At 42.7% G+C, this 144179-nt stretch overlaps 1 protein-coding gene across 10 annotated transcripts; it reads right to left on the bottom strand.

The window, feature by feature from the left end:
- Nucleotides 1–49919: 49919 nt before the first annotated feature.
- On the bottom strand, nt 49920–140428 carry runx1t1 (RUNX1 partner transcriptional co-repressor 1). 10 transcript variants are annotated; one of them, XM_078215997.1, is made up of 11 exons: nt 140250–140428; nt 102678–102815; nt 101664–101905; nt 86703–86792; nt 75913–76094; nt 75031–75281; nt 74585–74670; nt 73953–74151; nt 73243–73308; nt 69316–69506; nt 49920–52835 (listed from the first exon to the last, which is right to left on the bottom strand). In XM_078215997.1, exons 1-11 carry the CDS (start codon nt 140275–140277, stop codon nt 52560–52562), a joined length of 1749 nt encoding a protein of 582 aa, XP_078072123.1. In that variant the 5' UTR covers nt 140278–140428; the 3' UTR covers nt 49920–52559. The 10 variants fall into 10 exon arrangements, with proteins under 10 accessions (XP_078072123.1, XP_078072127.1, XP_078072122.1 ...); XM_078216001.1 differs by having other exon boundaries at nt 140289–140428; XM_078215996.1 differs by lacking the exon at nt 140250–140428 and adding an exon at nt 139255–139991.
- Nucleotides 140429–144179: the final 3751 nt, after the last annotated feature.

Raw genomic sequence — 144179 nt, 5'->3', positions numbered from 1 at the left:
AATATATTGAAGGCTGAGTTAGATAGATTTTTTTTGATTAAAAAGAGATTCAAAGTTTATTGGTGATAGATGGGAAAGCAGAGTTGAAGCCACAATCTTATTAAATAGCAGAACAGGTTCAAGAGGCTGAATGGTCAACTCCTGCTCCTAATTCGTATGTTTGTAATTACGAAGGCCATTTGACCTGTGCTGGCTCTTTGAAAGAGGTGTCCAATATAGTCCCATGTCAGCTTTTACCCCATAATCTGCAAATTCACTCCTCAAGCACACGTCCAATTACCTATGAAAAGCCCCAAGAGAATCTGATTCCACCATCATTTCAGGTAGTCCATTCCCGATCTTAGCAAGCCGCTGAGTGAAGGAATTTCACATTCCCCCTCTATTTCTTTTACCAATGATTTAAATTTATGATCTTGCGACCAATTGTTAAAGGAAATAATTTTTTCCTACTTGCTCTATCAAAGCCTCTCATAATCTCAAGAATTTTTTTTCTTTCAGAAGGTCAGCAGTCTTTGGAACTCTCTTCCCCAAAGAGAGATGGAATCAGGATCATTGAATATTTTTAAGGCAGAGGTAGATGCATCCTTGACTGACAAGGGAGTCAAAGATTATTGGGGGTAGGCAGAATGTGGAATTGAGACCACAATCCTATCAGCCATGATCTTATTGAATGGCAGACCAGGCTGAAGGGGTTGAATGGTCAACTCCTGCTTCTAATTCATTTGTTCATGTGTATGCATGTTCATATGTAATGGACAAATATTAGGACCTATAAACTGATTAAAAATATTTGTAAAATTGCAGTTCAGCTTGTTCCATTCCTTCTGCTTTACACCCAGAGGATAGGTGTACCTAGGCATAAAGCAGAAGGAAGTGGTCTGCCACAATTAGACATTCAAGCAGCAATCATAGCCAGGAATTTCCACAATGTTGCTTCCACTCTGGCATCGTATCTTCACTGGAAGTGCAACAAAAACCTCATTTGTGCCTGTAAAAAGCACCTGCCACATTTCAAGTCCAGTGCTGTCAGCAGAGCAGGAGCAGCTCTGAGGATATTCCTGAAAAATAATATAATTTTAAAAAGATTACTTGAAAAGGATTAGAAAAGGATACAGGGAAGGTGCAATGAATGAGATTTTGGACAGCTCCAACTGAAAAATCAGTACCAGCAGAAGTTTGACAGGCCAAATGGCTTTTATAAGTCCTGCAAATTCTATGATTCCATAATTCCGATATAAAATAGCCAATGTTAACTCAGATCAAGCATCGATTTTTACCAAATAAGGCAAGTATCAAGTTGGTACACTCCAGAAAATGTGCCATTTCCAACCAATAATTCACCCCCTAATCTGTATCACCGAACACAAACTACAGATGCCATAACAAAAATAAAGGCAGGTTAGGAACAAAAGGGGCCCAATTTTACCATCGCGTTGCACCCATTTTCAGGGGCAAAAACTTGGTAAAGTCGGGCATGAGGCAAGTAGTGCCCACCTCCGCACCGGTTCCTTTACCAATGCCCAAAAATGGCCACGATCGGGACTGGGCCCGAAACGGGCGTGACGACCATTCAAATGCATTTGCATGCATTTAAATTGACTTAATGGACTGCATGCCCACCTTTACTGGTACTTCCCCCTTCACCACCCCATTTGCCCAACCAGAATCGGCGTGAAACAGACATGCTCCATAGAAGTCCGATTCGGGCGCTCCAGTTAGTGAGGAGGTAGGTGTCTAGCATCTGACAGCTCTCTGCTTGAGATTGGTGGGGAGGGAGGAAGGGGGGTCCACTGCCAATCTGCCTGTGATCAGTGGGGCGAAGGATGGTCCACTGCCACTCTGCCTGAGATTGTTTGGGAGGGGGGGGAGGGGGTCCACTGCCTGAGATCGGTGGGATGGAAGAGGGGGAGGTGCCCGTGTTCGGCCTGGGTGGCAGGGGGTGGGGTGATAAGGGGGTCAATAATGTTGTGGGGATGGGGCATTGTCTGTGGGGGCCAGGCATTAGCTGGTCCGGCACGGATGTGGCACGCGCAGTTGGAGGCGCCAATCGGAGCTGCTGGATTTTGGGCGTGTTAAGCCCCACCCACAGGCTGCTGCAGCATGATTCGGAATCGCTGATATTTCTTCAGGCAGAATGCGTATGGGGGCGTCTGCGAACTGGTCTAAAAGTTGGATCTAAAACACACCCACTTTCAAGACCGCCCAGCACTTGGAATCAAAATGGTAAAATAGGGCCCAAAGAGTCCTTTTCGGTCATTCTAGTGTGTGTCTTTTTGGGTCACCTGGGCACAGCTCACTGAGGAAAATCAAATGAAAAGAAAGACAGGTCCTTAAAGGAGCCTATCCAATTCTCCTCCACATGCTTTGTGGGCGGCACGGTAGCACAGTGGTTAGCACTGCTGCTTCACAGCTCCAGGGACCTGGGTTCAATTCCCGACTTCGGTCACTGTCTGTGTGGAGTTTGCACATTCTCCTCGTGTCTGCGTGGGTACCCTCCGGGTGCTCTGGTTTCCTCCCACAGTCCAAAGATGTGCGGGTTGGGTTGATTGGCCATGCTAAAATTGCCCCTTAGTGTCCTGAGATGTGTGGATTAGTGGGTAAATATGTAGGGATATGGGGCTAGGGGCTGGGTGGGATTGTGGTTGGTGCAGACTCGATGGGCCAAATGGCCTCTTTCTGCACTGTACGATTTCTATGATTCTATGCTGTGACCTGAAGAGGCAATACACACAGCTGAGGGCTGCCTCAAACAGTCTAAAAAATAATTTTTTTAGACTGAGATTTCAGTTCATTTTCATAACAAAACCATTATTCTGGGGAACATACAAAATCCAACATTTTAACCTTAAAATGTGCTTTTCTGCACATATGTTACCTTCTGCCATATCAGCCTGGCACCATCTGGCACATCCACATGTGTAATGAAAATTAGGGTTCAGAGTAAGAGGCTGTGAAATATCTCTGATAGGCTTTTTATTCATTTAAAAGAGCAAAGAAAGACTTTGCATTTTTTATCATGACTTTCATGGTCTCAGGATATCCCGAAGTGCTTTACAGTCCGTGAAATACTTGTGAAGTGCGGTTGCTGTTGTAAAACATGGCAGTCGATTTGCACACAGCAAGTTCACATGCACATAGCAATGTGATAATAATCGAATAATCTGTTCTGGTAACGTTGGTTGAGGGATAAATAAGTGCTATGTTATCTTCTACATGTACCCGAGATGGCAGATGGTGCCTTAGTTTAATCTATCAGGCAGTATCACAACAGTGTCGCACTCCCTCAATACCGCACAGAAGTACCAGCCTAAGCTATGCATTCAAGTCCTGGAGTGGTGCTTGAACCCACAACCTTCTGACTCAAGAGCAAGAGAGCTAAACCACTTTGATGCAGATGACATTCATTAAATTAGCTGTTCAACTTACGGCAATTCTTAGGCATTGAAATGTCTCAAAGTTCTGTAACAGTTCCCTCCCTGTTCCTCATGTCTTTGAATATTAATTGCTTTGTATAGCTGAAAGCATGTCATATATTCCAGCCTTTAATGGAGGTTGGAGAGTTCTGTGTTACGACTGAATTTAGTTCAAAACGTGACATATCAAACAGGTTTCTGCAGCGATTTGAATGCTTCAGATGTTCCTGAAATCTGAACTGTTTTTTACTAAAATTGGTAGAAACCACCAAATAAATTGATCCTAAAACAAATAATGAGCTACATTTAACTTCTGGAGACATTAAAGTGAAGAGCCTCCTGGATTGAATTTATCACAATCGTTTTGTATTTCTGTGCTGCTCAATCACAGCCTGTCAATCATGATGTAATTGCATTGTACATGAGGGACTGGAGATGATATCCTCTTCCTTTTTTAGAAGCTGTGTGTGTGGATTGCATTAACCAATTATAACAGGAACTTCCAGTTGAGAGAAAAGGAACAGAAAAGCTGCTATTGCAAATTATCTTTGCAATTATTCCACATCAATTTTAGGGAGAAAGACAGAAGAGTGAGGACTATCTACATCAAATGTTTGATTGGTACCAACTTGTAAATTTAGCAATGCTTTTCGAATGCACAAACTCCTATACAAGATTATGAAGGGGATAGATAGGGTGAACGGTGGGAAGCTTTTTCCCAGATCAGAAGTGACGTTCACGAGGGGTCACGTGCTCAAGGTGAGAGGGGCGAAGTATAACTCAGATATTAGAGGGATGTTTTTTACACAGAGGGTGGTGGGGGCCTGGAATGCGCTGCCAAGTAGGGTGGTGGAGGCAGACACGCTGACATCGTTTAAGACTTACCTGGATAGTCACATGAGCAGCCTGGGAATGGAGGGATACAAACGATTGGTCTAGTTGGACCAAGGAACAGCACAGGCTTGGAGTTGCCGAAGGGCCTGTTTCCTCTGTTGTACTGTTCTTTGTTCTTTGTTCTATATCTCTTGGGTCTCTGTGCTTTACACAAATTGAAAGGTTTGATGGCGAATTTTAGTCCAAGACATCTGTCAGAGCTCAAAATTGACTGTGGTAACCATCCTTCTAACTTTCTCTTCCGCTCGGTTGGAAATCATCCAGCCTCTGCTTAGGACTGTAGTATAAAAGATGCTTTAATACCCAGCTCCTTTGATGTAATACTTTCTCTCCCTCATCCTTCCGATCAAATTTACCAAACCAGAAGGAACGCTTTTTTTAACCAATGTCGTACTACTGATATTTTATTTTGCAAAAGCAAATCCCCAAAACAAAGCATAGACCACATTAAAGGGCTGGTGCTTTTAAAAAGACTGTAAACTCCTAACATCTTCTCATTTTTAATTCATATGGCAGGAAAACAAAGAGAGTGTGGGGCAATATTTCCTCATATGAAACAAAATCAAAGAATTGCCCTTGATGGAAGTGTTTAATGTGTGGCACACAGAGAAAATCTTTTCCTCATGACTGGTATTTTAAGGGTTAAAGGTGTAATCAACATGGTCTGGACACCACAGAATCATAAAGTTAGTGTTGTTAATAAAATGTCAAGATCTTTACATCCTGGCTCCTGTACTACTCCAGCACAGACTGCATTGACTGTAGGTCGTTTCACAGAATTAAACATAAAGGTTTTATAGATTTTAAACAAATGAAAACCAGTTGTTGGCAATATACCATTACACTATGATGGCTGCTAAGAAAACTATTACCATCTTGAGCTTATATTCAAAGCAGATTTTCTATCTATTTTTAGTGGTAACATTTCCACACAAAAACATGATCAGATTGTCAACTGTTTCAGACAACTGAATAAAAAAGGGAGAAAAAATATGCCACAGAGACTAGTGAGACCACATCTGGAGTACTGTGTACAGTATTGGTCACCTTATTTAAGGAAGGATATAAATGTTTTGGAAGCATTACAGAGAAGGTTTACCAGACTAATACCTGGAATGGGTGGGTTGCCTTTTGAAGGAAAGTTGGACAGGCTAAGCTTGTATCTGCTGGCGTTTAATAGAGTAAGAGGCAACTTGATTGAAACATATAAGATCCTGAGGGATCTTGACAGGGTGGATGTGGTAAGGATGTTTCCTCTTGTGGAAAAACAAAGGGTTGCCAATTTAAAATAGAGATCAGGAGAAGTTATTTTTTCTCAGGGGGTCATGGGTCTTTGGAAATCTATTGCCAAAGAGCTGGTGGAAGCAGAGTCTTTGAATATTAAGGCAGAGGTTGGTTGGTTTTTAGTAAGCATATGGGTGATAAGTTATCGGTGGTAGGTTATCAGGGGTAGGTGGAATGCAGATTTGAGGTTACTATCAGATCAGCCATGATCTTACTAAATGGCAAAGCAGGCGCGAGGGACTGAATAGCCTAATCCTGCTCTTCATCCATCTGTTTATATGTTTTTTAAATGCAAAAATGTATCCAACAAGAGTTTATGCCTGTTAAAGAGAAGAGACAGCCCCAGATTTCTTAATGATCTATTAAGAAAACAATCAAGTCTCCGAGTACTTTCTCAACAGGCTCTTCAATTCTTTAAAATACCCTCAGAGTTCCTGTAAAATAATATACATAAAAATCATTATTTAAAAAAAATTCAAATATATTGAGCAAAAGAGAACTGGCTCCCATTTCTACAACAAACATGATAGCAAAATTATCCATTGATATTGGAATCACCTGAAAGAAAGATGATCTCTGAGGATTTATGTATTTACCTACCCAATTTATGTATCATTAGATTCATGTCATGCCAGCTCTGCCCAAAGACAGTCCTCTGCTCATCGTCTGCTGATGCTTCATCCTGAGCAGCTTTTCCAGGCAGCTTTCTGTCAGTGGTTTTCCATTGTCTTCCACACTCAGGGATAGGGTGAGGAGGCAGGTCTCAAGTCTAGCTCAGCTGGTATGGGAAATCAAACCTGTGCGGTTGACACAGGTTTATTCTAAATGACAGGCTAGCCACTTAATCAACTGAGCTAACCAACCCCCTACCATTAGATTACTAGTAATAACATGAATAGGGGGTTTATTTTCTTGTAGAAAATGGTAGGTGATAAAACTGCTTGATGGCAGTCAGTGGGTAGGAGATTTTACTAATAACAGTTGGTCATTTAGTCTGGTTCAACTACAGATGATGTGGAGATGCCGGCGTTGGATTGGGGTAAGCACAGTAAGAAGTCTCACAACACCAGGTTAAAGTCCAACAGGTTTATTTGGCAGCACTAGCTTTCGGAGCCCCAAGCCCCTTCTTCAGGTGAGTGAGGACTCGTGTTCACAAACAGGGCATGTAAAGACACAAACTCAATTTACAAGATAATGGGTGGAATGCGAGTCTTTATAGGCAATCAAGTCTTAAAGGTACAGACAATGTGAGTGGAGAGAGGGTTAAGCACAGGTTAAAGAGATGTGTATTGTCTCCAGCCAGGACAGTTAGTGAGATTTTGCAAGCCCAGGCAAGCCGTGGGGGTTACAGATAATGTGACATGAACCCAAGATCCCGGTTGAGGCCGCCCTCATGTGTGTGGAACTTGGCTATCAGTCTCTGCTCAGCGATTCTGCGCTGTCGTGTGTCGTGAAGGCCGTCTTGGAGAACGCTTACCAGAAGATCAGAGGCTGAATGCCCGTGACTGCTGAAGTGTTCCCCAATTGGAAGAGAACACTCTTGCCTGGTGATTGTTGAACGGTGTTCATTCATTCATTGTTGTAGCGTCTGCATGATCTCACCAATGTACCATGCCTCGGGACATCCTTTCCTGCAGCGTATCAGGTAGACAATGTTGGCCGAGTTGCAAGAGTATGTACCGTGTACCTGGTGGATGGTGTTCTCACGTGAGATTATGGCATCTGTGTCGATGATCCGGCACGTCTTGCAGAGGTTGCTGTGGCAGGGTTGTGTGATGTCGTGATCACTGTTCTCTTGAAGGCTGGGTAGTTTGCTGCGGAGAATGGTCTGTTTGAGGTTGTGCGGTTGTTTGAAGGCAAAAAGTGGGGGTGTGGGGATGGTTTGGCAAGATGTTCGTCTTCATCGATGACATGTTGAAGGCTCCGGAGAAGATGTCGTAGTTTCTCCGCTCCGGGGAAGTACTGGAGGACGAAGGGTACTCTGTCCACCGTGTCCCGTGTTTGTCTCCTGAGGAGGTCGGTGCGGTTTTTCGCTGTGGCACGTCGGAACTGTTTATCGATGAGTCGAATGCCATATCCTGTTCTTATTAGGGCATCTTTCAGCGTCTATAGGTGTCTGTTGCGATTCTCCTCATCTGAGCAGATCCTGTGTATACGGAGGGCTTGTCCGTAGGGGATGGCTTCTTTAATGTGTTTAGGGTGGAAGCTGGAGAAGTGGAGCATCGTGAGGTTATCCGTGGGCTTGCGGTAAAGTGAAGTGCTGAGGTGACTGTCCTTGATGGAGATGCGTGTGCCCAAGAATGCAACTGATTACGGCGAGTAGTCCATGGTGAGTCTGATGGTGGGATGGAACTTGTTGATGTCATCATATAGTTGTTTCAATGATTGTTCGCCATGAGTCCAAAGGAAGAAAATGTCAACAATGTATCTAGTGCATAGCATCGGTTGAAGGTCCTGTGTGGTGAAGAGGTCTTGTTCGAACCTGTGCATAAAGATGTTGGCATATTGAGGTGCGAATTTGGTCCCCATGGTTGTTCCGTGTGTCTGGATGAAGAACTGGTTGTTGAAGGTGAAGACGTTGTGGTCCAGGATGAGGCGGATGAGCTGTAGAATTGCGTCTGGAGATTGGCAGTTGTCGGCGTTGAGTACTGAGACAGTTTCAGCAATGCCGTCGTCATGGAGGATGCTGGTGTAGAGTGCCGAGACATCCATTGTGACGAGGAGTGCTCCTGGTTCAACTGCTCCATGTGTGCTGAGTTTCTGTAGGAAGTTCATAGTGTCACAACAGAAGCTGGGGGTTCTTTGTACAATGGGTTTCGGGATGCCCCCGACGTAGCCGGAGAGGTTCTCACACAGGGTCCCATTGCCCGATACGATGGGGCGGCCGAGTGTGTTGGCCTTGTGTATCTTCGGGAGGCAGTAGAGATCTCCAACGCGGGGAGTACGTGGGATGAGAGCAAGGAGGGTGCTCTGAAGGTCCGGATCAAAGGTATTGATCAGTCTGTTGAGTTGACGGGTGTGTTCTTTGGTCGGATCTGCGGGTAACTGTCTGTAGTATTCCTGGTTGTTCAGTTGTCGGTACACTTCTTTGCAGTAATCTGTTCTGTTCAGTATGACGGTGGCCCCTCCTTTGTCTGCTGGTTTGATGACAATGTTGCGATTGGTCTTGAGAGCACGGATAGCGTTGCGTTGTGCTTGGGTGACGTTCGGGGCTGTCTTGAGAGTGCGGCTAATGAATCTGGCATTGGCGCACCTCCTGATGGCTTGGGCATACATGTCGAGTCGAGGTCAGCGGCCTTCCGGAGGAGTCCAATTCAACTCTTTCCTCTTTGGTTGCTGCACCGCAGATCTCTCTGTTGGCTGTTCCGGTTGATTGGCTGTCTCATTGTGTTCGCTGTTGGCCTCTTGGTTTTTTTGGAAGATCTCCTGCAGCCTCATTCACCTGATGAATTCCTCTGTGTCTGCTGCGAAACTGATGGGGTCCATTTTAGTGGTGGTGCAGAAATTGAGCCGTCGGCTGAGAACTTCGATTTTGTCTGGTTGAAGTGTGTAGTCCAACAAGTTGACAATGGACTTCCCTGCAGTGGTACTGTTTTCTACTGTGGTACCGGGGGAGGCTTGGTTGCTGCTGGTGGTGATGCCGAGTTTCTCAAGTTTCCTGTTCTTGTTGTGCGTGTAGATGGCGTAGTTCCATTGTCTCATCTGCTTGGCAATATTTCGCAGCTGGTCCGCGTCCTGAGCGCAAGTTGAGAATATGGATTCTATCTTGGTTTCCAAGTTGCGGCGTTTGCTGTAGAGCTGGTGTATGAGGTGTTTGAGGAGTGTGAGAGAGGTGCGACGGCAAAGTCTCTCAGCGTAGTCTGTGTTATAGGTTGATCTGAGTACACTTACTCAATTACAGATGCAAAACGAATGAAAATGTGCAGCAGTAAGATCTCAGCGCAATGTCAAGTGACAATGTGTATTTCCATAACTGACTCAATAAATGGTTAACATAAGTGCTATATTACGAACAAAAATTCATAGCAGTTCATTGAGCCCTATAATCACAGAAGCTTACAGCTCCATGATTCAATATGATCAGGGTTGATATGATTGTGGTCTCATCTTCACTTTCCTGTCTGCTTCTCCCCTACCTCCCCCCATAACCCTTGACCCCCGTGTCAATCAAAAATCTGTCTCACTCAGCCTTGAGTAAACTTAATGACCCAGCTTCCACTGCTTTCTGGGGAAGAGACTTCCACATACTGATGGCCCTCTGAGAAAGGAAAATTCTCCTCATCCCAGATTTAAAAGGGAAGCTTCTTATTCTTAAACTATTTCCCCTAGTTCTTGTCTCCCCTACAAGTGGAAACATCCCCTTCTATCCTATCAAGTCCCCTCAGAATCTTTTATATGTCAATAAGATTTTCCATTCTTATAAACTTCAATGGGTAAAGGCCCCAACCTGTTCAACCTTTCCTCATAGGATAAGCCCCTCAGCCCAGGAATGAGTCAAGTGAATTGCTGCTAACAAAATTAGATATTTTTTTTCAAATGCGATCAAAACTCTACACAGTATTCCAGATGTAGTCTCATCAAAAGCCTGCACAGCTGCAGTAAAATATTCCCCATAAACACCAACATTCCATTTGCCTTCCAAATCACTTACTGTACCTGTAGACTAACTTTATGTTTCAGGACAACCAGATCCCTCTGTACCACCGAGTTCTGCAATTTCCCGCCATTCAATTGCATACTGCCTTTCTATTCTTTCTGCCAAAGTGGACAAGTTCATATTTTCCCACATTATAGTCCATCTGCCAATGCTAGCCCACTCACTAATCCCTTTGCTGGCCCTCTACCACCTTTTGGCAACTTACTTTCCTGCCTATCTTAGTGTCATCAGCAAATTTACTTACAATTCGTTCAATCCCTTCATGGAAATCATTAATGGAGATTGTAAATAGATTGGAATGTGAAGAATGGTTGGAATGCGAGTCTTCACAGGTAATCAAGTCTTTACAGGTACAGACAGTGTGAGTAGAGAGAGGATCTTGCATTCCAACCATTCTTCACATTCCAATCAGTAATTATCATGTAATTGTGTCTTTGCCTATATATATGCCGTGTTTGTGAAATTACCTCTCCACTCACCTGATGAAGGGGCAGCGTTCCAAAAGTTTGTGATTCCAAATAAACCTGTTGGACTTTAACCTAGTGTTGTGAGACTTCTTACTGTGCCCACCCCAGTCCAACGCTGGCATCTCCACCTTATAAATAGTTGAGGCTCCAGAGCCAATCCCAGTTCACTCCACTAGTTACAAATTGACAATCCAAAGAAGACCCATTTGTCCAAACTCCCCGCTGCCTGTTATCAAGACAATCCTTAATCTATAACAATATGTTACCTCTTACACCATGCATGGGAACGTCCTCGACAAGTTCCCCTCCAAGCCACGCATCCTCCTGACTTGGGGCCAAGCATTGAACTATAAGAAGAGCCATATTCCCCAACACCACACTCCCCACCTGATAAAATGATCAGGGTTTTGGTTTGAGAGGCCATGGGGGGGGTATGCTAGGGGTGTAAAACATCAGTGGGGGTCATCTGATAAGCCCAGTGGACCACTGAGCAGGGAACCACCCATTCCACCTCCACTTATTCCCTCCAAACCTCTCCTCCCTTCAGCACCCCCTCCCCCACACCTCCACCACCCCCCCCCCCCAACCCCCCAAAGGTACTCCTGAGGCAGATGCCACATTGAGAAGTTATATTGCTACACAAGATTGGTGTTATTTAGCCTGCATATCAATTTCTTCTCGACACAGCAAGGTCTATCAAACAAAAGTCTTCTGGTCATCCGTTCCACAGAGGGCTGCAATTCCTCCATCCTGCCAGAGGCAATTGGGGAAACATGTCAACTGCTGCTTGAAGACTTACACTTCAATTCTTTCATGAGAATGCCATTTTCTGCACCAGGCATGGTTCATACCACCTGGCTTTGAAACAGGATCCTTCTAGGGAGGTAAAAGGAAATTGCTGTGGATGCTGGAATCTGAAACAAAAACAGAAAATGCTGGAAAATCTCAGCAGGTCTGACAGCACCTGTGGAGAGAGAATAGAGCTAATGGGTGGAATTCTCTCGTTTTCACTCTAAGTTCTCCCAGTGGCATGAAAATGGGCGGGTTTCATCCTGGTGCTGGGAGTGTCTGTTAGGCAGGATTCACTCACCTTATGGATAAACATTTATGCATCCTGCAAATCATGCTGGCCAGCTCCACTGTTCAGAGACTGGGGCGCTATTTACAAAGGGATAAACCCAGTGGACCCTGCAATATATTCCAGCAAAAGTCTTAAAAATCATCATAGCTTGTTATGTACAATAGAAAGGCTTGCTACTTCCAGAAACTGATGACAATGAAAGGCAGATAGAGACCAGACCTCTCTTCCAGCAGGATGAAGATATGGGATTGGACAACCAGCAGTCCAGGGGATGAAAGAATAACTGATAGCCAAGAGTTTAAACTAAGCAAAAAGGTGATATAACAAATAAAGTCACTCTGCGGTTGCCTGTTCACTCTCCACACCTTCAAAATGCTCCTCACTGTCAAAGCCATGTGCTATCTTCCTTCTTAAGACAGAAACCTATACTTCCAAACCACCAGGAAGTGAAAGCAATGCACAATAATGAACTCAATGAGCACAAGCTGTGTTTACTTTACAAAATCCCATTCGTCAAAATGTGCTAAAATCTCCAATAACACTAACCACAACTAATTATTAACACCATGGAGTTGATTTTAACATGCTCTTAATTGGCAGAAATCAGCCTGGCAGTCACTTCCTGATGATTATCCTATTACTTTGTTCAGCAAATTGGCAAGCAACATGGTAATGAGGTCTGACCACTAAAATTGGGCATCAGGAGCCCACCACCAGGGGTGCCCAGCAGAAAGTAAGTGCTCCGGCAACTCGGGGAGTCATATGTCGGTAGCCAAACATTGCCAAAATGGCCACAGTGTGAAACAAAGGTGAAGAACAGAATTGCAGCAAGTTCACTGCAAACCTACCCAGGTACAGATGGCATTACTGCTCCACTGCTGACTACCACTGGAGGTGAAATGAACCCATTGTATCAGACTCAGAACCAATTCTAATCATATCCTTACTCAATATGCACAAGAGCGTTTCCCAGCAAGAGTCATGGGATCAAGAATTTAAATCTTGGCTGACTTTTCCTTCCCTAACCCACAGGCACAAAAGCCAATTGCAGCATTCTCACCACTACCCTCGATGAACTCAGATATCGAAGTCAGCACACACACACAGGATCGAAACCCACCTAAACAGCATCGTTCGCTCAGCTGGCAGTGCACTTATCAGCTAAACAACTGCGGCAACATTGTGCCTTTTTTTTCATACTCAGTATTGTTTCACAAACTTACAAATGTTACTGTTTAAACCTCACTCGATTCTCACATATCCTCAAAATCTGTTCCCAATCTCCTGCACCATTTCCGTTTTGCTGCCTTTATTGCGGATTTGTCTCGTCATATGAACTGGTTTTTATTTTGCAGTTTCGTACTGAAATGATAAACAAATTCCGAAGGGAAAATGTCAGCAAAAGATTGGAAAATGAATGTTTAAAATAATAGGTTATTGTGAATTTTTTTTAAATTTTGCACATTTCTTTAACTCGAATCTCAAATTCTCAGCGATCAAAATGTGGAAAAAATCATGCTGTTATGTTATAGAAGTTGTACTCTGGAATATCGGTAAAGGTTTAGAAATTTTTTTCAAAGGCTATTAGGTGAATTATAAAACAACTAGATTTTCCAAATTTGGCACCAAGTTTTGTGTTCCATTATAAGTAATGTTTGTTTACTTGCAAATATGTTTAATTTGAATCAAAATGGAACCCAAACATCTGCTGTTAATCAAACAGGTTCCATGTAGAGGTCATAATACTACACTAAAAGAAAGGATGGAAAGCATATTTATTGACTGAGATTTTCCCTACTTTACCTCCAAAAATTTGATTCGGGTGGGGCATTTTCTCACCCAAAAGTTCAATACGTTTCCCCAGAATAAGCTTAATTTAAATATTTCCTGCTGTCTCCTAGTAAGGTTTCCACCTCTACCAAAGACTCTGCCTCAGCAGATGGAAAATCCCTGCTGCTTCAAGACAGCTTAACAGGACAGCTCGCTCCAGGATAAAGCTTTTGGCCTCCACAACCTCCCGCGTGGTGTATTGGCAGAGGCATGTGGTGAATCATCCTGCAATCAAATGCAGTCCCAGGGCCTGAACTTTAACTTTGAAAAAACTCCCTCTAAATTGAGCAAGATTGGGCCCCTGCTGCACAAATCCAGAGGTGCTGTGGCACAAATAATGGAAAATATGATGCTTGGTGCTAGATTTTACTCCAATTGGTAGGTTAGTTCTACGGTTCACTCTTGTCACATGGCCCCTAATCTGCTCAGGTTTCCTAGACTAGTGCTATTTCTGTTTTTGGAGTAGTAATATGATAACTATTGGTTTATTCATGCTGGGAGGAGGGAAATTCAGTGCTTCGATATTTAAAAGGCTGCAGCTGATAGTAAGCTGTTGTTGTTGGCCAAGGAGCAATGCAACAAAGTAGAAACTAGTGAGGAAAGATCGGCATTATGTCATCAGGAAGTGCATCAGATTGCCTAATGTTTCAGTAAAGTTGTGATCCGGAACAGACTGTCGAAAGGTTAGCGGAAGTAGATTTAACAGAAATCTTGAAAAGGAAATTGGATGAATACCTGAAAAGGAAAACAATGCAGGGATATGTGGAAAGAGCACATCACGTGGGCCTAATTGGATAGCTGATTTAAACTGGCACAAGCATGATGGGCCGATAGGCGTGCATGATTTTTATTAAATAACATATGAAAAATAAAGGCTCCAGAGGACTGAGAGCAGAAAGCACCATAAACTGGGAGGGATAGAGGGAATGAGTGCAATCTATAAACCCCTACAAAGCACAGGAAGATATTTAATAACCTCAAAAGTTTGACCATGTTTGGCAAAGTCACTGTTCTTCATGCTTGTTCTGTCGGAATGATACTGCATTGACTTTTGTATTCAGTGTCATAATTTCACTGACAGAAAAAGTGACCCACACCCAGGGAACATCTGGAAACAATAATGTACCAGGTTAATTGCAAATCACTGTAAAAACTCAAATTGCTTGCCAAAATGAATTTCGATAGTATTAAAGGAGAGATGTTTAAAGGGCTTCTGCACCTGCAAGTCTAATAAGAAATATGTGTGATAAGAAAGTGTGCTTGACAGCAATTTTCCTTTAATTCGGTAAAAGAAAAGACCATACATTGCTTGCACAAAAGAACTGCAACTTAAGGAGCTATAACGATCTAGAAAACCTGAGGTACATGAGGTAGATAGTCTGCAACTTGTAGACATCCAAACAGGAAAAGCTGTAGGAGATAGAGTAGGAGGTACATATCAAATAAGGGCAAGGAACACAAGTCATTGCAGCACTATATGCAAAGGCAAGAACTCACATGATTACCAAAAGGAATGATACAAGTGCAATGCAGATAAAGAAACATTGTTGTCTTTGAAATGTGAGAGAATTATTTGGAGGAAAGAAGTTAACTGTTCAGTTGAACATTCAGGCTCAACAAGATCCAAATACATCAGGGGTGATCTCACTGACTCATCCTGTCAATGGGTGGGGTGGGAAGGTAAGATCGCATAAGAGATCGGGTTCATGCCCGGTTTCTCGCCTCCCACGATCTTACCAGCTCTGGATTTCCAGCAAAATTCTAATTTAAAGAAGGACGCAAGGCTGATTATAATATTTAAATTAGAATTTCAATATGATTAGTGAGCCCAGGACACTATCATCACAGGCTCACTACTTGCCTTAACGGCCTCACAGGTGAAGGACCTCACTGGCGAGGATCACGTATGGTCCCCATCAATGGGGACTTGACGTGATGGCCTCGATAGTAGGACTGGAGGCCATTGAGGTCCCTGGGTGGTCGGGGCAGTGGCAGGGGCAGGGCCTAAGGTGAGGGGTGGGGCTATAATGGGGGCAGGCCTAAGGGGAGGCGGGCGGGGGTTGTAGTGTGGGGGACAGGCTGGTTTGGATCATGAGCTGGCCAGACCCATCGCCGGAATAGGCATGTCTGAGTGCTCCACTATTTTATTGGAGTGAAGTCAGTTTTTCAAAGAATTATGGTTACTGGCACCTCAAAGGTGCCATGAACCATTGTCTGAATGAGGGGTCTTTTTGAGAGGCAAGTTCAAAAGGTCCTCCTCAGACCTCCCATGTCAAAGAATTCCCCTTCATTTCCCCCATGGCAAAGAATACCACCCACTCATCTTCTATGGTCCTTCATGTCCCCATGCCAAGGTGTGACCCCTGAAACAACCCATATGGCCACCAATGCCCCCATAAATGCAAATTTATGTCCCCAACTCACTCCCTTTGGTCCCTTATGCCAAGCTATAACACTTCTCCTTCCATTCACCCACTAAACATTGTATAGAAGCAAGGATCCAGATATTGACAATCGGATGTGTAAAAAAAATTTTTTTTTAAAGGCATTAATTGATCACTCCCTACCTCCTTCAGAAAAAATTCTGTTTACTATAGTCCAATAAAAGTGTTAATCATCCTGATCATTTAAAATATCAATAGCTGAAACTACAAGCACTTGAAACCTAATCACCTTGCGTAAATAAACATTGTTAAAGTTACAGCACAAATCAGAGAGCTAGAGCTATTAATTAAGATATGTTTTCCCTGTGCTCAGCTATTTCAATAGGCTAATGGATTTCAAATTACACAATGAGGTTTGGCTGAGAGCCCAATATCCATTAAACTTTGAAATACCAGAGCTTCAGGGAAAATATTGCTAGACTGACAAATCTGGCTCTCTGATCTCTTCTGTCATTTGCACAATATTTATTTACTCTCTATCCTGAGTGCTGTTGTCTCACCCCTATCTGACACACACAGAGAGAACACTACCATCAAGGTAATGCCACTGGATGAACCATCAAGGACTCAGGACTAATGCTGCAAAAACATGAGTTGAAATCCCACCCTGGTAGCTGGAGGAATTAAAAAGAATAAATAAATGTAGTATCTCAATAATGTTAACCATATCTTGTTTACTTCTACCCTTGAATAAAAATTATCTGCCTTCCTTACCTGGTCTGGGCTACATGTGACTTTATACCAACAACAATACGGCTGATCTTAATTGCACTCTGAAATGGAGTGGCAAGCCACTCAGTAGTATCAGTCTGATACATAAATGTCAATTAAGAATAAAAAAGAATGTAACACCCAACACTGGGGAAATGACAAGGCACACCCAGCGACATCCTCCTCAATAACATCTGGAGACTTGTGTCAAAATTGGGAGAGTTGTCCCAAAGACAAGTCAAGCAACAGCCTGAGATAGTCATATTCTCAGAATCCACAGAAATAAGAACAGAGAGTGGGTAAATAAGATAAAGAATGGGTTCATAAGATGAGAGAGTTAAATGCATGTCTCAAAGATTGGTGATGGAGAAATGGGATTCATGGAATACTGGCACTGGTACTTGGGAAAGTGGGAGCTGTGCAATTGGGATGATCTTCATCTAACTCATGCTGGGACCAATGTTCTTCAGGTCAGAGGCTAGTAATTCTGTGGTGAATAACTCATCTCCTGACTCCTGATAAGCATGCCCACCATCTACAAGATACAAGTCAGGAGTGTAATGGAATACTCCTCACTTGCCTGAGTGAATACAATTTCAACATCACTCATAGAATCCCTACAGTACAGAAGGAGGCCATTCAGCCCATCGAGTCTGTACCAAACACAATCCCACCGAGGACCTTTTCCCATAACCCCACACATTTGCCCCGCTAATCCCCCCCTGACACCAGGGTCAATTTTAGCATGGCCAATCAACCTAACCCATACATCTTTGGAGTGTGGGAGGAAACCAGAGCACCTGGAGGAAACCCATGCAGACACAGGGAGAATGTGCAAACTCCACACGGACAGTAACCAAGGCCGGAATCGAACCTGGGACCCTGGCGCTGTGAGCAGCAGTGTTAACCACTGTGCCACCCATGAAGCTTGACACCATCCAAGACAAAGCAGCCCACTTGATTGGCACCCTATCCACCACCTTAAACATTCCTCCCAGCTCTACTAGTGCAGAGTGCTCCACTATTTGGTACAGTGCAGAAGATGCATTGCTGCAACTCACCAAGGATCCTTCAACAGAACCTTCCAAATCGTGACTTTTACCACCTAGAAGGATAAGGGCAGAAGGTGCATGGGAACCAGCAAGTTTCCCTCCAAGCCATACACCTTCCTGACTTGGAACTATATCGCCATTACTTTACTGACTGCAACAGTTCGAGAAAGCAGTTCACCAACACCTTTTCAAGGGCAATTAGGGATGGGCATCATATGCTGATCTAGCCAGCAACAACCAAATCTTGCAAATGAATAATTAAAAAGAACATGGTTGGCAACAAATTTACTTTCCTCCGAGGTGCAAAAAAGCAGGAGAAGTGATCCAACCATAGCCAGCAAGAGAGGTTAACAATTGTATTAGATCAGAGGAAGAGGCTTATAAAGTTGTCAATAAAGGTCAATAAAGGTAGTAAGATTGGGAGCATTTTAAAATTCAGCAAAAGAGACTAAGAAACCAAGAGAGAGAAAATAGAAGATGAAAGTAAACTGAGAAACATAAAAACAGATTGCAAAAGTTTCTGTAAAAAGGAAAGGAATAGTAAATATAAATGTGGGTCTGCCACAGTCAGGAGAATTTAAGGAAATGGCAGGCAAATTAAATAAATATTTTGGGCAGAATTTTCTATTTATGAGACTCAAGGTGGTGGTGGGCAGTTTTGGCGGCGTGACCCCACTGCTCAAAATGGCAGGAACTCATGCCCAATTCCACACTGTGTCTTCTGTTCTTTTAGCCAACTGGGCAATATTTCTGCCACATAATGCTCAGTCTATCTTCCTGAGCACATCAAGAGTTAAAAAGAGGGAATAGTGCTACTGGCCCTTATTACAATTTATGCAAGTCAGCTTACTTGGAGCTCATTCGTCAGAATCCAAGATGGATGCAGGAATTCAGGGGGAATCAATTTTAAGACAAAGTATTTAGGACAATGCTCAATTCACCTGCTCAGAATATATGTTGAAAGTACACAAAAATGGCATGGGATTATTTTAGATCTAAATGCAGAGGACTAAATTCTTCGGGAGATCTCCCTATTGTCCACTGTAACTTTGGCGAGAAGCCTGATCAATGGTGTAAACTCTGCGGTCTCTACAGATTTTCTACCAAAGTTATGACAAATGATCAAGAGAGCCCTATGATAATGGAACACTTGGCAGAACAGAAGCTTTAGATAGACTTATAAAGATTTGATTCTGCGAAGTCTTTTATAGTTTGTAAAATTGAAGATGAGTCCGACTTGTAGTTATTCACAGACAACTATTCATTTACTGATACAGTTCCAGAAAATGTAATCATAGCTTCACGTTAACAATCTTACCATTTTCCAAATCTCCAATTAACATGTTTAGCAAAATTATCTGGACAGTGTGATTGAATGATATCAAATATGCCTCATACATGTGAATCAGCTCACCAAAGGAAAAGTAGAGGAAAATAATCTTTTTATACAGTTAAAATCATTCTTATTTTAACACCAAAGTTGTGTTTAAGGATTATACTCTGGCTGTTTTATTAATGTGTTTGGGCTAAATGTTTCCATCGTTGATTTATTTTTAAAATGTTGCATTTGAAACCGTAAGTTAGTTATTTGATGTCTGCTTGTAGCTGCGAAAAGAACTTGTCGTATAGATTCCATTCCAGGCATTGTAAATTCAGTTATATGGTTATAATGACACTGTCCTTGACCAGATATACTCAGTTACGACACAGCTGATTTCAGTGAGTGCATGCTGCAGTCTAGAAGATTCAATAGCCTAAGCATGTGATGGAATCCTTGTCGGATTCATTCTAGTGAACTTGCATATGATATATGTGTGCTTGTGTACATTGGGGTAATTTTCAGATAATGGCCGCGATTCTCCCATCGTGACCCGCAACTTTTCTGGCGGATCGCGGTGGGAGATGCGCGTCGCCGGCCTTGTTCTGGGATTTGCGCATGTGCCAGCCTGTGTCCTCTGGCACTGCCCAAGAGGACACCTTGACATTGCTCACCGGGCATCAGACAGTGCCAAGGGGCAGGGCCTATTGTGGGCGGGGCCGAGGGGCGAACGGTGGGTGTGGGGGGTCCTGCTACCACTCTGCACTAGGATGGAGGGAGGGCAACGATTGGTGCGGGCTGGGGGGCTGGTCTGGACATCGGGTGCTCCAGGATGGGGGGGGGGGGGGGGGGGGGGGTGGTCAGGGCTGGCCTGGTAATTGTTGTGGGGGCTGCAATCGGGCCGTTGTGGGGGGTGGGCTGGAGGGGCAGAACTGCGGGGCTTGAGCTGGCCAGCAAACGGGAAGACTGAGAGATCGGGACCACTGCGCATGCGCAGAGTTCCAGGACTGTCAGATTTTGGCACGAGTAGGCCCCGCCCCCCCCCCTGGGTTTTATTGAGATTCACGATTGTGACCTCTGCAGTGCATGGAGTGGGGAGATTCTGGTGAGAAGTTGAACTGACAAAACAGTCGTGATCTGGAACAGTTTTCCCACCAATTCAGCGCTTTTGGGAGAATTGCCCCTCATGTTTCCAATGGGGAATGTTGCCTTCAAGGAATACGTATCACAGTTTTGGACACATGCTACGAATGATTTCCCGATCATTAATAGCTGGAGATTCATGCGTCACATCCAAAATCTTTAACGGGTACTTTCTGGTGGATAAGGCTGTGAGAAAAAAAATCAGAAAAGTACCCGTTTTAAATCTAATTAAATCTAAGTTGTCTAGTTCAATGTTTGCTCATATCAATGTGTCAATTGGAAGATACTTCCTTACTGGTAACACTGTTTACAAAATAAATATACTGCAGCATCCTCGATTTAGTTCTTATTAAAGCAACAGACAAGCTAGTAATAATCAGAGTGGCAAAGTATGTCTCATTTTTTTATGCAATTATTGGAACAGAGCAATATTTAATCAGTAACTATAGGGCCTTGATCATTGCTCCCAAATGAGAGCAGAATCAGGAAATCTGCAGATTCGCTGCACTGGAAGACACAGAAGAAGTCAGGCTCACTGGCACTGAATGCCAATTGGAGTCTGGAGTGGATTGTTTAAGATGTCTCCCTCTATTCTTCAGGAAATCGACCCAGTTGTTTTCTTAAATATTTGGCCCTATAGCAAACACCCCTTCCCTCACTCCCCATGCCCATACATGCAGACTCATGTCAAACCACACCCCCCACCCACTCCCAATGGCCCCTTCTAGTCTCCGTATCAACTTAATGCGAACTCATTTCCACACCCACTCACCACCCCTTTGCCTTATATCTTCCATGTCAACTCACCCAGTATCCATCATGGGCAGACCTTAGGAGCCATACTGAGATAAACTAATGTATGAAAGATTTTACAGTCTTCACTATTAAGATTAATGTCATTCATGAAAACACATTCAAAACATTTAAATCCCTTCAAGTACCTGATCCCTTGTATAAACATTCATATTTATAACCACACGTCAAAGGCAGTAAATTTTTTAATAACCAGTTTGAGCTGCCAATTAAACTGTGAACTTACAGTCCCCGCTGTTATAATGACAGGTCCTGGAAAACAGTTGAGTATTAATAATTATATAATGATTGCACTTAAGGTTATATAAACAAATAGCTATTGAGCGGGATTTACCCACCACATGTTTTGCAGAAATGGGAGATGGTCTGCTATTGGCCAATGCAGGATCTTCTGGTCCTGCCATTGTCAACGGGGTTTCCTGTTGATTGCACCCCTCACCACCATGAAACCCATGGCAGGGGTGCACCGTCAGCGAGACCGGAAGATCCTGCCGGCATGAACAGCCAGAAAGTTCCTGGCCATTGAAACTACTGGAACAGATTTTTTGCAACTCTCAGATAAAGGCAGGCAGTTTATTATTTTTTAAAGGGCAGTGGGTTGAAATAATTCAACAGCTTTGCGGTTCTACAGACATCATCTGTCCTTCAAGAGCATTTCCATCTAGTCTAAAATTTTCTAACTTATACACTGCGGGAAAGGCCTTTGCTCCAGTGAATATGGGGTCTGTTTGAACTCAAAATGGAGCTCAACTGGCATTGCTGAGTTCAGGAGTCACTTACTGTGTTCGATTTTACCAGGCACCCAGCCCCAAAACCCCCATTCCCTGCTACAGCACAGTCCCTGGTGAAGATCTGGAATCCATCCACCATTTTGTATACAATGTGGAGTCGCTATGCCTCTTTAAAAATCCAGCCTGAGGTGTTGGTGCTTCAGAGGCATTTGTTGTAGAATGGGGAACTATAGAACGGGGATTTCCAGTTGCAGTCCCACAGTGTACTGAACAAAGAGTTTTCTTAGAAATCTTAGAAACCCTACAGCACAGAAAGAGGCCATTCGGCCCATCGAGTTTGCACTGACCATCATCCCACCCAGACCCTACCCCCATATCCCTACATATTTTACCTACTAGTCCCTCTAACTTACGCATCCCAGGACACTAAGGGCAATTTTAGCATGGCCAATCAACCTAACCCGCACATCCTTGGACTGTGGGAGGAAACTGGAGTACCCAGAGGAAACCCACACAGACACGAGGAGAATGTGCAAACTCCACACAGACAGTGACCCAAGCCGGGAATCGAACCCAGGTCCCTGGAACTGTGAAGCAGCAGTGCTAACCACTGTGCTACCGTGCCACCCTGTTTTGGCCACTGAAAAGGTAAGTCTCAGATACGATCAGCCTGCACATCTGATCGGAACCAGTAAAGCACTGGAAACATAAACCTGAGAGTAGATTGCTTAGCCATTGCCCAAGCAAAGGAACAGGTTTTATCACAAAAAAAATGCATAGAACTGAAAAAAAACCTCAAAATGGGAGAAAAAGTGTCACATTAAATTAACAATGTGGTGTAAGTACAGGCTTTTCCTGATGGTAGTGAAAAGGGAAGCAATGCAGTTGAGACCCAGATTAGCCAGCTGGTAAATGGCTGACCATATGCATTGCACTCGGGTTGAAAATTTCAGGTTCAATGAAATATCACATTAGAGACATTAAAACCCGCTGCTGTTGGGGAGCTGGGGAATATGGCTAAAGATCTGCAGATGTTGATTTCTACAACTGTCTTGGCCAAAATCAGGGACATTAAAGCTGGGAATGACTGCTAATATCACCAAGTTAATCGCTGAGATGAGTGAAACAAAAGTGGCAGATTGGAGAGCTGGGTATTTCCTCGAAGGACAATTTTTAGCATGTAAATCCTCTGATCAGTCCTGAAAAAAAAAGCATGGAACTTTTGATGACCTGAAACAAAAGGGCATAGCTTTATTAATATTGATGTTTTTGGCATTTTTGAAGAAGCACTTCAGTGAAATACATTGGACCCTGCTGACTGCGTGCTGCAATGGTTTAGAGGTCAGGGATGGTGTGGGGGTGGTGTGAGGAAACTTCATGATCCACTTTTCCTTTTTACCCCCACAATGGCAATCAACTCCTCAGATGAACAAAAGAGGCAGGAAATCTGAACTGGAGGAGAGGAGAATCTTCTAATATAATGACTTACAGCTGAAACATTATGGATCACCATATAAATTATAACCTGGTCCAACATGTTTTGTGCGATTAAAATGTCGGGTTAGGTAGGACACATGGGACAACCGAGGACCTAAGAAACAGCTGCTTAAAGCCTGTTCCTATCATGAGATACTGTAGTAGTGCGCCCCATCTAGGGGGCGAGGTTTCAGGGGTCATGTGACCTGATCGGCCAATACATGCAAATCCTGGGGCTGAGCGTGGGCTTTCCCAGTCAGTCTGAGACTGGAGTTAAAGTAGTCGGTAGCACATTTCCTGCACTCTGCACACGGTTACTCATTATAATAGATAGTTTTAGTTACTGAACTTGGTGGTTGCCAATCCTTTGAGGTCTCACATTGGCAACGAGGATCAAGGGAGTGCCTTCAATTTGCCTCAAAGAAAGACAGAACAGACCTCGTGTGCAAGTCATTTAAACCGAGTCCATTCAAGAGCCAGTAAATTACATAATTAATAATGCCTCTATTCAGACAATTAGAGCACTTTGACGCTAATCCAGAAGATTGGATTCAATATGTTGATTGCTTGCAATATGTTTTCAAAGCAAATAAAATCAGAGTTGGCAGAGTAGAAGAGAGTAATATTGCTAACAGCCTGCAGTACCCAAACCTACAATTCATTAAGGAGCTTGGCTTCTTCAGACACCCCTGACTTAAAACATTTGAAGTGCTGGTAGAAACAGTAAAAAACATTACCACCTGAAGTCTCAGCAATCATGCAAAGATAGAAGTTCAGCTCAACAGCAAGAGCACCTGGGGGAGCAATAGTAGCTTCCGAGGCAAGATTGAGGCAAAAAGCTGAAGATTGTGAATTTGGGTCTGCCCTTAATGATATGTTGAGAGACCGTTTAGTGTGTGGGGTAAATATTACTTCCATACAGAAAAAGACTGTTGACGGTGGCAGAAATAACCCTCAAGATGCTAGAAATTGCCCGTGCCATGCAAAGTGAAGGAAGCGGTGTGATGGATCTCCAAGCCATGCAAGGCAGTGAGGTCCACCAAGTTTGGAGGGAAGCTGCTAGTGGCAGCAGTACCAAAGAAGAGGACACAGCGTTTTACGAACAATAAAACACAAGAGGCTGAGAGAGTACAAAGGTATAAGAGATTCAGCCAACAAACTGAGTTTTGTGAAGAATGCAATTGGTGTGGGAAAACCACCCCAAGGAGAAGTGTAGGTTCAAGTAAGCTGTATGCTATGCCTGGGCAGAATGGGGCAGGTAAGGAGCATATGTAGCATTAAGCAAGGCTAGCTGGGTGCTAGCAGTGTCAAGGTTCTGGCTCCAGCGCATAGCATGAAGGTGATATGGAAGGAGGACCAAATGTATACAAATTGAATAATATCAAAATGGAGGTAGACACAGGAGCCTCCACCATAGTAGTGTGAGAGGAAGCTTACCGATACCTACAGGAAGAGACCAACCCAGGGATTAGAAACACTACAGTGAAGCTGGCTACGTACATGGGTGAAGCTATATGGAACTTGGGAACAACAACAACTCCTGTAAGTTATAGATAACAATCTGCCCAACTTCCCTTGCTTGCAGTTGCGGTCCAAGAATCAAGCGGGATGGATCAAGATTGGCTTCAGGAAATTAAATTGAATTGTCTAGAATTTTTTTAACTAAATGAAGGAGGCCTATATGAAGTGCTCACAAGGCACCAGGGCATATTTCAGGAAAAATTGAGCTACATCCGAAACTTGAAAGCAAAAATTCATGTGGATCCAGAAGTTACACCAAAATTCTAGAGTCAGACCTGTGCCTTATTCATTGCATGAAAATGTGGAAGCAGAACTTAGATGATTAGAAGATTTGGGCATCATAAAGTCCATGCAATTTGCAAGGTGGGCAGTTCCATTGTGCCAATAGTCAAATCCAATAAGACCATACAAGTATTTGGAGACTATGAAGTAACAGTAAACCAGGCAGCTAAATAGAGGACTTGTATGCAAAGTTGGCTGAGGGTCTAATATACAATAATTTAGACATAGAGTCATAGAGGTTTACAGCATGGAAACAGGCCCTTCGGCCCAACTTGTCCATGCCGCCCTTTTGTTTAAACCCCTAAGCTAATCCCAATTACCCGCATTTGGCCCATATCCCTCTATACCAATCTTACCCATGTAATTATGTAAATGCTTTTTAAAAGACAAAATTGTACCCACCTCTACTACTACTTCTGGCAGCTTGTTCCAGACACTCACCACTCTCTGTGTGAAAAAATTGCCCCTCTAGACACTTTTGTATCTCTCCCCTTAAACCTATGCCCACTAGTTTTAGACTCCCCTACCTTTGGGAAAAAATATTGATTATCTACCTTATCTATGCCCCTCATTATTTTATAGACTTCTCTACGGTCACCCCTCAGCCTCCTACGCTCCAGAGAAAAAAGTCCCAGTCTATCCAGCCTCTCCTTATAACTCAATCCATCAAGTCCCGGTAGCATCCCAGTAAATCTTTTCTGCACTCTTTCTAGTTTAATAATATTCCTTCTATAATAAGGTGACCAGAACTGCACATAGTATTCCAAGTGTGGCCTTACAAATGTCTTGTACAACTTCAACAAGACGTCCCAACTCCTGTATTCAACGTTCTGACTGATGAAACCAAGCATGCCAAATGCCTTCTTCACCACTCTGTCCACCTGTGACTCCATTTTCAAGGAGCTATGAACATGTACCCCCAGATCTCTTTGTTCTGTAACTCTCCCCAATGCCCTACCATTAATTGACTAAGTCCTGCCCTGGTTCAATCTACCAAAATGCATCATCTCGCATTTGTCTAAATTAAACTCCACCTGCCATTCGTCAGCCCACTGGCCCAATTGATCAAGATCCCGTTGCAATCTGAGATAACTTTCTTCACTGTCCACTATGCCACCAATCTTGGTGTCATCTGCAAACTCACTAACCATGCCTCCTATATTCTTATCCAAATCATTCATGTAAATGACAAATAACAGTGGACCCAGCACTGACCCCTGAGGCACATCGCTGGTCACAGGCCTCCAGTTTGAAAAACAACCCTCTGCAACCACCCTCTGGCTTCTGTCAAGAAGCCAATTTTGTATCCATTTAGATACCTCACCCTGTCCCCGTGAGATTTAACCTTATGCAACAACCTATGAATATGTGTGCCAGCAGCTGGAATTGGATGATACTTCCACGGAATTTGTCACTATTAAGACACATAAGGGCCTATACCAGTATACCAGATTGCCATTTGGAGTCTCATCTGCTTGTGTTATTGTTCAATGCACAATGGAGAGCCTATTGCAAGATTTGCCTAAAGTGATCATTTACTTGGATGATGTGCTAATCATGGGAGCTGCAGAAGGTTAACCTAGTTAACCTGGAGAAGGTTTGAAAAAGGTTCCAGAAATTTGGATTAAGACTAAAGGGAGAGAAGTGCACTTTTCAGGTAATGAGGCGACTTATTTGGGCTTTAGAGTGGATGAACAAAGATTGCATCTGATGGAGGATAAAGTTAGGGGCATTAAAGAAGCACCAACCCTAAAAAATACATCTGAGCTAAAGTATTTTCTTGGAATGGTAAATTATTCATTCCAAGCTAGTCTACCAAGCTGGTAGCTATACATTCATTATTTTAAAAAATACCAAAGAAGACACAGCAAAAAGAAGCCTTCAGACAAGTGAAGTTAGTCCTATGGTCAACCTGCTTTTTATTCCACTTCAATTCTTCTAAAGAAATCATACTCACTTGTGATGCATCTCCGTATAAAGTTGGAGCTGTTCGTTGTCATAAAAGAGATGATGGATTAGAAAGGCTCATTGGCTATGCTTCGAGGACCCTGACTGATGCAGAGAAGGCATACTCACAGATTGAGAAAGAGGGTTTAACCATCAGCTTCAGGATAAAAAAAATCCCCCATGTATTTATGGGCAGTATTTTAGCGTAATCACTGATAATAAACTTTTACTAAGACTGTTTAGAGAAGATAAGGCAATCCCTCCAACAGTGTCTGCAAGGATACAGCGTTGGGCTTTATTGTTGGGTACCGATGAATATACCTTCCAAAACTAACCAGGAACACATATCAAATGCAGATGCCTTGAGCCGTCGTCTCCTGTTGCCGAAAAGTACGCCACCCCCAGCAGTGTCACAAGAAACTCTCTCAGCCTTGAATTTTCTCGATACATTACCTGTGTCTGTGCAGTAGATCAAATACTGGACTCAAAGAGATCCAATATTATCCAAAGTAAAACAAATGATTCTTCATGGCTGGCATTACAATAGTATGCCTGAACAGCTAAAACCCTTTCAGGCAAGGAAGGTTGAATGGAGCTGTGAAGATGGTGTCCTTCTGTGGGGAGCAAGGGTGGACATCCCCATGCACGGCAGGAAGTTGTTATTTGAGGAAGTATAAAGTGCTCATCTGGGTGTGTCCAAGATGAAAATGTTGGCTCGCAGCTACATTTGATGGCCTGGGATAGATGCAGACATAGAGAGCATGGTTAAGTATTGGGACCAATGCCAGTTACTATCTGCAGCCCTGTTGCACCCTTGGGAATGGCCAAGTCGGCCATGAGTGAGACTTCATGTGGATTTTAGTGGCCCATTTATGGGTACAGCATTCCTACTTATAGAGGATGTACACTAAAAATAGCTGGATATTTATGAAAGGAAGTCCATGACTTATTTTGAAACAGTGGAAAAGTTAAGATAAAACTTTGCCACCCATGAGTTGCCAGTGTTGGTTTCAGACAATGGAACAGCATTTTCCAGTGAGGAGTTTCACCACTTCATGTCATCAAATGGCATCAGGCATGTACTCACCCCACCTTACCAACCCTCATGGAATGGACTTACTGAGAGGGCTGTGCAAATCTTTAAGGCAGCTGTTAAAAATCAACCACCAGCATTCCTGCAAACAAAATTAGCATGTTTCCTCATTAACTATAGGATGACGCCGCACATGCCCACTGGAGCATCTCCTTCCAAGTTGCTGATGGGTGGGTGTATGAGGACTACATGGGACCTCGTGTTTCCCAATTTGACCGGGAGGATGAAGGCAAAGCAAAGTGTTCAAAAGAAGAATCATGATTCGATAGGAATTGTGAGGACATTCGAAGTGGATGATCTAAAATGCTGGGACTAGTTCGAGTTGGGTCCCAGGTGTTGTCCAGGCCAGAACGGGCCCATTATCATATGAGGTGGAAATTCAAGATAAAATCCTGAAAAAGCATTTATACCAGTTGGGAAGGAGGGAGTCACATAGAGAACGAGTGGGGCAGTTTGCACTCATTATATCTGCCAGTAATGTTGCGAGCAAAAGAAGTAGAGAAGCACGTCAGTCAATAGTCTAGTTAGCACTGCTGCCTCACAGTGCCAGGGTTACTGTCTGTGTGGAGTTTGCACATTCTCCCAGTGTCTGCATGGGTTTCCTCCAGGTGCTCTGGTTTCCTCCCACAGTCCAAAGATATGCGGGTTAGGTTGATTGGCTATGCTAAATTGACCCTAGTTTTGGGGAGATTAGCGGGCTAAATATGTGGGATTACGGGGATAGCGTGGGATTGTTGTCGGTGCAGGCTCAATGGGCAAAATTGGCCTCCTTCTGTACTGTAGGGATTCTATGATTGTATGAAGTCAGTCTGAGGATAGTCCAAGAAATGTTGTTGAGGGAACTGATGAAGTAATAAGCACAGATGCACCTTTACAAGTTGAGAGTCCAATTTCTGAAAGTCAAACCGAAACTGCCTCTGCTGTGCAGAGAGACCTGCTGAACTATGTTACTCCGAGAGGAAGAAGCCCCCTGACAGACTGAGCTTATGGACTGCATGAAAGAACCTGTTTATTATCAATAGTTTAACTTTTGTTTGTAGATGGCAATAGGGACTTAAGGAGGGGGGAGGGGGAGGGATGTAGTAGTGAACCTCTTTTAGGGGACGAGGTTTTGGGGGGGGTCATGTGACCCGATCAGCTAATCGGGCCAAAGCTTGTGAATCCTGGGGCTGAGCGTGAGCTTCCCCAGTCAAGCTGAGACTGGAGCCAAAGTTGTCAGTAGCATATTTCTTGCATTCTGTACATAGTTAATTTGTTACAATAAATAGTTTAGTTCCTAGAATTGGTGGACTCCAATCCTTTGAGACATCACAGATACGAAGGCTGATTTTTAACATTAATTAAATACAGGCTGATGCAGCAAGCAGTTTCTTTCCAAAAGAGCAGTGAGCAGTGGTAACTGATGATTCACAGTTGATCAGCCACTCACCAAATGTATCACAGCAAACCTGCAGCTCTGCATTTAGATCAGAATATAGATTCAGCACCAAACCAGTTAACAGTGAAGTTGGGAGTGAGCAGAACTGTTAGATTTTCAAACTTGAGTCAAGAAAACGTTTTTCTTCTAAACAAAAACAGAAAATGGTGGCAAGTCTCGGCAGGTCTGACAGCATCTGTGAAGAGAGAATAGAGCTAATGTTTCAAATCTGGTCATCTAGGCTTGAAACGTTGGCTTTATTCTCTCTCCACAGATGCTGTCAGACCTGCTGAAATTTTCCAGCATTGTCTGTTTTTGTTGCAGATTCCACCATCCACAATATTTTGCTTTTATTTTTGTTCTAAACCTGTTCTCCATACAACAGCCAACCAAACTGAACATTTTACGTGTACCAGCTTTGGCAAATGCCACAAATTATATCTTTGGGATATCAAAGGGCTAGCTTATATATTAAAAGAGAGAAGGGTTTTACCTCCTTCCATGCAGGGAGAAAGAAGACGGTGAACCAGGAGATACCCTCTGACCTCAACTCCAGCTAAAACAGTTCTGAAATATCTTCCAGGAGACGAGCTGGAATCGTGCAGCCTTCGTTATCCTTGGCATGCTGGTACAGTGGTTAGCACTGCTGCTTCACAGCTCCAGGGATCCAGGTGTGAATCTGGCCTTGGGTGACAGTCTGTCTTTGCACATTCTCTTCGTATCTGCATGGGTTTCCTCTGGGTGCTCCAGTTTCCTCCCATAGTCTATAGATGTGCAGGTTAAATTGCCCCCAAGTATTCTAAGATGTATTGGTTTAGGGGATTAGCAGGGTTAATATGTGAGGTTATGAGGATGGGGCCTGGGTGAGATGCTCTGTTGGAGGGTCAGTGCAGATTTGATGGGCTGAATGGCATCCTTCTGTACTGTAGAGACTCTATGATATTTTTGTCCTGTGGCAAAATATCTGATCTCCACCTGATAACACATTAGGGACATGCATGTCAAGAATTGTTGGCATAATCCTCCTTCCTCACTATTCTGGACTTCCAATGCATTTTACTGCTCAGCCAATTTAGTTATTAAAACAAAATGTTTTGAAATTAAATTATAGCATGGGTATTCACTTTCACAAGAGCGGAATAGTGCTTGGCACAGTTTGGGATTGTAGTCCCATACAGACAGGTTCAAATTTCTCAAGGCATCATTTCATACTGGCAGTATTATTGTATAAATAGTGATTCCATTATAATCACTTTTGGTTAGAAATAACATCTTGTTTATCCTGACCTAATGCCAGCAACAGGTTTCCAATGTAATATGTCCAGCTCAGAATTTGCACAATTAGATCTCACCTTATATCAATAGAATCCTTGTGAGGAGGTTTCTCCTGTGTTGTGCCTTCAAATTTATTGCTTCAAGAAGTCTGTGTTTCAAAGGTTATGATTGTCACATTTACATTAACAGAAGCTTCAGTAGATTTCACGGTAACTGGCAACAGAAGAATGTAACAAAACTAAATTCCTACCTTTCAAAATGTACACAATTTATTACCAATGGGACAGCTTGTTAATCTTGTACATTCAGAAATAATTGGACATTTTTCTGTTCTTTTCACTTTTTGGGTTAATAATAATTCCCATCACATGCTCCACAAAAATGAATATCTACAACCTCTCAGGTTTTGACTCAGTATAAAGTAAAACCATTTTATTATTCAGAGGAACGGCTTATCAATGCTGTCTCATTAATTTCCTTGCAGTATAGCTTCTCATGATGTGTAGAGATAGCCGCAAGCACATTCTAGTGATTGGCATAATTTTTGTCCAGCTGTATCAATTACACTGTATACAGAGCATGCACATTTTTCATCCAAGTCACAAAGATTTGGCACACACAGAAATCGTAATCGAAACATTCATCTATAAAAATTCACCAATGAAACTTGAATATAAGGAACAGAATTCTGTCCAGGATTGGTAATGTCTTGGCTTAACTTTAGGAATATCATTATTGTAGCAAGTTACTGGTGATGTCCCCCATTGCTTTTTTATTCACTGATGGCCATGCTGCAACCATGGCGCATCATCTGTCCTGCCATACTTATGTGCTTTAATTAATTACTTAATTCATTCTCTTAATTTAATCACAAATTCCAGTACTATTTAAAACCTTCGGAGTTGAATGGGCTTTGACCACTTAGCAGATACTCACCCAACAGCTCACTCCTTCCCCTGTGGTAGAGCAAGAAGCAATTCCCCTTAGCTCACCAAACTCTCACACTCCGTTGCAGTTGCACTGTAGTGCTGGTTGCACTGAGAATGTCTGAATGCTTGACTCTCAGACTGGAGAATCTGTCAGAACCACATTTACGGGATGGAGCTTGTGACGGTGCAGAGAAAGATGGCAGCAATGTGGCTGACTCTCAACTGACCTCTGAACAGGGCAACTAGGGATGGGCAATAAATGCTGGCCAGCCAGCGACGCCATGTCCCATGAATGAATAAAAGAAAAAGATACCTTTGGTCTTCCTGATATTGAGCCAAATTAATGATGCTACTGGACTGACATCCCGATTAGCATGGAACTACCATGATGATGGGAGACAGGAGTGTATGGATGGGAGTTATGAGGCAGAGATATGTTAGCAGTGCTAATCACAGTGGCACATTGGTTAGCACTGCTGCCTCACAGCGCCAGGGACCCAGGTTCAATTCTGGCCTTGAGTGTCTGTCTGTGTGGAGTTTGCACATTCTCCCCATGTCTGCGTGGGTTTCCTCCAGGTGCTCTGGCTTCCACCCACAGTCCAAAGATGTACGAGTTAAGTTGATTGGCCATGATAAATTGCCCCTTAGTGTCAGGGGGATTAGGCATGTAAATATGTGAGGTTACGGGGATGGGACCTGGGTGGGATTGTTGTCGGTGCAGGCTTGATGGGCCAAATGTCTCCTTCTGCACTGTTGATTCTATGATTCTATACATTCTGAACACAGGGACTAGCTGAGCCCAGGTACAGCAAGGGCCAGTTCCCTTCATTAACTATTTCAGCTGCTGCCAGCGGATAACTTCTGTCTCCCTGCTCAGGGAATTTAAACAGTACTTGCAGTTCAATGTTAAATACTAACAATATCAGATTTTTGGAAAGCTATTGAAGTTTCCCACAGCTCACCAAAATTTCACACTCCGTGCAGGTCGCTCTTCAGTGGCAGAAGTAAGTAAAACTGTAATATCAGTAACTTTGTTTCCATCTGAAATCAGTTAGGTACAGCATTGGCCTGTCAATCAAACCTGGAAATTTCCTGTTCTAAATGGCTCAACTAGTCACTGGAGATACTGAATTATTGGAAGTGTCTTCTTTCAGTTCTTTGCTACACTAACTCTTGCACATATTTGTTAGCATAGCTCACCATAAAAATAAGAGTGGCAATGATTTATAAAGTGGTTTCAAAGATCATGAATAGAAAATAATATCCTATTTCCTCATGCTGGAAAATGGATTTGGTCAAACAGTTCAGAAGATGCCAATTTCAACAGAAAACCCTTGATTCTGTGAAGAATTCTTTCAACCAGGAGTACAAAGATAGGTGCTTCCATGGTATATTTTCAAGTTGAATGTCAATCAGTAGTAACTGAGCAGTGATAGGAGAGAGGGCATGCGATCTCTGCTGGTTAAGTGGACTAATTGCCAATGAACTATTGGGCAAAGATTTGAAAAATGCTCCCACAATAATGAGCTATTCATCTAACTCCGTCGATCTTTGCTTACAAAGTCAGTTAGCAATCCATTTTGGAATATGTTCCAGCTTTGAAGTGGGCCGTATGTATCTGATGTCTCATTCCATTGACACAGGTCTTGAGTCATCTACCTTACTATCAATTCTACCCAACCCATTTAACTTTTAAGATGCTTAAAAGTAAGCAGGCAATCTATTCATCCAGCTTCACATCTTACTCAAACTGGCTATGCTGCCCTTCACAGACAATATTCCCTGTCATCTCAGTCTTAAATGATTGACTCCCTATCCAACCATTATGCCTGATAGTTCTAGATTCCCCAGCCAGAGGAAATCACCTCTCAGCATCTAACCTGTCAATCTCTTGCAGAATCTTTTGCATTTCAATGAGATCCCCTCTCATTCTTCTAAACTCTAGAAATTATAGGCGCAATCTACTCAACCACTCATTATAGGAAAATCCTCTCAACCCAGGATCCAATCTAGTGAATTTACGCTGTATTGCTTCCAAGACAAATATGTTCTTCCTTTGATAAGGAGATCAAAATTGTCCCTAGCACTCCAGGGGCTGGATATAATGCAACCCGCCATGGCAGGTAACATGGCGGCCCGGCTCACTATATTGCATGAGAGGTCCCGTGTCCACCTCTTGGTGGCAGCAAACACCACTAAGATCGAGGGTGAAAGGGGCTAAGTGGGATTCATATCTGGCAGTGTTTAGATGTGAATTAGGCTAATTACTGAGCCAAATGACACCCATTATCCCTGAGTCTATTGCAATTTAGAGGTGCCTCTGAATTGAAAGTGATTGGTAGCGGCTAAATGTCTCCAATTGTCCCACCCTTGCTTACCTTGGAGCCACATCTCTGTAATGCCAACTATATCATACCCCTTTACATCTATCTGTGCAACTAATTCTTCTATTTTTGTTTCGAATTCTCCGAGCATTCAGGTACAAAACCTTAGGGTGGGCACCTTTGACATTTCTTTTCCTACTATTTTTTTTACTTGGTCCTTATCTGACTCCGGCCCTTGATTTCTCTGCCTACCACTTTCCTTATTCTCCTTTCTGTCTTTTCCTCTTGTTCTTAATTCCCCTTGCACTGAATCCTTGCAAAGGTTCCCATGCCCCTGCCATGTTAGTTTAAATCCTCCCCAATCACTTTAGCAAGTATCCCCCCCACCCCCCCAAGTTGGGAGGGAGTTGCCCTGGGAGTTCTCAATGTTGAATCCAGATATTAATGTTGCGAGGATGCAAAGAAATTGAAGCCAAGTGAAAGGTGTATTTCCGGATATTTCCAATTCTTTTTCACAGCTCACATATCAAACAAACAGCAGCAGATTATAGACAGACTTATGTTTTTCTCATGTAGTCCAGTGCAGAAATGTGATCTTGATGTCTAGTACAGTCTAAGAATTTGAAGCCAGTTTTTAAGAGAAAATCCACAGCCAGGTATTTTCCCAATCTTTATTAGAACTCACAAAGGAAGGTTGTGTGATGAGGTTTGAACCATCAGAGACCGGCCATTTAAACTAACAGTTTATTTGAGGTTTGTGCTAAATACACCCACTGTTACAATCAGGGGGACTTGAACACCAGAGGTGAGGACTTAAGGGAGAGAAAGAGAAACAGGTGACAGCAGACAGCGGTGGATAGACTTGCATAGTGAAGGATTCCCTAGCCAACTGACTGCTCAGGAGCCATCTTGAATCCACAAATATTCTGTATGATAGAATCACAGAATTGTTACAGCATAGGGGAGGCCATTTGGCCCATTGTCTCTGCACTGGCTCTCCAAAGGAGCAATTCACTTTGTGATATTCTATTCCTAACCCTGTACATTCTTTCTTTTTAGATAATTTTCTTTCGAATACTTCAAATGAACCTGCCTCCATTACTCTCAGGCAGTGCATAACAGAACTTAACCCCTCGCTGCGTGAAAATGTTTTTCCTCAGGTCGCTTTTGCTTCTTTTGTTGATTACTTTGAAGGTAAAGTCACCATAGTTCCAGATTACCATAGGCTCCTCTCCCCTTTGATGGGGAGAGTTGATTGGTGGTGATTTAAGTAGTTGGGCGTCTTGTTGAAGTTGTACAAGACATTGGTAAGGCCACACTTGGAGTACTGTGTACACTTCTGGTCATCCTATTATAGAAAGGATATTATTAAACTAGAAAGAGTGCAGAAAAGATTTACTAGGATGCTACCGGGACTTGATGGTTTGAGTTATAAGGAGAGGCTGGATAGACTGGGACTTTTCTCTCTGGAGCGTAGAAGACTGAGGGGTGATCATATAGAGGTCTATAAAATAATGAGGGGCACAGACCAGCTAGATAGTCAATATCTTTTCCCAAAGGTAGGGGAGTCTAAAACTAGAGGGCATAGGTTTAAAATGAGAGGGGAGAGATACAGAAGTGTCCAGAAGGACGATATTTTCACACAGAGGGTGGTGAGTGTTTGGAACAAGCTGCCAAAGGTAGTAATAGAGGCGGGTACAATTTTGTCTTTTAAAAAACATTTAGACAGTTACATGGGTAAGATGGGTATCGAGGGATATGGACCAAATGCGGGCAATTGGGATTAGTTTAGGGGTTTAAAAAAAAAAAGGGTGGCATGGACAAGTTGCACCGAAGGGCCTGTTTTCATGCTGTAAACCTCTATGACTCTATGACTCTATAACCCAAGGGTTACTACACCTAAGGCAAGGTGCAAGGTTGAGAAGATGTGTATTCATGAATAACCTCAGCCGGTACAGGAATTGAACCCACAATGTTGGCATCACTCTGCATCACAAACCAACTGTCCAGCCAACTGAGTTAACTGACCCCCCCTATCAATTACTTTAAATCTGCATCCTCTCCTTTTCGATCATTTTCACCAATGGGAACAGTTTCTCCCTATCTGTTCAGACTACTCATGATTTTGCATACATCCGTCAAATTTCCCCTCATCCTTCTTTTCTCCAAGAAAATCAGTCTCAACTTCTCCAATTTATTTTCATAACTGAAGCTCTTTATCCCTGGAACCAGACTCAGGAATATTTCCCAAATTGTTGAGTTTTTACAGCTTTCTGTTTTAGCCCCTGGATTTTCAGGCCTTGAGATACAACAGAATGGTTGAGGCCAATTAACCAGATTAAGAGAAATACAAAGGAGACGGATGGAGAAAAATGGTTGGTATTTACATTACCTATAGTGAATATAAACATGTAGCACAAACAGGATGCTAAAACATAGGTTTGCAAACAATTTTTTAAAACTGTCTGATTTACTTCTAATTAAGCGGTAGTTAGTTGGCATGAGGAAGAAATAGAATTGTGCTCTAATAGTGTTGAGTAAAGGGGGATATGGAGGAGTCTCGTCCATAGCATAAATGCCAGTCAGGGCCAGATGGGCTGAATGGCCTGTGTCTGTGCAGCCAGTAGATTTTATGAAAAGATTTTTTACCACAAGAAATTTTCAAAAATATTCAGTTCAGCATAAATTATACTGAAAATGCATATTTTTAAAATATGAAATATAAAAAAAAGAACAATGTTTAATTTTGCATTACTGGCGAGAGTTTGTTCCACTTTACTGCCCATGTTTTTGTTAGTGTAAGAGCGAGGGAAGGAGATGGCAAGGAAGCTATTTTGCCAGTTCCATTCTGATCCCTGTGTCTTCCCACCAAGTGAGCACATTGAATAAGCCGGCGTGTTAAAATGTTGTGTAAATGAAGGGAATATATTATACAATGTATTTTCATTCATTCATTAGTGTCTGAGTAATACTGAGCAGTAGACACGCTACTGTGTTGCACTGTCCCAAATCACTATATTGGCAGTGGTTACATTTTAAATGCCTCTAAAAGATTTGTGCAGTTGATTGAAGAATTGCATGTAACCAACAAACAATTTTTTTTTAAAAAATTGAAGAACATCTGCAGCTTCCCCTGGGGCAACTACCCAGGATTCACTGCTCCTGACAACTAAGGCCTACAAAAACAACTTTCCTCTTATTCCAACCTCCCCATTCAAAGAACAAAGAACCATACAGCACAGGAACAGGCCCTTCGGCCCTCCAAGCCTGCACCGCTCATGTGCCCAACTAGACCATTCGTATGTATCCCTCTATTCCCAGTCTGTTCATGTGGCAGTCTAGATAAGTCTTAAACGATCCCAGCGTGTCCGCCTCAATCACCTTGCTTGGCAGTGCATTCCAGGCCCACACCACCCTCTGTGTAAAATACGTCCCCCTGACATCTGTGTTGAACCTTGCCCCCCTCACCTTGAACCCGTGACCCCTTGTGTTCGTCACCTCCGACCTGGGAAAAAGCTTCCCACTGTTCATCCTATCTATGCCCGTCATAATTTTATACACCTCTATTAGGTCGCCCCTCATCCTCCGTCTTTATAGGGAGAACAACCCCAGTTTACCCAATCTCTCCTCATAGCTAAGACCTTCCATACCAGGCAACATCCTGGTAAACCTTTTCTGTACTCTCTCCAAAGCCTCCACGTCCTTCTGGTAGTGTGGCGACCAGAACTGGACGCAGTATTCCAAATGTGGCCGAACCAACGTTCTATACAGCTGCAACATCACATGCCAACTTTTATATTCTATGCCCCGTCCAATAAAGGCAAGCATGCCATATGCCTTCTTCACCACCCTCTCCACCTGTGCTGCCACCTTTAAGGATCTGTGGACTCGTACACCCAGGTCCCTCTGTGTGTCTATACTCCTGATGGTTCTGCCACTTATTGTATAGCTCCCCTTTACATTAGATCTACCGAAATGCATCACTTCGCATTTATCTGGATTAAATTCCATCTGCCATTTCTCCGCCCAATGTTCCAGCCTATCTACATCCTGCTGTATTCTCTGACAATGTTCATCACTGTCCGCAACTCCAGCAATCTTTGTGTCGTCCGCAAACTTACTGATCACACCAGCTACATCTTCCTCCAAATCATATATATATATCACAAACAGCAGAGGTTCCAGTACAGAGCCCTGCAGAACACCACTAGTCATAGACCTCCCCCCCCACCAACCGGAAAAAGACCCCTCCACTGTTACCCTCTGTCTTCTATGGCTAAGCCAGTTCTCCACCCATCTAGCTAACTCACCTTTTATCCCGTGAGATTTAACCTTTTGCACCAGCCTGCCATGAGGGACCTTGTCAAACGCTTTACTAAAATCCATATAGATGACATCCACGGCTCTTCCCTCGTCAATCGTTTTTGTCACCTCCTCAAAAAACTCAACCAAATTTGTGAGGCATGACCTCCCTCGTACAAAACCATGCTGTCTATCGCTAATGAGATTATTCAGTTCTAAATGCGCATATATCCTATCTCTAAGAATCTTCTCCAACAATTTCCCTACCACGGACGTCAAGCTCACCGACCTATAATTACCTGGGTTATCCTTGCTACCCCTCTTAAATAATGGGACCACATTTCCTTGAAAACCCCCTACACCCGCCAACATCTCAACACACCCACCCACACACCCTCCAAACCCCAATTGACTTCTTAGAGAACCTATCGTAACCTAATAATTTAATATTGGCCGCTGGAGTGGGAAGTGCTACGGGGGCACGGGTGGGCCGTAGCATTGCATGTCAGAGGTCCCATCAAGAACTCGGCCCCAGAGTCATCGTTCCCTGGGCAGCAAGAGATGCAGTCTGCAGCTGGGCAGACTATACCAGACTATATTGAGTGTCATCAGGAGAGATGCCAAACATTGCTGTGTTCCAGAGTGTTCAGAAATCACATTAATTATCAGCAGTTGTTGGAGCAACAGAGCCAGGGAAGACATGTGCTTCTTAAAGGAGTCTATCACTGACATCTGTGTGAGAGTGCAAGCTGACCTGTGAGTTATGGGACTGGGTGGGCACCTGATGCCCATGGGCCTGAAAATCACTGCAGTGCTGCATTTCTATGCCTCTGGCTCCTTTTAATGATTCACCGGCAATATGTCTGTGATATCCCAGGCAAAAACTACATCAGGGATGTGACCAATGTACCATTTAATATTTGTGGAGAGTTTGTGCATTCCGAACAAACCTCAGAACCAGGCTGACAGGATGTGTTGGCTTTGAGGCCATTGTAGGTTTTCCACATGTGCAGGTCATAATAGATTACACACCTGTCCATCAAAACTCCACGAGATCTGCCTGTAGCTTTCATCGATGGGAAGAGCTTCTGGTCCATAAATGTCCAACTGCTATGCTCCCACTGGAAGCACATCCTTTTTATTTATTAATTTACTGGCTAGGCCACTATTTATTGTCCATCCCAAATTGCCCTTGAGAATCTGATGGTAAACTGCCTTCTTGAACGGTTACAGTCCATATGGTGTTGGTACACACACAGTGCTGTTACACAACATGCATTCCTGACAGCTATCGAGTGTTCTGCTGAATGGGCTCTCCATGGTCACCAACATCTCCATGGAAGAAGCCTTGCAAGCACACACCGAGATATGGCTGAACTCATGGACTGGATGGTCCTCCATTGTTTGTGCTTATCTGCTCATTGCCTCTGGCAGCTCCACCAGATGTTCCCCTGTTCACACTGCAACTCCAGCAGAGTCTCTGTGGCCAACCAGAGGCACATCATCAACATGGGCTCAGCATGGGCCTGGCCTCCAATACTACTCTCAATTGACCCTTAGTGTCAGGGGGACTAGCAGGGTAAATATGTGGGATTATGGGGATAGGGCTTGGTGGGATTGTTGTTGGCTCGATGGGCTGAATGGCCTCCTTCTGCACTTTAGGGATTCTATGATTCGATTTACGCTGGTGGAGGGTGCGGGAATAATATGGCACAGAACCTTCTGAAGTTTGGATGTTCTCCTCCAGCGAGGTGGACTGCAGCGTCTCTGTTGAAGCAGCTAGCTGTCTTCTGAGTGTGGATACCTGCACTGGAAAACATAAACAATGGGTCTCAGGCCACCCTGTTCACTCCTCCCATCCCAGTGCATTGCATGTTTCCTTTCCGACCAGAGGTGGACACCATGTTCTAGGCCTCCTCAGTCTCATCAGGAAGCAATCCAATTTTTCCATCAGTAATAGCCCAGCTGCCCTGCCTTCAGCTGGGTCAAAAGCAGCTGTCAGGGTTCTCAGGTGTGACCATCTCCATCCATCTTTGTCCTTCTCTGGTAATGTCAACCTATCTCCCCTGCAGTCAGGAGGGGAAATTGAATCTTGAGACAATGATCAAATGGCCTCCTCCTCACCTGGCATCCCTCAAGCAAGATGGGTCTTCCTGAATGTCACTCTCACATGTTTACTCTCATGGGATTTGGAGGATACTGGCAGCAAGAGGCAGCCCTCCTGAGACAGTCGCTGCTGGGGTTTATTATAGCTTGACCACCAACCTCCCCATGATCCCTCCCACACTGCGACCTATTGCAGCTGGAAATTACAGTGCGCACATCATTCACTTGGACACGCATGGTGCAGCAGGGGAGCTCATTGACCTGCTAACGGCCGTGAATCCAATTACCCTGCAGAATCCCATGGCTGCTAACCACCGGTGCTGCCTCCATCCTGCCTTTCTTGGTCAGGTGGGAGAGAATCTTCTTTATATCTATTGGAAACAACACTGGCCTACATAATTCCTCTACTATCATCCTCTTGTCCACTTTCTTCACTATAGATCACAGGCACTGGAAATGCGGAACGCTGTTGTGGTCAATGTTCGGATCCTAGTCTCAGCAGTACCAGAAGCTGCAGTGGACAGGACTGGGTGTGCAAGCAGTCCCCAAAGTCTGAGTCCTGGGGTCCAGGTAAGTTTTGGAGGTGTCAGGGCTGGAAGGGGAGATGTAGCCTAGGGAGGTGGGCAGAGAGGGGTATGGGAGTTGGTGGAGTGGCCAGCTGGGAGGAAGGACCAGTGAGGGCCAGACCTTTTGAAGGGCACCTGATGTTGAAAAGAGGCTGCTCATGGAGGCACACCCACCCAACCCCCACCCTTCCCCTCCCCTCATCTCCTGTTGAAAATCTGAAGCAGAGTCACTTTTGAATCCCACTCCCCACCCCACCAACCCTTGAATTCTTCATGCCAACCTGAATAAGCAGGCAACGGCTCTTAATTCGCTATTTATGGGCCTCAATTGAGGCAAGGGAGGCAGGGAGGATGGTCTGAGATTTGCCCGACCCATCGTAAAACTGTAGAGAGGTCAGAGTGGGAAAGCCATCTGAGGATTTTATGACCATCCCCACCTAGAAAGCTGCTGGGGGGCGGGGGGGGGGGGTGGTACATTAAATAACATGGCGTGAATAACGTCTACATTTTCCAAATGCAGACAGGTGACGAGGAACTTTGCCATTTTCCACCTGTCTTGTATTATGCTGTGTACAAACCAGGCTAATGTATTTAGAATGAACGACTTGCACAGAATCACAATACTTTGAATATCTATTGTGCGGCAGCGTACACCTTGTAGTGTTGCGTTTAAAAAAAAATGATAATTGGAAGTACTTTCTGCTCAAATGACCAAAGGTCTATTTTATTCAGTGCGTTAAAGACTCAGGAAGTAGCTTACTTATCCAGGTCAGAGTAGCCCAAGATCGACTTGCAATTTGTCATAAATTCAATGATTTCAGTAGGTCAGGAGTAAGGATCCTAAAATTAGAATCAGCATCTATCTCTGCAATAGAGAGATGAAGATCAGTCATTCCTAACCATTATACTGCTGGCAGTCTATGTGCATGGACCTGGGATAATGCTCGGATCAGACTCACCTCATACATGCCTCTGGTCCAGCAGCTTGTTTACATCCACTGGTTCACACACGAATAGAGGCCAGTCTGGAAGATATTGCATTGCAAACCACATCCATGGAGCCATGGGTGATTTTCCAGTCCTGGCACTGTCTCACTCACTCACCTGATGAAGGAGCTTGAGGCTCCGAAAGCTATTGCTGCCAAATAAACCTGTCGGACTTTAACCTGGTGTTGTGAGACTTCTTACTGAAAGAAGGCCAGAGCAAAGCAAAGCTGAATGTTCACTAACATCCCACGGGATTAGCTCTTCCGAAGTTCCTGCCATCGGCCCTGATTAGCCATACACGGTGAGTTCTCAGCTGCTATTGAGCCTAGTCCTGGGAGCCTACCAAAGGGGCTGGTGGTCAGAGTCCTTAAGAAGTCGATTAAAAGGTATTAACTACTTGAAGGTAAAGTTCATGTCTGGAGTCAAAAAATTGCTTCAGCATTTCCAAAGGCTGCAAACGTTCGAAAGAGACCTTTTATTATTTCCCAGAGTTGTTAGGAGTGAAATATATGCCTGCCAAAAGTCAGTGCAGGCAAAACAGTATTGAGGCAATAATCTGCATCTATAAGCAAGTCATGAAACAATGTAGAAGACAAAAGCCTTTGTTAGAACAGCAAGGATTACAGAATGATATGATAGATGTGTATAAATCTATATTAAAACTGGCTCGTTACCTGAAGCAAGCATGTCCTTGGTAAACACAAAAACCAAAAATGCTGGAAATACTCAGCAAGTCAGGTAGTATCTGTGAAAAGAAAAAACAGAGCTAACTTTCCAGGTCTGTGACCTTCTGTCAGAACATTTGGCCCTTTAGAGGTAGCCCCCTTTTAAAATGGAAGCAGCCACTTTGCCGCTGTAATGGTGCAGGAAGGCCATTGACCAGTGGAGACCATTCCCACCCTGTAAATGGCAGAGGAAGATAATGAAAATCAATCTTAAAACACTTTAATTTTATCACTAAGCCTCCTTAGAAACACCTTATTTAAGACTTTTAATGGTCTGTATAAAGAATACACTCTTTATTCATTTCACAACAGACTCCATTATTTCCTCAAATAACTCCATTGGATATTTCAGACACAACCGACATGTGGATTTGGAGAATTTGGAGCCATTCGGCCCCTTGATTCTACTCCACCATTCAGTATGATGGCTGATCTAACTTTAAGCACAACTTCACGTAACTGCCTACACCCAATGACCTTTCATTCTCTTATCAAGAATCTATCTACATTTGCCTTAAAGATATTCAAAAACTCTGCCTCAACCACCTTTTGAGGAAAGAATTCCAAAATCTCACAACCTTCCGAGAGAAAAAATATCCTCATCTCTGTCTTAAGTGGCCGACACCTTATTTTTAAACAATGGCCCCGGTTTGAATTCCCAGTTCCAATTCTGCTACAGGAGGAAACATTCTTTCCACATCCACCCTGCCAAGTCCCCTCAGGATCTTATACATTTCAATCAAGTTGCCTCTTACTCTTTTAAACTTCACTGGGTGGGTATCTCTTTTCCCTCAGAAGAGCTTTTTCTCTCATATTTACAATGAAATCTTAACTGTCCCAATCCCCTATTCTTTATCATCTACTGCCAGTCTTAAACAACAGAGGCTGGACATCATACCATTGCACAGTCTGTGTTATTTGTAATTCATCCAGAATTACCACTGTTAATTGCTATCAATTAGTGATGCCGACAGAAATATGGGAGACTGGGTGAACATTGGATTGGTCTCAACTGGTTAGACTTTATGGTTAAATAACTTGTTGACAGTCCTTATTTGGCACACAAATAAGGTTAGCTATTTAGGTGAGGAATTCAAGATGGATAACATTCTTACTCGAATATGTAAGGCAAAAGGGAGAAAAAGAATGCACTTTGGAAATTCTCCCAATGGAATTAATACAGTTGTGCTAAATGTACCAGTCTCAGCACTTAGTTATCACCACTGTTGAATAATCTTCTGTCCAGAACTAAGCCAGCCAATATTTACAATATTCAATTATTTTTGTTCAGCAACTTTCTTAGAGAGTAATGTCTCGAGGGCTTGATCTTACCGGCCGTTCACACCTCACTGTTCGTGCATCAGAGAATTTGCTGTCCAGCCAAATCTGTGCTCACTGCAGTCGAATGGGAAAATCCCACTGGCGTTAACGTTGGTAACATTCTGGTCTACGAATTAAGTCCAGTGAGCTGTCTAAATGTTTCAATGGCACGGAACCAGAATGCAGTTATAGTGTAGTCAGTAGGGAGCTCACTTTCTTGCTTTTCATACAGATGTGTTCTGAATAAAACGGCTAGTTCTGTGGCATTGCACATGAAACTCCTTCAAATTCGTACCAGAGTACAGTATACCTAGTCCATAGAAAAGTACCAAAGCACATCAGCTTTGTCATCCTTGTTGGTCTCTCCAGACTCGAGATTAAGCAACACAAATACTATTATTTCCCATACATCTTAGCTTCTGACCTGGTTTTTAAAAAAAATTTACTCCATTCTTAAAGTTACAAAGCCAATGCGCAGACTGGACTGGGCAGACCCAATCCACCTCCTTGCTTGCTTCAAAAACCAAATTCATTACAATTGAATCCAATTCATGGACCCCACAAGACACAAAAACAAGATCCAAGATGACATGATAAGGCATTGCACCTGATCTTGGACTTGATCTGACGCTTGATCTTAGTCAAAATGCTGAGAAGTGATGACCTGGGTATATTACCAACTTTAATGAAAATACAAATCACAGTAAGCCAAGCTAAACAGAGTATTGCCCAAGTCCCTGAACCTCTTTTACACAGAAACATAGAATCTATGTGTAGGAGTAGGCCATTCGGCCCTTCACGCCTGCACTACCATTCAATATCACAGCTGATCATGCACTCTCAGCATCCCACTCCCACTTTCACTCCATCCCCCTTGATCCCTTTAGCCGCAAGGGCCACATCCAGCTCCCTCTTGAACATATCTAATGAACTGGCCCCAACAGCTTTCTGTGGTAGAGAATTTCACAGGTTCACAACACTCTGAGTGAAGAAGTTCTTCCTCATCTCAGTCCTGAATGGTTTACTCCTTACTTTTAGACCGTGACTTCTGGACTTCCCCAACATCAGGAATGTTCTTCCTGCATAGCATGCCATTGGGTGGCATATGTCACCTAATAATATCAAGAAGCCTGGTTCAATTGGGCTAAGTGAGTTAAAAATGACACTGTAGTGAAAGAGGAATAGGGCTTCTTACAGGCAGTAGGAATTAATTGTTGATCCCCTCATATGGCATTGCTTTTGCTTGGCTGGAAAACTGAGAAACCCATTGTTATGTTCAGAAACTACTGGAAAATTCCAACAAGTAGAATTTTGTCTTTCACAATATGGAGCACACCTTCCATAGGAATAGATCCCATAGATCTGTCCAGATACTGAGGTACAGATATACAAGGCCTTGGCTTAAGGGTGTCCCAAGCATGGGAGCACTGTTAGAATGTAAATCTGCAAATCAACATCCATCAGCATTGACAGCAAGACATCCTGCTTCTTGACCAACCAGGGCATTGAGAGTTTAGCTTATTTTGATGAAACTTGGGCATTTCTCGCAAAACAGTTATCCTCCTTTCCAAGAACAAACAAACCCTCGGCATTCAGAATATTATCAGATTGCCCACACAGTAGATCCTATGATACAACTTAAAATATGCACAGTTCTTGTAGTCTCCACGAGAACCTGATATTTCACATCATATTTGATCCTGACCTGGGGAACTGGCCTTGGATCTAAAACCTACACAATTCCCAATTAATGGTTTTATGGTATAGAAAAATCTGGAATAAGCTGCAGCTCATAATTAGTGTGTAATGTGTAATAATCTTGGTAAATTGCTTCTCTCTGTTTCTCATATTAAATGGTTTCCTCATGTGCATGTTCACTATGTAATTTCTTCCCAGTACCAATTACAAATAAAATTAGTGAGTTATTCTTCAAAAAAGAGGAGAAATAGGCAATTTTGTTTAGATTAGTTTACTATCAGTAAGAATCTTCACATCTTTATTCTATTTTTTTTATTCATTTGTGGGACATGGCTGTTGCTGACTGGCCAGCATTTAGTGCCCATCACTAGTTGCCCTTGAACTGAATGACTTGCTATGCCATTTCAGAGGGCAGTTGCCAATTAACCGCACTGCTGTGGCACTGGAGTCACATGTAGGCCAGACCAGGTACGGATGGCAGATTTCCTTCCCTAAAGGACATTTGTGTGATGTCTTCATTTTGACGTGTGAATATATTCAGGAAAAATATTGATTGGCTCAGAAAGAGGAGCTGAAAAGATTGTAATATTGGAATAGTGTCTTTGTTAAGAATTCCCACAGCCTCTCAATTTAGTTTAAAAAAATAATATGCTAGCATAATAATATCACCCTATACTACTGTATACAGCAGGAAGAACTAGCTTATTTGAAGGGCCACTGGCTTCTCATGGAAAAAGGATGATGAAGAGATAATACAGTGCTATGGAATTATTCACAGGGATATGTGGGAATACTCTCAATTATCACCAAAATGATAGGAGCTGTCAGGCACAGTGCCATCAAGTGGCACTTACCCAACAAACTGCTCACTGCCACTCAATTTGGTTTCCACCAAGGCCACTCAGCTCCTGATCCCATTACAGCCTTGGTGCAAAAATGGACAAAAGGGCTCAATTCAAGGGGTGCATTGAGAGTGACTGCCCTTGACATCAAGGTAGCATTTGACCCGAGTGTGGAATCAAGGACCTTGAGCAAAACTCAATTCAAAGGAATTTCAGGGGGAAACTCTTCACTGGTTGGAGTCATACCTGGCACAAAAATGCTTCTGCTGGTTGGAGGTCAATCATCGCACTCCCAGGCTATCACTGGAGCAATTCCTCAGGTTAGTGTCCGAGGCCCAACCATCTTCACCTGCTTCATCAAAGTAAGAAGTGGGGATGTTCACTAAGGGTTGCACAATGTTCAGCACCATTTATGACTCCTCAAATACTGAAACAGTCTGTGTTCATGTGCAGTGAGACCTGGACAGTATCCAGGCTTCAGTTGATAAGTGGCAAGTAACATTCATGCCACACAAGTGCCAGGCAATGACCATATCCAACGAGAGAATCTAACCACCTCCCCATGACTTTTAATGGCATTCCCATCACGGATCCCCACTATCAACAATCTGAGGGTTACCACTGACCACAATTTGGCGGCACGGTGGCATAGTGGTTAGCACTGCTAACATTGTCAGGGACCTGGGTTCAATTCCAGCCTTGGGTGACTTATGTGTGTGAGTTTGCACATTTTCCCCGTGTCTGTGTGGGTTTCCTCCAGGTTTCCTCCTGATTTCGTCCCACAGTTCAAAGATGTGCAGGTTAGTTGGATTGGCCTTGGTAAATGCATGAGGTTACGGGGATAGGGCAGAAGGGATGGGACAGGGTAGATGTTTAGAGAGTCGGTGCAGACTTGATGGGCCGTACGGCGTCCTTTTGCACCATAGAAATTCTCTATGGTTACGGACTAATCATATGAATACTGCGGCTACCAGAGCAGTTCAGAGGTTTGGAATTCTGCAGCCAGTAACTCACCTCCTGACTCCCCAAAGCCTGTCTATCATCTAGAATATTTGACCCATCGAGGCCACACCAACAACAATCCCACCTGGGCCCTATCCCCGTAACCCGATGTATTTACCCTGCTAATTTATTCTGACACTATGGGACAATTTAGTATGGCCAATCAACCTAACCTGCACATTTTGGGAGGAAACTAAAGCACCCGGAGGAAGCCCACATAGACATGGGAAGAATGTGCAAACTCCACTCCGAGGGTACAGAATTGAACTCGGGTCCCTGGAGCAGAGTTAGCAGTGCTAACCACTGTGCCACCTTGCCACAAGCCAGGAGTGACGGAATACCCTCCACTTGTTTGAATGAATGCAGCTTCCACAACATTCAAGGAGCTCAACAACATACAGAGCAAAGCAGCCCATTTGATAGCTACAAACATTCAATCCCTCCACCACCAATGCACAGCAGCAGCCTTGTGTGCTATCCACAAGATGCAATGCAGGAACTCACCAAAATTTATGAGACAGCAGTTTCCAAACCTATGACCACTACCATCTAGAAGGACAAGAGTAGCTGATGCATGGGAACAATATCACCTGAAAATTCCCCTCCAAACCACACACTATCCTGATTTGGAAATACATCGTCATTCCTTCACTGTCGCTGGGTAAAAATCCTGGAACTCCCGACCTGCACTATGGGTGTACTTACACATCTGGGACTGCAGAGGTTCAAGAAGGCAACTCACCACCACTTTCTTAAGGGCAACTCAGGATGGGCAATAAATGCTGGCCTAGGTAGCCACATCCATATCCCATGAAAGAGTATAAACTGCCTGCCCTAGTATATATAGAAATTCATAGAAACCCTACAGTACAGAAAGAGGCCATTCGGCCCATCAAGTCTGCACCGACCACAATCCCACCCAGGCCCTACCCCCATATCCCTACATATTTTACCCACTAATCCCTCTAACCTACTCACCTCAGGACACTAAGGGGCAATTTTAGCATGGCCAATCAACCTAACCTGCACATCTTTGGACTGTGGGAGGAAACCGGAGCACCCGGAGGAAACCCACGCAGACACGAGGAGAATGTGCAAACTCCACACAGACAGTGACCCAAGCCGGGAATCGAACCCAGGTCCCTGGAGCTGTGAAGCAGCAGTGCTACCGTGCCGCCCCTGAAACCTGTATGAAACCTGTATTACCCAAATCTGTTTCTGTTAAATAGTCTCTTTATAAACATATAAAAAGCATGTAAAGTTTATTTATTAGTCACAAGTAGGCTTACATTAACACTGTGAAAATCCCCTAGTCGCCACACTCCGGTGCCTGTTCGGGTACACTGAGGGAGAATTTAGCACAGCCAGGACAACTTAACCAGCAAGTCTTTCAGACTGTGGGAGGAAACTGGAACACCCAGAAGAAACCCTAGCAGACACGGGGAGAACGTGCAGACTCCACACAGACAGTGACCCAAGCCGGGAGTCGAACCCGGGTCACTGGCACTATGAGGTAGCAGTGCTAACCACTGTGCCACGGTGCCACCCATGACATCTAGACTTCCAACAGCTTTTTATTCCAATGTAGCAGGACATTTTATCCAGATTTTTCCAATTAAAAAACTGTAAGCCCTGCCACAACATAATATTGATGAATATTATTCATTTTGCAGTAAACAATAAAGTGCTTTTTAAAATAAATATATGAATACATAAGACTGTCAAATTCCTTTGTTATGCGAGCTGATAGTGAATTAAAAATAATTAACAATGCTCCACTTCCTCAAGTTAGATGATATAATTATACTACAAATTGAAGGCAGGTAACAGAAAATTTAAATGTTGAAGGGTTGTTGGCCAACCCTTTAGGAGATGTGAATCCTCCTGACGGGATCTCAGTTTTATATGGGTAGCACACCACTGTCAGTACGCAGTGCAATTATTGATGTACGTGACCCAAAAGGAGAGTCATTATTGTTGTGACATTCAAACCTCTGAAGGCTGCCTAGAAAGCTTGAAAAGGACAAGAATCTTCTTCAGAGCTTCATTTCTAATTAAAACCTGTACCAGAAATCTCAAGCGACTTTTGTTTCCACTTCCAAATTTATTAGAATACTAATTAATATGCAGAAACCTTTACAATCTGTTGTGTCTTACCTGCAAGTGGACTGTGTCAAACCTCGGAAAGCAGTTTACCAAGATACCCCAATAGAGTAATACTGAAGTAGTATCACCAATTTCCCCACAAAGAACCACAACCTTTGGTGAATACAGATATTAAAATTTTTATTACACAGTAAGGAATACAACAATACCTGAATCATACTTTAAAGATTCACAGGTTGACAGACCATACAATACAGTCCAACTAAAGAAAAAAAAGATAATCAAGGAACCACAGTTTAGACATAGTAGACTTAAAAGCTCAAATATGCTGACAAAAGCATGATGTCTAGACACCCCCCAAAAAGTTAGTCTACCGTTAACTTGTGGTACATGTCTGAATTAAGTATTGCACAACAACTTTCACAATAAAGTTGCAGAACCAAAATTTTTTTTACTTAAATCTGCATTTCAGATTCTCCAATTTTTTGTCCTTTTAGAAACCAGACAATATGGAGTCCCTTTCTTAAGTATTCCAGGCATAGGCATGCTTTGCATAAGTTAACCGGCCTTTGCTTTTTTTTTTCCCCATTTTTTGTTCCACAACATGCACCTACACAACAAAGACAGGTGATCCTGTCACAAGTACATCTCACAACAGAGAGGACCCCCCCGTTCCTATCAGCAACCAACCTTTAAACTGTAATCAATGAAGTCAATTTTTTTTATGCGTTTATACCTACAAATTATACTCTCACATAATCTGTATAAGTGACAAGCTTAAAAGGAAACTAACAAAAGTTCAGGTATGAGGTCTGCATTGTTACCAAGTAGTGATATGGTTTGCAGCTGTATGAGCTTACTTTTGGTTTCCTGGTTCTCTTGTGCCCATTTGGTTTGACTATACCAGTTAGTTTAGCTACTGGTGCAATATACATGCTGTCAGAGGTAGAGTGAAACTTTGCCACTGAGGAGTCTGTAGCAAAACAGGAGAAAAGAGAAGAACTCTGAGAATTGGTTTACACAGGGTGCCCTGAATTAAAGTAAGTAGATCAGTAATGTGATGCACTAATCCTTTCACACACTAGTGTTAATAAAACAGTGCTGTTTTCACATACATCACAGCATCCGATATATACGTGTATGACATCTGGTTTTTGGATTATACAATGGATTTACTGAAACTTGCTGAAATCGTTTAACCTGCTGACTGCTTTGAAACAATTATTGGTGCTTTTTTTTTTCTGATTTTGGTCCGTCGGATCAGTCTTTGGCTGACTTCCCTTTTTTAATACTGTTGATACCTGGCATTCAGCAGTGTTAAAGCTGTCAATCTACACCTCAGCATTTGGAGTTTTTTTTAAAAAGTATTTTTTTAAAATCAGCAATACTTAATGACCTCGCAGTGATATGCATGCACTGTCCTCTTGTATGATCTCATTATATAAAATGCCACTAATAGTAGTGACCAGTTTGTCAAAGAAATGACATTCACAGCTACCCTAACCTATAGCTAACTCTGTGAAATGGCTCTAGCATATTAAGAGTTTGCCCAAATAAGCATGCCTAGGGAGTCATTGTGACAGTGCAAGTACATTTATGTACATCCCTCTTACAAAACACCAATATGTTAGCATTCCGTGACGCATGCTAAGTCTTAGGAAATCCTATACAGAGTGAAATAGCAGCTCAGATAGATAGCTCTTTTTTTTTCTTTTTCTTTTGAGGACAACAAAAAAATTCCATTGTGGGAACTACCAGAGAAATATCACTAATACATACAGATATAAAAGCAGCATAGAAAGATACAGGTCTATCACCAACTAGGAATAATAGACTAAATGTGGGCATGGTTAGCTACAATGGATCTTCACGTTTGTCCAACACATTTACAAGAACACCATAGGGAACCTCACAGGACAGAAGTGTTTTAACACCAAGAGAACTACTTCAAATCTGAACAGATGGAGTGGGAACACAGAGTGGGCCAGTGCTGTAGCCACCATTTCATTATCAAAAAAATGAGCAGGAACAGACCTGATTGTCTTACTATGTGGAACCTTGTAAAAGTGTAGAAATGCTCTATTGAGGGCAGCTGGTACACAGTGACTGCCAAAAAATGCAAATCAAATACAGGCTGTTTCTCATTAGGACTGAAAGCCTCTTATTATGGCATTTTCTTTGTTGTTGTATTCATACATCCCACAGCAAAAAAACAGATTCAATTCTTCATTCTGTTGACCTGGATATTGTTTTTTTTGAGGAAAGGATGAACATCTGTGCTTCCTTCCAATCTGCTGCACAGCTGCACATTTTGTTGCAGGTCTTCAGAGTTCAGTTGGTAACCCATGAACGCCATTCATCTTCTTGTTAAAATGTCTATGCTGTAGCCAACGCATGTGCCCTTGAGGGTTTTGCAAGAGATTTCTTTTTCATTGTTGTAGAAAAGAACAATGTGTCCTTTAATATTAGCATTTTTGCTTTGTACAGTAATTAGCAATCCCTTGGTCTGTTGTCTGATAAAGCATCTGTTTATGAGGTTACCTAGTTTTAATCCGAGCTACTGGAAAAATAACGAGGAAAGAGGTCAAATCTACTTTTGTGATGCTCTCTGCCTTCTCTGCAGTTTTACAAACAAGAAAAAAGATGAACAAATAATATCTTTGTTTTTTCATAGTAAGCAAGTGTGACCCGTTACTGGCCTTTGTAACTCACTACTACTCCCAGATTAGTTTCTCCTTTGATAGTGTAAGAGTCTTTTTTTTACTTCCTTTTCATCTTTGTGTGACTGAGCAATCTGTATCTTCTAACGGGGGGTCGTTTCTATGGTTGATGGAGTGGCAGGGGTGGTTGACCTGGAGGTGGTTGCTGGTGGTGTGTCCACTGGGCTTCCTGCCTCACTGCTGGGTGTTGCGGATGAGCTGGCTGTGGTTGCCTCACCTTGCTGTTGAGCCTGAAGGGTTTGTCCACACACATGATGGTGCTTTTCCCAGTCCTTATGCTGGCAAAATGAACCACAGTATCGTGCCGTATTGCAGCCACTGCAGGTCTCGCTGGCCTTGCGCCCACAGTTCCAACAACTCTGTGGAGGAAAGCAACAAAAGCAACATAAGTACAACATTAGAAGTTGCTGAAAGTCTACTGGAGAAGTCAATGCTAAATGATGTCTACATAACAGGTCCTATCCCTATAAACCAGCAAAGTATATAAAGCAGCAAAGTCAATATTCATTTGTCCAGCTGCATCTTGGGTGGTTATAGCTCATTTAAACAGCACACATCTCTTGTAGAATTGAGGTACAGCTTCTGATGTACAAAGCTGTCACCACTACTTTATTGTGATTTATATTGTGCTTGAAAAAGTGCCCACTTCCAAAGCACTGTGGGAAACTGTCATCTCAGAATAAAGTTAATTACATGTCAAAATAAGAGGTCTAAGCAAGCTCCTTTAAATAGTATGCTAAATAGCTTCTGGATTCTTTTCATTGTTTTTGTAATGATGGACAGCTCAATGGTGTCTTGTGGTTCACAGGGAAGACAGAACATTAATCGGTACTGCAAATAGTATTAGAACTGCACAGAAGCTGAAAATTAGAAGTGTGGTTGAGGCATTTTTATATTCAAATGAGCACTAGTCAATTGTAACAGAACAATGTTAACTCATTATTATGCAGTTATTCGATCAGTTGACTAATCACAAAACCTCTGTTCACAGATATTTAAATACTCGAACATCGCTAACTAATTCTATAAGGGAAGCTTTCCATTTTAGACACAGCCTTGTGCACACACTCTTAAAATACGATGATGATGGCAGTCTATAACTGAGTGAATACTTGAATTAATTGCCACCATATCAGTTTCTGTCAGATTAAATGCAGATGTATGGTAAAACTATTAACACAGGAAGAACCAATTATAGTAACCCTTTAAATACTTTCTCCACATCATGACTACTCCAGGGGCGGAAATGTTGAAATCCATTTGTGTTTCCCTCATCAAATGCCCGCTGCTCCAAGGCCAGAGCGGGATTCAATCCCCTTCCTCTCCCTATGTACTCAGAGATTGTGTTTAGTTCTGATCAAACTGATTCAAATTAAATCAAAGAAGTTGAAGCATATCTCTTCTCCAAGCCCATTCCTTTGCTGTATTCTATATAATTACCAGCTGGGAATGCACAGCTAAAACATTTTTCTTGGGATAGTAAGGGATCGAATGTTTGGAACTAAACAACTTACACTTGTAGGAATTCATTCGTGTTGGTTTTCAGAGTTTTAGACTGAGCACGCAGATGTAAATTTTAGTTTCACCTTGGGATTGGCAACAAAGCAATGCTCATGATAGACGTGGCTTTGTGAGATAGCTACAGATTATATGTTCATGTAATAAGGACTTGAACAGTGGTTTCTTTATCTAACTTAAAGTTTTTGTACGACTAGTGAAAGTGTTTATATGACACCTAACATTTTCACATCTAAGATTAATCTGGCGGCAAAAACCCACACTTTGCCCGAGATCCTCATGCTCGTTCCTCATTGGATGGTCAGGTTACATGACCCTTCTGATACACGCCTCTTAAAGGGATAATGACTACAGCTGGGGTCCTAGTACTGATTCCAGTCTTGCCATTTGGAAAAAGACCCATTTAGTCCTATTTTTTGTTTCCTGTCTGCCAACCAGTTTTCTATCCATCTCAATATCCTACCCCCAATCCCATGCACAAAATTTTACACACTCTTATGTGGGACTTTGTCGAAAGCCTTCTGAAAGCCCAAATAAACCACATCCACTGGCTCCCCCTTAGTCCATTAGTTACATCCTTGAAGAATTCTAGCAAATTTGTCAAGCATAATTTCCCTTTCGTAAATCCATGCTGATTGCCACTGTTTTCCAAGTACCCTGCTATAAAATCTTTTATATTGGACTTCAGCATTTTTCCCACTACCGATGTCAGGCTGACTGGTCTATAATTCCCTGTTGACTTTCTACCTCACTTATTAAATAATGAGGTTACATTAGCTACCCCCCAATCTGTAGGAACAGTTCCAGAGTCTACAGAATCTTGGAAAATGACCACCAATGCATCCACTATTTCCAGGACCACTTTCTTAAGTACTCTGGAATGTAGATTATCAGGCTTTGGGCAATTTATTGGCCTTCAATCCCATCAATTTCCTCAACACCAATTCTCCACACACTAATTTCCTTCAATTCCTCCTTCTCATTAAACACTGGTTTGTTGTGTTCTCAGCTGTGAAGGCAGAACCAATGTATTTAATTGGTCAACCATTTCTTTGTTCCCCTTATAAATTCCACTGTTTCTGACTGTAAGGGACCTACATTTGTGTTTAATAAACTTTTTCTCTTCACATACCTACAGCAACCCTTACAGTTCTTGTATTCCCCGCAAGCTTCCTCTCATACTATATTTTCTCTTTCTTAATCAATCCCTTTGCACTCCTTTGCTGAATTCTAAACTTCTCCCAATCCTCAGGTCTGTTTTTTTTCCTGGTCAATTTGTATGCCTCTTCCTTGGATCTAATATTATCTCTAATTTCCCTTGTATGCCATAGCTTGGCCACCTTTCCAATTTTGTCTGTGCCAAACAGTAATGAATAATTGTTACGGTTCACACATGTGCTCTTTGTTTGCCATTGCTGATCCATCGTCATCCCTTTCAGTAAAGTTCCCCAATCTATCAGTCAATTTGTGTCTCATACTATTGCAGTTTCCTTCATTTAGTTTCAGAAACCGAGTCTCGGAATCAACTGCATCACTCTCCATCTTGGTGAAGAATTCTGTCATATTATAGTCGCTTATCCTCAACGGGCCTCACACAATTAGATTGTCTATTATTCATTTCTCATTATACAATATCCAGTCCAGGATGGCCTGTTCTCTCATTGGTTCCTCAACGTATTGGTCCAGGAAACTGTCCTGTATACACTCCAGAAATTCCTCCTTTGTGGTACTGTTACTAATCTGATTTGCCCAATCTATATAAAGGCACCCCCAATTACAGATGTTGCTTTATCGCATGCATCTCGAATCTCCGGTTTACCCATGCAGATTCCACATCATCAGAGCTACTATCCTTCTTCACTATTACGTTAATTTCCTCTTTAATCAGAAATGCAACTCCGCCGCTTTTTCCTTTTTGTCTGACCTTCCAAAATACTGAATGCCTCTGGACGTTCAGTTCCCATCCCTGATCACCCTGTAAGCCATATCACAACAATCCCAACTAGATCATAGCCACAGTGCTGTTCGTTATACAATAGCTTTAGCTCACTGGTAGCAAGCTCACTTTTAAATTGGAGTACATGTGTTTCAGCCCCATGGTAGGATTTGAACATATAATCCAATCTGGCAATATTGGTTGAGGCTGCCATTTGGATGAAAGACTGAAATAAAGCCTGCCCACCATCTCTGGTCAAAGAGAGCAGGAGAATTTTTCTGATAAATTGGTTGCATGGACTGCGACAGTTCATAAAGGCAATTCACCATCTTCTCAAGGACAATTAGGAGCAATAAATGTTGGCCTAACCAGTGATGCCCATACCCCTTGAATGAATTAAAAAAAGATACTCATTGACTAACTAATTGAAAATTAGAGTATCTTTCTGGCTCTTTGTAGGAACCTGCCTCTCACTGCCCTGAGAACAGAAAGCAAACCACCACTAACAACAAGAAAAACTGTCAAGGCAACACCTCAGGCTGAAGCATCAGCCAACAATGGAAGACCTGACTTTAGGCAGAACACAAATGAATGAATATTCCACGACAATGATTTATTCAGTGATAGGCAAAACTGAAACAGGTTAAGAAAACTCCCACAGAAATTGACAACAAAAAAATAAGCCATTTGTCCCATTGTGCCTGTATTAACTCTTTGAATGAACAGTCATGCTTTGTTCCACAACCCCACTTCTTCTCAGTAATCGTGTTATTCCTCATCCTCAAGTACCTGGCCAATTCCCTTCAAAATTATTTATGTAGTCAATTTCTACCACTTTCCGTGCGTACCAGATTCCGACAATGCTCATATTTCTCATTTCCTCTCTAGATCTTTTCCAATATTTGAATCCATAACGATTGGTTGCCAGTGGAATTGGGAATTATTTTTCTCTATGTGGAGTGGGCAGGTGCTGCTACAGGTTTTCTGTCTGCTGCCTTCCCAAAGCACTTTCATGAGAAAAATTTCAGCACCAGAATCTCAGTCACAAATCATGCAGCTGGTTGCTTTAAAAAAATGGGGAGTTGTCCCACCTCATTTTTAAGTTTATTTATTTCTCTACCTACCTTGAAAGAGTTGGAGCGCCTACACGTTTCTGCCTATTTCACCATCCTTTGACATCCCAATTCTATACCACCCTTATCATTATATATTACTTTGCCAAGTTTTGTCAAGTCTGGGACATATTTTTACTTGAAAGAGTTGGAGCACCTAAATTGTAATAAAAACAGAAAATGCTGGATAAACTCAGCAGGTCTGGCAGCATCTTTGGACAGAAACCATTTGGATCTAAATTATGCATTATCCAGAGAACTGAAGGAAGGTAGAAATGTAAAGAGGGCAGAATAGAAGACCCAGGATGGGTTGGGCAAAGGAGATTTGAACAACGTTCTTCTGGACATAAGACAAAGGGGGGTATTAATGGAGGCATTCAGGGATGAAGTGTGTGATTGACGGCAAAAGGAGATAGCAGAATGTGTTAATGGGAGCAACTGAACAGCAAGGGACAGGTGTCCAAGTGGGGAGGGGGTGGGGTTGCGCTGGGGCAGGCAGGGAATTGAAAAACAACAGACAACAAACTACAAAAAGGGTTGTGTGGTTTACGATTGGGAGGGAAGTTTAGTGTCTAAAGTTGTTGAACTCAAAACTTGAGTCCAGAAAGCTGTAATGTGCCTAATCAGAAGATGAGGTGTTGTTCTTCCACCCATTAGAAACTAAGTTTTTCAATATAACCAATGTCAAATCCCTGTTTACAGCAATTCAGAATTAAATCGGTGAGATGCCATCAAATCTCATAGAAGGAAAAATCCAATTTTGTCCATCTGGGCCACACAGACCATGCTTGATTCAAGTCTCTCATACAATAGATGCTCTCAGCTGGACTGACAGCACAGACCCAACAATTAACCACAGCAACTGGAGAATACAACAAAATTCATTTGTTCTGCTTCTTGCTTCCGATTACAATTTTATCTCCCCCTTGAAGTACGCATGTATGGAGATCAGTAAAATGGGGTTTAACAGTGATGCTCCCATCAATATTCACGTAGCTGAGATGTTCAAGATCAGACTAGGATAATAGTTATTTGTGCAAGCCTAGGAGAGTGAATGACATGCACAGAATTCCAATGCAATCAAAAGACAATGTTCCCGATTAACTTGTCGAGAAAATTGGCAAGAAAGTAAAACCCAGTTTAAATCCCAAATAAATGATTCCAATGGAGTTAATAAAATTCCTAATTTAAATAATTCTTCCCGCATTGAACACAATCTCCAGGCATCTGGGCAGCGGCACATTTCCTGTCTTTTGCTTCAACTATAATTCATATTATCCATTAATTCCTTACAGCACTGCAGCTGGTAGAAATCCCAATTCCACTGGAAGTGGTGCACGGTAAATGGAAGGGTGCTATTGCTTACAGACGTGTCAAGACCCATCCAGGGACCTTAGAGGGAACAGTTCAAAAACAACAGTATAATGGCCACATGGTGATGAGCATTCACTCCTAGGTTGTTCCACTGGCTGGTAAGGCCATCAAAGCAGTCAAAAGAATAACTATTATTCATCCACAGTCATGCTTATTGATTTTCATTGATTCTTCATTGACAATGCTGCTGTGGGAATCCACCCTCCAATATAAATGGGCAAACCTTTTTTTTTGCAACAGAAGTCCTAGTATATTACAGAACTATTTCTACTTGAAGCAATTCCATAATAAATACATTAAATACTCAAAAGAAAGAGCAGCATGGCTTACTTAGATTTTTGAATTGGCAGCTAGTCTACAAATATTTTCATTCTTGTTCACCATAATACCTGCTTTGCAACGTGCATCAATACATGATTTAAGTACTCTTAAATACAGTACCCGCAACTACAATTTTAGAGCATTTTCAAAAATGGCTACTGTATAATAGGAACAAGCTTGTGCACCAGAACAAACAGTAATATTTGCTAAACTGAGTGATGTGTTTTTAAACTAGATGGAAAACTAAGGTTCAAGTCACAATAGAAGGTCTTTTGTTGATCTTGCTAGAGGCAGGCATTGGGGTGCTTCAATTATGCCATAAAAAAACAATAAGAAGTCTCACAACACCAGGTTAAAGTCCAACAGGTTTATTTGGTAGCAAATACCATAAGCTTTCGGAGCACTGCTCCTTCGTCAGATGGAGTGGAAATCTGACGAAGGAGCAGTGCTCCGAAAGCTTATGGTATTTGCGACCAAATAAACCTGTTGGACTTTAACCTGGTGTTGTGAGACTTCTTACTGTGTTCACCCGAGTCCAACGCCGGCATCTCCACATCATAGAAAAACAAGCCAGTGTTTCTTCTTCTGACCATTATCCAAAGGCCCATACAGAATCCTGCTTTCAGGTTGTGGGCAATATTGGTAAGGCCACATTTCCTACTTATCTTTAATGGCCCTGAAAACATGGTGGGAGTGCCTTATTTTAATTTGCTGTGTTTGTACTTGTGCTGGATACAGTGTTGAAGGATGTCCATCCAGCAAGGAATTTGCATCAGAATTATTGAAAGCATATTGCCATGATACTGCTACCCTTGCTCTTGTTGAAGTCATAGGGAGGTATGAGTCAAAGTAATATTGGTGAGTAGCACCTGTGCAATGTGTAGATAGTACATACTGCAGTCACAATGCACCAGTGATGGGTGGGTACATAAAGAGTCCAGAGATAGAGATATCAATTTAGAAAATTACTCTGTTCAACCCTTAGATTTTATGAATGTCGTTGGAACAGCATGCATCCAAGTGAGCAGTAGGTTTTCAATCACACTCTGACTTGAGTTTTGCAGATGGTGTACAGAAGAGATTCCTATCTGTGAAAGAATAGCAAACCTGTGCCTTGTTCTTATAGCTAGAGCATTAATATAGCATGAGTATTGATATTAAGCTGGTCATCAAGTGATGCCCTCTATATAGATGATAGGGGACTCCACACTGATGGTACCATTGAAAGTTGGGGGAGATGACTGGCCTTTCTTAGGTTTAAGGTCTGACTAGAGCAAGTGAGAGCATAATGAAGATCAACTGTGACACTGCAAACACCAATGTTTGAATTTCCATGAAGGACACAGATTGAATGGGCAAGTGCTGACTCTGCAAACCCTTCTCTAATGAAAACCATTCTGGAGCCCACAGGCTGCCATAGTTTCATTCTGGTGATGTGGGCGGGGGGGGGGGGGGGGGAATCGAGTAGTGCCCACTGCCCCAGAGGCACATCTGAGGCAGCAATGGAGGTGATTGATGGCAAGGACAGCAGGCCCGTTTCCATTTACTTGGACATCGACCCAGTTGCAAACATCAACGTCAGCTCCTCAATACCTCAACCAACCCCTTTCCTCTCCAAATCCAAGCCTCCCTCATTTCTCCCATGCCCCACACCATCTCAAGGGGAATTAGGGATGGGTAATAAAAATGCTAGCCTAGCAAGCGATGCCCACATCCCATGAAAGAACAAAGGAAAATCCCCCATTCCACCTACTTATCCCTCACACCCACCATGTTCCCCCCCCCCCACCCATGCCCATGTCTCCCATGCCCTCCAGGCATCCTCCATACCACTTTCCCAGAATATGCTATAACAAATCAACAAGCCATTGGCTAGTTTTTGAAATCATCCTGAAATTGACAATATAAGCAGATGCCTTGAAAATATATGTTGAAAATAACGGCTAAGCATACAACATCTTAAAAGTGTCAACCGACCACAGCCATTCATAATATCAATATCAGAAGCTTCTATCCACTTCACACATGTTAATCAAGTAAGTAAACACACAGGCATTGGAAAATCACACATAAAGAAACCTTCAAAGAAAGAATAACATTACAAGGCAATATGGATGTCAAACAGAGATTGAACACTCTTCTGTAGCTGTGCAAATGGACTAATACACTTAGCTCGACTTGCATTCTTGGAGCTCAGCCAAACATTCATAATGAGGTCACTTAGCCATCTGTTCAGCATGACTTAATGATACAATTGCCAGATGGTCTCAACTTGAATGCTTGGCTGAGCTCCAAAAAGGACTAATGCATGTATTGCAGCATGCAATATTGACAAAACTGCAGTGGGGAGTGTAAGCTATTTTTGACTAACATCGTTATTACCTTGCAATAAATTATTCTTTCATGTTTCATTCACAGCTTTATTAGAAAGTAAGAGGGGCAACGTATTTCAAAGGGAATGTTAAATAACTGCTTGTTCTTCTGGTTACCAATTCAGGTTTAGGGTTCTGAGGTACCATGAAATACATCTACTAATGAATGAGCCCAATGCCATCAAAATTGCAGTGGTGAGTGGGTTGAAATGTCCAACCCTGCAATGAAGCCTACAAGGCATGAGTGCTATGTGCAGGCTGGTTACACACATCCCTATCCCATGCCAGCCAAAACTGCCCGAAATGAGAATGGGGCAGGAATCAGGTCCAGCCCACCATTTTAAATGCCCGCTCCTCTCTGATGCAGACAGAAGTATGAAAATCCAGGCCCAATGGTCCATTGACCTTCATGGTCAAGGTTCACATCTGATAAATGGAGACATGGGTAAGATACCAGAGGGCTATTAATACCTTTATTACTGCGGTGCTGCATAAATCATCCTCTTTAGTGAGAATGGAACTCACTCAAATACACTCTCTTGGAGGGAAATGCACACATTTTATTTTAAGCTGGACTCATAGAATCATAGAAACCCTACAGTGCAGAAGGAGGCCATTCGGCCCATTGAGTCTGCACCGACCACAATCCCACCCAGGCCCTACCCTCACATATTTACCCGCTAATCCCAATAACCTACGCATCTCAGGACTCTAAGGGGCAATTTTTTTTTAACCTGGCCAATCAACCTAACCCGCACATCTTTGGACTGTGGGAGGAAACCGGAGCACCCGGAGGAAACCCACGCAGACACGAGGAGAATGTGCAAACTCCACACAGACAGTGACCCGAGCCGGGAATGGAACCCGGGACCCTGGAGCTGTGAAGCAGCAGTGCTAACCACTGTGCTACCGTGCCGCCCAAAATTCAAATTCCACCAGCAGGATTCGAACCCAAGTCCCCAGAACATTAGCTGAGTTTCTGGCCTAATAGTCTAGCAATAATACCACTAGGCCATCACCTCCCCTTAACACTCATTGGTGTTAGAAATAAATGGAACTTCACCCATTCTAACAGGCTTGTGATCCAAGCTCTGACGAAAGGTCATCTAGACTCAAAACATTGGCTCTATTTCTCCTCACAGATGCTGTCAGATCTGCTGAGAGTTCCCAGCATTTTCTGTTTTTGTTGAGGCTTGTGATCTGCCTGATGGATTTGCATTCAGTTGCATTTTAATTGATAGCTGTAATCTTTGAAAGTTTATAACCTTTATCTGATAATGGTCCTGGGGGTAGCAACTCTCCCATGCTTCTTTCTTTTTTTCACTTTTGGTCCTCCAAATGCATTCTAAAAATCTGCAATTGCCAAGGCTGATAAGTGACAAAATCCAACTGCATCCCTCTTTCTTACACTGGAGACTCATGTCAATTTGAGAGATCTATACAAATATAGCTCTCCAATACTATGTACCTGCATTCACTTGGAATTAGTGAGAGGACTCATCCTTACCCAGCACTCACATGAGTAAACCATCATGGAACTGGCAAATCACTCATCATGAATTTCTCCATGACCATTGATCCTCACAGATGTCAAAAGTCTTGGTCAGGTCAAGAAACATGGTGCAGGGGTCCATGTTGTGTTCTTGGCATTTTTCCTGAAACTGCAAACACCATTTCAGTGGTTCTTTTTTTGAAACCGCACCTAGTCTGGGAAAAGATCCTGGTCGAGATGTTGCACTAAGTAGTTCAGAGGATTCTGGCAAAAGTTTTGCCAGTGATAGAGGAGTGAGATTGCTGTATCTTTGTTGCAAGATGGGTAGTTTCTTTTCCACTTGTACATGTGGACAGTGTAGGCCTCTTATATTTTCATACGGGCTGTTTCCTTGCTCCTATATAGACTGAAAGAGTTCAGTGACCTTCTTGGCCCAGCATGATAGATCTCAGCTGGAACTTTGCCAATCGATAGGAGTTTGATTGTGTTCACCAAATAGCGCGGGAGGGTCAGACAGTTAAACAGGCCTGTCTGACAATATCCCAAACCTTTTCAGTAGGCTTTTCTTGATCATCTCCTTCATCGCCTTCCATGATGGTGATCCTGGCATCAAATTCAGATAACACATGTAATGGAATTTTACTGGCACGCCTGCCCCGGAGGCTTGCAGAACGGAATTCTCTGTTGGCCTTGGGCAGGATTTTAAGAGCCTCGCCCGAGCGAGGTCGTAAAATCCCAGCCATGGAGAGGAAACTGCTCAAACTGAGACAACTCCAGGCAAAGACCAAGGTCTCCAAGAACATACTTAGTGATTTCCTGTTTGCTGATGACTGTGCACTAGTTGCTGGTTCATAGTGGGACATACAATGTAGCATGGACTTGTTCACCACTGCATGCCATGACTTCAAACTTATGATCAGCATGAAGATGAATGAAGTAATGTACCAGCGCTCCAGGAAAGCCCTATCTGAGGTTCAAAGTTTCAGTCTATGACCAGACCCTGTCAGCAGTGGATAAGTTCACTTATCTCTGCAGCACACACTCTCTCTCTCTCAAGCTGTCTATATTGACAACGAGATGAATGCAAAGCAAGTGTAACCTTCAGCAGACTTCGAACATCAATCTATAGGGCAATAGTCCTGTTCATTCTGCTCTATGCATGCGAGACTTGGACTTTACATCAGCACCATGCCAAGAAGCTCAAGCACTTCCACTTCAGCTGACGTCAGAAGCTGCTGAAGATCAAACGGCAGGACAAAATACCAGACAGTGAGGTCCTCAGCTGAGCTGACACACCAAGCATCCATATCATATTGAGACAGTCACAACTGATTTAGGCTGATCATGTAGAAAAAATGCCTGATGCGCAATTAACAAAGTGAATCTTCCATGTAAAGTTAGAGTCCAGAGCATGCTTGGTCACCGAAAGTGCTACACGGACACTCCTAAGGCTTCATTCAGGAATTCTGACATTGATATCGAGTGGGAGAAGTTCACCTAGGGTTGCTGCGCCTGGCGCAACCAAATAAAAAAGTCTGCAGCCTCCTTTGAAAACAAGCGGCATGGTGGCACATTGGTTAGCAACAGCGTCAGCGATCTGGGTTCAATTCCAGCCTTGAGTGAATGTGTGGAGTTTGCACATTCACCCCGTGTCTGCGTGGGTTTCCGCCCACACTCCAAAGAAGTGTGGGTTAGGTTGATTGGTCATGCGAAAATGACTCTTAGGGCCCAGTGTATCACTGCACTGCACCCGTTTTCAGGCGCGAAAACTTGCTGAAGTCGGGCGTGAGGCAAATAGTGTGATCCGTGCCCGCAGATTCGGCACGATGCAGACATGCTCGGCAAAGGTCTGTTTCGGGCGCTCCAGCTTCTGAAGAGGTAAGTTCAGAGCTTCCATCAGCTCTCTTTGTCAGATCGGTGGGGGGGAGTGGGGGGGAGGGGGGAGAGGCCAGATGTATCACTGGTGGAGGGAGGCGGGCGGGGGGTTGACGAGGAAAGTAGGAGGGAGGCCAGATCGTTCTCTGGTGGGGGAGGAGGGGGGGAGCGAGGCCCGATCGTTCTCTGGTTGGCAGGGGAGGGGGGGGGGGGGGAGGGGGGAAGCCAGATCGTTCTCTGGTGGGGGTTGGGGGGGGCAGGAGCAGGGCGGGTCCAGTGCCACTCTGTGGGCAATCGGTCTGGGTAGTGGGGGGGGGGTGGATGCATAAGAGGGACAGTTATGTTGTGGGGGTGGAGTGATATCTGTGGGAGCCATCACTCCCAGGCCACTTTATCCACTTTTTGCAGTCCGGGAGCGATGTGACAGGGGAGCGTTTATCAAATTTTTCTTTTTACTGCGCATGCGCAGTTGAAGGCTCCGATCGGAGCAGCAGCGCTTTGGGCGCGGTAAGCCCCGCCCACAGCACGATTCAGACTCGCAACTTTTTTTTCAGGCTGAGTGCGTATGGGGGCGTCTGAGAACAGGGTTTACAGGTTGGATCTGAATCATGCCCAGACTCAGCCCTTAGAATCAAAATGGTAAAATAGGGCACTGAGTCTCAGGAGGATTAGCGGGGTAAATAGAGCCCTGGTGGGATTGCTGTCAGTTTTGGATCGATGGGTTGAATGGCCTCCTTCTGCACCATAGGGATTCTATGATATCAAAGGCAGAGAGAAAATGTAAGCAGAGGAAATCCCGAGCCAGAAATTTGACCAAAATGTAATTGTCTGAGGTATCCTGTCCCATTTGCACCAAAACCTTTAGGATCAGCCTTAGCTGTCACCCACCGGGACCCTACCAAACATCGCGGGTAAAGAACATGGTCATCTTTGCCTCAAAAGTCAATAAAGGATCTCAAACGTTGTGCCTGGTCTTTCTCAGAAGTTGAAGGTATATAGTTACAGCAAAATCTACCTTCATTTCAGGTTCCGAGGTTATTTTTCTTCTTCAGTGGGAGAACTGCTTTTAAATTCTCAGTCTGCGCAGACACTGAACACAAGTGTACAGGGAGGGAAGCGATCTCAACCTCCTAAAATTTAGCCTACTGTAATGATTCAAAACATCTCGAACATTTGGTTTGAATTGAACTGATTCCACAATCATTCTGACATGTAAACATTGCATAAATACTGAGCTGGGGTAATTGTGGCAAGACGCATAAAGCGCCAATTTTCTTCACTCCTGCACTTAGGCTGCTGATATTTTAAGGTCTTCTGCTCAAGAATCATATGCTACACATTAAATGCTAATGTAAAGAAGACAACCGTTCTCCAGTCGCTACAAGAAGCCTTCATTTGCATTCCAGCGTCACAACTCTAATTGTTAATTTTCACTGAGCACCTAATGACCCTGCACTGTCTATAACAGCTATTGGGCTCCCCGCTGCTGCTGATGGCTGGCTTTTCAGCTTCTTAGCTTCAAAACACTTACTGGCAGGGATTTTAGCAGCGGTTATCAACATTTTATTTTAAACAGAAGCATCTCAATTGAACCTGCCATTTTGCACGACTGTTGCTATTGGCAGCGTTGGGGAGGTAACTTCCCTCTTTTATGCCACTAATTCACAACACTTCAGGTTGCTGGCAAGTAAACAGTGAACCAGGGTTGCACGAAAATAACATTTAAATAGATGTTCTTTAACGTCAACTGTAGATCAAAATAAAATTTAATTAAAACTTGTCCCATATTCTGGTGAGACAAATACCATACAGTTTTATTATCTTTGCATTGAAAATAAATTAAGTAAAGGAGACATATAGGCTCTCATACTTCTCAGTGGTAGAATCATAGGAACCCTACAGTGCAGAAGGAGGCCATTCGGCCCATCGAGTCTGCACTGACAACAATCCCACCCAGGCTCTATCCCCGCAATCCCACATATTTACCCCGCTAATCCCTCTAACCTACGCATCCCGGGACACTAAGGGGCAATTTAGCGTGGCCAATGCACCTAACCCGCACATCTTTGGACAGCGGGAGAAAACTGGAGCACCCGGAGGAAACCCACGCAGACACGGGGAGAATGTGCAAACTCCACACAGACAGTCACCCAAGCCGGGATTCGAACCCGGGTCCCTGGAGCTGTGAGACAGCCAGTCTTATTGTGGTGCCAGTCTTATTCCACAATCACCACACAAACAGAATTATTATTTAACATGGTGCTGCAATAACTACAATGAAGAGCTGCAAGTAACCCTGATCACCTGCAAAGAGTTCAAACCATTGTTAAATGGACCTGTGAAACATTATTTTAAAAATGAAGCTCGGTTCTTCAGAACTTTAGTCCTTTACACTGCGGGTGATTTTGAGCCCATGTTGGCCATCACCGGAAATGGCGGCATGAACCCAAAATCTCAGGAAACGGGATTCTCATTGGCGAGATCCCGTCTCCCAATTTTCCACGCCCCTTGACCGTGATGCAATGAGGTTCCCACCCAAAGCATTTCAATAAATTTAGGGCTTTCCCATGATATATTTCACTCCTTCGCTGACTATTTGACAGGTTTTTAAAAACTTGCAACAGCCAAGGGGAACCCGCTGGCGGTGCCAATGTAAGTATTACACTATGGGGAGGGGGGGGGGTGGGAATGCCCTTGAATAAAGCCAACCTGGCTGCAGGGGCTTACCCTCTGGGGCACCCCATTATTGGGTAGTTCCTCTTGTGTGTTGGGGGGGGGGGGGGGGGTGGAGGGGGGGGAAGCATCCTGATGCTTGTGAGGTATAGGGGCATGTTGATGCATGTGGGGGAGGGGTGGTCCATGCTTCTAGGTTGGGGGTGGGAGTGGGCGCCTTCATGATTGTGGGATGGGGGCTGCCCTAATACTTTTGGTAGGGGGTTCTGATCCTTGTGGGTAGGTGCCCCATGTCTGTGGTGTAGGTTATTTTAATCGCAGATTGGGGCACCCTTTAAATGTGGCATCCTGATCTCTGTGGTGCTGGAGCTGTCGGTTCTATCAGACTCCACCCTGCCAAGGTCACGGAGAAAACCATGTCCCCAGATTTCTTTTGTACAAAGTGCATTAAAATCTAGAGAGAACGTACAGGTGGAGAGCTGCCCACCAGTTTCCTCACCTCACTGAGGGGAAGATTCTACCCAATAAGTCTTCGGGTGTGAAACTGGTCATCACCAGTCGCAAGAATCTGTCTCCAATTGAAAAGACAGCCTGGTTTACACTACACCCAACTTCTGTTTTGCTTTGAAGTAAAGTTGCGTTATGAGCGAGGCACCAATTCACCCCTTTTAATTTCTGACTCATTGCTAATTTACATAACCATTACCTAGCGTTTGGCCACTGAGTCTTCTTTCCCTTCCTCTCCCTCTCATAAATTGAAGCTCTACTATGATGCGTTGGCTCATCTAGCATGGCAAGACTTATTGTCTGGGTTCATGCATGTAGGAAAAGAAAAACGCAGGCCTGAATCCCACATCTGTTGATTGCAAGACCTCTTGCCTCATGTACCAGACTACTGTTTTTACACTGGGCCAGTGACAAAATAAGCCTCAGCCTGTGATTCTAAGGGTCTGGCCATATTCTATGTTGATACCCTTTATTTGTGGTGGTCAAAATTGAGGAACTGGCAGAAAGACAAGAAGTGGAGATGCCGGCGTTGACTGAGGTAAACACAGTAAGAAGTCTCACAACACCAGGTTAAAGTCCAACAGGTTATTTGGTAACACAAGCCACTAGCTTTCGGAGCGCTCGCTGCTCCTTCATCAGGTGAGTGGGATTTCAGTTCACAAACAGGGCATATAAAGACACAAACTCAATTTACAAAATAATGGTTGGAATGCGAGTCTTTACAGGTAATCAAGTCTTTAAGGTACAGACAATGTGAGTGGAGAGAGGGTTAAGCACAGGTTAAAGAGATGCGTATTGTGTCCAGCCGGGACAGTTACTGAGATTTTGCAAGCCCAGGCAAGTTGTGGGGGTTATAGATAGTGTGACATGAACCTAAGATGCCGGTTGAGGCTGTCCTCATGTGTGCAGAACTTGGCTATCAGTCTCTGCTCAGCGACTCTGCGTTGTCGTGTGTGACAACGGATGAATGAACACCACTCGACAATCACCAGGCAAGAGTGTTCTCTTCCTGTTGGGGAACACTTCAGCGGTCACGGGCATTCAGTCTCTGATCTTCGGGTAAGCATTCTCCAAGGCGGCCTTCACGACACACGACAGCGCAGAGTCGCTGAGCAGAGACTGATAGCCAAGTTCCGCACACATGAGGACGGCCTCAACCGGGATCTTGGGTTCATGTCACACTATCTGTAACCCCCCACGACTTGCCTGGGCTTGCAAAATCTCACTAACTGTCCTGGCTGGAGGGTTAACCTGTGCTTAACCCTCTCTCCACTCATATTGTTTGTACCTTTAAGACTTGATTACCTGTAAAGACTCGCATTCCAACCATTATTTTGTAAATTGAGTTTGTGTCTTTATATGCCCTGTTTGTGAACTGAAATCCCACTCACCTGATGAAGGAGCGGCGCTCCGAAAGCTAGTGGCTTGTGCTACCAAATAAACCTGTTGGATTTTAACCTGGTGTTGTGAGACTTCTTACTGAGAAAGACAAGAACCCAGTGTCCTGCCCTAATTTTCAGCACCCTATCACACCCTACTGTACTACTGATAGAGATCTGTTGGGAAGAGGGGTGGTTTTTTGAAAAATTGGAGCCAGGAATGGCATTACAACTGAATTTGATTTCTCAAATAAGAATTGGAAGTAACGGGAGATTCTACCTCACTGGAATCCTCCTGCTGGTTAATAATTGCGAGTGCATCTTCAGCTGCTTGCCTTTTCGCATCTGCTACGGTGCGCTCCATTTTGGCTCTCTCTGTAGCAATCATATCATGGGCCTTCCTCTCTGCTTCAGACACAGCTTTCTGCAACTCAGACATTGCCTGGCGCTTCACTTCATTCACAGCCTCTTCTGCAAAAACATAAAATGCCTAATAAGTTCACACATTCTGTCCAGTACAGTTATCCCCCAAAATAACAAGGCGTCGCTCAATAAATATCTTTCATTAAAAACTAACTGGTGTAATTATCAAAAGGATAACGCACTCCTCCACAATTACTTTTCCCCATTATAATTTCCGCACTTACAAAACCTAAGTGACAATGATGAATGTAACATTTAATAAGGACTAATTATTAGCTGGAATATTGCACAAATTAACACTCTATTAGAACTGATTATGTCATGTTTTATGGAAGTGTTTCACTATCTGCTTAATAATTTTTTCCTGCCATTTTATTGACTTCAGGAAAAAATATTATACGTGAAAATAATTTGATAAGTGCATACATTACTACAGAAGCAGATACAAAACTATATAGGAACATATGCAATACTCTTTAAGATTATCAACTACAGTTTAACCTAACAGTTTAGGTTGCACCACACTGTTGGCTTTATTAAGGTAGGCTTGGCAAGTTGCTTTCATATCATTAAAATTCACACCTTTTTTGCATAAAATATTCACCAGATGCAATACACACTCATACTTAATGTAACTCTGGATTTGGATCTTTTTCACTCTTACAGTGTACATCGTGTGGAAATATAACTTTGATATACACTTCAATTAAAAATGTAGACAAAATGCACATTTGTCTATCTTGTGCACATGGGTTTTGGCCCCATTTCTCAATGAAATCTTCCTGCATATAAAGTATACCATTTCATAAATACTAGATTCATCCTTCACATAAACGGGTATGCAGTTTTAGTTTAAGAAAAACATCTTCCATCCTCTGTCAATTTTACTGTAAATATTCAAGGTGATTTGAAATTCTCACTCAATGGCAAAACAGAAAAACAATTTTGCTTACGATCAGAACTGTAGCTTGACTAATTGTCTATGCAAATCAGGCAATTTATATTAAAATTATGCATTTCCATTCGAGCCTCACTGGCACATGGGATCAGTAAAGAGATTTGGTGGGATGTCAGTAATGTGCTTGAATAATTCCTGCAAATTACAAATAAGCATTTAACTTTTCTTCAAAACACTGAAGCTACAATTCCATATATAGGCAAACCTCATGCTACAATATGTTGTTTTTTAAAATGTCATTATGTCAACTTAAATTAAATGTGTAGCACTCACAGACCCTTTAAGATTCAGCATCTTGCCAAATAAAAACTCAATCTAATGTCCAATTTTTGTTTAAAACATGTGCATAAATTGTTAGACAAAAGAAAACCTATTTATTCTTTCAGAAAAGATAAGATAAATAAAAACAAATGCATAACGTTTTGGATATTTAGGTACCCTGACATCAATATGTAAAGCAATGTGCAATGAGAAAGAGCACACCAACACACAAAATCAGTCCGCTATCAATTGCAAAATAGATTCACAACCACAGAAGGAGCACAGAACAAAAAAAATTATAATGAAAGTAACCAAGTTTACAGACTTTATCTTTTGCAATTTTCTTGGCTTGTGATCCTACCTACCCCACTGCAGTGACTCATATAAGCACTGGTAGCCCTCCTACAGCTAATCCAAAACTGGCATTCTTCAGAAGTGTTAATAAGCTGTTAAAAACAGTGATCCACTAACCTAGCAGAGTTCAACAATTGAACCTGGGACATTCCTGATCTCTGCTGGTTCAGTAGCATGCCAGATGGTGACAGTGCTCAATGAGCCACCAGAGAAATGCAAACGTAGGCTATCATGCTATAAATTAAATATGCAGTTCAATTATGTTTCTTTGTTTGAAAAAAGCAGTAAAACCTTTTTGTGCGGATGAACACTGAAACAAACGATAAATGGAAGCAGCTCCAAACCATGAAAGTGCATTGTGAGAAATGATAGACAGGGAGTGAGAGAGACTTGACAAAAATTAAACTGAACACTACAGTGGAAAGGGGTAAATTCATGTGGTAACACAAGTAACACTGCACCAATTCCATATCTGCGCAGAATAATAAAGATGTGCAAAAGCAGATTCCATCTTGTCTGTTGATATAGTGGTTAGTGTATACTCCCCATGCCCTGTTGTAAACCCTCTTCCTAAGCTCCCCTTGGGTCAACCACACAATCCAGAATCCAGGTTGTTACGTACCAGATGTATAGCAGAGGGGTTCTAAAACCTCCTGTAATTTAGAGTGAAATCCCATCCTGCGACAGGCCACAAAAACTCATGACAGTAAAGAAAGCTGCGGGTCTTCGAGTAATTATGAGCTGTGTGATTATCACTGACAGTTGTTGGACATTCTTTCTACTGTGATGTCCCAGGGCAGATGGGATAAAGCAGCTGACATTGTGTGGGACTCAGGACCCGCTGACAGCACAGTGCTCATATATCTATATCTTGCTGAGATTTTGGAGCATTTAGGGTGTATAGTGACAAACCTATCTGGCAGAATGCCGCTACTGCTGTCCCTCATGCAAAACTGAGCATTCACGGCCTATGTAAAGACAACGTGGGCATCCGTTCCAGCAATTGTGAATTACAGTCACTCCAGCAGTGTCAGAGTCTGTTGAATTGTTACATTGGCCTTCTTGGATCAGACTGCTATTGGTTACCAGATATGTAAATGTGAGGCGAGATTTCCCTCATGAGACAGAAACTTGATAATTAGAAGTAGCTCCCAAGCAGAAAAGTTCACAGTGAGAAATGAAGAACAGGGAGTGAGAGAATTGAAGGATTGATTTTGGCCTAATAGTAATCATCTCTATCACTAATGAGCTCTGCCAGTATTGAACACAAGGGACTTCTGTGAATTTCCCTCATTCAAGTGTGGAAGCAGCATTGTTTGGGCCACCACGTTTGCCTGGCAGCTGAGTCATCAAAATAACTATTTCCTCCAGAACATGGCTATCCAGATTAGTTGAAAGAGTCCCATATTTTGGGGCACTGCAATAAAGCAAACTTTTCTCTCTGAGTGACATCCTTTTTGTGACTCTGGCAAATAGGATGTTCTGTATCTCCTCACTCATTAGGGTCCTCGCCCACATACACTTAGATGGTCAAGAAAAACACTCCTCACTATTGCAGAAGGAAATTTACAACATAGGGAGGGAGCTGCTCCTCCTGTAAGTTCATCAACAGGATCAATGTGTGTGTGATGAACAAAGTTGCATGAAATGTGGAGACACAGCCTCTCAATCTCTCCATGACCCAATGAGTTGAAACAGGATGTGGCATGGCTAGTCCGAACAATGAAGAGCTGCCAATCAGAGGTCTGATTGGCTGGCAGCTCTGGGTAGGCAGGACATCCGCCCCCAGGGTCCTTTATTCTGGAGAAGGTGTGCCACTGCTCAGTTAAGTGCCTGTTTGTTACTCAGTGCAGTGGGCCTTTCCAAAAAGATCTTGCTGATGCTCCAGACAGCAAGCAAGAACCCGACGCCTCAATTAAATACGCCCCAGGTTTCAGAACCATGGGTTTCCATTACTTTGCAACCAAGGTCTGACAAGAGAAAAATGGGCAATCTCACATCTTTTTATTCAAAGAAAAATTATAACTGTCCCACATGACCACTCAAGCCATGACTTCTTTAAACAAGGAGTGTGCCAGTGACTTTTATTTAAAATGGAGACTGAATAAGATTTCACCATGCTGTAAAGCGACTGAGATCCATATATAACTAACACACACACGCACACACAGACACACCTTTTTCCCCCCACCCTTCCATAATAAAAATTACCAGCTTTTTTCCATATTTCCTCTGGCAGGTGGCCAGATGGTCTGTGAAGGAACTCCCGATGGGAATCTGCAAAAAAAAACCAAAAATGTACTGTAAGCAAAGTCATTTCTGGATAACTTCATTAGTGCTTTTGGAAACTTCACAAGACAAATAAGGGAATGGTGCATCGCAAGCAATAAATTATTTCATTCCATTGTCCTATCTCCGGGAACGTGTTAAGAATGAGACACAATAAATGGCGCTGACTCAATCACTCACGCCAACAGTTACATCAACAAGCAAAATTCCTCCATTTTCCTGATGCACTGACCAGCAAAGACATGCACATCAGTTCTCAGCTTCAGAGGAAACTGGAGCATCCAGTGTGTGCGGTTGCTTCACATGACCGCAAACCTTTTGATCGGTCAATGACATACATCTATGAGTCTAAAGCAGAAGCGTGGTTGGGGGTGGGGGGGAAAGGGTGTAAAGGTTGCATTTTCGAAGTCCATTGACATGCAACCAACACAAAGCAACTACAGTGCCAGATCATTCATTTGGGTGAACAAGACAGGTTAGAACCGATTATGGATTCTGATGCGGTGTACCGTGAAATTAGTGCTTTACTTATATTGATCCGAAGTCGGTACCAGGTTTACAATGTAACGGCAGCATCATAAGCTTTACTGCACCAAATTAAAGAGTAGGTTATGGTACCTAATGACTGTTACCTAGTTGGGCAGGATCTGTATTCACAGGACTCTGTTGTCTGGAATGGCTGCTGCTGCCACTACCTTTTTTAATATCCTCCGCATCACTGTACCGCCTGATCCAGTAATTAAGCTCCTCGCGGTCAGCTTCCTGGCATCGCCGAAGGACCGTAAGCGACCGCCTTGTCTTCTCCACCATGTCCATGATACAGTTTAAAAGCTGAAACAACACACCAGAGTGCACCAGTGAGCCACTAAATCTGATCACATACTTTTCACAGAATAAAGTCACATTGAACAACATCCACACTTATTAAAATGTTAATCATACCATTACTGTCCCTAACTTAGAAGCTAAAATGCAGTCAAATTTTAATAGATTTAAATACAGTGCATGCTGGAAGGAGATGCAACCTTTAATAATGAGACAGTGGAAAATTAGTTTAAAGAACCCTACATGTTGCATATTTACTGATTATCACTTACACAAGACACAAATTTCCTGTATTTAACTCCAAAACATAAATAGCACTAAATTATATAAATCATTCAGACTTTAAAGAACAGACACTCAAAATATCTGTTGTGTAAATATAAAATTGCAGTTGTTTCCCTTCAGGTTAGCTTTTCAGTAAATTGATTTATTTTCTTACATGATCAAGGTGCTTCCACTCCTCTGCCCATTCCCTATCCGTTAGTCTATGATCAATCACTTCTTCTTGACGGGTGCCATGCATCCCTGCCAACAGTGGAAAATAATTTCAGACTTCCAAAGCTATTCTGCTGGAAAACACGCCATTTTTTATATTATCCATCAAGTAACTCATCACCATCCCTGCAATTCTCATCACTAACAAAAAAGTGACACATCCATCCTTCAGCAAACACACCAGTTTACCACAAATGTCTATAGGCGAGCATTGGCCCATTGCACTTGCAATGTTCACTAGTAATAATAAACATATATCATCTCAACATGACTCATCCTTTTAGATATCTAGTACATTATTGTGCCTTTGGCAGTTCATCGGACAATAAATCAAGAAAATGGAATGGTTATTTCATGAGTCTTTGCACGTGTTGACAGAAATCCACTCACCGAGAGGTCTGTTCCTGTCCCTGAGGTCTCTGTGGTTGGGATGTCTGTATGAATCCCTGTAGTGGTGAGCCATGGCCATATCATCCAGACGGTAGTGCTGAGGTGGGGGTGGTGTTGGGTGAGGCAGGCCGTTGGGCTGGTAGGATAACCCATTATTTGGACTAAACCGTTGGTTGGGGCTTATAGTGCAGGGCCGCTTGCTAGGATGCTCTGAGTGCAAAGGCTCACGATCGTAGCCATTCTCTTTGGTTCTGCAAGACATGCAAGAGGTTCAACTATAAACACCTGGCAACTGTCTAGCTGCTATAATGCAAAAGTTTAGCAATAACATGAAAAAAGCATTCCTTTATTAGTACAAAATCCACTTAACTACACTATTGCTAAATTCCATTTCAAAGAGGTTTGATATTTACTCTTCCATGCTGAAGTCAAATTTTGTTCGGTACAACTGCATATGCTAATGGAGAAACAGAATGATCTTTTTAATGAGCTATTTTAATGGACTCAACCTCATCACAGCTACTCATCCATAGCTGACCATATGCAGGAAGAAAAGCAGCAAAACTTGTCAATTGTTTCCCTTAAAGCAGCATTTTCCAAGTTACTCACCTCTTGCCATCATAAAAAGAATTACAGACAGGGTTAAACACAGATCGATGGGTTCATTAATTAACTCAACAAAGAATGAGGGGGAAAAAAATTCCTTCCTGACTCAGAATTTCCAGAGTTGACAGCAAGATGTTACAATTTAAGAAAGAGAAAAAAAGCACAAGTCAGCATTCACGCGCATGCTTTCCTTTTGCCCCGATGATGCGTCCGCACCGATACATTTTAGCTCTAAAAGAAACCATTCTGTTGATAAATTGCTGCCATTTGTCTCACCTGTCTGGAGTTCGCCTTTTCCCATTTTCATTAACATCAAGCAGCAGCTCGGAGGAGTCGACGGGTGAGGTGGTGCTGGCATCCAGCAGCAGCTGCTCATGCTGTGCGAGGTACTGTGCCGGGTTCTGCTTGGCCAAACGTGCGCAGTGAAGTAGCTCCCTCTGCAGAAGGGGCAGGTTGGCCTGCAAGAAGAATGACACAAAAAAAAACAATATCACAGTCGGCGCAGCCACACGGGAGAACCGCCAGGACCCAGCTGACCTCATAGATGGATGAATAAGCAAATAACAAACGTGGCCTAACAGCACAATGAGTTATTTGCTGCCCTTGGAAGCTATGTTTCTGGACTAGCTTTTCACAGCGACGGGATGCCAGTCATCATGGGCTGCTGTAGCGTCGGGTTGTGAAGCACTGGTTAAGTGTGGCTGCAATTCCGCATTGGGAGCTCTGCAGCCATGTAATTATGAAATAGGATAATGACACTCCGACATGGAAGCAATTGTTCAACTAGATCTAAAACAACCAAAATGGTTGCCATAGTGACGGTGCTAGTAGGAAGCTGCCAGCACCAAATCACCAGTTAGCAAAACGGGAGAAACATGAATTTATAACATTTCAACACCGATCAGTCCATGTTTAATTGAAGTGCACAAAGTCAAAGGATTAGCATTCAAAAGGAAGATTGGGTGATCCTTGGTAGTTTGGAATTACAGAAAGTTTCACATACGAACTTGCACATCCTAAATAATGTGATTGATTTTTAATGCCTTCAGAGGTGGCCGAGCAAGCCACAATTCTAAAACAAGTAAAATGGGAACACTGAACTGCTCTACTGGCACTGACCCAGGCATTAGATCAGAACAAGAATCAAGTCATCGCAGCCCAGGGGACCCTACAGGATTCTGACACCAGCACATGACCATTAGTTGCCAGGTTACAAGAGCTGTCTCAAAAATTAGTCTTGCAGCAAACTGTCATGGTTGCATTCAGCAATTTCTATCTGCCAACATCCCAGACTCCTCCATTAAACTCGTAGACACATTTAATGTGTAACATGGATTCCACCAGAGCCACTGGACATCAGACCTCATCAGATCCCAACAAGACGTGGTACAGGCATAGACAAAAGCATCCAGTGCAAGGAGCTGTCAGAGTAACATCCTCTGTGACAAGGAGTCATATATGACCATAGATCACCAAGCCCTAGAATATCACTGCTAGAGTTGCTTAGGGCAGTGCCCTTGGTTCAATTGTCTTCAACTGCTTCATCAATATGCATCCATCTGCCGCAAGGTCAAAAGTCAGGCTATTTTCTAGTGTTGTGCTTCACCCATAGCTCTTTAGATATTGAAGCAGATTATACAAGCCTGTAGCAGTGCACAGACACCAGATAAGTTTGGGTTGACATGTGGCAGGCAACAATGGTGCCACCCAAATGCCAGGCAATGATAACCAACAAGAAATGGTCCAACAACCTCACTAAACAGCAACAAAACCACCAGCACTAAGTTGCTCACCACGAACATCTCTTGGGCATACTATTGACTAGAACCTTAATTGTACTGGCTAGCCAAAGTGACACTTTGTCAAAAGAGGAATGCAGTGTCTCATTGATAATTGGATCACTTTCTGACACCTCAAAGGCTCAATGTTTGAGTGTAATGAAATACCAGATGCCTGGATGAGTGCAGCCACAATAATATGTAATAGCTTTAATATCAGAGAACCATAGAAATGTTCTGGTGCAGAAAGAGGCCATTCAGCCCATCATGTCTGCACCGGCCAGAAAAGAGAAAAAGAACCTAGCTGCTCATTTTAATCTCACTTTCAGGTATTCTCCTCATTTGCGATAGAGTTACTTCTTGACTCTGAACTCGATATTCAATCCCTCCATGTCTACAACATACTGCGGATACAGCATATACTATCTACACATCGTACCACAACTCATCAACCTTACTTTCACAGCAAAGTCTAGCCTCATGAGCTCGACTGCCGAGTAGAATAAGAGCAACAATGTTAGGGGACATCACTTCCAAGTCACATGCAATTCTGACCTGGAAATATCATAGTCCCATCATAATTGCTGGGTCAATATCCGAGGATTCCCATTTAACACCAATGTCATCACATTGTCTGCAGTCGCTTAAAGCGACCCACCACTTCATTCTCTGGGCAACTACGGCCTTGCTGGGGTCACCAACCTCCTATGGACCAATGTCTAAAAATTGTAAATAGATTAACACGGTGCACAGTTCAGAGGGAACAGGAAAATCCAGTTCATGCAGGAAACCAAATGTCCAATAGTGTTACATCATTGCCAGGCAAAATAACTGAATCAGTGACCAAGAGGAAATGTGAGGAGTATATATGCAATGAGGAAAAAAAAACACTAAACAGCAGTCAAAACAAATTCCATGAGGGAAGACCCTCATTGTGCGACTTCATTGAAGAAGTCACGAGATTGTGGTAAGTCCTATAAGATAATACATCTAGAATTCCAAAAGACAGTCAACCAAATTTTCAGATGAAAGACTATTATATAAGCCAAATCCAGTGTAAAAAAAACTTAGGAATGAATAATGGATAAGAAATTGGCCAAAAGATTGACAACAATGGATGTTGACTGAAAGAGTTAGGTCAGGGTGGAGGGGAAGGACTTAAGTGGTGAGTACCGGTCAGGACACATTTTCAATTTGGATCATTGACTTGGATTTAGAAATTGATCAAGGTGCAGATGTTAACAAAGAAGAAGGGGGAGTGGAACCAGAGGAGGTAGCTCAGGAATTTCAAAGTGAGTTTAGTAAAGTATATAATAATAGGTCAAATAATCTCAAATAAATTTGAATGGAGACAATGAGAAATATTACACTCAAGAAAAGGAAAATGAGCAATATGTAGACTGCATAGATTAGGCCGAAATAGCCAAGTATGAAGTTAAAACACACTTTAGTTTTCAAGGACTAGATGTTCAGCCGATTCAACCAGAGCAGCAATGAACAAAATCAATGTAGATGTTAAACCATATCGCTAAAGCGATAAAATTAGGTCAAAGGACGTTCTTCGCAAACTATATAGCGCTGTCAAAGAACTGAGGGCAGCACAGTGGCACAGTGGTTAACACTGCTGCCTCATAGCGTCAGGGACCCGGGTTCGATTCCCGGCTTGGGTCACCGTCTATGTGGAGTTTGCACATTCTCCCCATGTCTGTGTGGGTTTCCTCCGGGTTCTCTGGTTTCCTCTCGCAGTCTAAAGATGTGTGGGTTAGGTGGATTGGCCATGCTAAATTGCCCCTTAGTCTCAGGGGGATTAGCTAGGGTAAATGCATGGGGTTATGGGGATAGGGCCTGGTGGGACTGTGGTTGGTGCAGAATTGATGGGCCAAATGGCCTCCTTCGGCACTGTAAGATTCTATGAAAAGAGAGAGACCCGAGCTTTTCAGCCCTGACAAAGATGTTTGAAATTGATCTTACATGTGATTGCAAAGAGTAGAGAAGTAAGGCCAGAATAGGACTTCAAAATAAATAACAATGTGGTCAAATAATAAGGAAAATGTAGGATTAAACCATATGGAGAGGAATGAACTCCCAATGGTGAAGACAAAAATAATGGTATAATTGAAGTAATAATTAATTGCTGCAATGAGAGAGAGGTAGATCTTCCTTGGTGGATGATGGCTCTTCTAATCTGTATTAAGTTTGGACTGATTGGAGCCCAAGGAACTGCAAAGTGCTCAACACCATTGGTTTAGGGTGGAGAAAATTCATTACGGTGCTTGATAACCAGGATGGAGATGGTCGAGGATTGGGCTAGCCTGCAAAGCTCGGTGGTAAAGAGCTCCTATCATTCTTGCATATTTAATTGCCACTTGGGCAATGGTGCCCCCATAATTGTACTTCAGCAAGCAGCAATAATTTGAGGGGATGGGGAGGGGAAGCAAAGGAAGAAAACGGTCAGCAAATGGAAAATAAAAGAAAATGTTCAGGCTGTAGCAGTGCCACAAGGTCAATGTGAAGCCATTGCATAATTCTGAAATGAGTACTAATGTTACTAGCTTGCCTGCAAACAGAAAAAGATAGAATACTTTCCGACTGGAAAAACAGATTCATGTTGTCCCAAAACCATTGCTCAAAATTGATTTCTTGGAAACATCATACACAAAAAACGAATAAAACTTCAGAAAGGCATGCCATTCAAAATTAATAAAAAGCATGCCACGCAGATATGTTTATAAAGTCTCTTAAGTCAGTAACAAACACAATTATACATTGGCAGACAAGAAGCAGTCATGTAGGAATTTAAGTCTGCTGCTGAAAACTCTTCCATCCCTTCATTACCTCTAGACATGACTATTCCAATATGCCCCTGGCTGGTCTCCTACATTCTACCCTCTGTAAACTCGAGGTCATCCAAAACTTTGCTGCCTGTGTCTTAGCTCACATCAAGTGCTGTTCACTTCTCACCCTTGTCCTCAACTGGTGATCTTTTCAATCCTTTCATGTGGATGCAAAATATCCTATGGGAATTCTCCCCAGTGGCCTTGCCAAAATTTAGTTTCTCAGCCAACATGCCTGAATAGATTGTCTGGTCATCACCATATTTCTGTTTGTGGGACTTTCCTGTATGCAAATTGCCTTCTGCATTTCCTACATAGCCATGATGTGGAGATGCAGGCATTGGACTGGGGTAAAAACAGTAAGAAGTCTCACAACACCAGGTTATAAAGTCCAACAGGTTTATTTGGTAGCAAAAGCCACTAGCTTTCGGGGCACTGCTCCTTCGTCAGGTAAGTGGGAGTTCTGTTCACAAACAGGGCATATAAAGACACAAACTCAATTTACAAAATAATGGTTGGAATGCGAGTCTTTATAGGTAAGTCTTTAAGGTACAGACAATGTGAGTGGAGAGAGGGTTAAGCACAGGTTAAAGAGATGTGTATTGTCTCCAGCCGGGACAGTTAGTGAGATTTTGCAAGCCCAGGCAAGTCATGGGGGTTACAGATAGTGTGACATGAACCCAAGATTTCGGTTGAGGCCATCCTCATGTGTGCAGAACTTGGCTATCCAATTGATAATTGATCTGGCATCAATTGTAGTTTGTGGAAGAGAGTTCCAAATTTCAGCCATCCTTTGGGGCGGCACGGTAGCCCAGTGGTTAGCACTGCTGCCTCACAGCTCCAGGGTCCCGGGTTCGATTCCCGGCTCGGGTCACTGTCTGTGTGGAGTTTGCACATTCTCCTCGTGTCTGCGTGGGTTTCCTCCGGGTGCTCTGGTTTCCGCCCACAGTCCAAAGATGCGCGGGTTAGGTTGATTGGCCAGGTTAAAAATTGTCCCTTAGAATCCTAAATTGCGTAGGTTAGAGGGATTAGCAGGTAAATATGTGGGGGTAGGGCCTGGGTGGGATTGTGGTCGGTGCAGACTCGATGGGCCGAATGGCCTCGTTCTGCACTGTAGGGTTTCTATGGTTTGCATGTTTTCCAAATTCACTCCTAAATGGTCTGGCTCTAATTTTTTAAACGATACCCTTTAGTCCTAGGCTTTCCAACCAGCAGAAACAGTTCTTCTCTCATAAACCTTATTTGGTCCCCTTTATACCTTGAAAAGTTTGATCAAACTACTTCACCTTCCAAATTCCAAGTAATATAAGTGCAATCTCTTCTCAGAATTAAATCTTTGGAATCAAAATATCATTCTGGTTAATCTGCACTGCTTTCACTCCAAGGTCAATACATCCTTCTTTAGACATAGCGCCCAAAACTGCACATAGTACTCCAGATGTGATCCAAATAGGGTTTTGTATAGCTGAAGCATGACTTCTACACTCTTATATTCTCATCCTATAAAGGCCAGCATTTCATTAATTTTTTGATTATTTTCATGACATTTTAATGCAGGATATGCCTGACCACCTTCCCCCCACCCCCCAAGTTTCTTCGGACCTCCACAATTTCTAGTGTTTCACCATTTAGAAAGCATCTTGCTTTATCCTTATAAGGTCAAAAGTGGCTGACCTCACATTTGTCTATATTGAAATTAATTTCCCACAGTTTTTGCCCAATTGCTTAATCTCTCAACAATTTTACACATCCATCCCTAATGCCATCTTTGTGTCATCAGCAAATTTGGATACGTGCCTTTCTATCCCATTATCTAAATTGTTAATAAATACAGTAAATAGTTGAGGTTCTAACACATAGGGTGGGATTGTCGGGCAAGCTCGCCGCGGATCGGAAAATTCCACCTGAGGTCCACAGGCCTTTGCATGGTCTGCCCCCACCCACTATGATTCCGGTGGTGGGGGGGCGGGGGGGGGTGGGTGGGAAAATTCCACCCAAAATCTTGTGGAACAGCACTAGTCACATTCTGCCAATTCCTGCGTATTATCCCTACTCGCTGTCTCATGCTGCTCAGTTTATTTCCTAACCAGGTTAATAATCTGCCTTCAATTCTATGTGAGTCAACTTTAGTAAAAGTCTCTTATGAGGAACTTTGTGAAATGTCTTCTAGATGTTCATATAAATAACAGCCAGAGGCATTCCCCTGGCCACTGCTTCAGTCACCTCGTCGAAAAAGTCGATCAGATTTATCAGGCATGATCTACCCTTGACAAATCCACACTGGCTCTCTCTGATCAGCTGAAAACTTTCAGTTCAGTCACTGAATGAAAGCATTTATTCTTCATACTCAGTGCATTTGTATAACAAATGCTTATTTGGGCCACACAGTCTAACCTGCCCTTCAGTTCTCATGTTTTAGTCACACCTTTCTTTTCTCACACTCTTGCTACAGAATGTAATGCCCTCCCCTGAGTTTGGAGGTGGGAAAGCATTTAATTGGACTAGAACATGCAAGCTGGGGTTCCCATGGCCTTCTCCCACCTGCCCCGGTGAAGCCTGGGGGTGGGGGCTCATGGATGGCCTTCCTTCCCCAATGCGAAATGAGGTCCTTAAATGAGCAATTAATGCCCACGCAAGGCCTTTATCCTACTGCCACTGGTTGTCAACCAATGGTAGCAGGGCAGTTGCTTTGCAGGGAATCCTATGCTGGGCCTCTGGTGGCTGCATTACTAGCAGTTGTGATGTGGAGATGCCGGCGTTGGACTGGGGTAAACACAGTAAGAGTTTTAACAACACCAGGTTAAAGTCCAACAGGTTTATTTGCTACCAAATAAACCTGTTGGACTTTAACCTGGTGTTGTTAAAACTCTTACTGTGTTTACTAGCAGTTCCCACTGTTGCCTGCAATGGAGAGCTGCTGGCCTCTGATTGGTTGGCAGCTCTCAGAGGGCAGGATTTCTGGGTTCCTGCCAATGGGGAAAGGCCCACCACTGGCCATTGAGGTGCCCGGTTGGATGTGATGCAAGGCTTTTGCCAGCTCTCCAGGTGGCGACCTGGACCCCTGTGGCCTGGATTAAATTCTGCCCTTTTAATTACTTTATATTATTTAGTTTCCTCTTTATTCTGCCATCAATGATGAATCTAAAGTAATGGCATACAAAGCAGAATGTCAGAATCAGGGGATCAATGGGTGCAAAAGGGGCATAAAATTGCACTGGGTAGGACAGTGTGAGCCTGTGGAGGATTTTTTTAAATTGGCATGGGAATCTCCGTAGGACAGTGAGAATGAAAAAGGACTTTGTGTGAAACCAGTGTTTTGGATAAGTGGGAGTTTATTGAGGGTATGGGTTAGGAAGTCGAAGAGGAATAAACGAAAGCCTGTGGTAATAGAAAGCTATGGATGATTGTACCCAAAACAGCAAATGCAAGCAGTATTATTCAAGTAAATGCTATGGTATTGAAGCCCAGTTCTGGTTCAAAGAGGACATCACAGCTGTGCAAACTCTGGCTCAGGTCGATGCAGGAGCAGATAGGAAATCAGCAGGTGATCCACATAAAATAACGGATACATTCACAAACTCCATGTCTGAGCCTTTATCTGAATTTACAAATAGAAATTCTACCAGTTTTTGCACAAGTGTGTGGACTGGTATTATACAAATTAGTCTGCAGAAAATATTGTAAATATTCATTGTGTGATAAATTTCAACAGCAACATTTTTAAGAGCTGCCTTAAATGAATTAATACAATAGCCTAAATTTTCTGGTCCCACCCGCCATTGGAATCACCATGGCAAGACAAAAAATTTGATGGACCAGCAAAAGCTCCATCGACTGCGGGCTGGATACTTTGGTCCTGTGGCGGGCAGGATCGGAAAATCCCGCTCTATGAATCGGATACATTTATCAGATGCTTTCTTTGAAATTCTCAGCTAAATCATTTTTGCGGATATTTTAAAAAAAACACTCAAATCTCCACTGACTGTCTGTACTCAAAGAGTTAATTCCATTTAAGTGTTACACCAAACTAAAAAAGTGACAACAGAAAGCAATGGGGGAGGGTAGAATCTCAGAGCCAGAGAAAGTAATTACAATGGTGTCTAATATCTTTCCTGTAAATGATTCTCCATAACATGAAATAGAATCGAGAGTCTGTGGCTTACATTAGCCTAATGAAAACAAGACTTTAATGCATATTGTTACAGCTGGGATTGAATGCAGTTATTAAGGTCCGCGTTCCCACAACCATATGGTTTTTGTCATTAATGTCTCCTTTGAGGAAAGGCACTAAAATTAGAAAAAAAAGTTGCATCTTTGATTCCAGTGATCCCCATGAAATGATATGGTAACCATATGGCGTACAGCAGTGAGGGAAGATTCTGGAAGTGTCCTTGTATGCTTTTTTGGCTTTTTTCACCGCCAACCTGACCCTAAAGGGAGCTGTTTCCACGATGAAAAAGTCAGTAATATTCACAAAGGAAATGGCATTTGCATGATGCAATTCAAGCACAGCACTAATAGTTGCTTGGCCAAAAAGCACGCAACAATTATGTGCTTTTTATTTAAAAACATTTAAAACACCCTTAAGCTTTCAAAAAGATGTTCACATTTTAGAATGTCTGACTGCGGTGCAGGCAAATCCCAACTGGTCCATTTTGATTTCACACGTCAGTTCTTAGAAATGAATGCCTGTTTACCAAGGAAATATGCACGCACAGAAGTATACTTCCAGCAAGTCAAACTTGCAACTGAAGATATTTCAAAAGCAGTAGTTTACATTATTATTTAAAATTGTCAGTGATTTGTTCTTGGCCCATAATCACTCTGCAGAGTTTCATCGTTGCCGAATAGAGACATAGGCTGGAATTTTACCGTCCTGCCTGCCAAGGGAATCGGAATGGGCGAGGGACGGACAATGGGAAGGTCCGTTGACCTCGGGCGGGATTTTACGGTTTTGAACGAGTGAGGCCATAAAATCCTGCCCATAGTAAATAGAAGCAGGAATAGGCCATTTGAGCCTGCTCCATTATTCAATACGATCATGGCTGATTCTCTATCTCAGCGCCATTCTCTCGCACTCTCCCCCAAACCTCTTGACTTTAGAGACAAGAAGCTTATGGAATTCACTACCACAGAAAGTAGTTGAGGCCAAAATGTTGTGTGAGTTTAAGAAGAAATTTGATATAGCTCTTGGGGAGGGACTAAGGGATATTGGGGGGGAAAGTGGGGGGTGGGGAAATCAGGATATCAAATTTGATGATCAGCCATGATCATAATGAATGGCGGAGTAGGCTTGAAGGACCGAATGGCCTACTGCTGCTTCTAGTTCCTATGTTTCCTTCTGAAGTATATTCAGACAAATGGCATCTGCAGCCTTATGGTAGAAAATTCCACAGTTTGACCACCCTCTGAGTGAAGAAATTGCTCCTCATCTCAGTCCTAAATGGCCCGCCCCGTACTTTGAGACCATGACCACTTGTTCTAGTTGCCCCCCCGCCCCCCCCCAAAGGAACAGCCCCCACCCCCCAAAGGAACAGCCCCCCCACCCCCCCCAAAGGAACAGCGGCATGGTGGTACAGTGGTCAGCACTGTTGCCTCACAGCACCAGAGACCCGGGTTCAATTCCAGCCTCGGTGACTGTCTGAAGTTTGCATGTTGCCCCTGTGTCTGCATGGATTTCCTCTGGATGCTCTGATTTCCTCCCACATTCCAAAGATGTGCAGATTAGGTTGATTGGCCATGCTCAATTTCCCCTTAGTCAGGGGAACTAGCAGGGTAACTACGTAGGATTACGGGGATAGGGCCTGGTTGGGATTGTTGTCAGTGCAGGCTCGATGGGCCAAATGGCCTCCTTCTGCACTGTAGGGATTCTATGATTCTACACATCCAGTCTTCCTGGTGGCTTAACTGGAAAGACTATACACTTGACCCTTCGGGATTTAATGTTAGGAGCTATGTGCACCCAACTCCGGATGACATAATTTATGGGCGATAGCAAGGAGATCAAAACAGCCATCCAAATTTCCACAAAAGTTTGAGGGAGAAAGTGAGAATAGATGTAAAACCCTGGGTGGTATAAGTGTGGATTTGATCTGACAGTTCAAGGAAATTATATCACAAGTTCAGAAATAGTATCAGATGTTAAGCTGTAGATTCAGATATGAATTTTGCACCCTTGCAATAAAACTGGAACCATCCACATGATTTTCCTTTATTAAATGTTACTTTGAGTTTTGCCAACAAATCCTTCACCAAACTTTATAAAATGATTCTCGGTGTTAAGAGCTATGAGGCACTTTAACTTGATAATACATCATATAGCGCATTATTATAACTTTCCAGCAACACAAGGGTTTAACCCAGGAAGTACCTGCTACAGTTTTGACTATACCAATTGTATGCAGGGACAAAAGGTTCAACGGGTTAGAAGATAAGTGGAAAATATCACAAATACCTTTAGAAACGGTATAACAAAAGGTCGGAGAGGAAAATTCGTAGCTTCTTGAAGCTTGGAATGAAATTCTTCAATTGTCAAGGTAGAATTCTGCAAAAGTAATTTTTTTTAATGAAAATATTTTCTTCTCGACCACACTTACAATGCTAGCTAAACAAAATACATTTCTGCATTCTATTACTAATAAGTATTCAAATTTAAATAGTATATTGAGTGAGGGCCTTTCAACACATAACGAAACCAGTACAAAATGTGGGCATCGAGACCATGTGTTCTTTGTACTCGCATTTTCACTTCTCTACTAGAAACATCTATGAACAAAAGCTTCTCTTATAATAAGTTCCATTGCTGATGCCATATCTGCTGCCTGGGGTGACTCTAAAATACAGATGTATTTGAAGGTTTGAATTCAGCAGTACATTCATTGTCTTCACCGCTTAACCCTTCAACCGCTGACAATTTCCTGTTTCTGGCTGTGCTTTTTTTTTAAAAGAAAAAGGGGCTGTTTTCCAAAAATTATAGTCCTGAAATTGTGCTGCAGAATACTATAGCACATGAATGCTTAGTAGGGATATTTGGAATTCTCCTTATCATTGTTTCAGTAGAACAATAACCTAATAAATAAATATAGATGGGTCACAGAGTGTATGATTACACTTACTGTACTGCAGAATCAAGTCCAAAAGTTTTATAATAAATTATAAAACAATTGAAGTTAATTTGAAACAGAGTATTATTTAATTGTTTTTTAAAGATACAAATAAATTAAAACATCCAAGTTGAATGAATTGACAGAATCCACCTAAATATTGTTACAAATGGGTATTTATTTTAGCTTTTACACAGGTTTTTACTTGTAATAAATAACGTAACCAAACAAGTTACATGATTTCATATTATACTTTTAAGATTTCTAATTGAAAATAAATTGGCAACTGCATTTTTCATCATTAATGCAAGCCCTATTGTTTTACTCACTGCTATATACACTACTAGATTCAGTTTGTTTTCTGATTGAGGTCCTGCTGCTAAGAACCCAACCGGGAAGTTTAAAATATCATATTACATTCTGATACTGCAACAACAAAGAAACAAAAGCTATCAAAAATACATAGCATGGGTGCAAATAAAATGGTAATTTAAGGTACAGTTGATTCCAACAGCTGGATCAGACACTAGATTTGGAACATGACCTCTCATTATGCACACTGGAGGCTAGGCAAGTTATTACCTAATACAACACCTTGTTTTAGAAGCAAATGCATCTTTCATGTCAAAAAATAACAAGTCTTTTGAGTAAATAAAGTATTTTTGTTCAGATATCCTTCAGGCATGGTGCCAATGTTACTGTGGTGGCAAATTGTTTTTTTTCAAATAAATATTTCTTATTAAACCAACACGCTGCCCACCAATAATAAATATCTGGTCCTATACCAATATTGTAGCCACATTTATTTATAAGTTCTGGTTTCCAAGGAAATGAGAAAAAGCACATGCATTCCCAATGCTAGGAGGAGGGCAAACCGGGAGGAATGGCAGAGAATATTTCAAAGAGATCAGCGGCGTTCCAACAGTTAAATGTGTACTTTAGATGAGGGCAAGTGTGTTTCTAATTACCCTGCCACCAACCCCTATAAAACTGCAGGGCCATCTTAGTAAGAGCAATCTCGCCACACATTTGTTTATTCAAGTTCCATAGCACAATTGCAGACATTACTATGCATGGAGAACATTCCTGCCAGATGGGAAAACTGGGCTCATTTAGCTGTGCAATTAAGTTTGCAAAATATTCCCATTCCCAGCAAAACCCGGCAATAGTTTGCATTTACATAGACCATACTTTGTTCCGTAAACATTTGGGACACCTCAGCGGATATATCAAGAAGCTCATTAGTAATACAAACATTACAATACATCGGGTAAATGGCAAGGAACAGTAATATTTACTGCACAGCTAAGTGACATGAATCACACAGCACATGAGCAAAATCATTTCGCTGCACAGTGATCAAAGAAAGGATTCAGTCTGGGAAAGCAAAAACAAAATGGCTGAAGCACACAGGAGCACGGAATTACAATGTTGAATGATGGGAAATGGCACTCTGCGACAGCGTATATGCAACCATTTAATCTTGACACCAGAAGAATGTAAGAACAGCGAGATACAGTGAGCAAGAAAATCTAACAACTGAAACAAATTGACCCAGTTTTTGCTATAATGCAACATCCAGTATGAAATATCACAGCTCGCTGACAAGTTTGACACTCCACTTGACCTCAGGTGCCACTGGATCACCATTGCAGTATGTGAAGTGAGAGCTGCACCTGGTACTCGGAAGAAGCACTAAACCAGATTGCAAAACAGTAGTGGATACTTGTGAAACAATATGGCCGTTTCTTGGTTCTCTTGCCTGTTTCTAAATATGCTAGAATCTATCTCTTGGCATTCTCATGATTTTTGGTGGAATAATCATTGCATGCCGAATTAATCTTTATTTTGTTTTTCCTGTCTCATATGCTTCCCTCTGCTTTTAACCTTTATTCATCTTTCTCAATCTTGGTGGTACGTTACCCAATTAGTTATGTTCGGCGTAATAATCTGACTATTCAATTTTGAGGTCAATCATTACAGGGCTCAACCATGTTCTCATCTGATATCTGTATATGTGCATATATTGAGTCAAGACCAACCAGTAATAATTAGGTCTGGAAAATATTCCTCTAATTACCTTAGCGCCATTGGGTATGCCCTTTGTACTCCAGAAATCAGCTATTGGACCAATTCTCCCGAATCGGCACTAAGTGCCCACACCAGCAGGAAAACTAGAATGTTTCCCATTGGCACTGGCAGCGTCTGTCAGGTGGGATTCTCCCACCCGACAGATGCATATTCATGAATCCCACATCCTGCGATTCACAACAGCTAGCCCAATTGTTCAGAGATTGAAGGACACCCTGATCTCCGCAGTCAGAGATAGGCCTTCTTCCCCCCAAAAACTAAAATGGTGACATGCCCACCGAGGGTAACACCACCAACCCCTCAGCAAAGAGGGGCATCCTCCGCCCAACTACTCAAAAAATTGGTCATCCCCTCCATACCACGCAGGCATGTGGGTGACCCGACCCACATCCTGATCTGATGTTGCCTGCAGCTGTGACCACACCAACTTCAAAAGCACCAAGTGCTTTTCACTTCCACTCTTAAGTAAACATTGCAGTTCGAAAACAGTGCGAGTACTTGAAATGCATTCAAGCATGAAAGGAAAGGTAAATAAACACAGCTGTCTGGAGGCTGAGTAGAAAACCATTAAGCTGTCAATAAAATGAGAGTTAAAAGCACTGGACTAAAACTGAATGGAAACAAAAGGTTTTCAAAGGGTTGGAAGGTATTTCAAAGCCACTGAGCTTTCTAGGAAGGCTTAGAGACTTCAAATAAAAGTTGTGTGAAGAGAATAGGGCTGAGTGAACAGCTGCCAGAGGACTTCAAAGGGGTCATAGGGATCTTCAAAGCAAGTGAGCAGGAGCATGGAGATTAAAGTCACCAGGCCACTTCAAAGTTCTCACAGATGTCAGGCAGGAACGAAAATACAGAGCAGAGAGCTGCCTGAAATCATCATTCCGGGGGTGATCTTTCAGCCTGCCAGGACTAGAAGGGGCAGCCCACCCACAGGACTCCACTCCCAGGGGACAGTGCTGAGATCAACCCCTTGCCCCCAGTCCAAGCTCACCCAACCCCAAGGACCCAAAGGGGACCCTTCTGCTGCACCCTGGCAGCAGCAGAGGGCACACGCATGACCACTAGACCTGCCTCCTTCATTCCTCCTCAGGATCCAACATGCCAGGCCCATGATGGTGATAACTAGCACCAAAGTCTGCCCGGTGCTTTTCCCACTGGGGAGGCAGGTGCATGGCAGGAGGCCACCCATGGGTTGTCCAGTTCAGTAATTGTATCACAATTAGTGCGTTCGCATTATTCTCAGGTTCCTGCTTGGTGTGGGTAGGAACCAGTTTGGGGCGGGTGGGGCGGGTCAAGTGAATCCTGATTGCCTTGGTGCCTGGACGGGTTTCCAATTTTTGGCTGACGCCCCTTTTAGCAGGGCTATCAGGATTCCTGCGGGCCATCTGATGGGGCTGGAGAATCCGGCCCATTATCAGTTTAAGGATCAGACCAGAACCTTCCAGAATTTCAACATGATTTAGTGCTGTACCATGTGGTGCATTTACAATTAAACCACTGACGTTTTGTATTTTTATCCAATACAGTTTCTATTAGAGAATTAACCCATGTTCTATTCTTAGAATCATAGAATCCCTGCAGTGCAGGAAGAGGCTATTTGGCCCATTGAGCCTGCACCGACACCAATTCCACCCAGGCCCTATCACCATAACCCCATGTGCTTACCCTGCTAATCCCCCTGACACTAAGGGGCAATTTAGCATGGCCAATCCACCTATCCTGCACATCTTTGGGAGGAAACTGGAGCACCCGGAGGAAACCTACGCAGACGCAGGGTGAACGTACAAACTCCACAGATAGTGACGCAAAGCTGGAATTGAACCCGGGTCTCTGGTGCTGTGAGGCAGCAATGCTAACCACAGTGCCACCGTGCCACCAATCGGGGAGAGGCAGTGAATCAGTGTCAATTTCCGGCTACTCAATTGGTAAATGCGGGCAATTGGGATTAGCTTAGGGGTTTTAAAAAAAAAGGGCGGCATGGACAAGTTGGGCCGAAGGGCCTGTTTCCATGCTGTAAATCTCTGTGACTCTATGACTCTAAATCAGAGTCTTACATCTTGATAATCTAGTGTTGGCTTGTGTTGCACTTCCTTTCAACTGAACCAGCCTTGAACATGGACCTATATAACCTGGGTTCCTTTTGACACCTAGTAAATATCCAGGCTTTACAGCTTGAAGGGAGATCTTGAGTCCGCATTTTCAATCTTTGGGATCGGCAGTGGAGGGTCAAGATCCGGCGAAACCCAGAAATTGCAAATCTCACCGGTGAGATCGCGATTGCTGATTTTCGTCACCCCTCACCAGCGACGTAATCAGGTTCATGCCCATAATGGGCGAGGACCTGATTTATATCCACGTAAATAAATTTGATTATTATTAAACACCCCAAGAGCGAGACCTTCCACCTGCAATAAATTTTCATACCTCGCTGACGTGTTTACAGCAGGTTCACCCAGACGTGAACCTGTCAGAGGGATTCCCCCTGAGAGAAGCAACGGTGAGTATAGTCCCCGGGAGAGAGGGATATACCTGGGCAGTGCCCTGGCACAGGTTGACATCATGCCGACCAAGCAGCACCAACCTGTGCCGGGGTCAGTGCTGCGGCACATCTTAGTGTGAACCTCATGGTTTGGTGCATGTATGTGTAATAGGAAGGGAGCGAGCGTTCAATGAAGGGGGAGGAAATGCCAGCAATGACTATCGGTGGGGGGATGGGGGGGGGGGGGGGAAGAGGGAGATGCAGGTGATTACTGCTGGGGGTGGGGGTAGAGGTGAGGGATGCTGGCGGTGATCAGGGAGGGGGTGAATAAGCCCCTAAAACCTCCATGGTTGATGTGGGGGGCAGGGGGCACGGGGAGGGGGAGGAGGTTATTTCTTGGTCTGATTGAGGCACCCTTGCCCCCAATCTCAGTGCAGCTAGCTTTACCAGCGTGTTTCGGTCCCAGCACTCAAAACGCTAGCGTGAAACACATCCCCCCCACTCCATTCTTTTTTTGACAAAGTGCCAAAGATCTGGTGAGAAAACACGTTTGATTGCCTGGAGAGTAAGGTGCTGGTTACTTTGCCATTGTTTGGTAAGATTCCATGCCCATGGTTGCCATGTTTCTGCCTTGAAGAAATCCAAAATGTCCATTCGCCACTAATCACAAATCAGCAAATATCATAGATACCTACAGTGCAGAAAGAGGCCATTCTGCCCATCCAGTCTGCACCAACCACAATCCCACCCAGGCCCTATCCCCATGCATTTACCCTAGCCGGTCCTCCTGGCACTAAAGGACAATTTAGCATGGCCAATCCACCTCACCCTCACATCTCTGGACTGTAGGAGGAAACTGGTGCACCCGGAGAAAACCCATACAGACACGGGGAGAATTTGCAAACTCCACACAGACAGTGACCCAAGCCGGGAATTGAACCCGGGCCCCTAGCGCTGTGAGGCAGCAGTGCTAACCACTGGGCCACCGTGCCGTCCACTAATAGGGAACGTGAGCTAGGTTTAGACTGTCGTGAGACAGGTTAGTTTTACCGTACTGATGATAAACCGGGCGGGGGACCCGCTCTATGGACAGTGGCAGGCGGGGGTTTGACTGGGGCGGTATACCTGTCACACTGTAACGCAGGTGTCCTAAGGCGAGCTCAGGGAGGACAGAAACCTCCCGTGGAGCAGAAGGGCAAAAGCTCGCTGATCTTGATTTTCAGTATGAAATAAAAATAATGTAGAGAATCTGCACCCACTTCATGTTCACAAGTGTGCCAGCAAATGGGGTTTTGGAACAGCGTCTGGTGAAATTACGGCAGCTAAAATAACTGAGTAGGAGTTGCTGGGAAGAATTCTGGGCAAATATTTCAGAGTAAAGCCTGAAGAGGGAGCAAGCTGCCTACTCAGAAAAGAGTTGTAAAAACAGAAGAACATATCAACCCAGTTACAGGGCAATACTGATACAGAGCAGAGAACAAATTGCTTGTTTTCTTCTTTGACCCCTCGCAAAGGGGGAAAGACAGTAAAATGTAACTATTCGCAAAAGTCCTCAAATTGCATTACAATGAAAAGGGTTCTGAGAAAAGCATCAAAGTCTTAAGCTTGGTCTTTCAGTTAAAATGCTGAAATGTTCTGGCTAATTCTGTTTCTATTCCAGTATCAAAGAAAAGCAACCACATGGGATTTGTTAAGTTAACATCCAATCAGAAATTTAGTGGATTCTCCCAGTAAGGAATTCAGAAAACTAAGCCATTCTTCTGTGGAAGGTCTGCAGAACCCAAGGGCTTGCATTTAATGCAGGCTATGTTACATGCACTATTTTCGTGTGGCTGACTCGGGTCAATTTTTCTCTCAACGCTAGTTCAGCACTAGGCACCCTCAGAGCAACCTGGGTGTGTCGCCCCCGTGAAGTTGCAAGTAAACGCATTTCCAACCGAGCTGTTTTACAAGAACATAATAAGATAAGAACGTAAGAATTAGGAGCAGGAATAAGCCATTTGGCCCCTTGAGCATGCTTCGCTTTTTAATAAGATCATGGCTGATCTGATTAAGGCTTTAACTCCACTTTCCTGCCTGCCCCACATAACCCTTGACTCCCTTTATAGATCGATCTGTCTAACTCAGCCTTGAATATATTCAATGACAGAGTTTTAACTGCTTTCTGCAGTAGAGAATTCCAAAGATTAATGACCGTCAGAGAAGAAGTTCCCCACCTCTGCCTTAAATAGAAGACCCCTTAATTTTAAACTGTGCCCCCCCCCCCAGTTCTAGATTTCATCTCAACATTTACACTGTTAAACCCTCTCAGAATTTTGTGTTTCAATAAGATTACCCCTCATTCTTCTAAACTCCAATGAGTATAGGTGCAACCTGCTCAACCTTTCCTCATAAGACAACCTCTTCATTCCCAGGAAGCAGTCTAGTGAACTTTCTCTGAACTGCTTTCATTGCAAGCACAACCCTACTTAAGTAATGAGACCAAAACTACACACACTACTCCAGGTATGGTCTCACCAATGCCCTTGTATAGTTGCAACATGACTTCCCTACTTTTACACTCCATTCGCCTTGCAATATAAGGTTAAATATCCAATTTAACTTTGGCACCATGGTGACACAGTGGTTAGCACTGCTGTCTCACAGCGGCAGAAACCTGGGTTCAATTCCAATCTCGGGTCACTGTCTGTGTGGAGTTTGCACATTCTCCCCGTGTCTGCATCGGTTACCTCCGGGTGCTCCGATTTCCTCCCACACTCCAAGAATGTGCGGGTTAGGTTGATTGGCCATGCTAAATTGCCCCTTAGTGTCAGGGGGACTAGCAGGGTAAATATGTGGGGTTAAGGGGATACGGCCTGGGTGGGACTGTTGTTGTTGCAGGCTCGATGGGCCAAATGACCTCCTTCTGCAGTGTAGGGATTCTATAATTCTAATTATTTGCTGCACTTGCATGCTAACTTTTCTGACTCATGAACAGCTTCTTCCCTGCTGCCATCAGACCTATCTTCCATTAAGTTGATCTTTCTCTCGCTATAACTGTAACACTACATCCTGCACTCTCTCGTTTCCTTCTCTATGAACGGTATGCTTTGTCTGTATAGCGCGAGAAACAATACTTTTCACTGTATACTAATACGTGACAATAATAAATCAAATCAAAAACATACAAGGGCACCTTTATCTTGCTGTACTGTAGCAATCTGCAGTCCGTCTCCATTTAAATTACATTCTGCTTTTCTATTTTTCCTGACACAGTTGACAACTTTACATTTTCCTACTTTTTGCTCCACCTGCCAATTTTTTGCTCACACACTTAACCCATCTTTAACCCTTCACAGGTTCTTTGCATTCTCTTCACAATATACTTTACTATCAATTTTGGTATCATTGGCAAATTTGGCTACAATATACTCGGTTCCCTTATCCACATCGCATCGATTGTACATAGTTAAGGCTCCAGCACTGACATTGGTGGGAACAGACTAGTTACAGACTGCCAACCTGAAAATGACCCATTTATCCTGTTTCTCTATTCCCTCTTCATTAGCCAATCCTCTACCCCGTGTAGCACCTCATTTAAGTTTAAGACACTGTCAGACCCACATTTCTCAACCTCAAACTTAATGAGAGATTCTATTATGCTATGATCACTTTTGCCGAGAGGATCCTTTACCATGAGGTCATTAATTAATCCTGTCTCATTTCATTTACATATTACCAGTTCTAAAATACCTGCTTCCCTGGTTGGTTCCAGAATGCGTTATTCTAAGAAACAGTCCCAAATACATTCTGTGAAGTCATCCTCAAGGCTACTCTTGTTAATTTGGTACATCCAATCTACACAAAGATTAAAATCTCCCATGAGATTTTAGACAGGAGATTTTAATCTCCTGTCTTCTATCAGTGTGTCCTTCTGAGTCGTTGCCAGGGTGTAAAATCCTAAAGTCTTTAGGATGGCAACATTCTCTCTCTCTCTCCCCCCTCTCCACTGCCCACACCCCCAGGACAAAGATTTTAAAACTGCCCAATTCCAAGAAATTCATCAGGACTTCATAGAAGAAATAGAAATCCTACAGTGCAGAAGGAGGCCATTCAGCCCATCGAGTCTGCACCAACCATAATCCCACCCAGGCCCTACCCCCACATATTTTACTTGCTAATCCCTCTAACCTACGCATCTCAGGACTCTAAGGGGCAATTTTTAACCTGGCCAATCAACCTAACCCGCACATCTTTGGACTGTGGGAGGAAACCGGAGCACCCGGAGGAAACCCACGCAGACACGAGGAGAATGTGCAAACTCCACACAGACAGTGACCCGAGCCGGGAATCGAACCCGGGACCCTGGAGCTGTGAAGCAGCAGTGCTAACCACTGTGCTACCGTGCCGCCCGTGCATATTCTATGGAAACTAAAGTGGGAGCTTAGGAACACCTGCTCCACTCCTCCACACACATATCCAGTTAGGAACTTTGGGGAATTGCCCAAGAAATCCTGATGGGAGAAAGACACGAAATTGTGAACTTTCACTTTTTACCTCCTCTTTTCCATGTTGCAGTGAAGAAAATATCTCTCTCCAATGTATCTTTTTATGAGCGGACCAGAATCAACCATAAAGATACACTTCAAGGGATACTCAAGTTAACAGCACTTTTGGCACTCATGAAAATATCTAAAATTAAACTAAACCACTCTGCTACTTTTGTAGATTTCTTTTGTAATTAAAAGATATATACTAGTGCCTCCCAATCCCAGGAAGTTAGAAATTAACTGTTGAAATTAATTTCACTTCACGAGGTGGACTGCTCACCACCACCACTCCTGCCAGCAACCCTCCTTTTCCCCCCAACCCGCCTCCTGAAAGACCAGCTTTTAAGAAGTCTGCCCCATAGCAGTAACACGCTGGTGGAGGCGAACTCAATAGGGTCTTTTCAGAGACTCCTGGATGAGTACATGGAGCTTAATAGGATGGAGGGTTATAGGTAGGTCTCGATGGTAGGGATGTGTTCGGCACAACTTGTGGGCCGAAGGGCCTGTTTGTGCTGTAGTTTTTCTATGTTCTATAAACAGGCTGGGGGTCAGGCTTCCATCCCTCAGTGGACAGAAAGTCCTACCACCTGTCAGTCTGATTGGCCAGCAGCTCAAACAGTCACCTTAGTGCAGAGTTGAGATGTGGGTTCTGCAATGAGTCTTTGAGGAGTAGATTATAGCAAATGGAGACAGGCAAATCCCAGGATTTTACGGTGGGGAGAGATTGGAGAGCTTAAGGAGGTGGGAAAGAGGAGCATGAGTGGCTGGTCTTGAGGGGCAGGCAGGAAGGAGCGAAGGGGAGGTGACATTTGGGGAGTGGGAGGGGTGGTAGGCTGTGCCCCAATGCAACCAGGGCACCCCCAATTAGCGAACTCCCCCTTCTTTCTCACCTTTTCAAAGAAGCCTTTGCATTCTGACCTACCTGTCATTTTCCACTATTTTATAGCAATGGAGGTGGACTGAGGGCCTTAAGTGAGCATGTGACCATTAACTGACCACTTACGGGCTTCAACAGACTCAAAAACGGGCATCCTGGTGGGCAACTTACACCTATCTTGTGGGGAACAGGTCAATGGGTAGGTGCAAGGAGATGGGTCCAACATATTTTATTTCCTCCCTGCCAAAAACACACATGGCGGAGGGCCGTAAAATCCAGCCTTAAATTTCAAATAAATGAGTCCAGCAGTCAAAGAAATTCCTGCTCTGAAAATGTTAATTCTTCGGAATTGCTTCCTCATTGATGTTTTTAAGCACTTACTGAAGAAATACCACCTGAACTTAAAATGAAGCAGCCACTGGGAACAGCTGCAACTGGCTGAGTCACCAGGGTACATAAGCCATGTGGGCAACAGCTTAGACAGCCTGGGCTTAAAACTTGGAGTAAATACAAGCTAATTCTTCTCCCTGGATAGTGGCCATCAAGGGTGCAAAAGACTTTCACCTCTACAAATTCTCATGAGCTTCCATCTCAATACACACTAAGCGCATTGCAAGTTGCTTTTCTTTTTCAAATTTCCCTCCTTTCCAATTTCCTGAAGCTAGTGATTCTGCTGGGTACTGTTATGCGAGTGCTCCAAAAACTCAACCACATTTACTTTTCATCATGTGAATGCCTGAGTAGCAGGAGCAGATTATTCACAGCCGTGGACCCACTTTACAACAGTCTAACTGATCGCCAGGTCGAAACTGCACATAGACTTCCAACGTGTGCATCAGAAATGGAGAACCTGAATAGTTCCCTTCTCTACCTCAGGAAGATCACCAACTAAAGCCCCTCCATTGCTGTCTGAGCTAACATCAACCAATGCAGAACACAGGCAGAGTTCAGGTCTTCTGCAAGGTACAGTTCAGTAATACAGGATCTAGAAGAAATTACTCCCTGAGCATATTGTAAGTTTGATAGAATAATTCCATTCCATAGGATTTTGAACCAGCTAAAAGCATTGCAGTCTACTGCCATTTGTTTGTTAACTACCTTAACCGAGAAGGTAAATGTTACAGGTATTAAACACCTTTCTTTATAACATATCTTTCCAAAAAAAATGATTCAAGTCAGGCCAATGGCTCAGTGCATAATGCAGAATATGCCTCAAGTCTGCAGCCAGTTAACTAATCAAAAAAGGAGCAACAGACAGAAGCAACACATTGCCTTCCAACTCACTGGACAGCAGAGAAAATAAGTCAGTTACCTTGAGTTCCCACAACTGATTACAGAATCATGCAACACAGGGCGAAACCATTCAGCCCATCACACCTGCTCTCTTAAAGAGTTATCAGGGGCAATTCTCCAGCCCTTTTCGCGCAGGAGAAAATCCCGTTAGGGCTGAGATTCTCTCGCAGGAGGGACCAGAATGGGATTTGTGACAGGGGGATCGGGGGGGGGGGGGGGGGGGGGGGGAGGGGTCGGGGCTGGCCCACGATGTTCGGGAGGCCAGTGATCGTAGGAGGGTGAGGGGATCAGAGGAGCAGAATGGGGGTTTGCTGTGCTGGCCAACGACTGGGAGGCCGGCAGTGCGGGGCCACTGCGCATGCGCCGACCTCAGTGCTGAGAGATTGGCACATGCACAGTGGCCCGCTCAGCGCTATGCTGCCGGGCACCCCAGCGGGAATATGTCCCGCCCCCAGATTTTCAGTGTGAATCTCCCGGAGTCACTCTGCAGTGCTCGGAGTGTGGAAGATTCATTTTGAAAATCCAGCTAAAAAAAAAGCAGCGGGACTTACTCTCATTTTTACGCAAATTCAGCACTTAGAATTTTTTTGGGAGAATCCCGGCCCACACTTACACTTCGTCATACCAGCCTGCTCTTTCTCCATTGTGCTTTCCCCCCCCTGTTCTGAGTACATTCATTTCAAAAGTTATGAACAAATCTGCTTCCACCATCTTTTAGGTAGATCACAACAACTTGCTGCACAAAAAAATTCTCCTCATCTCTTTGGTGCTTTCGCCAATTACCTCAATTCTGCCTTCTTGGCTTCCTGACCGACGACCAATGGAAACAGTTTCCCCTCATTTATACTGCAGATGTAGCAGACACAATCACTACTAGCAATGTTCTTGTGTGGATGTCAGGAGATAGATCAGCCTGGTTTCTGATGGCCGTCACAGTAAAAGAGCACAACACTCACGATGGAATGTGAGAAATCGCCACTTGGTTGGAGTACTAGAAAGAAACGGTGGTCCAAAAATATATCCAGGCTTGTGTCACCGCGGACAAAACAGATCTTGAAAATCGGTAACTCGTTTTCTACCCAATTCAATTTTTATTTTCCAGGTGGTTGCAATGCAGCCTGCTAATTCATTGTCACTCATTTTGCACCATCTAGTTCAGCTCTGATATCTCCTCGGAAACGCGGTAAATAAAGAAAATATAATCATGCATTGTGATCATTCAGTCCACGTCACTTAAAGTAATAATATTCAAAAATGGACAAAGTTTTTATTTTTAGGGCCAGTTTTTCGCTACTGAGGTACATGGTTTGGATCGTGAAATTTTCCGACTCAGTAGAAACACCACAGTTTAAAAGGGTCTGTGTTAGAATCATAGATTCATACAGTGCAGAAAGAGGCCTTTCGGCCCTTCCAGTCTACACCGACCACAATCCCACCCACTGCCTATTCCCATAACCCCATGCATTTACCATAGGTAGTCCCCCGACACTAAGGGGCAATTTAGCATGGTCAATGCACCTAGCCCGCACATCTTCTGAAGTGAGAGGAAACTGGAGCACCCGGAGGAAACCCACGCAGACACTGGGAGAAAGTGCAAACACCACACAGTCAGTGACCCAAGCCGGGAATCGAACCCGTGTCCCTGGCGCTCTGATGCAGCAGTGCTAACAACTGTGCCACTGTGCCACCCTACAGACCCAATTTTCGCCTCAGGTGAGGTGGGTGTGGGATAAAGTCGGGCCCACAAACCCCAGGAGGGCATGATGGGTGGCCACAGAGGTGGGTGAGTGCCGAGGTAGTTGCGTAGAAAGCCCACTTCAGTTCTCCGGGATGTTGTTTCAGTTGTTTTACAAGCTGTTTCGTCCTCTATTCCTCACACACCCTCAACCCCCTGTGCTCTTTCATAACTGCCCCCTCACCCATGCCAACTCCATGCTAACTCATGTCCCCCACTCATTCCCATGCCACCTCCATAGCCACTCACCCAATATTCACCATCGACAGACCTCAGGAGACATGTGGAGGTGAAAAAAATAAACTCTCGCTTAAACACACATACCGCAAAAACCTTCATTCATGAAATCCATTCAAAGCTTTCAAATCTCCTCAATGTGGTTAATCTGGTCAGTAGCCTCAAAGTTTTCTAATCCTTAAATAACCTATTTAAACTATCTAACTATGAACCCAAAACCCCTTGCTGGGATAACTGTAGCTTTTGAAACTCAGCTAAAATTTCACAATGACATAAAAGCCCTTGGGAAATGTCAACAAGAATCTCTATTATAACTGTGGAAGTGGTGGTCAGGTTCTTTCCTAACTTACACCTGATGGCCTGTCAATCAAAGCAAGCAGTCAAATGACTTTTATTTAACATTCTCACTGACAGCTTACGCCTATCGGGGTTTTTCTCAAGTTTAAAGAGCAGGGGATTTAAAAAACTTGAGCGCATGATACTTAACCAGATTTTATCTACCCTTCAAAAAAGCATTAACTGGTGACTCCCAGGTTAAGACCCTTGGCACAGCCAAAATGGGATCTGTTGGAAATCAGCACTGATTTCAAATGGCCCTGCTGATTGAATTCAGATTTCTCCCCTACGTGAATCATGCCCCGCCCAGAAAAAATTGGATCCATCAGAAACACGGACAGGACTTCCCCTTTTGGGTCTAGCCCGCCATTTTTAAAAGCCTACAGGGTCATGAAGACTCTGTGAAAATCCAGCCTCACGTCCCTCAGTCAGATCATTACAGTGCCCGGCTATAAATAAAACAGCTTATGGTGTGGTGTATGCAATCTAATGTCACTTACACCATGAGGTATGCATTCTCCCCTTCACAGTGCCCATTTTGATACTGAGCTGGAGATTTAATGCCTTATATTTTTGGTACAAGAATGATTCTGAATCACACACAACAGTTTGATCAAAACATTAGGGCAGCTTTGCAACAGTTAGATGCCAGTGAAAGTGCAATAACCAGAGAGCTGACTTCTTATGAACAGATCCCCATGTGCTATGCGGTGCAAAGAGCTTGCGTTGCCTACTTACCACTAACCCAAGCACCAAGGTTCGCACTCGCTCCCCGATTTCTGGTGAAATGTCATTGCCGAACTGTTGCAAGGTCGTTAGAAATCTCTTCAGCTTGCTGAGCTGCCGAGCACCGCAGGCTGGCGGCAGCTGCTGATTCACCAGCGAGGAAGAGGAAGAAGAAGAGGTTCCATTACTGAAGCCGTTTGGAGGAGACGGTGCCCCATTCAGTGCAGTGGGCGAGTGACTGCTACCATTTGTTACTGCAACAAGAGGAGTAAAAATAAATGTTAGGCCTGTGGCTGTTCAGAATAGACTGCTCCACTCAATACACACAACAGTTACAAAGAGACCAGGCTTTAAAAGCAATAACCTTGCAGACAATGACAGTGAAGGTTTCTTCCACCATAGGTTAAACACGCCAACAACAACTGTGTGCTCTGTAGCATGTCTTAGTTAAGTCTACAGCAAAGAAGTTCTGGAGCAAGAATTCTACTATACGTTACTCACAACTGAGTAAGCACAGGCTGAATTCTACTTTGCTTTTACTGGGGAGGACACATTCAGCATGGAAACATCTGAAAATAGCATTGTCAGTCTAAAGTAAAACAGGTGTACAGATCCAATACTAAGCCAAGTACGAAGGTTATATTTATCTGAGCACCTGCCAGAAGAGCTCCAGTGAGACCGTCAGGGTTAAAGCATCACAGGGATTAAAATAAATAAATTTAACCCCAAAACCGCAACAGGATTTAATTCAAAAGAGTTTTAGTTGCTCAGACTAATTTAAGACTATCATTACATCAGAAGCCCCTGAGAGGCCACTTAACTTAATGGTACAGCACCCTCTAGGCATCTGACACCTAGTGCACACACAACCTGCATTCTACAGCAGGTAGTGTCTCTCTGACTTTCTCTTCCTTCCCCTTTCCCGACACAGTACAAAACTTTCTGTATTTTCTTTTGCAGAATAATAAAAACTAAAATAGACAAACGTGCCGAAACCCAACTTAAAAGTACAATATTTCCAATTACATGTTGTTGGTGTGAATGAGCTAGTTCGAGGTGCTCCTTGATTGGTTGGAGGAGGTGGCATCGTTGGAGGCGTCAACCTGGATTGTGTTTTTACATCTGCAGGAGAGTCTGGCATCGTGGAACGCTTCTCAGTGCGATCTGTAGGAGCAAAAGAGGAGTGGAGTTATTCTTTTTCTTCCACTGGGCACCAGTTGCACAGGGAACTGTTAAATCTATCATTCCACTTCAAAAAGGGCAATTCTAGTGGCCAAAAATAGAAATTTCATTGGTTTAGTCATTCCCTGATCAAAAACAATTGTAACGTAGTATGTTGCAGATGTTGTCACCTCATTAGTAATGTGGAGAGATTGCCGTTTTGTCCTCAAAAAATGTAAAGATGCTTTCTTAGTACAAAGCATGATCCAAATTTCATGTCAACAGTTTCTTCTGGTTAACAATTCAAATTCGCGTAAGTATAGAAGAAAAAGTAATGCAGTGAAGACCCTGAAGATAAATGTCTAGAAAAGCCTGCTGCACAGGTAAGCCACTGGCACAATCTCAATCAAGTACATACAATCTCCGAGACAACGCCTGATGCCTCCTAGTTTTGTTTTGGCAACGAAGGTACATGTGTTAAATAACTGCGTAAGCAGCAATCTGGAAACTCAAGGCTTTTGGACACTAAAAAGGAAGCATGATAGTTTCAAAATCATGTTACAATAAAATGCAAAGCCAGTTCTAAATATTTTATTGAGTAAAAATGAAAAACAATTGCTGAATGTAAGGTTGATTCTGACAGCCACTAAATGCTGTATATGCTCAGTAATTTACTGCAGGTGAATACGTGTCTTATTTAATCAGAGCTACTTTAACAACAAGTCATAGTTAATTCTTGCACTCTTTCTACCAACAGTTTCAACGTGGAACACTATTTTTATCTGCTCTCTAGTTAAATATCATACTTCAATTTTCAAATGTTAATTGAAATCTATAAATGTGACATAGTTAAAAGGAAGCTTTTCATACCTTGTTACTGCTCAAATACTTAAAGGACTGAGGTAAGATTTTAATCAGGATAAGCCCCAGAAGATCTTGTAGCAAACAACACACCTTGCCCATTCCTTCCAGTGTAATTATGTATTCTCATAGAAAGATATAGAATCCTGATGGGACTGGACATGTTAGATGTGGGAAGAATGTTCCCGATGTTGGGGAAGTCCAGAACTGGGGGTCACATTCTAAGAATAAGGGGTAAGCCATTGAGGACTGAGATGAGGAAGAACTTCTTCACTCAGGGAATTGAGAACCTGTGGAATTCTCTATCACACAAAGCTGTTGGGGCCAGTTCGTTAGATATGTTCAAGAGGGAGCTGGACTCCTTGTGGCTAAAGAGATGAAGGGGTCTGGAGAGCAAGCCAGAGTGGGATACTGAATGTGCATGATCAGTCATGATCATATCAAATGGTGATGCAGGCGTGAAGGGCCGAATGGCCCACTCCTGCACCGGCTTAGATAGGATGGACGTAGGGAAGTTGTTTCCATTAGCAGGGGAGACTAGGACGCGGGGGCACAGCCTTAGAATAAAAGGGAGTCACTTTAGAACAGAGATGAGGAGAAATTTCTTCAGCCAGAGAGTGGTAGGTCTGTGGAATTCATTGCCACAGAGGGCTGTGGAGGCCGAGACGTTAAGCGTCTTCAAGACAGAAATTGATAAATTCTTGATTTCTCGAGGAATTAAGGGCTATGGGGAGACAGCGGGTAAATGGAGTTGAAATCAACCATGATTGAATGGTGGAGTGGACTCGATGGACCGAATGGCCTTACTTCCGCTCCTATGTCTTATGGTCTTATTATCGATGTTTCTATTACACCTCTTCTGCATAAATAATTCCCCCATATTTTGCATCCTCTGTTATTCTATTTCTTAGCTCCTGTTGCCTTCTCGTCCTTATCTGGGCTTTCTCATATCCAGGACTCAAATCAGTCATTCTACTTTACCCTAGCAAGAAAACTGGATAGATGGGACTCAACTGTGGAAAGAATGGAGGCCAGCCAAGATCTTGGCCTTAAATGGGTCCAAGTAAAAACCGAGGCTATGATTAGGGCCTCTTGTATTATGCATTTTATGTATAATGTTATTTCTGATCTATAATGTACATCATCACATATATATATATATATATATATATATATATATATATCACATACCTCCATTACCTTAAACATAAATAGTTTGTATGAAATATAATGCTTCTTACTGTCTTGTAGGACAGCTCGTAGCTAATTAAAATTAAATAGGAGATGCCTGCACACGGTATAATTACTGTAAAATGTTATTTGATTGATGCTTATTCCGGCAACTCATTGGTCACACACTTCACATTACGGGAATCTAAGCAAAGTTTAAGAATAGGGAAATTGCCACAAGTACTCAAATCAGTAATGTACAGGCGAAGACATCAAGCTACTTTTAATGTAACTTTAACTGAAAATACTTTTTAAAAAATAAATCCACATCAATGTAATGAAAGCACATAAGGATTGCAACATCAACATTTGTCTAGAGATTTACTTCTCCAGAATTGTTCTTTTTTTTTGCCACCATAGCTTTAACAGAAGTTTAAGATCGTGAAACAAAAAAAATTGGTTATCTTCATACTTGCCACTTCTTTATCCGCTAGATTTTGTTCTTAATGCCAGTTAATACTTACAGGTTTTGCTATGTTCAAAAGGCCATGACAAATTTAACATTTGAGGCCCAATCAGCTTGCCAATATGATGGCGTTTTCCAGCCTTACTGCTCAACAGTGCACCCTGTCTTTTCACCTTGGTACCTCAAGTGATTAGAATCATACGGAATAAATATTTTATAGTTCCAAAGCCCAAGACTAAAAACCACATGTTACAGCAGAGAGAGAGAGAGAGAGCGCGCGAGTGCAGTGAATTCAGGCTCTCCTAATAAAAAGGAAAATATTCCTGACATGCTGGGGCAGTCAGCTTGCCAGGGCTGGTTGGGAGATAACAGTGGGAACTGCTAGCCCATCTGGTTTCCATTCTGCTAACACTCACGCTGTACTGTTAAAAAAGACTGTCCAGATAACCAGCTCCAAAACACATGGGAGAGAAGCCTGTGGAATTAATCTGTTACTTATACAAGGAGCCTCATATCCCTCATGCTTAAATATCACAGCGTTCTACAAGTACTGAAGCATAAACTGTAATTATAAATCTGAAATCATGTTACTTCTGTGTATCTCCACACTTTAGCACACACAATTAGTCCTAATACAGAACTTCCTTATGAAATCTTGAAAGCTATCCAAAATAGTCACCCAAGCATCTCCATCTGCAGCACAGCTCTGCTGAGGATTAAAACTGCCTCCCCAACCCGGCAGACACATGCTTCTACTGTGCTGACAGTTTGGTGTCAGCCAGAAGGTTTCATGCACAGCCAACCTGCCTGGATCAGATGGAGCCAGAGCCGAGAGGTCCTCCAAATTAAATGTAATGCCACCATCTGCGACTCATTCAGTGCTGTTTAGCGCAATCAATTCATGATGGAGATAATGTTGAAGTAATGGGCCAGTTCTAATCCATATCCAAAAAAAAAAGCAAGTCTCTAGTAAAGTTGGTGACTTGATGTAAACTCAGAAAATATGGTTTGAGTATTTGTAAATCAGTTCCATATGTTCTGGGTAGCAGTCAGGCTGAAATGATGATTTTTGTTTTGCAAAGGCACAGTTTAAGTGTACCAAATAACCTTTGCACCTCAAAATAGCAACATTTTCTACAATTCTTTCCTCGGAGTTTAAAAGCTCGGAATGTTGATTTAACTTCGCTCTCTCCCTCTAGAAGATGGGATCACTTCTTAGAAGTGGAAGTATGGATTTCTTTTTTTAGAAGTTAACCTGTTATGCCCATTATTTTCAAATTAAAAGGCTGCACGTCAAAGCTTGAATGGAAACAAAAGTTTGCGAGCAGTGTGAAATAATTTGCATTCGAGATGATGGGGCATACGGCCGAATCCAAATCGGTTAAAAGACACTGACAGAAAAGGTAAATCAAGCTTGCAAGTTTTTAATTGTTTAAATGGAAGCAGTCTGAAAATGACTGCCAAATTCCTTTATCTAACAGCCTCCAATATGTGAAAATCCTCAATGTATGACGCTATATGGAGCAAATGGAATTACCTCACTACATGCAGTTTCTATTAATTATTCAGTCTGCTTCAAACAACGTGCTCTTTCATACAAGAGGCTGGCTTGGTGGGATCTAATTTCCAGGGATTATACAGTGTTCTAATGCATGAAGTGATGTGTGCATTGTGTCTCCAAAAGTAGATATTCACAGTTTGTGTGTGATAGGTTGAAACATTTAAGGAATCTTGCAAACGTTTGCTGAAATATTTCAGATTACCCACACTCACTCCTACATATTTCTCTGAATTTAACAGGCGAGTAGCCTGCTTTAGCAAAGCACCAGTACATCTTAATTACAAAGGCAGCATACAGTAATGAAGGTTAATGTTTAGAAATGTTATCACCAACCAAGGGAGATAATTGGAAATGTCCTCAATTGCAAATGAAACTTATGGTGAAATTTAAAGCCAATATGTCATGTTACGCCCAAATCCCATGCACTGTGGTAGATTGGGGTCTCTTCAAAATGAATGCCTGAGAGTGCAGTGAAAATCTTCCTGTGAGCCAAAAAGCTTGGGATGATGATTCTGTAACCAATGCTGAATATGTCTGCACTTGTGACCCAACCCCTTAACTCACGCTGTTTGATAGCAATTATCTCTGTAATTAGAGGTTGGATAGGAGAATTGGTTTACGATTCTAATAAGCCACTGGTAAGTTTGATTACAATCCAACTTGTGTGTTTACATAAATAAGCAGATCCACCACTGCAGCAGATGCATGGGGTGCACGTCTCTTGTGGTGTGTAAAAAAAAAATCTCGTCCTGTAGAACACAGGTGGAACATGCAAGACACGATCATCAAGATTCAAAGGCAGTCTTGGGAAGGAGAGCTCACTTGGTATGCGGGGGATGGCTTCTCGCCTTGAATACATTATGAACTTGCAGCACGCTAATATGCCATGCAATCATAAGCACCAGATGGAACAGTGTGCAGTACATGTCCCATCAAACCTCTGCTTGTCAGGAAGATGTATTAGTGTCCCTGTACTGTTTTTTTTCTGCAATCCCCCAGTTGTCCCCTTAGATTTTTCACATTTCTTAGCATTCGGCTCCTCGATCCCTGAAGTACACATCCCCCGGGTTGCCTCATCTGTACCAGGTGGTTCCAAAAGTAGTTTTATTCCATTATATTAAATAAGGTGAGGGCTGTGGGACTGCAGCAGGCTATGTGCACAGTGCCTGCGGGAGAGCTACCAATTGGTGTAGCACAAAAGCTTGCTCAGATATTGTTTTAAAGACAAGGTCAAAGGCCTTTTAATTTAAATCCAACGAAAATGGTGGCAGCATTCTTTCCCGAAGACTATTCTGCTAACTGCATTTTGGAAATGTGAAGTAGACACCACCTTTTACTGAGTTCTGTGTTCCTGTTTTAAAATTCATTTAGAAGGGGAAGCCATTACAGTGCAGAAATATATTCCCTATTTGTTTGTTACACTTACATGAATCAAGCTGAATTTTTAACAGCATAGCAGCAGTGTACAGTACATTAACCTTTGAATAACAATTCTTAAGCCGTCTTCAGTGGATTTCTGTGCCTATCCTGCAATAGCTACAGGAAGCTAAGCCCCGAATTAAAATACTGCATGAAGCCACAAGGCAATATTTAGGCAAAAAGCAAAAAAAAATGCATGCTTAGGATTTTTTTGCAGAAAGAGTAAACAAAACACGAATTTAATCCCTAAATGGTGATGGTGTGCAGGTTATAAAAAGCATTCCTAATTTCTAAATTTATCAGAGCACTTCCTTAGATTTTTCAAAACTAAGTGTTTCATATTTTGTACTCTTTGCCCATAGTAGGATGCAGCTTGTCTGGAGAAGCCATATGTGACCCACATGACTCTGTGGTAGACGACTCTTCAGGATGCTGCTGCAACAAAGCTGCCACAGCATATGAGGTCTCTAGACCCATAATATGAAAATCATTTGGTTCATTAGATTAGTCATCCTCTTATAAACAAACGGCTAATGTTTTAGTTTGTGTTTCGGGGTGACTGGTATTATTCAAGCACTTTATTTTTTAAGACAAAGTCGACAGATCAATCCCCAAATCATTAGCGAGAACCTGAGACAACCTCTAAACTATAAGATTGAACCATAACTAATCTTATGTGAAAGCATTTTTACAGAAACAAGCATGGTGGCAGAGTGGTTAGCACTGCTGCCTCACAACACTGGGGCACGGGCTCAATTCCTGGCTTGGGTCACTGTCTGTGTGGAGTTTGCACACTCTCTCCGTGTCTGCATGGGTTTCCTCCCACAGTCTGAAAGGCATGCAGGTTAGGTGGATTGTCCATGCTAAAATCGTCCGAAAGTGTCATGGGGACTATCAGGGTAAATACATGACATTATGGGGAGAGGGCCTGGGTGGGACTGTTGTCGGTGCAGGCTCGATGGGCCGAATGGCTTTCCCCTGCATTGTAGGGATTCTATGAAAAGAATATGGACTTCTGTCATCTTGCAGGAATAATGAACAATCTGACATGCCCTCCAGAAAACAGATTGGACACCTTACAGAACAAAGCATGATCTGCTGCTTATTGGTAATGGTCAAAGCACAATAAGTACTTCACTTTCCTTATATGTGTACAGATTTTTTAAGAAGTCTTCATTGAATTTAATCGAAAATCCAGGATGCAATAAATTGCCTATTTTCAGGCTATTTCAAGCTGTGCCATAGAAATGTGTGTTAAAGTAAAGTTTAATCTGCCAATAAAATGCAGGTAAGTCTTCTATACTTATTTAAAAAAAGACTGGCGGCAGAATGGCTGTTTATTTCTACTGGGACTTGCACAGTGCTGTCTGCAAGTGTTTTGAAAATATCACATGACATAGCCATGTGTTAAAAATTACAGCCAGTTAAGTTCTCTGCTAAGAAAAATATGTGGACAATTTATGAAATGCGCCCCAGGATGGAGATGTCCTAAGTAGAACCAGATTCTGAAAACAGAACCAATTTTTGAAATGTAAAGAAAAAGAGCTGTGGCCACATCTGGACAGCAGAAGTTAAGAGGGTGGTCTGACCTAATGCCAGGCCATTTCTAACAGAACAGTATCATTTTGTACTACAATGACCATGATCACTGATGGCCTTTCACGGAAATGACCCTGAGCAATGCCAGATGCATTAATGGTTCTGTATTTATAAGCCTGCATCTGTTCTTTGGAAGTACTGTACAGGGTTCACAAGATTTGCTTTGTGAAATTGTACACTATAGTAGCCTCTCACTGAACACTCTCCTATATACACAATGGCCTAATGGAACACACAGTTTACTGCCTGTATATTTATGGGAAAACCATATCTAAATCCATTCTTCAATACATCCTGTACACACCAATATACACACTATTTACACACAAACAATTTAAACAAAGTAATGTAACTCTCAAAAGACAGAGGTCAACACAAATACTTGTTTACACCAACAACATTCTATAATTTGTCGTGCACTTAAAGTGTTGGGAGAAACGCAAATATAAATGAGGCCAAATGAAAGCCCTGCCCATGTTAATGCAGGAAGTGTGGTTTTTAACATTTTAAAATAAAATGTTAGGTTTTTTGTATTTGCTGTAGTTATCTTTGTTAAAACAATTTTCTCATGCTTTCATAACTTGACATTTTACTTTTTTATATTCTGCACTACTGTTGATAACATGAGCTAGAGATTTTGTTTTAACAGTGAAAAATATGGAAAAGGAACATTCTCGGGTGGTTATGGCCATTTTGTTACCAAAGTACGGCATCAAGTATGCAGACTTATTGGTTAAAAGTTATGCGATCTCATTTTAAAAACAGCATGGAAAATACACTGTTACAATCAAACTTACTCCTGATATGTCCACATTAGAGTTAAAAGAAGTTCCTGAGCTAAGCAGGTAGAGAGTTACAAAATTGCCTTAATCATCTAAGCTTTAGCAAACATTTAGAGTAGTTACAAAAGATTTTTAAATTAACAGTAGTGCAGCTAGAGTTTATGACCCCAATTACTGTGGGTTTTTTTAAAGTTATGATTGTACAAATCTTATCCTCAGTGCAAAAGAAAGGCCAAGTACAACACCATGGGCAGATTGAGAAGACCATCCTAACAGACTAGAGTACAGATGGGTGTCAAGAAAAATAGCCAAGTGTCAGATATGCTCAAATAGATTAAATCCTGCACATGCTTGTGGTTGCACGCATCTGTTATCATGCACCACATTACAAAGGCTGACAGTATAGTATGGCACACTAGCTTTAACGTATCACCAGGAAAACAATAAGAACGTACTCAGGTGTACAACTGCAGCCTGAAATCTATTAACAAAAACGTATTTTAAAATATGAACAGGATAAATAAGTAATGGTACAGATGTAATGTAGAATTCAATAGCTCTGCAAAATGGACAAAACTGCCCTGTCGGTTGACTAAGACCACACAACAACTCCCCTAAGAAAAATCTTCTTCAACAACTGGCAATACCTATACACAGCAGTACAAGCAAGCAGATACAATTTCAAAACACCATCTGCAAAGTGTACTCTCCTTTAAACTGCAACCACTTCTGGACATATAATCAAATTATCTGCAAACAGACAGCTGTGCGCTTTTGGTCTCTCCTGATACATATTTTATCTTAAGAATAAGATAATATAACACTATCAGTCACATGGCTTAACAGTTATTACACACAGTATGACTAATAAAATGTGACACGTTGCACACAAAACAAGACGCTATTATCAAATCAATAAATGGTTATAATATCACTTTTAGGTTGACAGCAACTAGAAAATATCTTGTCAATATTAAATATGATTGGTGAACAGGTCACCTCTGTAAGACTCACCTGGCATTACTGAATGAGCTACACACCTCTACCCTCTTTAAAAAAAATGCAAAACTGGAGTCAGCAGACCTACTGTCTCTTGCTCTGGAATGATCAGAAAAAAAACAGACAGCCATAAGGCTTGCTGCGGCACCCTACCTAGAGGCAGGAAACTGGGTGCGTGCTTTTGCCAGGCAGAGACAGATGGAGAGCTGACACTCCGAATTGTACTTGGAGCAGAAATGTGAATGATGACAGGAGCACATGTGGCCTTGAACCAAGCCCAATCTCTTCAGGCAGAACAATGACATGGATGTATGCACAAATTATCTCTGCCCGAGACCCTCATCTGACTTATTTTACTGTACCTTTCTTACTAGCTCCAACGCAGGAGAGGGCAAGGAAGACGTCAGACACAGGGATATATTGCTGTGAAGTCCTCGGATAAGCTGTGTCGTTCCTTACAAAAACGGAAATGTAAACCTTTCCTTCTTTGATTTGTTTGTCCCCAGTCTTTGCAATCCTTCCACTACGCTGCTTGTAGCATTCCTTCTGCTTTCCTTACAGCATATGATTCACATGTGTCTGAATGCAGATCCCCCAGCAATCAGCCTCTGTCAATGCAAATGCATTTTTTCCCCGTAGCCGCCTTAAACCGCTGATGAAATCCATGTGGGAACACAGGAAAAACTGACCTTTTTTTGAGAGCTATGAATATGCTCTGTTCACATATGGATCAATCCATGGCTCTCTGACAACTGATGTCAGTTAACAAACACTCACAGCAGTGCTGCAGCCAATAAGCTGTTTCCTAATGTAATGCAGCTCTTTAAGAAAAAAAAATCCAGTGTTGTCAGGAGCACCTCAAAGGGTTATGAACAGCAATAATTGTCAGCTCTTCGACAACATACACCAGCTATCAAAGGATTATACCACAGATGTGCATTTAAGACAACAAGCAATTTCACTCTTTTTTTTTGTCTTTCTTCTTGAAACAGCTCTTCTAAGTGCCAGGACCATATCCTCACAACAGTAATTGCGGCTTCAAATTGATCCACATTAACATGAACCAATTCCTCAGGGATTCTCACCTAGTGGTCTATCAGTGAAAGGAATGACAAGACAAGGATGCTTATGCATCGGATACTCCTCCAGTGTTTTCTGTAACCGTCAGCTGCATCAGGCCTTTATCTTTAGGTTATTTAATTACAGAAAAGGTGCCACACATGTGGCTGCCTCCCCCAGTTTGGTTTAACCCAAGCGGCTGTGATTTGCAATCAATGCGATTCACTTCACTTTAACTACTCTTGATATTAGGTGGTAGAAAATCATCGTCTGCTGTCTGAAATGCAAACATAATTCGCTGGCACCTACAAACAATCTTTAATAATGACAAGATCAACCCATGTCCTCTGATGCAAATATTTTTATTCAAGACAATACCAAAGGATTACATGTGTAGCATAAATAGTGGATTCGGTTCTAAACCATTTGTGTATTTTTTGAAATAAAAACGTTTGAACACTGAATTAAATTCAAATATTAACCATTGTTTTGGCTATCCTAACTCAAAACATATTGCCACTGGTTGAGGAACGTATTGCAAGTGATGATTTAATCTGCCAATTAAATAATGGAAATAAATAAAAATCACATTGGAACTAATCAGGAAACATTGAAAGATCTAGCTTTTAATTCAGATTTTAGGATGGTAATTAACTATATTAGTACAAATCAAAATCTTTTGATGGAAGATCAGATGATCAGCACACTATTGAATAACTAAGAACTTAGCAGCACAGATAAAGGTATTAAAATTACTAAAACTGCTTACCCAATGAGAGCAAAAAACCCTAACACGCATTTCACAAGATGACACATCAGGAACAATAACACAGGCTGTGTCAAGACTTTTCTACAGGACAGCTCAACTTCAGCTATCTACTCTTTGGCCACTAATTGCCAACGTGCATCTGATACACTGTGAATTCATGACTTCACACAGTAGGTATTAAGTGAGTTAATTCTAAAGAACTGAAACCTCATTGACACAAATTGAAAGCAACGAAATAGTTTTCTACCCCATCTGCTCCTGCTTCCCATTGGCTTTCATAAAGGAATTAATAGTTTCATATATTCAAACCACCAAATAAAAGGACTCATTTAAGTTAGGCTGCATTAACAAAAGAGGAAAGAGAATAATAATAAAAAGGCAAAATGAATTCAAATAAAGCATTTTACTCTAAGAGTTTGCTTTAACAAAGTTGAATGAAGCCTTTTCTGACTTTTGTGCAAGACTTGATAAACTGAATAACATAGCAGTCAATGATCAGCCAATGATCAATTGATGAATGGTTATTAAGATCCCCTCATCTCATGGTAGGTCTTTCTACAAAATGTCACACCAGCTTGGAGGGCGGATTCGCCAATGTACAAATTTCCCTGCTTGCTTGTTTCCCTTTCATTCTCGGACCACTGGCCATCAATTGGGTTGACATATTGGAAAATAATCTTTTATGGCCAAATGGTAGTGAACAGAAATGAAGGCATTAGCATGCTTTGAAATTCAAATCTCCCATTTTTGACTCTAAAGAGTCTGATTTTCCACACAGCTGGAAGCTATTAGTGTTTTCTTAAAGCCTCCTGCTGGCAAGGCTGACCCACCCATGTGAAATCTGTCAGGGAGGGACAACTCTTATGCTTCTTCATAACCAGGCCAACAGTGTTGTTCAGTTTCCTGTGCTTCGACAGCACCACAGCTGAAGTGTTTCTCTACAAGCTTAATCACCCAATTCCCCCTCCCCCCTCCGCTTTATTATCTGACTGATGATGAGTTAGCTCTGTTGAAATGCAAGGGTGATAGTTTATGCTTCAATTAACTTTCCCTCCTTTGCACTAGAGACAAAAAAAAACATAGGGCTGCAGTGTGTTGTTTGCCATCTGGACTACTTTTCTGAAAGTTACCCTACCTACACCACACTTCAGGCAAAAACTTCAAGGCCTTCCCTCATTCTGTTGATCTATCAGTGGCAAACTAAATTCATTTTTTTGCAGACGTTTGCTGTCGATTAAAAGTATTGTTGATCACTTGAATGGAGTTGGTTACACAACACATTTTTAGTTCTCACTTTCCCAATGCTTATTTCTTCCAGCAATTAAAGATTTACCAAAAGTCCACCTGACAAAGTATTTATAGCAATAATGTGCCGACACGAATCAATTAACTGTTCAAACACATTGAAAGTTTATAACCACATATTGGTTGCTTAAAACCTTCAAATATGGCAGAAAAGGAATGATTACTATGGCATTTTAAGCTCAATAACAAATGTTAGCAAAGCATTTCACAAGAAATTCTGTGAAGAGGCCACTTATACAATTGAATAGCAAAAAGATTAAACCACTAGATGGAGCTGGTAATACAGCACAACAGACAATTTGTGTTGTCATCAGCTGTTCAGGAGTCTATAGATATGACGGTTTACAAAAAAACGACTAGGAGACTCATTATCTCCTCATATCTGTAAAAACCTTTGCTTTTTACAGGTAGCCACAGCTTTTACCTTATGGTTCCAAACATATTTAAGTTGAAGGTGCTTTTATTCCCCTCATACAATATGAACATAAGTGAAAATGTATAATAAAACATAAACAAATCCAAATTCAGATAAACTGACAATGCAAATAGAAGCAAGTGCACTTTTTAATGCCTGTCCTTTTTTTGCTTGCAAATAACTTAAGTTATTTAGATTCAGTCTCTGCAAAATATACATTAGTTGATTAAAAACATATTTAGCAATGCTTTTATACTTTTTTTACATGGTTATCATAAGTGGTAGAAACAGTTTAAATTCCAATCTCGGATACAAGGAGGAACAGAGGGAGCAAAGAGCCAATTCCTTTGTCCACGACAACAGGCATCTATCAGTGCTGAAGGGGCTGTGAGAGAGCATTACTGGCAGGAACCCGAATTCCTGACCAAACCCTCTTCCACACAATGAATCCTGAATGAAAGGAACCCAGGCCAGGCAGAGATAGCATGCTGTCAGGAACCAGCCCTGACGTTTGTGAACGGACAGGACTGGCTTGCAGGATGTCAGAGCAACAAACTGTGGCCCAAGATACAGAAGTTTCACACACTTGTTACTGGATGTTTTGCTCCTCAGGTTGTTAAACACGGAAGCAGGAATGTAGTGTATGGGTCTGACCCATGCTACGGCTCCACAGAAACTCAGATCTGCTTCCGCTAGAACTTGCTGGAGCATCAACAAAAAAAAAGTATGGTTTTTCTCTGAACCACCCATACGTTAGAGTTTTGTATAAACCACAAATGTGTGCATTTGTATTTTTTTTTAAGTCTTATATTTTAAAGCTGAAAATGTTAACAATATTCTACAAGCAAAAGACAAAAACTCATTCTTTGACAACATTTTTTTGGGGTATTTCTAAAAGCAAATAGAGACGCACAGAAATGTCTCAAAGCCATCAGGTTAGGAAAAACTTCCTGCTTTAAGAGACAATATTATTTCATTCAAAACAGTCATTAATCAGATTCATGTGATAAGCTTTCTAAAGTTTTCCCAGCCTTTGCTAAGAAAGCTTGAATGCGTGATATTTATTGAAGCATAGAAGCATGATAATTTTTTCAAATTGAAAGCATTTGACTTCTACAATACACGGTGTCTCAAAACTGGCAACGTCTGGACCAAGCCCATGCCGGATATTAGATCTTGCTGGCTTTTGTGTCGGGCAGTTTGGGCCAGGTTGGATTGAGTCAAGGGTTAAATGGACCAGAGTGCAGGAAAAGACAGGCAGACAAAGCTGATAGGTCGGTGCGCTACTGCACCCATGCACCACCTAGTTTAACAAGCCAGTAGTTATTTTACTCATCTAATAATAAAAATTAATGAATGATAGATTAAAATAAAGGTTTTCAGATAGCTGGATTTGAGACACTGTTCCTGTGTAACTATCATGGCCCTCAAAAGGCCTCACACAATGCCATGGCCCACAATAAAAAATTAATACCCTGTCAAAAAGTTGGCTTCTGTTAATACTGCAAAAATGGACATGCACAAGGGCTTCGGAGACATGTCTTATGGGGAGATTAGGAGCATTTGCTAACATCTCTGCCCAATATTTGCTAATTGAAAACATTCTGACATTGTTTTCTGTGGCAAGGAGAGGAAGGGGGATTGGGGAGTGAGGTGAGGGTGGTGGTGCTATGGATAGAACAGAAGAGTAAAGCAGAATTGATTTGTTCAGGGTGTCAATTAAAGAACAAACGATAATGAGAACCACAGTTTTTGAAACAACTCTGTGAAGCTAGAGGCATCAAGTTATAGGATTAAAGCACTCAGTTACAGTTTAATGCGGAGTTTTGAAAATCAAAAAGACCTGGGGCAAGATTTTCCGGCCCTTCCTGCCGGTGGGGTTTTCCAGTCCTGACAAAGTCAACCCTCGCCACAGACTCTGCAGCAGCGTGATGGATGAGCCGTTGATTTCGGCGGGACTGGAAGATGCTGCTGGTAGCCAGTGGTAAGCTGCCTCCCCTCAGGAAAAGCCACCACTGGGGGAAGGGGGTGGGGGAAGCTGGAAAATGCCAACCCGTTTTCAATTATATGGCTTAATTTGTAGGGTTAGGGAAAGGTGGGGGAGTGGCGAGCTGCTCTGGACAAAGCCAGAGAGACATGACAGGCTGAATGGCCTCCTTCTGTCCTGTGTCTTCACTATTATACTTATCATTGTGTACATATAAACAGCCTTGTCATTTCTTCTCTGACTCAACTAATTACAGAAAAATCTATATTTTAATATCCTGAATGCCAACCAATGTCTGTTTCCGACAAAGTTGATGCCCCCCCCCCCCCACCACCCCCCCACTTCAAACCATTTCCTTCAACATACAATTAATCTCAGAGTGAAGTCCCATCAATCAATCTGTGTGAGTATGGTAAAAGCAAATTGTACCTAATACAGGGTTAAAAATGCAAAGGAGCTTCCAATACTGCAGCTCCTCTGGGCTGTAGAACAGCTTGTGCAAATTTACTAAAGGCCACTGAATAAAAATAGTACAAATGAGTAACCCCAAAGCAATGGAATGTATGGTATTGATTTTTCTCTTCATCTCCTCCCTCCATCACAGATCAAATTAGGTTTGACAGATTATGTAGCTAAACCCACTTATGGTCATCTCTGATATGATCAAATCTGCCTTCCCTTCACATCATTTCAATGTTGACAACTATAGGCAATGTCACAATTAAGATTGATTCTAAAACAATGTAAATCTAATCTAATATTCTAATGTTCAGTCGCAGCCCTTCCACTTTTCCCCATTCATGTCAAAATACCCAGCACTGAAGACACCAACCAACTAACATTGGAATCATTCTTCTCATTTGTTTTGTTGGTAATTATATGAATGGAGGCATTGAAGAACATGGCCCCAAAATTCCAAGGATTGAGAGTCAGAGCACCCGTGGTTCATTAGGAACTTGAATCTGAGGGCTTGGATAGAACTTGTTACCATCAGGATCTTGCTCCATGCAAGAAGCCAAGAAGTTCTAGTAAACAAGTTATTGCCTATAAAGATTTTGATGACACTTTCCAACACAGTGCTGATGATTGAGAGTAGACTGCTGTGGTGTTACTGAGGAAGACTGGGTTTCATAGAATCACATAGAATTGGCGGCACGGTTGGACAGTGGTTAGCACTGTTGCCTTACAGCGCCAGGGACCAGGGTGGAAAGGGCCTTCGGGTTTTGCTGAGGTTCCCGGGTGACACAATGTATTTCAGTTACTGTGTTCTGTAAGGACCATAGAGCTAGTTTGAAACTGCTATAAATTCCACTGATACTTTTGCAAAGATCTCAGAACGGTACCACAGGGAAGTAATCAATCTCACCTTAGCTTGTTACAGGCATGGGCCATCCACCTGGTTACAATCTTCACTACATGTTAATATTTTTGGGGCCGGGTCTGCATTAATGGATGACCATGGGAAAGAGATTTTTCTAGTTGTTCATGGGACATGAGAATCACTGGCAAGACCAGCATTTTGTTTTTTATCCGTAATTGCCCTTGAGAAGGTGGTGGCAAGTCCTCTTCTTGGCCTGCTGTGGTTCTTATGATGTAGGTCTACCGACATTGCTGTTAGGAGAGTTCCATGAATTTTACCTCGTGACAGGGAAGGAACGACGATATATTTTCAAGTCAGGATGGTCTGTGATTTTGGAGGGTACTTGTTGATGGTGATGTTGTCGTGAGCCTGCTGTCCTTGTTCCGCTAGTCAAAATTATGGGTTTGAAAGGTGCTATTGAACAAAGTTTAGTGAGTTGTTGCAGTTGCATCTTGTAAATAGTACACAGTGTGGCCAACGTGCACTAGTAGTAGAGAGAGTAAAAGTGGTGGATGGGTGCCAATCAAACAGCCTGTTTTGCCCTGGATACTGTTGAGCTCCTTGAACGTGGCTGGAGCTGTACTCACCAGCAAAGTGAGGAATATTCCGTCACACTCCAGACATGTAGAACTTGTAGATGTCTTGTAGATGATAGACAGGGAGATGGCGAGAGTCTCTCTTATTGGAGAATGTCTGGCAGAATGTCTGGTATGGCGTGAACATTATTTGTCACTTGCAAGTCCAGTCCTGAATGTTGTCCAGGTCTTGCTTCACAGGGTGGGCAAGACCACTTCACTGCAAGTTCTTCGGGAGAATGCCAACGAAAAAGCCAGCATCCCAGCAGCCATTTTATACTTGGCAGGGAATTGGCTCACAGTGAGTCTTCCGCACACCCCCTGCCTTAAAAATCAGCTGGCTTCTCGGTTATCCCAGCAACACCAGATTCAAATCCTGCCACTACTGTGACTACAGCCAAAATCCAAAGAAGAGGTGGTTATGGAAGCCAAACTGAAGGTAAGTCTGACATATTGGCAGCCCCAGCAGGGAGCACGAGGGATGTGAGGGACTAGTTTTGAGGCTGGCAAGAGGCTTAGAAAGGGTTAAAGGGGCGTTATAATATATATGAGGGGGTGCTTCCGATGAGTACGCTGCCTCCCTCTTCTCCCCTCCCCTCCTTCCCCTTCCCCATCCCTCCCCCTCCCCCAGAAAGAGGTCTGCCTCCTTCTTGCTCACCCAGTAAAAGCTGCCAGATTTCCTGTTTGATTTGGGCCTCCCACTGTTGCTGGTAGAATAGCAACAGGGGTAGGACGAGGCACTTTAATAACAATTAATTGGCCACTTAAGGGCCTCAGCAGGCCCAAAGTGAAGTTAAGATATCTCACAACACCAGGTTAAAGTACAACAGGTTTATTTGGTAGCACGAGCTTTCGGAGTGCTGCTCCTTCATCAGGTGAGTGGAGAGTTGGGTTCATTCCAAAGAGTACAATCGTCTTTCTTTGTGCTAGTGGAGAGTAACCGCCACCCGCTCCACCTCCCTCCCCCGACTTCACTGACTTTAATTTTACTAGGGCTCCTTGATGCTATACTCCGTTAAATGCTGCCTTGATATCAAGGTCAGTCACTCTTACTTTAAACTACAACTCTGGACAGGAGCGGATTGGTCCTGTCAAAACCCAAAGGATTGGTGAACAAGTTATTGCCACTATAAAGATTTTGATGACACCTTCCAACACACTGCTGACGATTGAGAGTAGACTGAGGAAGACTGGATTTCATAGAATCACTTAGAATTGGTGGCACGGTTGCACAGTGGTTAGCACTGTTGCCTTACAGCGCCAGGGACCAGGAATCGATTCACGGCTTGGGTCACTGTCTGCGGAGAGTCTGCACATTCTCCCCATGTCTGCATGGGTTTCCTCCAGGTGCTCCGGTTTCCTCCCACAGTCCAAAAGACGTGATGATTAGGTGCACCGGCCGTGCTAAATTCTCCCTCAGTGTACCCGAACAGGCGCCAGAGTGTGGCAACTAAGGGATTTTCACAGTAACTTCATTGTAGTGTTAACGTATGCCTATGACACTAATAAATAAACTTTAAAAAACAGTGCAGAAAGAGGCTATTTGGCCCATCGGGTCTGTACCGACAACGATCCCACCCAGGCCCTATCCCTGTAACCACACGTAATTACCCTGCTAATCTCTCTGACACTAAGGGGCAATTGAGCATGCACCTAACCTGCACATCTTTGTCCTGCATTTTTGTGGACATACCTGGCCAATTTTCCACATCATTGGGGTTCCACTCTAATGAACTTTCAACGGTTCAAAATCTGGGTCTAAAGATCACACAAAAACACATTGGTTTTGATGTTTATTTAAAGTTTTGTTCATTGAACTGCCAATTACCAAAAAACTATACAGATCGTTGGTCTGGGGAAGCTAAAAGGGCTGCTGGGCTAAACTGTTTGCAGAGTTAGTTGCTGGCAGATCAGACCTGACAATAATTAGCAACTTCCACAAGATACATCAACAGACTTCAAAAATATATTTCAATAGAGACAACCAATGATTGCCACTGGAAGTGGATAATAATCATTAATAGATAGGAGGCCATTTGGCCCATTGTTGGTGTCAGCTCCAACTTCCCATTTATCTGTCTACATCCTGCATCATTTAAAGTTGTATTCTCCCTCCAGATACTTACCCAATCTCCTTTCAAGTGGTGTTGCAGGCCCTGCCTCAGTTCACATCTGATATTGTGAAAAACGTGCCTCTAAATTGCCTATTGCTCTTTGAGTGATAATCCTACAGTTTTTGATGATTGTTTCACCAGAACCACCTTTATTTTCAGTAAAACATATCAGGGAAGATTAACAGCTTGTGCGAAGAGAAGGGGATTTTTTTTTTAAACTGGCAAATAACAGCTTTTAAATGTGATTCACTGCATGTTGAAAACATGGATCCAGAATATGTACTGTTAAAAAAATTAACTGCAGAAGAAGCATATCTGTTATTCACAGCAGCATCTGCTTTTATTTTGCTATTCTTTGTTTTGCTCATTTTTAGGAAGAAGTTCATATCCAGGAATTTAAGATAAGAACTCTTGGGAGACAATGCCCTGAGTCAGAAATAGCAGCTGAAGACACAAAATCACATTTTTGGCCATCTCCCCGTAACTCTATTCAAATGAAAGTTCCTTTCTCCATTTCACCAGCCTTCCTATTCTACTTGATGAATTCCAATTGTTTTGCTGATTAGACCAGGCTGCTTTCTGCCAGCCCTCTGCTCATTTCCTATAGCATTTTCTGGCTATGAGATGACTTTGGCCTCTAGCCTGGATATCAAGCTTTAGGTTGACAAAAACAGGCTTAGATCACAACGAGATAATAAACTACTCTCCCTCGCACAATTAGGATGATTCTGATTTTACAGATGGAAATATGTACTCATTTTGCTTTCCCTTCTTAAGCAAAACAAATACAGCTTTACATTTGATCAATGCAAAAGGCACAAATAACTTTATAATGAAATAGAAACACTTCCGACTGAACTCATGACGATGCACAATACTCAAAAGTGTGGGTGCATGAAGCGCAAGTTTGTGACACAAACACACGTGTTTCAACTGTTTCGGTCTTCCAGATAAGTATTTCCCCATCTAAATTTTTTGCAATTATGAAACTCAAATGATGGTTTACATACATGACGTCATGTAAACATGCGCACTCAGACCTAGATCTGTCACAACAGCTTGCATTTATATAGCAAACTTAATGCAGAAAACCATCTCACACTACTTCCAAGAGGAAAAAAAAACAGCTGACATAGAAACATGGGCCAGAATTCTCCAATGTCGCTCAGCCAAATCTCCATTCACCGCAGTGGGACTGGAGAATCCCAGCCGTGGGCGAGGTCGGAGAATTTCGGCCATAGTCCCAGAATGGAAAATTCTGTCCCACGTCCCGTGGTGTGGGTGGGAACTGGGAATGTTTCCTATCACGGAGGCCGGTGGAAATTCAAGACAAATCGAGCGATTTCGGTCTCATTAATTAACAAAATGTGAGAACACATACCTACCAACTCAAGAACAGCTTCTTCCTCGCTGCCATCAGACTTTTGAATGGGCCTACCATATATTACATTGATCTTCCTTTGCATCCTAGCTATAATTGTAACACTATATTCTGCACCCTCTCCTTTCCTTCTCTCTTATGTACTCTATGAATGGTATGCTTTGTCTGTATAATGCACAAGGAGCAATACTTTTCACTGAATCCCAATACATGTGACAATAATAACTCAATTCAAATCAAATCTATGTAGTCAGAGGCTTCCTGATGCTCTTCGCAGCGGAGCGAGTGGGAGGGAGTATGCCCTGCCATCGTATCCAGACAACATATTGCAAATGCACCTGGACATCACACTTATTCACCGTTGAAGGAGGAGATTGCCCACCGACCGCAAGGATCTCTGCCCTTCACATTCCAAGATGTGTCCCTGGAGTTCTTTCTCAGTGCAGTGGAGGCCAGGTGGGGCCATCCTCAACCCAGAGACTGGAAGGAGGAGATTGAGCCATTACACCAAACCAGCATGGAATGAAGTCTCCACGGAGGTCAGTGCCCAGGACCTCCAACAGAAGTCTGCCCTGCAGCGCAGGAAATGGATGAATTACCCCATCTGCTCTGCCAGATTAAGTGAACCATCAATTCCTCACACAGCGCCAGGGACCCGGGTTCGATTCCCGGCTTGGGTCACTGTTTGTGTGGAGTTTGCACGTTCTCCCCGTGTCTGCGTGGGTTTCCTCCGGGTGCTCCGGTTTCCTCCCACCGTCTGAAAAACGTGCTGGTTAGGTGCATTGACCCTAACAGGCGCCAAAGTGTGGCGACTGGAGGAATTTCACAGCAACTTCATTGCAGTGTTAATGTAAGGCTTACTTGTGACGAATAAATAAACTTTCTGAATGGGAGAGGACACAGGGGCCTCAGTGGCAAAGGTACCATGTGTATGGCCCATACATAAAAGGAGCTACTCAACATTATGAGGTGATGCCTCAAAACCCCACTGCAGTCCATCTAGTCTGCAGGTAGAGAGACCACTGAGGCTCCTTGACTCTTCCACACAGAGCACTCTGATCCTGCCTGGGAGGGTGAGGCACCAGGGAATAAGAGGTTTAGGTGTTAAGCCAGCAAGCATCACTAATCAAATGCCTCTTTGTGCCTTATCCTTCCACCTGCAAAGGCTAACCATTCTGGAAGGTGCTGCCCAGAACCCTTCTGAACAACTTGCAGTGTACCAATTACACGGCACACTATCCAGAGGGTTGTTTGTCAGACTGGAAGCATGAGAAAGATACCTGAAACCCAACTGCTCTCAACCAGAGAGCAGACAGGGAGGAGCTGGCCTGAACTCAAGAGCTTGACTGAATTCAAGCAGCGAGCAGCCCAGCAGTGATGGAGAGGTCAGCAGGCAGCCTCCATCCAGTCATGATGCATGCATATCACATAGTAACCTAAGGGTCATGCATTGCTCCATGTTGGAAGCAGCCACCCACTCTCTCCTCTCTCACTGACAGGTGCTAGCAGGAAGAAGGCAAGGGAACAAGAGGAGACCATGTCCAGCATTTCATCCAGTCCACGGAGGACTGAGGGCATTGGACAGGAGGAAAAAGGTGCATCTGTAGCGGCGTCACATCAATCTCCTGCACCCTCATCAATCGTGAGACACATACCTTCACGGGTGCTGGTTGTAGTTTGGGCTGTGTCTTACATTGTGGTGGTCACCACACGGACATGTATCCATAGCAAGAGAAGGCAAGGTCAGCCAAACTCACTGGCATTCAGAAGACTGCTGGAGAAGAGGCATCTGTGGTGTCAATGTCAGATGATGGGACTCTGGGATTCACCATCCACGGGATGCTGGAGAAATTGCAAGAGGTGGGGAAACATCAGGCAGAGATGTCAGAGGCATTCAACGTGAGGCGAAGGAGTCCATCCGCCTGCTCTCTAATGAAATGGTGCAAACATGCATGCATGTTGAGATCTCTGTTGGAACAGTAATAGACACTATGGAGAATCTGGTCCAGCAGAAAGCCCAGTTTCTGCGGGAGATATACACAGGTCTATATTTCATCGCTGTAGCCATGGGTGAGCAGTTGCAGGCGTTACGTGAGAGGGGGATGGGGCACCTCAAACTCTCTTCAGGAGTCACATTGGGCCCTCAGGCACCAAAAGAGAGGAGGAGTGGCTAGTGGACCTCCCTGAGGGTGCCCTGTCCTTCCGAATCAACCTCGTCTGTGACCCCTTCAGCTTGCCCTGACCTCTGTGATTGCAGAGGGAGCAGCTGTCCCACAACAGGACAGCCAAAGTAAGCCGGGGTCCTCCAGGCCTTAGGTTTCCAGAGGACGCCCGCCAAGGGCCATCCAACACAACAGGGCAAAGAGATCAGCAAGTTGCTACCACGCCTTCTGCAAGTATTGAGGGAGCAGCTGGAAGAAGTGGGAGGGAAAACAAGATGAAGAATTTTGATTTCACATGTGGTTACACAGGTTCACTGATTGTCAATCTTATGATACTTTTGTAAATCTTGTCCAATTGCATTTCACTGAGGTCTGATGTGGTTTATTTGTGATCTAGTCCCTAAGCCTGTGCATGGGCGCTACAACGCAAATTGACCTCCCAGATTCAACATTTCATCTGTCTCCCATTACCCTTCAACCCTCTCCCTTCACTCTACATCCCATGCAGGTGAATGTCAAAGGCCCCAACCTTCTCGAGGAACCCATCCTCGTGACAGTAAATCACCCCTCGCCCCACCATTCTGCTGACCCCCAGAATCTGTCTCTTCTTCTACATCTCCCCCAGCAACCCTCAGCCCGCTTCACCCACCATTGCAGAACCCTCACCCTCACAGCCTACCAACTTCCACTGAACAAAGAACAAAGAAAATTACAGTACAGGTTCAGGTCCATCGGCCCTCCAAGCCTGCAATGATCATGCTGCCTGACTGAACTAAAACCCCCTACTCTTCTGGGGACCATATCCCTCTATTCCCATCCTATTCATGTATTTGTCAAGACGCCCCTTAAAAGTCACTGTCATATCTGCTTCCACTACCTCCAACTGCACCGAGTTTCAGGCACGCATCACCCTCTGTGTAAAAAACTTGATGCCTTTTTCCCTCACCACCCCTCCCTAGATGCAATTCCCTGAATATGCTTCCAGTATTCCTTAATAGACATTACAGACCCCACGCTCTGAGCTCTTTGCCCTCTTTCCTGCCCATACTCATGCCAACCTGCAGATGAATACATGTTCCCATTGTCATTTCATGGCGCAGGATACCAAGTTTTCAGTTCACACCGCACTATTCCCTACCCACCCTCCATCAAACCTGCTGTAGAAGGTACTGTACATTCCATAGTTACAATACTGGGAATGGGTGCCCAAAATACTAAAATAGCTTCACCTTTAAAAAAGATTATTTGATCACTGCAGTACAACTAAACAGCATTCAAATCACTGTGGTTCATTGAAATGCACCATACATTTTTATCTTTCAACATAATGGATTACAAAAGCATGATCTTTCTTTATCTCATAATGGGTTTCTTTGGTGCCCAACAAAACACTTGCCATTCTTGCAACACAGTCTGCTACAAATTGTGAAAAAAATCTCCAAGATCAGGTCTAAGTTATGCATTCAAGAAAAATGAACATGGATGTATCAACCAAATCTGAAAGTTATGTTTCTAACAGAACAATCCAAGAATAATGCTTACACCAACGAGAAGCTAGGAGACAAATGATCAACAATAGCATCCACACTGAAGAAAAGAAATGGTGCAAGCTGCAAGGGTATACGTTTTAGTAAAGAAAATTGCATTTGTATAGCTCCTTTCATGACCATCGAACATCTTAAGCACATTAAAGCCAAGAGGTACTTCTTGAAGTGTAATCCCTGTTGTAATGTAGAAACTTAACAGTCAATTTGCATACAGTAAGCTTGCACAAGCAGTAATATGGTAATGAGTGGATAATCTGTTTTTCTGATGTTGATTGAGGGATAAGTATTGGCCAGGACACCAGAGATTGTTCTTCTGCCCTTCTTCAATACAGCACTTTGCAATGTTTTACATCCGTCCGAGAAGGCAAACATCTTGCTTTAACAGCTCTTTGGAAAGATGAAGATTACCTGTACGAGGTAATTAACAGAACAACCTCCACATAAATGAAAGGAAGAAAGCTTCAGTTTTCCAAAACTCAATGAAGAACAGGCTAGGTTATACTGATCATTCACACCATTGTAATGACTGGGCCTCCATTTTTGCTCCAACGCTACCAGGCAACAGTGAAAAGAAGGCAACTCCGAAAGAGTTATGAAGGATTTTGAGAGGGTAAACAATGAAAAATCATTTCCACTGGTTAGCAGATCATGAGGGTAAACACCGAAAGATTGTTTCCACTGGGTGGCAAATTGTTCGATGTCAACTTGTGTTAGTTCATAGAACCTTGTCTCTAAATCAGGCATTTGTGGATTCAAGCCCCATGATAATCCAGGTCCACACTTCAGTTCAATACTTCAGATGTGCTGCATTACCAGAGGTGCTGTCTTGCAGATGAGACCTTAAAATCAAGCCCTATCTGCCAATCATGTGGGCAGAAAAGATTCTATGTACCATTTGAAGAGGAACAGGAAATAGTCCGAATGTCCTGACCAACATTTCCTTCCACTGCCAAAAACAGATCATCTTGTCATTCTTTCATTTTCTGGTTAGAGAGAGTTTGCTGTGTGAAAATTGGCTTATGTGTTTGAGTACAAGTAATAATAGTGATTGCATCAATTGGAAGCACTTTGGTCTGAGAACACAAAAGATGCTATAAAAACATTAGATTATCCTTTCTTGAACAAGTGGGCACAGATTGAACATTATCACAAGTAGAGCAAAGAAGAATGTGGGATGATATTTTCCTATTCAGGGTTTATTATCACAAGTGACTATTGAGGCAGATACTATTACATCATGTAAAATGGTTTTGAACAAAGTGCCCGAACGAGAATACATAATGGTGACAGAGCAGCAAAAAGGAATTAGAATAAATTGCTGCAACGTTGTTGTATCAATACAGGGGCAACATATTGAACGAGCCTTTTATCTGCTGCCAATTCCACCCGTTTAATGCTTGGGCCACAAAAAAACCACCTCGAGAGACACATTGTGAAAGGTACAGCACCTCTCCCAGCAAACATCAGGAAATATCCAGGACAACATATATTGCCAGTTTATAATGACAAATTCTGGATGCTCAACTGCTGATATCTACCTCACAATGCAAATGTGGCAAATTCCAGAGCACAAGAAATCAAAAGTTGTTTCAAGTAGCAACAATTTCACAATCTAACTCAAACACAAATTATTTGCAGATTTGCCAAATTCTAATAAATAGCTAAAGGTACAAATCCCTGCTGACAATAATTTCACCAAAAATCTCAATGTAGACACAAAACAGGAAATGCTGGCATTTTCCACTAAATTTATCAACTTGTGGAATTTCACCCCCTGGCTTTTTACTTTAAAATATTATTGAAACACAAAAAGGTAAGTACCATAGGCCATAACATAGACCAGATTTTCGTCAGAAAATGCAGCAAATTGAAATGTTATCATTCTATTATACACAAATCATCATTTTTCTTACCGGCTCTTCTGATAGAATGCAAGCCATGAGCTGAATTTTCCTGGCCCCATGGTGCCCGGCTTGGAGATGGGAGGAAGGGGGAAAACAGCTGGGGGCTGCGGCTGCGGTATCTCCCTGATACATTCCTGCCATTGTGAAGTGCTGGGCTGGGGAAGTGGTTGTCCATTCCATGAGGTAGTTGGTCAACTTGCAAAGTTAAAACCTCAATTTAGGGAAATTCTACACCCCTTGGCCATTCTACCAAAAGTGAAGCAATATCCCCCACTCCACCCCCACAATGTCCAGACGGCACTAGCCAATGGTTATCACTGCGCCATTAGAGTCAGAGGCTCCATGCCACAAAGAGGGGGTCTGCATTCGCAACTGGGACCAAGACTGTTCTGGTTTTTACTCTGCTCCAATTCACCTATTACTTCTGTGCAGGCCAGGGAGCTTGCATTCGCTAACTTGCATCGGCAGTGCCCCAATCCCTATCAGTGGGGCTATGTGGCTGTATAGCTGGCCCCTTTAAGGGGCGTACATTGGGCAATTGGGTCATATGACCCTTCCAATGTGGAATGAGCATGGAGAGCGCAGGTTAATGCAACCAGAGTGGATGCTAGAGCTGGAAGTGTTAGCATTGTGAAAGTACTCTGTATAGTTATGTGTTTGTAAATAAACAGTTATAGTTCGTTATACTAACTGGTGGTCACCAATCCTTACAGTTACTACATTGGCGGCGAGATAAATCAGAGTAACTCCATTTGCAGTAAGGAATTCAAAGAGCACCTTGTTGCAAGACTGCAGATCGATCCAAGCCTTAAGAGGGAGCAAACATCCTTCTCTTTGGGAAATTAGAAGTCTTCGGCGTGACCACTGAGAACTAGGTACAGTATGTGGAACGTGTGGAGTATTTTTTCAGAGCTAATGGAATAGAGGGAGAGGATAAGAAGAAAGTCATTTTACCTAACTCATGTGGGACCCAGATACATAACTCGATCTGAAGTTTAATGTCCCCAGATGCTCCTGACACAAAGACATTTGCATGGATGGTGGAGCTAGCAAAGGGCATTGCCATCCTTAAGCCTCGATAACACAGCAAAGATATAAGTTGAACTCAGTGGGGAGGGCCCTGGGAAGACCATTACAACCTTCGTAGACAGCATGTTAAGAGATCGATTGATATGTGGTGTAAATAATGCAACTGTACAAAGGAAATTGTTGGCTGAGTCTGAGTTGAGTTTTAAGAAGATGATGAAAATGGAGACAGTGATAGGAAGCACCGAGAAGGGCGCTCAGGAGTTAGAAAACAAGCAAAGCACCAGTTAGATTGGGAAACTGCAAGAAGCCAGGGTGCAGGATCAAGTTCAAGCAGTGAGTTGAATACAGAAGCAGGAAGAATCACAAAATACCACACATTTAGGCAACATAGGAGTACCACAGAGTACTTTTGATGGGGGGAGGCCACTCCCGAGAAGTGTGTAGATTTAGAGGAGCAGAGTGTTTCAGGTGTAGAAAAGGGGCGGCACAGTGGTTAGCACTGCTGCCTCACAGCACCAGGGACCCTGGTTCGATCTTGGCTTGGGTCTCTATCTGTGTGGAGTCTGCATGTTCTCCCCATGTCTGTGAGGCTTTCCTCTGGGTGCTCTGGTTTCTTCCCACATTCCAAAGATGTGCAGGGTAGGTTGATTGGCCATGTTAAATTGCCCCTTAGTGTCAGGGGGACTAGCTAAGGTAAATGTGTGGGGTTATGGGGATAGGGCCTGGGTGGGATTGTGATCGGTGCAGACTCGATGGGCCGAATGGCCTCCTTCTACACTGTAAGGATTCTATGATTCTAAAAGAAAAAGATCATTTGAATCACAAATGTAAAAGCAAGCAGGGCCAGCCCAGTACAAGCTGAGTAAATAATCTAGCCCTACTGCACAGCATGGAGAAATGACCAACAGGGGAACAAAATGTTATGTCATTAAACAATGTGGAAGCAGGAAGAGTAGATCGCATCACAGAGGTAGACACGGCGGCGTCAGCTGCTGTTCTGAGTGCGCGGACCTGGTATGTTAAAGAAAGAGTTCAACACTTGAAGTTGATGAACACAGCCGTTAGATTAGTTACGTATACCAGAGAAGCCATAAAGATAGCAGGAACAACTACAATCCCTGAGGGTTACAGACAGCAATCGGCACAGCTACCGCTGATGGTGGTGTTGGGCCAAGGACCAAGTTTAATGGGACATGATTGGCTCCAGGAGATTAAGTTGAACTGGCAGAGATCTTTAAGATAAAAGAAAGTGGCCTGCACAAGGTCATTGGGAAGTACCAAGAAGTATTCCAAGAAGATTGAAAGATTAAAGGATTGCAAGCTAGATCCAGAAGCCACACCAAGATTTTTCAGAGCAAGTTCTGTGCCTTATACATTAGTGGAAAAAGTAGAAATGGAGCTGAAATGACTGGAAGATTTGGGCATTATCAGGGCTGTACAATTTGCAGTGTGGGCAGCGCCCATCCTGCCAGTGGTTAAACTAGACAAGACCATCCATATCTGCAGGGATTACAAGCTGATGGTAAACCAAGCTGCAAAACTGGATAGGTACCCAAATCCAAAATAGAGGATTTATATGCGAAGTTGGCTGGGGGTCTGGCATGTACCAAACTGGGCATGAACTACACTGTCCAACAGTTAGAACTAGATGACACACCAAAAGCTTATGTCACCATAAATACACATAAAGGGCTGTATCAATATACATGCCGACCATTTGGGGTTTTGTTGGCTTGCACCATCGTTCAGCGAAGTACGGAGAGTTTGCTGCAGGGTTTGCCCAGAGTTATCATCTATTTTGCTGATGTCCTAATAACAGGGTCCACCAAGGAGGAACATTTGGCAAATTTGGACAAAGGTTTATTAGTGGAAGCCCATTTGAATTCGATGGAGGTATTTGAAACGAGGTCCACAACTTCATTGGCCACAGTCGAGAAATTGCGGCAATCTTTCACCACCCATGGCATACCAGAAGTACTTGTCTTGGACAAAGGGATGGCATTCACAAGTGCTGAATTCCAGAAGTTCATGACATTGAATGGTGTAAAACATATCCAAACTACGCTTTATCACTCCTCTTCAAATGGATTGGCCGAACGCACAATTTAGACTTTCAAGATTGGCATGAAGAAGCAACCACCTGCATCACTAGAAACTAAGATAGCACAATTCCTATTAGTCTATAAAACCACCCCACATACCACACTGGAATAGCTCCAGCTGAGCTCCAGATGGGCCCAAACTTAAGAACTAGGTTGAGCCTTATGGTTCCCAAATCGGTGGGGAGGGTGGAGACAAGGCAGAGTTGTCAAAAAAGGAACTATGATTCGTCAAAAGTGGAAACAGCATTTGAGGTGGACGATCCAGTTTTTTGTAAAGGACTTTGGAGTGGACCAAGTCTGGTCACAGGAGTTGTTGTGGCCAGAACAGGGGCACTATCCTATGAGGTGAAAGTGCAGGGGAAGTTTTGGAAAAAACACAAAGATCATTTGCAGGGACAGGAGCCATCCCAAGAGCCAGTGCTACAACAAGTAGTCTTGTTGCTTGTCCAAGGAATGAAGTGACTGATCGGCCAAAGTGCTGCCCCCAATGAAATGGAGGGACTAGTGGGAAGTGAGGCACAGATTCCAGAAGAGAGTCCTAGTGAAGCAAGTCCAACTGAAACCACCTCAACAGTTGAATCTCAACCAGTTGAGCCACATCTCTTCCAGAGAAAGAGAAAGCCCCTCGACAGACTGAGTTTCTGATAAACTGTGTTAAAAATGTTCATTATTGCTATCATTTTGGAAATTTAGTAAGTTATGTATTATATAATAAGGGACTTAAAGGGGGAGGGATCTAGTAGCTGGCCCCTTAAAGGGGCGTACATTGGGAAGATCATGTGACTCGATCGTCCAATGTGGAACGAGCACAGGGATCTCAATGCAGAGCATGGGCTTTTGCAGCCAGAGTAAATCCGAGAGCTGGAAGTGTTAACATTGTGAAAGTGCTCTATTTATTTGCTTGTAAATAAACCAATATAGTTTGTCATACGAACTGGTGATCACCAATCCTTGCAATTACTACAGTGGCTCGAGAGCTACTGGCCCTAGGATTCCTGCCAACAGCATTGAGTGCATGCCTGTACACCTTAATAGGATGGCAAACCTGGAGGCAGCCAATTAGGAGTCCAGCCCCTGGATGACTGTGACAGCGGCCTCACTGTCAGCATGCATGGATTCGGAATTCCCACTTTGACCCAAAGTCAGAGGATGTCGGTGGGAAAATTCAGCCCCATATGTTTACCTAGATTGAAACCCAAATTTTCCTTATGAGAAAGAAACTGCCTATTTTTTTGATAAAATGGTTCTTGTGGCTCTGACATTATGTAAAAAAAAGATGCCAACTGAGGACTTTTTATGACAGATGGTAATGTAATCAGTTGCATACACAAGATTTTTTTGATTGATTCCGACCATATGCTAAAATGTACTCATTTTGGAAAAGCTTTGCTTTGCCAGACAAGGGCTTTAAAATTGTACTATTATATATACAATTTAGTTCTGATGCATATACATATTGGCTACACTAACATCAAATTGATTTTATTACAGGAATAAAATTGAAAAAAAACTGTACACACATTGTTATTTCTTATTCCATTAATATGAGAAATCTAGTCATTGACTGTGTCTGCAGCATACGGTGCTTAAACCATGAATACGTTTGCTTTGTGCAAAATTTTTCTCATCTGATTTCATCTGTGAGAGACTCTCCCTGGAGGATGGGAAGAGAGAACCAATTATATCCACAGGCTGACTTCTCAAAAAAAAAATGAAGGCATCTGTTTCATGCCAACAACCTCCACATGCAAGAAAATATAACTTTGAAGGCATCTGCGTTCATGCTCGATAGTCACAGATCTTGGGCACCATTGTAATTGCCCAGCTGCAAACATGATTTTCTGATTTCATCTGCTGTGCATTTGACCATGAAAGCAATGTAGCAAACCAAGTTTCAAAAAGCCTTCGGGCAACTCAATACCAATTAAACACAAAAATATTATAATTTTTCTTCTCCTGCTTTGGTCTGATGGGTCCCACCAAACCTTCCTCCTCCTTTCAGAATATTCCTACAAGTATTTTAATTGTACCTGTACAGTTCATTGTTGTGTTGATTATTTTAAACTGCATTACTAATGCAATCAGTGGACTCGAGCAGCAAGCTATCAAGGCATTACTTGAGCAAGTACTCTCCTGCTCAGTGGAGTTTGCTATTTTAGAGGGCATTTAGTTTTCAAAATTGATTTTTCATACAGTGGGTCGCACTAATATTTTCCATCACCTTTCAATACCTCACATCTTTCACTTCATTTTTTGAAACGAAACATTTGTTTTGTATCGCTGATTAAAAGTGTACAAACTTTGTGCATGCAAAAATACTGAAATCGTAATAAAATGTTTCTTTCAGGAAAAATTGATAGTACGGAATTTATGCGCCATTTGAAGGTTGGAAAATTAAAACATCATTTACCAAACTGCAGATGAGAAAGGCAGCGCCTAGAATTGGAAACTTGTAGTGTTTCTTGGGGAACTGAGATTTCAGAATCAACTGCTTTTACTCTCAGCTCCAATCCTGCTAAATCACAAAATTCAATAAAATTGAGTTAAGATACAGTGGGCGAATGCTATAAGACACACACTGCTCACACACTTCCAACAAGGTAAGTCAAGAGCAGGATCCATTTTAAAAGCTGGAACATCCGTGTGAATGCCACTTTAAAACTGAAATCAAATAAATAAATAATCCAGGTACCTACTTGCGACCACAGTATTGGCACAGTTAAGTACATCATTGCAAAAGGCCTATCATGTCTTAAAAAAAACAAAAGGTGCCGCCACCACCTTCAGATTCTCTCCATGATAATCGGGACAAGGAAGATACCATGAAGTGACAAGTTACCACCAAGATTCTCTGAAGATGTATTTTTGGCTATTTTGAAAACTCAGGCTACTTAGACCAATAAAAATCACTTTATTTATAGGGGGATTCACTGCAATATTCAAAATGGAACAGATGTTGTCAGTTTAGCAGAATAGCTCTTCAAACTTTGCACAAATTGATAACAGAAAATGGATTGCTCTTTCTTTTATCACATTCATTTTCAATCGACACTTTTTAGCCTTGAAATAATTTGCACATGGCTTTCATCTCGGCAGCACCTGCTGATCAAACAGAAGCTAAACAATTTTGTGAAAATCATACAAACCTCAGCCTCGAACATTATTAAAAGTCATCCACATATCAACAATTACATGACAGATAATTCAGACAGGCCAGGATTACATTTGGCTTTAAATTTCCATCTTCACTTTTATTGCATAATAAAATACACGGAACGATTAAAGAAGCTTTAAATTGTTAGAAGCCGGCATATTTGTATCTTGAGTAATGTAATACCCTTGTTCAAATAATAACCCCCTAGGAAGAATCTGCAAACATCAAATGGGTTGTCTAAGGACATAAAAGGTCAGTTACAGCAATATTTGTGTACTGTAACCAGTGAGATCCTAAAATATCTCATCGCAGACCGAGACAGCCACAAACACAAAATGTCAATATGCTCAGAAGTAATGATTTCTATTGTCTCAATATATTGACTAGTTGTAATTCTTCCCTAAAATACAAATATTTATTCCATGCAAAAAAAACTCAATTAATCTTTTCCTATTCTATTTTTTTGAATTGTAATAAATCCAGATATAAACATTTTTACATGTGTTGTAGGGTGTTAGTGCACTGTTACCTATACTTAAACAAATCCACACTGGTCTCTTTAGCTTCTCCAGCAGACAATATAACAGAGCGAGTGCTATCAAATGTATGCCATCAAAAATAAAAGACAAAGGCTTTCTGCCTCTTCATTCAAGAGCTTTATTGGTTTTCTGTGAGAGGCAAGACTATTTTCAGGCAATTTACACATAATGAAATAGCAAATCAAGTCATTACCCTGACCATATTCTTTAGTATTCTAATGGTTATAAAGCCACATCAATAAATAATCCTTTGTTCTCCATTATCATCTCCCAGTACTTAGTTCTACACTATAGAAAGCAGTCGAGATGGAATGCTAAACCCAATTAAAGATAACGACTCTGGTAATCTCACCTTTAGAAGTCCTGCAGAAATGGTTTAGGCGATGTCAGATACTGTCAAGACCAGGAATGATACCTAACCTTGTCAAAAGGCAGCTTTTCTTCAGTGTTAATCTTTAAATGTAAATTCACTGCCAGCAAGAGGAGCAGCAGATAACAGGTTACATCTTCACTCCCAGCCTTATCGACTTATGCATCTCCTCCAAATACTGAAAGCACCTATTCATGGAGATTACCTTCTGGCAGAGTGCACACCAGCACAACGGGTTTGTATTCATTAAACACACTTCCTCGGCTTATCTAAAATAAAAGGCTCGTCATGATGGCACATTGTGTGTGAAGGGAAGGCAATGTGCATTAGAGTGATTACAATATCAGCTCAGCCCAGATGGATCCAGGAAAATAAACAGAGGGTGTGTGAGAAGTTAATTGGCAACTCAAAGGGAAAACACGGACTGAGGATTATAGAAAATGGACTCCCGGCCAACTGCAGCCGGGCAGGACACCTGTCACCTGGTGGAAAGCTGCTCAAATTGTGAGAGCACATTGCCATAATGTGAGTGGAAAAGCAGAACTGTAATAAAAAAGGAGCTGATGAAAAGCTTGGCACCACTATGAATATGGCAGATAAAAGAGGTCTGTCACAAATCCTCAACTAATCCAATAACACGGAAGCCTCATTGATATGACTGTGGACACGACAGACTAAAATAATATTCAACTGAAAAAAGTGACCTTGTGAGAACAGCTTTACCCCAGACAAATTATTTCCTTGAATTTTAGGATTACAGTAGCAGCTTTTATTATAAGAAGCTTTTGCGTGTATTGCCAAAAAACATTAACCTCAAAATGGAATGAGCATCAAAAATATTCATGTAGTTATCATACGGCCACATTGCATTTTGCTGAGGACAAACATGCCCGTCCTAAATATTCATTTTCTAGAAGTGTTGGAGTAATCACCGACAGCAAATACTCATATTTCATTTCTTTGACCCTAATCTATAATTAGTGTGGACTGACAGGTGCAAGCCCTCTACACTTGCAGATGGTTACTGAAGTTGGGCAAAGTGACTTGTTCTGTTTGAACACCATGTAAATAGCCCTTAGTATATACAATTACCCATAACAAATTAAACTGATGTTCCCTCAATTATATGCCCACCAAACACAAACCTAACCAATATGCTGTTAATAAGGCATATATGACAAATTTAAAAATAGGAATAATGTGGTAATATTAAAATAATCATAGTGTGTTTTAATTATCTCAAAAACATATATACTCTTCCCTCATTTAACAGAAGTATAAAAATATGAAAATTAGATAAAATTTGCAACAGCATGTCATTATTATTAAAGCTTAAGCAACAATCAGTGTTAATGTCTTTGCCTATAATTTATTTCATGATTAGAGCTCAAATAGTTGCATACTAGATCCACTTCATAGATTCTGTAGAGATTTCAAACCTATAATGTATGGCTACTGAGGTAGTGAAATTCTTTGAAAAGATAGCTTTCTTAAAAAGTGGTAAGTGTCAAATAGTATATTCGCAAAGATAATCCTGGTGTGGATGTTATATTGCTCTGTTCTGAAAAAGCACCAATTCCAACACTGTACTTTCACTAGGGGATGCTGTTCCTTCTCCTTCCCAGAGTAAATTCTGGACCCAATGACATCATTGTACTCTGCACTGGCTCATAACATGCAGTATTTACATACATCAAAATTCTGTTCAGTGTTATATGGCACAGCTAGAGTTCCAGCAAACTACAGTCATGTCACTGGATCCAAAATGTAGTGCAGGGAGGACAAGAAAAAACTTCAGTGCTTTAATATATTTCTTCAAGCAACAGTGTTTGGTGCATCAACTATTGATATTTAGCATTTTTAAAAATGTTACATAATTCATAAATTTAAGATAAGACAAAAGCACATTTTTGCTGCAATGACATCTTGGACTCGTGAAAGAAAGATAGTGAAGGATTGCTGCTGGCATGTTAAGATTTGTGTCCCATATGTAATTGTTTCTTGAATTGAACAGTTGACTGATTAAATTAAAACTAGGAATTGTCACATCCCGAGGATGAAATACTCACACCTTTGTAATTAAGGCCATGATCAAATTTTATTTTTAAATAATGTACGTTCTTTAAATATAATGCAAATGTAAATCTATTTCAGCCTCATTCAGCATTTAGCCTCATTGATGACCGTGGACACAACAGACTAAAATGACATTTTTTTCCAGGAAAACAAAATCCTATTATTTTTATGTCACTGTGACCCACCATCCAGAAAGACAGAAACAAACTTGATTGAAATGTTTTAGGATGCAACAGGTGGGAAACAGGCTTCCTGACCAAAACCCCCAGAAATGCACTTGGAAAGAATTCCAGTACTAGAACTATAACAGAAAATTATTAAATTGTTCTTAGATACAAAATAGGTGAAATGCGAGTTAATTTAAGCGACGCTTTGATTAGGCCAAACTAAGAAAAGCTACTCATTGGAAACAGTTGAATATGCAACTAGTTGAGAATTTCAAAATAAGTACTCCCTAAATTCAAATGTTATGCTGCTGATAAGACATATCTGATACACATTCATAAAAATATGCTCCCGATTTTTGTATAAACTAACATTCAGATTTTGCCAAACCACAAACATCAATTGCTTATCCACATATATTACCTGCTCGTGATCATGAGAACTAGCCTCCCCAAACATTCAAGTTCTAAGTCACCTTTTATTTAACTGATAAGGCATCTTGATCACAGCACATGACAAGTTCCCACAGAACAAAGACCAAGTGTTTTAATTGAAATCCAAAGCTCAAAACAATATATTAACCTTCCATTTAACAACCAAAAGATCTCCATTAATGAACTGCATTGGGAAAATCATGAAAGTGAATCAAAAAGATGAAACTGTCAATTGTGACAGCTAATGTTTTCAAATGCAAAACTGCAGATGCCAACTTTCTTTCAGTTTAAGCTGCTCGCAAGTGATGCAGTCACTAAGAATCTTAATGAATTGAGCTTTGCATTGAATGCCCTGCATTTAGAGCACATCTCTTGTATAAGGGGAAAACAGGATTTGACAGGAAAGGGTGGTCAGAGCTGACTGCCCTGCAACTCACTCTCCAGGTTGAGCTATTTTCCCTCTTGCCCCTTTCTGTTATTGCTGTATCACATAATTGTAGCCGTTTCAAAACAAAGCCAGATGTAAAGCTTCCTAGATAACAGGATTAAGTGCCAAAAATAGACCAACAAAAGCCCATCAACAAGCAAGTTAAATAGTAGTTAATAGATCAAATTACTACAAAGATCAAACGAATCAATTGAAGATTTCTACATCATATTTTGTCATACTTCCAAGCAAATGGACTTTCTGATTTTTTTTGTGGAAAATAAAAGCATGAATGGGGATATGTTGTTTTGACAGAAGGAGGAAGGTCAAGTGAAGACCATGATTGTTCGAGGTAATTAATCTAAAAGTGCACAATCCTGTTCAGTCTGAGTAGACAGAAGACAATATAGGTAAGCTTCTTAAAAATAGTTTGTTATGCAATTTCACAATCACTATCTGGTGTTTTATGCCTCTTTCTTCAAACAACTTGGTGAATGGTGCAAACATACAAACATTTAATTCAGATTCAGCACATATGCTCGCGAAAAATGATTACAACAGAAGTCATAGCTCAACCCCCCCATCCCCAAAAAAAGTCTTTATCACTGCACTAGCTTAACGAATAACTTACTGCTTAAATAGAAGTGCCAAATTAATACCGGTGGGGAGATATCAGTAATAGCAGAGCAAATGCTGCAAAATCACACTTACTTTGATAAGATCCAGAGATTCCAACCATTCGCCTATTTATTAAATTATAGAAGTTCCAGAGCTTGGCCAGAGAGGGGGGAAAAAACTTGAGAGGAAGGGAGGAATGCAAGTTTCTCCCTGCAGCCAGAGGCAGATCCGTCAGCTCCAAAAGTGAAGAAAATGCTGCAAACTTTCCCAACACAAGAAGGTTTATTGTAAACTTCAGGGGTAAGGGAGAGGGAAAGGAAGAAAAAAAAACTGTCTCGAAAGAAAAAAAAATACGAACGAGTTTTTCCTTCAGACCCCAGCAGGCTCAGGATCGTCGCGATGTCAGGAAGAGAAAGTCCAGGCAGGCGCCCTCCATGGATGTGCCGCAGAGACAGTGTGGCTTCAGCAAGCTCCCAGCTGAATGAGGGAAGGAGAGTGTGGAGAGCAGCCTGGACTCTGGGGGGGCTGCTTACTCACTGCCCAGGTGCAGAGTGGGTGGGGTTTAGCCAGGGGGGAGTTGAAAGAGGTAGAGCAGACATCTGTGTCGTGAAGGGGTGAGGAGGTCAAGTATATGTTAACAATAAACTGGCAGAGTGTCTCCCTCTCCCTCTCTCTGTGTGTGCCTGCAGCCTGATCTCTCGCTGCCTGCTTTCCCCGGCTGCCGGCACCTCTCAGTGGGAAGGGCTGCTGCTTGCATTCGAGCTTTTCAAACACTTTTCCTTCTCTGCTGCCATCTGCTCCTGCCTCCAGAGCTCCTCTCCCTGTGTCTTATCGCGATCTGCTATTAAAAAACGGGACTTCCAGAATCCAGCTCCACTGAATGCATCATAATCCACCCCCACCCCCTCTCTATCTGCTGGCTTCTTTCCAGTCTGTTAGCTTTATTCACCCCCCCCCCCCCCCACACACACACACACTAACATTCAGCTAAACGATACGAAACACAGCTGCTACATTTTCCATTCTGATTATTTTTTGCATGCACAACACGGTTTTAGAACATAACTTGAAATCCTTAATTTACATACATTCTCTTATGTGGAAGATGCAGGTCATTTGCACAGTACCTCAACTGCATGGGCCAGATGAAGGGTTCCACCAAGGTGCACTGAACTATCAAGGCTGATCCTGTGTTGTTCTTTCAGTGAGCAGGGCCCCCGCAAGCTGGGGCGGGTTTTGCCCTCAGCGCCGGCTTCTTGCCTTGTCTGCACACAGGATGCAGCGCTCGCCCCGCCTGCCAGGGGAAGCCGCTGCCCTCCCAGAGCCAGGCGCTCAGTCCCCACCTGCTGGGCTCTGCCACCTGCTCCACAAACAACAAGAAAATAACACCCGTTGCTGCCAACCCTGGTCCATCTATCCAAGACAATAATACTCTTCACAAGATAAGGGGCCAACACTCCAGCTGAACTGACATTGACTTTAACTGCTGCCTTCAGGACCTGAAGGTACCACACACGCTCCCATGTGTCACACAGATACTTTTAAAGTGTCGCATCTCCTGATACCTCCCAAATAAAACAGCAATTTTAAATTGCACTGTGCATTTGTAGGTGATAGTCAATAAACAAACAATACATCAGGCAGCACGGAATAGGCTATCCGTTTTAAAAATCTGAATATTGGGGGGAGGGGGCATATTACTGCCATGCCCCCCCCCCTCCCCCAAGATGAATTTCTAGCCCATAGTATTCAGGAAAGATTGTTTAATACTTATGAAGCAGCGTGAATTCTCAATTAATTGTCTACGGTTGTAATAACAGTATTCCAAAAAGAGTGGGATATAAACAGACAGTTGGTGCTGTTCTATACTGCACGTGGAACAAGCAAGGGATGTTAAAAGTGAATAATTTAACATTTGCTTTTTGATGAATACACACCTGTCAATTCTAGACAGTTTGTTTGCCATCACATTGCAAGGACTTGCTGCAGATACAGGATGCATTTTGTTATATAATACCACCTGGTATAAAGCTTTATTTATAAATGTACAACCTAACATATTCTGATGCAATATATTTGCTGTCAGAACTAAATAATCATTCATTTAGCCATTTTCAAAATTTAGGATATTTAATAAACAGTTGCAAAATATTTTTATTTTATAAATGGGAAATGTGAGATACATCACATTACTTATAGTGGCGTCTTTTATAAATCAGATAACCATGACATTCTAGTTGTTCATTGAATATTTTATTGAAAATAAAAATAATTCAAAAAGTTAAAATCAGGATATGATAACCATGGAGGACTGACTAATACTCATGAGAAGAGGTTTTTCTCTGTAGCATCAGATGGAGTGAAACTGTAAACACATTTATAACAAACACATTTGGAACCTTGCTATACCTCGAGTACAGAGGACTTTATTTAAGGTGGCTTTTATCTCTGGCCAGCTGCCACATGGCAAATATTTGAAACAGCAATTTTGGTTGATGCATTCAGGCATAGATATCCTTCCTACTCAGCTGTTAATATTTTTACCAATGTGGAATTGAACCATAGACCAAAATAATTCCAGATTCAATTCCTGCTTGGTGCTCGGTTAACATATTTTGATCAGGACAGCAGTAGGGCTGGTGATAGACCAGTGGCCATGGTTCTAGGGAAGATGTGCCATCAGTCGATATTTGTGGTCTCAGTTGGTATCCAACAATCCTTCTCGGAAAGTACATGTGGTGACTTAACATTTTTGAGTCTTTTTTAATGTTATCATTGAGGTTTTCAGCTCTTGTATCTTAACTGATTCCCAGGCTGAACCTAAATTTTAAATACCTTCAAAACTGTCAAACCAATAGGTTAAGGATGAAATGTCAGACAAGATATGAGGAGAACTGACTGTGGTTTGAAATACCGTGTTGTGAATTATTTGTACACTTTGAGTAAATTCATCCCTATTATTTCATGAGCTTGTTTCAAGGCCTTCCTCCACTGAAATAAAAACAGAAAATGCTGGAAATACTCAACAGGTCAGCCAGTATCTGCGAGAGAGAAATAAAGTCAACATTTCAGATTGTGACCTTTTATCAGAACCCTCTCCAGTGAAACTGTGATATAGTCCCATGAGTGTTAGTTATCTTCTGCTTTGTCACTAAAGTGGGCATTTTTCATGTGTGAACATACAGAGGGAGTATCTGCAGGCGTTCTAATCATGAAGTAGTTTATCGACCATCAAACAGTAATTACAGTGTTGGACAAAGTATAATTTAGGAAAATAGGAACATGTAACAAGGGTAATGTAATAATTCAATGGGGTTTTAAACTTCAGATAGACTGGGCAAACCAAATTGGCAATAGTACTTTGGACAATTAATTCAAGGGATGCATTCTGGATAGTTTTCCAGAACAGTATTGCAAGGAATCAGTCAGGGAACAGATTAGTTTAGATCCAGTAATACGCAATCAGACAGGATTGAATTGTAATCGTATAGTAAAGGATCCTCTGGAAAGAGTGATCACAATATGACAGAGTTTCATATTAAGTTTGAGAGAGGATGATTTAATCCAAAGCCGGAGTGTTAAATTCATATAACCCATTTCAGAGATATGAGGACAGAGATAAAGGAGGAAATTAGATTAAAACATATGGGGCAGGATTTTCTGGCCTCACTCAACACAAGGCTGGAATATTCCACTTGAGGTCAATGGACATTTCCATTGACCACTCCTCACCCACTCCGATACCGTGGCAGGTGGGGCAGTAGAATTCCGGCTATCATGTTATGTAAAGAATGGCAAATATTTCAAGAAATACTTAATTATTCTCAATTTATATACATTCCCTTGAGATATAAAATCTCTCCTGGAAAAATAATGTAGCCATGGTGAATTAGAGATGTTAAGGATAGTGTTGGGTTAAAAGGAAAAAAAAACTTTATCATGTTGCCAAAAAGAATAGTAAAACTGAGAATTGACTTGGGTGGTGGGTTATAAAAATGAGCAAAGGATAACCAAGAAATTATAAAACAGGGGAAAATAGATGTTGAGTGTAAACTAGAAAAAAATATAAAGCAGATTATAGAAGTATGTAAGAATACAGATAAGCAAAAAGGAAGGGACTCGTGATAGTAAATGTGGGTCCCTGAGAGGCAGAGGGCCCTATTTTACCATTTTAATTCTAAGTGCTGGGCGGAGTTGAAACTGGGAGTGTTTCAGATCCGACTTTTAGATCTGTTCTCAGCCAGCCCCATACGCACTCTGCCTGAAAAAAATCAGTGATTCTGAATCGCACTGTAGAAGCCTGTGTGCGGGGCTTATCATGCCTGAAACACTGCAGCTCCAATCGATGCCACCAACTGCGCATGCGCAATAAAAAAAATAGAAAAACACTCCCCTGCCACATCGCTCCTGGGCTGGATAATGCCTCACCCTGGCCCCCACAGACATTGCCCCACCCCTACAACATAACTGACCCCTTTATCCCCCCACCTCCCCATCACCCAGACAAATCGCTAGCCCCTCCCCTTCCCCTCCCACCGATCACACGCAGAGTGGCAGTGGATCCCCCCACTTCCCTCCTACTGATCACATGCAGACTGGCAGCGGACCCCCCCCCCCCACCGATCACAAGCAGAGTGGCAGCGGACCCCCCCCCCCACCAATCACACGCAGAGTGGCAGCAGATACCCCCCTGCCCTTGCCCCCCACCCCCCCAACAGAGAGCCATCTGACCTGTCTCCCTCGCCCCCCACCAGAGAGCCATCTGACCCGCCTCCCTCCCCCCACCAGAGAGCCATCTGACCCGCCTCCCTCCCCTCCCACCAGAGAGCCATCTGACCCACCTCCCCCCACCACCACCACCGATCTGAGTCAGAGAGCCTCTGGAAGCTCAGAACTTACCTTTTTGCAGACTATGTCTGTTTCACGCCGAATCTGGACGGGCGAACGCAGTGGTAAAGGGGGACGTGTTGGTAAGTTTGGGCGTGCAGCCCATTAAGTCAATTTAAATGCTTGCAAAT

The sequence above is a fragment of the Mustelus asterias genome, chromosome 7 (assembly GCF_964213995.1).
Source record: "Mustelus asterias chromosome 7, sMusAst1.hap1.1, whole genome shotgun sequence".
NCBI classification, from domain to species: domain Eukaryota; kingdom Metazoa; phylum Chordata; class Chondrichthyes; order Carcharhiniformes; family Triakidae; genus Mustelus; species Mustelus asterias.
The sequence above is the reverse complement of the archived record's forward strand: the minus strand, read 5'-3'. Positions and strand labels throughout refer to the sequence as shown.

What these genes read in the sequence shown, in the direction of transcription:
- runx1t1 (XM_078215997.1), bottom strand. Translation starts at nt 140,277, where the DNA reads ATGACCTGCATCTTCCACATAAGAGAAT. An exon ending in AAAAGGCGAACTCCAGACAG is followed by an intron (nt 75,282 to 75,912) that starts GTGAGACAAATG and finishes CATGTCTTGCAG; the next exon opens with AACCAAAGAGAATGGCTACG. An exon ending in TACAGATCCTGCCCAACTAG is followed by an intron (nt 73,309 to 73,952) that starts GTAACAGTCATT and finishes TTTTTTTTGCAG; the next exon opens with ATTCCCATCGGGAGTTCCTT.